Source organism: Spea bombifrons, chromosome 8, assembly GCF_027358695.1.
Source record: "Spea bombifrons isolate aSpeBom1 chromosome 8, aSpeBom1.2.pri, whole genome shotgun sequence".
NCBI classification, from domain to species: Eukaryota; Metazoa; Chordata; class Amphibia; order Anura; family Pelobatidae; genus Spea; species Spea bombifrons.
In genome coordinates, this window is record NC_071094.1 from 10,477,244 (window position 1) to 10,603,427 (window position 126,184).

Sequence of the window (126,184 nt, forward strand, 5' to 3'; positions counted from 1 at the left end):
TTAAAGGAAAAGCTGGCTCCAAAGAAACCCTAGATGCCGGTAGCTGGTGCGAAGGGTTTATCAAGACGTGGTCCCTGGTGTGGAGCATTTGGAGAGCAAGGAGGGCCAATGATCCAACTTCAGTTTTACAGTAGACTGGATGTCCAAGGTAGAGGAAGTTCCCCTGTGCTTCCAGGGAAAGAAGAGGCCCTGAAGAAGATCCCTGAGCCAAGTGTGGCATTACCTACCTGGACCTGTTTGCACAGTCTGTGTCATAATCCTGAAACATGTTACCTCGTTCTCAAAAGCTTCCAGCATCTTGGCATCTTTTGTTAAATGGTAATTCACATGATGTGTTCTGGGCTTCTGTTTGTGATTAAGCGACACAGGCACAAAACACAGAAGGCTGCTTGATGTTACTGTATCTTCACCCCCATGTGTCACCTAAATAAAGGTTGAACTAACATAACAGGGAGGCATAGTCAAAAAAAGCAAGCACCAGCAGATTCCATAGCACTATCACAATAGAGGATAGAGTGAAAATGAAAATGAATGATTCTTGACAATATACAAACACATTTTTGTGAACACCGTTATATGTTTATTTAATGAACAGAAACATGTAGTTTCCTGGGAAAAACTGATGGATTTGCGTTAAGACTCTGGTAGGCCTTAACCTTCCGTGGATATGCAATCTATATTTAGAAGCCAGGGCACAATTAAAACTCAAACATGCCCTCTTTAAAGTGGCACTCTGTGCAATCGTTATATTACCATTTGTTATATCCATCCAGAAGAGGAGGAGCGTACCACACATGCATGTGCCTAATACAGAAGTATATGCAGTTTCATGGCGAACATAGTGACATGCTAGGCGGTATGTACATGTGCCATCATTCCACAATCCCTTCACCTCTTCCTTAATCTTCCTTTTGCTCCTCTCTCCCTCCTTCCTATATTATTCTGTAGAAAGATCCTCTGTTGCTGCTGGCACACGCTGAGCCCAGCTGGCAGGAAGTCTTTGCATGTGAATCTTTATCAAAGAAATCACCTTATTAAAATAGATGAAAAATGTTGCACTGAGTCTTCCCGCTACTGCACACAGGAATCTGTGGTTTCAGATTTTCCGTAATAGTAGAAGACACAAATATTTACTGAGCCTTCACTATACAAGATTTACCTTGTTTTTCTTTGGGTATCATACTTTTGAGGTCAAGATTGATACCTCCCTCAAAACCAAGCCATTGAGAGATGGTTTTTACTTTTTACCCTATTCCAAGGATATAATATGGATAACAAAACTCAAATGCAAGCATGTAACCAACACTTTCATACACTAACTAATAAACTCTGGTATATGCCAAGTCTTCTGTTTCTGTGATTCTACCAATATTGTAACCTCTTTCGAGCAGGGTCTTCCTAATCTTTGGTTTATATGTCAAAATTCTTATGTGATGAGCGAATTGCTATGTATTGTTTGCCCATTATGACGGTATGATCATCATACCTGGTATCTTTCCTGAGTAGCCTTTCTGGAGCTCTACCTCTACTGGGGAAGTGGCTTGATGAAGGTGTGGAGCAAGTTGCACAAAGGATAGGGGCTAGACCCAGTCATTAGATGGTGGGGAGTAGGAGGGAAAGTGGGTAGGTGGTAGGGGAGAGTGGACATGGCCCCAACAGCAGACTATGTATAAGCTTCTGCGGACATGAAACATGTAAGGTGTTTTCTTTTTTTCCTCTTTTTGTGATGTCTTGAGATTAAATGGTACAAAGTATTTACAGTTCCTGCATCTATTTATTTCGGTGGGCTTTACGGCTAGGAGGAGAAGGCTTGTGTTTGTGCTCCAAATTTATTCTCCTGTATATGCATTGGCAAGTGCTGTTGACACCGTAATACACACATAAAATGCATTTTATATTAATTATTAGGAAGCCTTAGGAACCATGTTGATTTTAGATTTAATAATATATATTAAAATACTATATACATACACTCATTACCAGACATTAGCAGATTCAGATAATTAACCTCTCTATTACCAGAAATGAGCATTTTCAGAGAATTAAACCCTCTATGACCAGACATAGTCACATATACACACAGTCACACACACATACCTGGTGCTGGCTCAGCCTATCAGGAGAGGCTTCTGAAATCTCAGCCAAGGAGGGTTGAGAAGTGTCTCCTGATTGGATGAGACCACCTTCACTCAGAATTCTCATTCTGGGACAATGTATCATCCCGGACTGAGGCTGCCAGGGACTGGTATATAACAAAATAATACTAATTGTAAAGATGTCAACAACATGATGTCTGTATTTAGTGGAGCATCAAAAGTATGCAAGGCTGGTGAACCATTGTGTGATGACGCAACTAGTGAAAGCAGAAATGCCAGTCTTTGGACTATATAGTTCAAATGCCTGGGCTGATTTTTAGTCGCTCAATGGCCTTGGTATACTTATCAAATGATGACTGTGGAGACCACAAGCCTTCTCAGCAGGCTGGCCTGCTCTGGGAGACCACCTCTATACCAGTCCTTCCTTGGTACAGAAAAAACATGTTTAGTATATACAAGATACCAAATTATGAAAACATATCGTTTGCCAACGGTGATAAGAACATTTTCATATTTGACCTGTAACATTCAAAAATAGATGGAAAATGTTGGTCTACAAGGCGTTGTCATATTGAGAGTAATTTAAAGATTTATATTGTGGTACTTTCCTAGACATACATAATCATAGACAAATGAAAAAGGGTTGGGTTTTTCTTTTCTTTCCCCGCTTCTTTAAACTTTTATTCATACTAGCCATTCAGTTAGACTTATGTATATATAGCAATGTGATTTAAAAAAGAGCTTGTTAAAACAGTATAAAATATGTATGATTAATAGAGAAAGAGTAAAAATACATTTGAACACATTCGAAAGATAATGAACTTGCTCGTATCCTATAGTTTAAAAATCCCATTAAGGGGATCCAGAAGAAGTTGAGTCGTAATCTGTGACCCTAATATTTTAGATATGATATTTAGTTCCGACTTTTAGGTGGGTTAGTGATAATTGACAGAAACAGGCGGGGGAAGACAGGAAACAGAAGATCACGACGGAAGAGCGGCAAGCATTACGAAGAAGGAACAACAGAGGAAACAATTAACTTCTAATTCTGCGTGAAGAGTTGGTAGATCGGTAGTTAAAATGGATAATTGGAGAGGGAGAGTAGCCATAAGAATATAATATTGCTTTATAGCCTAATGGCAGAATATTAAAAACTCTTGAAAGAAACAGTTGATGGGACGTGGACTTCGCTGAAATGGGATCGTGTCTGTTCATGATTACTCTGCTTCTCCTGAGCCTGTGCATTGACTGCAAAGAAAAAACAGGTACAAATTAAACTATAGCAATACAAAATTAGACTTACAAAATAAGATATATTTATCTTATTTTGTCTTATATTTAAATATCTATATATATATTTATATATACATAGTGTTAATACATATAAACATTGTCAACAATTAAAAATAAACTTTGTAAACATTACCTTGATGGGATTTGGAGGAAATGGAAGTGCATTACCCATAGATTTGAGTAGTCATTTACTTTTGTACATTATACGTTTGCATGTATAACAATCCCAATGTATAGTTCCACGTGGTTACCTGCCAATATTATATATTGTATAGTATTCTAAATATCGGGAATAGTAAAAAGCTAAAAGCTAGAAATGTGGTTGTGAAAGCAATCCAGACATTTGTCTGTATAGTTTTCACTTTCCTTTAAGAATATGCACACGTACAACCAGAATAGGTATGTAAAGCAGACATGGTTTCATTCTATTAAAAAGGAAGGCTTTTGTTTGCGAAAATGAGCGAAACATACATTGTTTGAGAATTGTAGGAACAAAATATACTGGTTCGCTGAATACCATATAAACTTTTAATGAATTTATTCAACTGGATTATATCTGATCAATATAGATGTAATATTTAAAACAATATTGGTTTTAGGGTCACGTAATCTCTTTCACCCTGCTAAGAAAGAGTCATTCAAACTTTATTTGACTGCATAGTTATAATGGAGTGACTAGTTCCAAGCGGTAGTAGGATATGTCATCCCCTGACGAACCTCTGTATAAAACCTCAGAAGCAGTATAAGACATAAAGATAAGGCTGTATGATTTCATTTTATTGGAATGTTAATTCTTTTATGTCATGTGTTGTAGCGCTGGAGTGTATTGTCAATCAGTACAAGCAAATCTCTTGTTTATGGAATCAGCATGGAATCCCAAGTGAAAACTACTCGCTATATTACTGGTATGTGCTGTTACTACTACTGGATAATTACATTACTATGTATACATTATGTGACGACCTGGTGAAACAACCAGCGCATCATGCTGAATACTAATTATAAAGATTTCCGAGGTGTATAACAGGGCAGAACCAGACGTGTATTACGTACCTTAGAGACCCCACAGGAGACAAGTTTATACAACTAAATCATCGCTCCACCAACCCAGTAAAATTACACCTCAATTTTGAGCCATATTATGCTCTCATACTGCATTTTCGATGTAAAAATGTAATTTATTCTGGGTGCACAGGGACACCTTTAATACCGTATTTGCTCAATTATAAGACGACCCTGATTATAAGACGACCCCCCCCCAAATTTGAATATTAATTTAGGAAAAAAGAAAAAGCCTGAATATAAGACTACCCTATAGTAAAACAGTTTACTAGTAAATATTAATTTACATGTAAAGTATTTTTCATATTTTATAAAAACTATGATTGAGGAAAATGCATGTTTTGTTTTTATTTCCTTGATTTGCCAACCTGCCCCCAGTTATGCACATCTGCCACCCAGATATTCCTTATACCCCCTTTTATGCCACTCTGGCCCCAGAAATGCCTTATACCCCCTATATGCCACTCTGTCTCCCTAATAAGCCACTTTGCCCACGGATATGCCTTTTAACCCCCTATTTGCCACTCTCACCCCACAGATATGCCTTATACACCCTTGTATGGCACTCTGCCTCCCTGATATACTACTAGATAGTAGTAATAAGACTTGTGCATTCATATTCAGGCAAACATGAAAACGAACACGAAGGGTGCGTTTTCGTTGTTCAGCCCAAATATCGAAGAAATGAACTTGGCGGCGGCAAAACATATACGAAGACACACAACACGAAGAATCTTCGTTTTCGTCTTCGTCTTTGTTTACTAATTTCCCTGGTCCATTTCCCATCTAGTCTACATCATGTACCATGGTCTCCCCAGGCCAAGTTCCGCCGTCAGATGTTAAAGGTCCTTGCGAGTGACTCTATTGGTTGATGCCAGAGGAGGCCCCTGCAGGTGACCAATAGAGTCACTCTTTTGGACCTTAACTCCTGACGGCGGAACTTGGCCTGGGGAGACCATGGTAGATAATGTAGGCTAGATGGGGAATGGGCCAGGGAGATTAGTAAACAAAGACGAAAACGAAGATTCTTCGTGTTGTGTGTCTTCGTCTTCGGCTACGTTTTGCTGCCACCATGTCCGTTTCTTCGGTATTCGGGCTGAACAACGAAAACGCACCCTTCGTGTTCGTATCCATGTTCACCTGAATACGAATGCACAAGTCTAATTACTACTACCTAGTGAGAACTATTACCTAGTGATTACTATTATCTTCCCTCAAGATTGTAAGCTTGCGAGCAGGGCTCTCTCCACCTAATGTATCGGTTTGTCTTATTCTGTCAATTCTCATCTTGTCATACCCCTTGAATATATGTATTGTATGAAGCGCTGCGTAAATTGCTGGCTCTATATAAATAAAAGATAATAATAACAATAAAAATTACACACAGTTTATACCCAGCAAAAGAATCTCTAAAAGCTCTAAGAAAAGAGGGTCATCAAGACAGAAGAGATTGACGGAGATACTTGGGTCCCAAAGAATGACCATCCTTCCTCAATTGGAATAGTTGGGGGTATTCATCCACCCACTCCCTTTGCAGTCCTCACAGGAAGTAGAATTGTCATCTACAGCTGACCCACCAAGACAGCTGACCCACAATGTTTTCCAATTATGCTCAAGGTTGAGAGATTAATATTTAATTGTCTCCTCCTGTTTTAGGTTTGGTAATTTGGTGAATCCCAAGGCGTCCCCTTGTCCCCAGTACATTCTCGATGGAAACACAAATATTGGTTGCTGGTTCAACAATAGTGTTGAAACATTCCAATCAATGACTGCGGTACTGAACAGCAGCAGCCTGAATCAACCCATAAAAAAACATTACGAAAGATTACAAGACCAGGGTAAGTGTTAGCTCCATCGCGTACCCCTTACCCTGTGAAATTGCCACCCTGCCAGCCTTCGTATGTACTCCTCCATATGTGGTAGCCTTTTTACGGAGCACTCATGATGTCATTTTTAAGAGCTGGTGCCCAAAATTGTACTGCATAGTCATGATGTGGTCTTACCAATGATACATATTGAGGAAATATTACATTCTCACCCTGAATCATTCCCCATTAAATACGATAGCAACGTACCTGCTAACAACATACTCTCACACGCTTCTCCTTAGTAGATTTCCCTAATAAGCATACATTCAACATATAATAAGTATGCTTGTTTTACTCCCCAATGCATCATTTCATATTTTTTCTATGTTGAAATGCATTAGTGACCATTTTAATAAACATCCAAGAAATATTGATAAAAAATAAAAATGACAGTATTTGAAAGTATATAATGACAAGAAATTTGTAACAAGTAAAACAAATTATTTTATATAGTTCTTGATAGATACATTTCCATTAAAATCACTATTATAGTTAGGCCCAGACTGGCACACTGGGGCCATACTCACCCGACATGCCGTTCCAACAGCAGAACAGGTGCTGGATACACGTGTATGAGTATAAACATGTAACATGCGGCTGTGTGTGTGAGTCTACTGGTCTTAAAGGGGCATGGACAGGGATAAACAAGTTCCAGCCCCTGTCCATCCATAATTACCTCTTACATTATTAGCCAAACCATCAAAACCATAGAATAACTGATTAATGAACTGATTTTGTCCTACCATGCTCACAGCCATACGGATTTATCAATAAAATCTCAATTATTAGAAACAAGGTAGAAATCTAAAAATAAAATATTATATAAACCTGGAAAAGAACACCTTTGTCACTTGTTTTGTGTAAACAGCCTTTCAGGTGCTACAAATAATTTAACATACTTTTCTTCCGTTCCCCATAAATATTCACAGACAAGAGAATAATAGATTTAAAATAGACTCATACTTTCCGTCTGCTGCATTGTAATCAGAAGGTAAATTAGTGACTGCTCATGCTGGGTGAAATTACTGGGAAGTGCGAAAATATTTTAACATATTCGGGTAGCTTAAGAAAAAGACCGGTTGAAAAAAGTTTATGGTTTCTCAAAGGTTTCTACCTTACAATACAAAAAAACCTAAGTGATTTTCTTAAATAGGAACGGAACAAACACCTGCCAGCTACATCCTATAAAAAAATTCATTTATTTGGTTAGGAAACTTAAAATAAATAAAATTAAGGACTGAGACAAGGAATTTTATCTAATGGCCATACAATAAATAAGCAATATTTTAAAACAATAATATTTTATTATGTGAAATATACATGGTATATGGACAGTCATCATTTTATATGTACATTGCGTAAGAAAGTCAAGCTATTATGTTTAGAAAGGGCATGGACACTGAGTAGAATAAGAAGCATAGCAGATATTTAACTAAATATTAAATATGCATTGCAATCATTTTATTATCCTTATAAAGTTATATCTCTGTAATGTATAATTTCTTAAAATGAAGCTGAAGAAGCACTTATCACTGTCCCCTCATGGGTAGCACTACGTAGGCAGCCTGCCAATACCTATATAACGTTACACCTGATCAAGAAAAAAAAACGATGCCATATTCTGGGTAGAAAAACCGTGGCAACTAGCCGCCAAAATATAATATGCTGCTATATACAATGATTAAGCCCAGCATACCTATATTTAGTGATATTTTATAATTACACTTGGTAACATGTCTGACACGGCCCATTTTTCAGTGAAGTTGGATCCTCCCTATGACCTACATGTTGGGAATACAAGTAGCTTGGAATTGATTCTGAAATGGGAGCCATCCCTTGGCAAATATCCCCTGCATTGCGTCCACTTCCAGGTGCAGCATCGAAGCACGACCAGTGCAAAATGGACGGTAATATCAGTTTGCATGTAATGTACCCCCGGGGGCTGAATATGTTTATGATTTCTTCCGTTGTATTGACCTCTTACCTCCAGTTCCTTCTAAGCTTCATACTTTTCTGTGTCTCTGCAGGGTCAGTCCTAGCACTCCTATTTCCTAGGAAAACTGTATTTTTTGTGGCTTCGCCAGTACCTTTCATTAAGATAACTTTTTATATATTTTGCCCCGGCGGATAGGCATCCTGGGCAACTGCTCAGTCAAGCTTTATGGTAACGCTTGCCTGGGTACTAAGACACATTAATTGCCCCGCTGTTGCAATCCACTAGGTCTCTTTGCAGCATTAATAATTTGCTCCTCACTGTCTCCCTGCAGGAGAAGATTGCTTTGACGAAACAGTTTTCTTTGCCCAGTTTTGATCCTGAGAAAACATATGTGTTTCAAGTGAGGAGTAAACTGAATGACATCTGTTCCAATGCAAAAATGTGGAGTGATTGGAGTCCCGCTGTCACCTGGGGGGGGAACTTCACAATAAAAGGTAACAGAAGATGGATAACAGGATGTTAAAAACCAAAATTATTTTTCTTATTCTTTTCTTTTTTTTGTTAGCCTCTTTAACCTTAACCTTCTTCCGCCTCTGAACTCTGTCATAGGGTTAAAGAGGCAGCTGTCCCGAGCCTAGGCTTACCTAAGGGCTCCATGGCAGCTGTCTCTTGGGCCCTTTCAACAGCTGCCAGGATTTGGAGGACAGGACTGGAAACAAATTTTCATATAAAAAAAGGCCAACACAGAGGATCGATTAATAGAATCAAGGATTTCTAGGGAAAAAATGAAAGTGGTGCTGCCAGCATAGCAACCATCAGAATTTTCCTTCTGATTGTTGCTCCATGGTCCTCTACAAATAAAACCATATAGCTTTCTTCTCCTCTACTTTACTACATTATTCTCTTTTCTTCCACTTTCTACCTTTTTCCTTCAACATTTATTTTCTTCTTATATTAAAATAAAATAATCTTGTCACTAAAGATGAGGGTTGTGCTCTCCCTTTTCCTCTTGCCCAGATGTCTCCTCTATTCTATCCCTTCTCTTGCCCAGTGTTTCTTATCTATTGTTCTTCCTACACTAGCTCATATCTTGATATCTGTCCTCTCCTCTGATTTCTAGTTCTCGTAGCAAAGGCTGCCCCTATCCTCTGGAATGCCCCCTGGCCTATCGGTCATCCCCCCTGCCTTTGGTCTATCAAAAAATACCCTTCTTCTTTAAGGACGCCTACAACCTTACACATTAACCCCTTCCTTCCATCCCTCCAGTGACGCTTTTACCTCCTGTGCAATATTCCCAATCTCATTCTAGATCGTAAGCTTGTGCGAGCGAGGCCCTCCTTACCTCTTGTTTCTGTAAATTAAATAGTTATGTTATATACTACTTGTTATGTCCTGTTTACCCATTGTACAGGACTGCAGAATATGTTGGCGCTACATTAAAATATAAATAATAATAATATTGTAGCAGTTTTCAGATTTGTTTATTAAAGAATTTTGAAACTATTTGAAATCTGGAGAAAGTGTTCTCAAACTTTTAATATTTGCCCAATAACTGACAAAATAAAAGAAAATCCTAGGCATTTAGTGTAACGGAACCAGAGACAGGTGAAGACATGCCATTAATATGATTTACAGGATGTATCTATTCGGTGTGTGCGGAGTAGTTAGGCACATAATGATTCCTTGTTTTGTTTTCTTCTTGTATTCCTATTCATATAAATATGTATTGCTCCATTTCAGCTCATCAGCCTCTGGAAAGAGTTGTGAAAAGTGTCATTATTTACCTTGTGTCATCAATTGTGCTTTTGACTTTTCTGGTTGCCCTGGTTCGAGTGGAGAGGTGAGTATCCATTATGCGTACAGTTTAAGTCAAATTAGTAAAATTAAGCAATCTGTGTACAGTTTCTAACCTTTTTTAATAGACAAGTCCAAATTCTCAATTTCCGGGGGGCGGGATATACAATTGAACTGCTGGAATTGACACCATGACCTTGTGGCTCGCAGCTTAGCAGCCTTGACAATTTTTTCTACATATAAACGTATTGTTGCGCAAAACAATTGGTTATTCATGATGGTTCCTATGAGATAGCCTATTAGATGAATTAACTGTTTATCTGATGCTACTGTATGATTATAACATGAAGTTTGGAAGCAGATTTTACTCCCAAGCCCAGACTGGGACTGGGTCTGCTCCACCTTGGCTTGACCTGTGTTTCTTCTGGCTCATCCACCTTTGCTCTTCCATGATCATTTCAGTTTCCTCCTTTCAGAGCTGTCTAAGTCTTTGGTTGTTGTGTTAGCATAGTGTATAAAGTCATCGTGTGATGTCAGTATTACACTAGATAAATTGTTCGGTATGATATCTTCTACTCTTAGGCTGTCTGTATACACAGTCTTTGTTACTCCTGGCTTTCATTCTTTCTTTTCTAGAATTTGGGTAATATTTGTACCCAGAATTCCAAATCCTGGGAAGAAGTTTGAGGAGCTTTTCAGTACATATGGAGGAGACTTCCAGGTACGTGATGTGAAAATAGATACTGGCAGGATTTGATCACATAGAAATTCTGATTAGCACGTAAATCTTTAAGTAACATAAAGCAGGTGCCTAGAAATGTTACAAGAGGCACATGATAGTGGCTCATATTAGCTCCATTTGCTGTAACCAACAGTCATATGCTCCTGCTTTACCCACAATGTCTTTTATTTATTTGTTTATCTGTAATTTATGTCATTCAGAGAGTTTGAGTAAATCCAGCCATTGAGTCGGAGACCTGTGTGGAAAATCTCAGTAATATTGAATCCAACATAACATTGCATGTGAAATAACACATAGAACACGCCACAAAAATTCTGGCAGTGGCCCAAAATCTTTAACAAAACAGCAGCTGAAGGGGCGATTCTTACTCAAAACGCTTTATGATTTCAGTATATCAAAATTCGTATTAAGCCTGCTGACCCAAGACCCTAGGGTCTAGCAGGGGTGATTTAATAAAACAAGTATTGTATTATCTAATTGTGGGCTGTCAGTCATATGCAGAGCTCATACGCTAGACCAATTAATGCCCCAGACAAGAAGCCCCTTTGTGGACCCGTGTCAGTAAACTCCCCGTTTTTAAAATATTTTTAGTATTTGTAGGCATAGATCTCTTGTGTGTGTCCTCCTCGCATTACAGAAGGTTCTATTGCATCTGTGTTAGGTACCAGAGCAACTTCTGGGATGCCTGTTGGGGCCACACCTGGTCCAAACATCATAGGAAGCTACCTGACTCACCTTGCGCTAAGACCGGCTCTGTATATGGGCCTGGCTATAAAACCAGAGACTTAAAGGTTCAACAGGGGCTAGGATCAGCACATGGAATGGTGCCTGGGCACGAAATCAGTTATGAAAATATTTACTATTTCAAACATATAGTGGAATATGGGGTATATGTGAGACAAAAGACTTTTACACGTTCTCCTTTCCCCAACAGGAATGGATTGGAGTTTCCAAGGAAATTGTGGACAGTTTAAAGCACAATTATAGCGAGCCTCTGTGCACTGTAAGTGAGGACACTGGCTGCAATGCCACAAATGCCAGGAACCCAATAACTATTTGACCCAAGTATCAACACTTGGTGACCACAGAGCTTGGAGCTATAGTAGAGGACCTTTATTGGAAAGAAAAGATGGGCGTGTAAGCTGTAGTTGACGAGATCACTTAATTTTCGGATGCATTTGCAGTCTCAGAAGAGTCATATTTGGGATCTGTTAGAATCAAGGCACAGACTACTGCACGGAAAGTGGAATTTGGAGCTGGAAGGCCTGTACAAGCTGTTTGATTTTCCTTCTAATTGCCCACTGCCAGTATGTGACAAATCTCTGCAAGCTGTTCTGTATTGCTTACTAAGGAATTATCTGAAAGCAGGTGTCTTTGTCAGCCTATATGGCAACCTGTTACATATATTAAAATTCTTATTTTTGATCATGGACTATTGTTGAATGATTCGTCTTGAATGAATATAACAGTGGATTAAATCCAATTTTTTTATTTTAATCAAATCTATTTTACTGAAATGCTTTTAAGATCAAATCCTCTATGCTGAATGCCAACAGATTCCATGTGACCACCAAATGACTGGTGAAGGAATAAACCTCCCCTTCCCCTCCCCGGAAGCAGAAAACACACTGGAGACGTATCTGCCCTTAAAAGGCCAAACTGTTCAACTGTGTTCCATGTGTTTTTGTAGCATTCAAACAGGCCGTGCCAAGGACATCAATCCACGAGTCAAGTCCATCTCCAAGCACCCTTTTGGCTGGTGATCCAGGAGACAACCAGCCATCGCACAAGAAACAGACCATCCATTTTCTAAAGGACCGCCACTGCCTATATGCCCAAACCCTCCCCTGTTTCAGGCTATCATGGATGATGAACAACCAGATATCCAAGCCTACAGAATTCAAATAGACCCTATCATTCTCAAAAATGCTCTGATCCGTTTTGTTCGGCTCCGGATGCTGGACTGTCAAACCACCAGATATCCAAGCCTACAGAATTGCAATGGAGCCCATCATTCTCCAAATTGTTGATTTACTTCTGGCGTCTGAGTCTTTCTGGCCCCAGTGCTAGGAAGGTGTACATCAGTTTATATTGATCACTGGGTGGCGACAATGTTTAATATCAATGTCTTAATCTCTCGGCACCTCTGTGGATCCTCAGGACTCCTGGCCTTTTCCTCAGTGGTCCTTGAGTTCCCAATGCTACCGCTCAGCACAGATCACAAAGGGGCTACATCAGTATTCATTGACATTTATTAGTTATAGAATCACCACTATCTAAGTAACAGAACAGCCAAAGGAACTACAACTGTTTCATGGAGCCACACTCAGTTTCACTTCACTGAATTGTGACATTATAGTATTTTTCCTTAATTATATATGTCCTCCAGCACACTATTCCTTAAGGAAAGAATGGCAAGGGAGATCTCCCTAACAGGCCAATTTGTCTTACAGAGGGACCACACTTAGCTGGCACAACATCTACAGCACATGTCCTTAAGATCAGCAATAAGGAAGAAATATTCAGGGCAGCAGTGGCAAATTTCCAAGAATAACAAAACTAGAATACATGAAGAAACCATAAAAATGGTAACACCTGTTATCACGAATAGGAACAGACAAGCAGTAGAGCAAACCCGAGAAAGGGTTTGTTTCTCTTTCTCTCTCTCTCTCTCGCTCTCTCTCTCTCAACCTCTGTTGTTTACAGAAGGTCCTTTTATTTATTTAGAATTTTTGTCTGAAAATCACATATTGTTTTCGGTAACCTGCTGCTAAATGGAACCATAATGTAACTATCCCATTTCAATTTCGATCTCAAAAATAGAAAAAAAAAAGTTGCTTAATGTCACGCTGTCAATTCAAACCGAGAAAGGGACTTTTTATGAGTTGGAAATTTTAGAGAACATCCCCAACATGAAACTAACAGAGAGACAGCAAACAGCCTCAGGTTATGAACACAATATATTCTTAACCATTCCAAAACACAAAAAGATGTAACTAAATTAACTTAAATATCTACACTATAGAGGGAAGGCTTTTACTCTGTGACATCCAATGATTCATTTCTCAAAATATTTTCTATGTTATTTCTGCAGGAAGGTGCCGTTCTATCTACTCTGCTGAATGTAACACTCTTGTGTTTAAATCCTCCCATTAGAAACATAATTTCTACTATTGCTGAAATGATTATTTAGCAATGTAAGTGTAATGTAAAGCAATAGTCTCTTTTTATAACAATACAATTGCCTCGTCTCTCCACAGTATAGCCCCTGTTACTGTATGTTACCCTCGACGACTGCAACGCCAACCATGGTGTACCAAATCACACGCTTTCTTCAGAAAATCCAAATCCAGCAAAGACTTTACTCATTATAAATTCATGCCTTGCACCTACAACTCTGCCCTCTGTCTCGCCAAACAACTCTACTTCTCATATTCTCTTTCTTCCAACCCACGACACCTTTTTTCTACCTTCAACTATTAGACAAGACCCCTCTTCTTTGCAACCCCCTCCTACACCACCCACCATCACTCCTCCTAATCATCATATACTAACTGCTTTTTCCCTACAACTGAAGAAGAGCTTGCAACTCTTCTTTCTTCCTTTCACTCAACAACCTGTCCCCTTGACCCCAACCCATCACATCTTGCAAAGTCTCTATCCCCATCCCTTGTCCATCACTTACCCACCTTTTTAATCTTTTTCTATCATCTGGAACTACCAACAATCACTCTTAGATCACTATGCTGCTTTTGATACTGTTGATCACCACCTTCTTCTTGACTAACAGGGATTTGAGATACAGCTCTCTCCTGAATCTCCTCATATCTGTCTAACCGTTTCTTCTCTGACACCATCACCTCTTCCACTTTCAGATGGCTTCCCCCAAGGATCAGTCCTTGGCCCTCTGCTGTTCTCTCTTTATACTTTATCTCTTGGCAAACTAATCAACTCATTTGGCCTCCAGTATCATCTAAATGCAGATGATACCCAAATCTACCTGTCTTCTCCTGATCTCTCTCCATCTCTCATGTCCCGTATTACAAACTGCTTGTCTGCTATTTCTTCATGGATGTCACAATGCTAGCTGAAACTTAATATTTCTAAAAGTCATTATCTTCCCTCCATCCATCTCCACCCCAGTACATGAATTCTCTATCACCATTAACAACACAACTATTTCTCCTACTAACCAGACCAGATGCCTTGGGATCATCCTTGACTCAAACCTCTCTTTCAACCTTCACATTCAATCCTTCGCCAGATCTTGCTGCTTGCACCTAAAAGGCATCTCTCGCATCCACCCATTCCTCGCCCAAGAATACACAAAAACTCTGGTTTATTGACTTATCATTTCCTGTTTTGACTATTGCAACACTCTTCTGGTTGGCATTCTCGACTATTTCCTCTGCAATCTGTCCTAACTCACTGCAGAGGCTTATCTTCCTTGCACGATGCTCTTCGTCTTCTGCTTTCCCACTCTCCCTATTCCCTTAGGAACTAAATTTAAAATCCTTTACTAACATATAAGGCCCTCCATAACACTGCTCCTCCACACATTTCTGCCCTCATAAAAAAAATTCTCCTCTACTAGATCTTTACGTTCTCACTTATTATCTCTTCCTCTTACCATCTACAAGACATCACTTGTGCTGCCCCATTTCTCTGGAACCTACTCCCACCAAACCTTCAGCCTTGACCCTCCCTCTCAACATTCAAGAAACATCTCAAAACCCACTTCTTTATGGAGGCTGTGCCATCTTAGCTGCTAGTACAGGTGTACTTCATTGGTTGATGGCAGAGGAGGCCCCTGCAGGCGACCAATAGAGTTGCTCATACGGACATTTAAAGTCCTGGCGCCAAAGCTGCTGCTTAGTGCGTACCGCGTTAACCCCGTATGAACCCCTTCTACAAAAAATGACAAAAAAACGAAGAAAAAAAGTGAACACGAAAAATGTACACGAATATTCGCCCGAACCGAACACAGGAACAGGCGAATATTCGTGGAATACAACAATTTTTCCCCCCACCAAGACGAACATGAAGACGAACACGAAGACGAACACGAAGAGTTGGCCGGTGCCCAAGTCTATAATAAACTGCATGGATGGTTCCATGTGCTGCCTTTTTAACATAAAAACTTCTTAACTAAAAAATATATTGGTCCATAAAGAGTATTAGGATGTTTCAAGGATTCAGTGGATGGCCTAAAAGGGGTGGCGAAAGAGGCAAATGCAGAATCTCTTCATGCATTTACAACATACTGTAGGTCCAATGGAAAATTAAAGGGCCCTCTCCATAAAGTGCATGCGATGGCTGGACTGTCCCTTCAAATGTTCATGTATTGAAGCAACTTCCTCCCAACTCGATTCCTACAAAGCCTGCCTAAACCAACAATCAATAATTATCAGCAACTTAAAACAGAAGGGTTGAGTTATTTATGGATTGGATACTACAAAGACATCCAAGGTATGATTATCATTATCATATAGTGTTTCATGGTGAGGATTACTACACTTCTCACAATATAATGTTTTGTTTAATGGGTTACCAAAAGAAATCAATAAATTGATATAAACTGATCGTGGGAGGTTAAGAAAATGTTTTAGCATCATTATGATTGATACTAACATATTCTCGAGCGCAGTACTAGAGTTCATGATAATGACAATTGGTAACAGAGTAACCGGTGAACCCAGAGGTGCTAAAAATCCATTGCAGAAAGCACCTGTCGTGTATTTAACGCCAATTAACCATTACACAGAGTAGTTCAAATAAATAAACTGTTTCAAATTTGTATTAGGAACACAGTGTAGGTTCCTCCTGATTCTCCACCCTAAAACGTTTCTCATTTGGTTGCATGTAGAATTAACAAATTGTTTTACTGGATCTCTGCTGCCCTCTGCTGATCAGCTTTAAAAAATATTTTGTTCAATAATTTAATAAGTTGATTTGAACCCAAATTTTCGACAAGTACTGTCGCGATTATAGAATAAGCAGAAATATTTTGGATCTCTTGCCTATAAGTAAAAGTGCATATTTTTTTTTCATCCCAAACAGCTACAGCAGTTCTTTTAAGGTACTTGGGGATTAGAGCTTTGCACCTGCTGTGATAATGATTATGTCCATCATTCAGTGCTCAGCTAAGGAACCTGTAAAAACTTCATGCGTAGAAATAATAATTATAATAATGACAATAACTACAGCCTAGAAAGGCAAAATACTGGAGTTCACATACATAAACCAGGCGAATTGAGGTGTATGTAAAATCAAAGTCGTGATCTTAAATTTGATTCGAAATACAAAGAAACTTAAAAATAAGTACAGTTTTTAGAACTTTCTACTTAGGTTAATATTAAGATTTGCAAACCCAGTTGCTCAGCTTTTTTCAATTCTGATTCTAACCCTGTGGCTAAAAACCAGGAGCCATGGCATTTATACCAAGTGTCAATGAAAGGACACTTCAATTTAGGGATTAAACCCTTCTTTCCTTCCCTGTTGTCTCTCTTTTTAGAAGCACAGAATATATTATCTATATTTGTGGATGTTCATTTACTCCAGTTTTTATACAACGCACAGACCTTGCCTTCTGGGAGCTTACATTTCACCATTTATCAAAATCTGCAGTAAGAAATCTATATTGCACCAGCAGATTCACCCGCATCCGCACAACTCAAACGCTCTTACTTAAGCATATGTCAATGAAATGTATTGACACCGCAAGAGTATGGTCTAGTTATAGTAAGTAAATGTTTCTGCAAGTAATGGACTGCTTTTATACGACATTTCTCAAAATATACCTCGAAAAACATAACGGTGTACAGGATGGGTTTTTTGCACCTCCTTTTTTAATCAACAGATGAGAAATACTCTTTGAGCAATGTACCAGCTACCATTACTGTTACTTATGACTTTGTCCTTGGAACCTGAGTTAGAGATGAATGCAGTTGATAGGAAAAAAAATGCGGGGGATGTCACACTTATGCTCTGTATGTCTGTGGATATATTGTTCTATGCTATGAAACACATAACACTTTTTATTTGCAGGTACCGTATATATATCTCCATCTCTTGCTTCTTCCATTATGAAACATATTTTGTCTCTAAGTGTATTTGAATGTGAACCTGATTTTCCAAAGTTCAATTCATTGCTTACTGTATATTATTGCTTGTATATATGTTATGGCATGCAATTATATCCAATATCGTTGGGTGTAATATTTGTTAATCATTATAAATAAATAAATCTGTTACAAGATTGGAAGAGTGGTAATCTGGCTTTGACTGGCTGTAGGTGCCCTAGGCAAACTCCCGGTGGCGTTTGTCTGACAGTACCTCCAACCTCTCCATCAGGTTTGGTGGACAATCTCAACCTTTAGCGTACCACAACCTGCTGTATTCGCATAACAACCCAGGGCTTATATAAAAGTGTAGTATGTGTCAAAATTGTCCCAGTGATGCATTTTTAAAACAAAAGGTAACCTGGATGTGTATAGAGTTGTGCTGGGTCAGAGAGATGGGCTAACCACCAATGGCAGGATTGCTCTGGAGGTTTGTGTAATCACCTGTAATATCCAGGGCCTATGGGTTAGGAGAGCTCCTAGATATGATCATATCTGATGGCCACCACTGGTGCCTCATTCTCTTATCGAGGAAAACTAAAGAGAGTCAGTGGTCATTATGTTATGGCTGATCTGCACATATTTAGATGAAATTTATGTTCTTGAACTGTTGAAACAAGTCAAAAGTAAGATTCAATGTATATATATATATGTTGTATATCACCAGTTTTCAAACCGATGTTCATACACAAGTTGTGTCATCACATCCACTTTCTGCCTGCTGAATCAGTCTGCACACAGCACCGATGAAGAGAGACACACTACTCCTGCAAGTGTCATAAGCAGGGGCACGGGCAGGCTGTTTGGGGGCAAAGATGGCACAGGCAGACTATTTGGGGCAAATATGGTACAGGCAGGCTGTTTGGATGCATTGACAAGCGGTTTGGGGACACAGATGGCAGAGGCCAGATGTTTGGGTGCATTGACAAGCCGTTTAAGGACACAGATGGCACAGGCAAGTTTGGGGGCACTGATGAGCTGTTTGGGGACAAAGATAACACAGGTAAGCTGTTTGGTACAGGCAGGCTGTTTTGGGGCACTGACAAGCAGCTTGATGGTAAAGATGATGTAGACGAGCTGTTTGGATGCACTAGCAAGCTGTTTGGTGGCACTGACAAGCTGTTTGGAGACAATGGTGGCACTGACAAGCTGTTTAGGGACAAAGATATTTGATGATGCAATTGATTTTGCTTTACTTTTTTAAGATTAAAAATATTTTTAAAAACATATGTTACTTATATTTTAAATATCACCAAACCTTCAGGTATTCTTTTTTCACAGGTAAAACTGTGGTGAATCTTGTATTGTAAAAATTACAGTAGATGAACCTGTTACATTAGCAGGGGCCTGCAGCAGGTGAACAAAACGACAAACAAAAAATATATTAATCAGCCACCTACTGCTACTGACAGCCAGAGGATTATTGCAAAGGAAATGCATTCATAATATCATTATCCTTCTGCCTCTTACACCATAAGGTCCAGCTAATCATTGTTCCTGTTTGTTCATTGTCTTATTATACCAAGGAAATGGATCTATCCATATTGGCCCAATAGAACGTAGGATCTCTAATTAAAGGTGCTACCTTTCCTGAGCTAACATAGAAAAAGACAAATATGTTTTTGCGAACCCATATCAGTAAAAATTATAAAAATAATTTTGCCCATAACTGCTTAAAATAAGAAAAATTTAATGGAGACCCCACCAACTTCTTTATTTATTTATTCATTTTGAAGAAAGTTCTCTCCATGCTCTGCACATCAGTTTTGGCTGCTTAAAGCTACTATGACTGTTAATAGGGGAACTTTTTGCATATGTGTGCAAGCAGTCACATTAGATCCCCTACAGATCTATCCAGTGCTTGAGCCAGGTAAGTTAGGGTAACATTGATCCAAACTCAAGTCCTGCAAGCCATAGCCATAGGGTGGAGAAACATTGCAAATGCTGATTCCAATGAAACCCTCCGTGCATTTGCAAGGGTTAAATGCATATGATGACTGTAATAACGCTTCCAAATTATTTGCCTTCATTTAATATTCTCACAAATTTTTTTGTTATTTTTTTATTGCAAATGGTGCATTGTACATCCAAGTAACATCTATGTTTATTACCAACTGTTCAGTCAAGAAGTGTATCAGCCTATGATGTCATAGGCATTATGCGCCACAATCAGGTCCTGCATATCAAGCTCTGTTGGGCTGAGCATTTTCAACTGCAAAACAGGCATTAATGTATCTACATGTAGCATGGGTTATAAGAACTGGTACCCTTTACTTCCTGTTCCGATTACTAAAATATTAAAATGTAATTTTTCAATTCAAGACATCAATCACATTTCTTTCAACCGCAGTTGATAAATGAACAAAACGTTGACCAGATGTAAGCGGTGTTCCTTGCTTCTGCCGGAACAGCTGTTACAGTTAGCAATGTGTAACGCCTTCCCTTTCTGGATATATTGGCACACAGAAACAAATTGTTATGTATCTAGAGCATTGGTGATACTAGAGCATGGTGAAAAATATTCTCCAAAAATGGAACGGGCAGAAAATAACGTTTTCCATGTTAGGAAAACTACAGATTTTTTTCCCCATTTCCACAGGTGCATGTATGTTGGATGCTTCATTTCAGGAAGTGCTGCAAGTTGTTGTCATTGCTTCTTCTGGAGTCACCACCGTAACTCCTACAGATTTGATTTTCAATATTTTACCCGGTAGTAGTAAGAAGTGGCCTTTTGTTTTAGTGGTGAGGAGGTCATTAGTCATTTCAGTGAGTATGGTCTCCAGGGAATGCTGTGAACTGAAACCTGATTGTAGAAGGTTAAGCAGAGAGGCTGTAAAGAGACATTTAGTTAATCATTCCAGCAGTTTGGATGCCAAGAGGAGAGGGGAAACTGGATGGTGGTTTGATGGAGATGTGGAATCAAGGGAAGGGTTCTTTAGGATAGGAGAGATTATAGCATGTTTAAATGAGGATGGGAATATGCCAGAGATTAATAATGTTAGGGTTGGGCTAAAGACATCAGAAAGGGATGATAGGAGGTGCGAGGGTATAGGGTCGAGGGCGTAGGTGATAAAGTGGGAGGAGGAGAGAACCTCAGAAACTTCAGTAGGATTTACTAGATTAAAGCAGCTGAGGGTGGCTTGTAGTGACGAGGGAGGTCGAGGTACCATGTGATCGACACCATGGGGGAGGATGTTTACCCTTATGGTGTCAATTTTGTTTTCAACATAGGTGGCAAGCTCTTGGGCAGATAAGTTGGAAGGTGAGGGATGTGCTGGGGGGCAGAGAAAGGTGTTAAATGTGGAGAACAGACAACTAGGGTTATTGGAAAGAGGAGGGATTCGTGAAATAAAATAGGTTTGTTTGAACATATGGAGGACCAATGTATAGGATTGGAGAGTGAATTTCTAATGTGTAAAGTCTTTCAGGGAATGGGACTTCCTCCACAGGTGCTTAGCGGTACTTGAACACTTCTGGAGAAGACGGTATGTGGAATGCCATGGCTGAGGTGGACAGTGTGGGGGATGAGTTTCAGAAGCAACCAAATCTAAGGCTGGTGCTAGAGTATGGTTATACAGAGCTGTGCCAAAATAGTGGTGGAGAGGGTTTGAAGGAAGGAGAGAAGGGCATGTGAGTTGAGGTGGGGTGATGGCAGAAGGGAAGGTGAGATGTGTATGGTGGAGGGGTTGTCAAGAGGGAAGGGAGACAAAATCTGTTTGAAGAGTGGGGGTGCAGAGAGGAGGAGTGAAAACAAGTGGGAGTCTTATCGAGGGCTGGCTGAATGTCAAGGACGATGGTGTTGCAGTTCCTGCGCTTTCCTCCATATTAACTCATGTAACTCCTATCATATGTCCACTTATGAAGAGCTCAGTCTTGATCTATTTAATTTATGGATTCAAAGCTCAAGTTTAGCTCACTTTTCCATCCTAATAACAAAATTGTAATGTTGCATTTGATCCTGTTGTAATGGCTGAAAGTTCTACCCAATCCCATGGAGTAAAAAACTCCAGGTCAAAGGTCTTTTACCCTAGCTTTAAAGGGACACTCCAGCCATCATATCCAGTTTAATGTAAGTGACAGCTGCATGTTCCATTAACACTTTCATGGTAGTCCCCTGATTCTGCAGAATTCATACATAGGGTTTCCTCTTTGACCACCCCTCGGGCACATCGAGCATGTAATATACTCACCGTCAGTCAGCTCCAGCACTGGCTCAGTGAATACTGAGGGCTTGTTCAAATGATTTCAATGGGAGCATTTTTATGCCACTGACTGCTCAAGCAACCAATTAGTGGCAAGAATAATTTGATCACAGAAGAGGAGGTAAAATGCTTTTTTTTTTTTTTTACGTTTTTAAAGAATGCATTTTAAAGTACTCACATAATACTGTAATATGAATTATTCTATAGTGAGGGTGTAAATGACAGTAAACTTTCCCTTTAAGGTGTAAACTAGTTAAAATGGGCTTTGCTCAGAAGACAGATTACTTCTCATAACTTTCCATTTCACCCAAATGAAAAACGAGATGAAGAGCAAAGGGTCATGAAACGGAAACGCTGTACAAATACCCTGTGTGATGAGCCTTCCAGAGCATTAATCCATGTGCTCAGTACCAGCAGTTACTTAAGTAGGGTCCAAGTTAGTTCAGTATGAGCTAAAGTTTCAGATTTAAATGTGAACAAAGTAACACAAATTAAGTGAGAAGTTATGACGAATTCAAGCAAGGCTGTCAGTCATGACTTTGTCCATTTACCCCAGGAGCAAACATAGTGGATATGTGTAAAACTACCCTGTTTCCAAAAGAAAAAGGCAGACAATCTACATTCTGGGCATGGAGAAAAAAAATCAATTTAGTAGATATATTCATTTCATTACATTAAATGAGAATCTTTAGGTTTGTGGTACCCTTTAGTGAGCTGAAAGTCTATTTGCATAGTTATCATAGTTTATAAACATTGTTTCATATCTATTGCATATTCCACTAATATAATTTTAAATATATTAATTTTATAATTAATAAAATAATAATATATAATAATAATATAATTAATATATAATATTCAACGCATTGACATGATTTTTTTTAAGCACCTCTAAAATAATTATCTTTAATCCCTATGAGATATATATATATATATATATATATATAAATAATATCTTAATATATTTTTTGGCACATTATATTCATTGCAACACTATACTTTTTAACAATTATTCATACATGTGGATGTCTCTTTCTGGTCTGTTTTTGCTGATGTGTGTGATGTGTAGTGTTACATGTGCAGCGGTTATTCTAATGGATACATAGTGAATTATAGACACAGGATGTCACCAGAAACGCACAATGTGTTCTTGCAATCATCATTTCTTGTAATAGTCTTTGCAATCTGCGATGGAAATTTGCATGTTTGTTAATTCATATCATGTACCTTGACAAGAATAATATCTATGCATACATACATCAATTATTAAAGGCAAGCCCTTCTTTCATCTACAAAACCAGCAACACACTTTCTCAAGTGTCAACTGCATGGTTATCGTGATATGGACAAGTCTTGAACTTTATAATAATAGTTCCTATCATTACCTATCATTTTGGGAATCTGAGACATTGTCAACCACATAAAAAAGTCATGTGTTAAATAGCTATACAATTTTGTCAATACATGAAATCTGATCCAGTGTATGCGGCACACACTTTAAACCCTACATCCAGAGATGGATTTACGTCCCAGGTGCTGGTAGGTGCGAATACACCATTTGGATAACAGTTACCGCTATATCGCTAGGGTTCAAATGAAAGATAGGATTATGGGATTAGGGTGGGGATAAAGGTTGGGATTATGTCATTAGCTTCAGGGAAGCAGAACAAGAGACATTTACTGAGCATTTGGGCATTAAGGAAAATGCATCAGGCTTAGCATTTGGCTAAGGGTATTAAGGTATTACGTCAAGAACAAAATAGCCAATCACAAAATAGGCTAACAAAAAAAAACTGGAAAGAAAAGGATGGCTTGAATTTACACACACATTGTGTAGTTTAACAGGGACTGAAGGCAAGATTTACATTGTAAATGGAACCTCCTATGTGTATTTTAAGGGGGCTTTTTGTGTAGTCACTACACGACCGTACAAAGTGTGTTTGTGCATTAAGTTATTCATGTTAACCCCTTAAGGACAATGGGCGGTCCCTAAACCCATTGAAAACAATGCATTTTGAGCCTGTACATGTACAGGCTTTGTCATTAAGGGGTTAATAAGCCTTGTGGCGAACTGAACACCTTGTTTTGTCATTTTACAAGACCTAGAGCTAAACATAATTCTGTATTGATTTAATACAATTTTGGCTTCTCCCTTAAAACAGGACAATACAATGAGATTTCGCTACTCAATCTACCACTTAAAATTAATGTTTCCTTCCAGATACCGGTTTGCCATGTCATCTCATCTCGTGTACCAGACACTGCTTCAACAAACGTGCAGCTCTTTCTCTCCTCTTGACAAATAACCAATGCAGGAACCAGCCTTTTAAAAATATGAGTTTTCTTTATTTGGAATACGTTGTCTACTCTCCTGTGATACAGTATAAATACATTCTATAAATACTGACCCCAGGTGTTCCTCTGTGTCACAAAACTGTCACTTGAACCCATGGCGTCCCTCTGTGTCACAAAACCCATGTCCAGAAAATCATGGCAAATGGTAGAAAAGCTGAAAAGGTGTTGAGGAGGGGGTCCCAAGTGGTGGGAGAGAGGGCAGCAAACATCTATGTGAGTATTCATATGTACAACATCTGTTTGTTAGTGTTCATGTGTGTGCATATATATATATGTATAAAGATCATATATATGGACACACATGCATATGCACACAGCACATACTTACAAATAAATTGTCCCAGACTCATGTTCAAACATATCCAGGGAGGCTGAGGGTGGAGCTTTGTGAATCTAACAATATTTGTAAATACAGAACACAGGGTCTCTGCTGTCATGGTAACCATTGTATATTAATACTATCCTAATAATCAAACACACATAAAAGAGAGCTGCAATAAGTCCCGATACAGGATATGCCAACCTGTCACTGTTTCTGTATGTTGTATGAGCTACATGAGAAACAAGTTTCATTCATGTGTCCACAGAAACAGTAAACATATTACCGATATTAACAATATTATTGATATTGACAATCAAATGTTACTCCTTCACTACTGTCTATGCTCATCCCTGAAGAAAGCACAGCCAACCCATCAAAAAAAACAACTTACCACTCTCCCCATTCCCATGACTTTCTATTAGCAATTAAATTTGGCACATCATTAACGTTTGGTGGCTGTTACTAACCTTTCCCTATGAATCTATGCAAATGTCCCTCTCCAAGGCCATCTTCTATGAGTTACCCTCCTTGTTAGCACTCCATGATGGCTGGTTTCAGGCATTTGGCACTGGAAATAACTTGTTGAGGGAGAGTAGCCGGTCTAACATGCCCCTTTTGGCTGGTGTGGTGATTTGGCACACATTAAAGATATTGGAAGGTGGTCTGGTTGTGTAGATTTATTGGCAAAGGAAGTACTTTCCAATCTGTAGCTCTCACTCTTTCCTTGTACTGCATGTGTAACTACACCCCAAAACATCTAGTAAACAAGGATCAACCATTTCTGCCATACCAAGAAATAAAGTACAGGTTTGAACTCCAGCTGTATCTCAGTTCCTTTTAGTTTAAAGATCCTGAGGTCATGGGGCTGTGTGAAAGGTAAAAGCATATTGAAGGAGGGTATGTTGGGTGCAGATAGTAGCAACACATGAGACTTCTCTCCCTCCTGTTAGTTGCTTTTTAGATCCTTAGTTGCAGACATATTCTCTTCAAAACTAAGCCTCCAATAAAAGCCAGACTTCTCTCACGCTCTGCTTGCCTCCACAAGGGTAAAAGCACTTTGAGAAACAAGCAAAGAACATATGTGTTCTCTGTGGAACATGACTAGCAGCCCCCTTCCCTCTGAAGAGAAGCCCCGCGCACCTGACCCCCTCTTCTTTGGGGGTATGGAATGTGTCATTTTCCTTCCCCCTTGTCTGTAGACATCTTGACATGACCCAATGTCAGGGCAAGGGAGAAGGGGAACAAGGTGGGGCGCTATACTCTAGTGGTGGAGTGTGAGTGGGGGAGGCCAGTGCTGTTGAAGCCTGAAGAAAAGGTGTTGTACGGGTGAAGGCTTTGCAGTCCCACCAGAGAGTTGGGGATCATTGTGATTGTGTTAGGTGTCATAAGTGGTATGTCATCAGGTGAGCGGCGTAAAGTAAGAGTGTAATCAGGAAGTGTGGCCATACGCAGGTTGTCATGGCTGGAAACACCCCCTCCCTCACACTCAGAGTGTCCTGCATTTATCTGCAGAGAGTTTAGCTCCTCAGGGGGTAGAGGGCTGTGGGCTGGGTCCCGTGTGGCTGTGGCCCGCTGAGGACTAGGTTGGCGCTGAGTGTCTTGACGCCGCTTGTCATTGCGGTAGTACAATGCAGCAAATGCCAGCACGTTGAGGAACAAAAGGGAGGCACCCACAGCAATTGTGACACTTAGCTCTGTGGAATAATCACGGGGGTCCTGGATAACTACAGGATCTACAGGATCCAGTGCAGGGTTCCATTTCGACACTGGACCATTGAAAGTGGGTGAGACAGCTGGACGCTTGGTGTCCCAGACTTTAGGCCGTCGCGTGATATGGGAATTTTGAGTGGTGTCAGATGGTGGCACCTTGGTTGTGGTGGAGGTATAATGGAACATATCATGAAGATTATAAAGATGTGGTACTAGATGTTTCCAGAATGCAACCTTGGTGGCTCTATAGTGATCACGGACCCGTGGTTTTAAGCCAATGTGCAAGTACAGCTGGTCCCGTGGGTTATATTTGGACCATGCGACCTCCTCAAAGCGATTTGCTTTAGTGTGGATGAACTTGGTGTCCTGTGGCACAGGCTTGTTGGGGTCGCTGCAAAAAAGAGATCAGGGGTAAGTGTTTAAAGCATATCAACCTATAAACATATTAGATATAAAAGTAATGCCCTGTAAATAACCTTTGTTTGTATCTTACTTTTACTTATATACTCCTTGTGCTCTATTTCCCACTTTTCTGTATTAACCTGTGCACTCTCAGGCAGTAAAACAATTAAATAACATCATAGTGAGTCATCTTCTGTCAGCCAGTAGGTCAACAGTTTTTCACAAATAAATTATATCCTGTGCCCGCCCTAGCAAAGACCTCTCCATTTCACCATATTCAACAGGATTCCCTTAATTTTAATCATTCTCTGCCTCTAAGAGATGTCTACTCAACCCAACTCCACTTTTCTCTCCTCACACACACCAACATATTCTGTATCTCCTGTATTCTACTGAAACACAGATTTACAGCTTTTGACTGGCTCACCCAGTTTTGGCAAAGTTGGTCCAGAAGGTCATGACTACGGCACTGAGCATCACATCATTCTTGGAAAAATTACAGGGGAAAAGGTCTGTTGGACCCACCATAGGAACACCAAAAACATAGGGCACCTCATCTCCATGAGCTGCATCAGACCATGCTGGTTTCATGAGGCTCTGGCAGTGATGGTAGAAGGCATAGAAATATGTGGGTGAGCCATAACGGGCATGTAAGTCAGCAGTCACCACAGATGGTTCCACCCATTGGTGGTCAGTGAAGAGAGCCACCAGTGTTTTGCGTCTCGTTTCTGGGTTGTCTCGGTCTGCCCAGTCCGTGTACATAAACTTGATGGTTTCACGAAGAGTGTCTTTACCTTCTGGATACCCATACAGATTATCCACAAAATTGGACACAGAGTAATCAAAGTCACTCCCAGAAACACCATCTTCTGCATCGACCACATTCTCCACAAACTTAAGCCCTTCACCCTGATTGACCCCCAGCATTATGTCATAGTTGAGAAACTCCCCTTGCTCCATCAGAATCTCTGGATCATCTGGAATTACATCTCCGTCGATCACTGGACCAAAGGCTACGTGATATCGTGCTGGTTGGATATCCTGCTCCACCAGCTCTTTGGCACTCTTCTGACGAAGACAGTCCACCATATCCACAGTGTCCAGCACATTGCAGCCCACTTTCTCTGCAAGCAGTCTTGTGTATTTTACTGGCTGGTAATTAACTGCCCAACTTGAAAGGGCTGAGCCACTCTGGATGATTGCTCTCTGGAACAAACCTGTCATGGATGTCCACATGTAAATTGTAAGTCAGATTTATTCAAAACAAGTGTAAACGAGAGTTTCAGGATTTTATTTGTTAAAGAGCAATAATGGTGCTAAATGCTAATTCTATGGCAATAACCATAGAAATGCAATGTTTCTATAGATTGGTCAACACTGAACGCTTTCTCCCAGAAATGCTCTTTAAAAATATGTCCCATGATCATATCTGCTAAATAAGCGTCACTTCTTTGCCAAAGAGCATAACACATCCCTACGGCGTGGAGCAGACGCAGTCGTTCTTACATACATGTAGACATACTAGTATAACATTAATATTCCCTTTCTTTGAAGTGGGAATTTTGGTTTAAATTCCAGCATCAGAAACAGTTAGATAGAAAGACAGACACAGATACAAAGAGATCAGCAGCATAACTTCCTGCCCAGCTGCTCTCTGTGTGTGCCAGGGAAGAAAACACAGCACAAGAGGATCTTTCTAAAGTAAGAGGACGGAGAAAAAGAAGGAGGGGGTAGAGAAAGAGGGGGTGAGATTAAAAAAGGATAAGAAAAAGAGGTGAAAGACAGATACATGGAGCAGTAGATAGTGAAGCCCAAGTCATTGATGGATAGGGAGGGAAAGTGAGTGAAGATGAAAATGTATGTGCAGGATAGGATCGTGTGAGAGGGAGATGGCAATAAGATTATAAAAGAAGGGACTAAGAATATTGAGGATTTTTAGTACCTTTAGAGTCGACCACAGACATCAGGTGATGGAGTCATGGAATAATGTCACGTAATCCATAAACCTTTAATGTGATGGGACAGACACACAAATATGGGGGTCACGGAATAGGGTCATGAAGATATGGTAACAATGTGATTAAGGTCACTGAATGATAAACAGAGATACAATTAACGGGAATGGTAGGTTTTGCCAGAGAGAGACAGTCACATAGTATAGGGTATGTTAAACAATTGCAGACACGTGAACAGATAATCGGATTGGATTCTTAGTATTACAAATTTAGGATATACTGTACAAAGTTGACATCAGGATGTCCATATACCTTCAGAATGATGAGATAGGGTAAGGAGGCTGACGCAGGATGCTCCAATGCCAGAACCAAACACAGTGATCCTGTGGGGGTCCCCACCAAAGAATGCCACATTCTCGCTCACCCAACGTAGTGCCTGGATTTGGTCCAGGAGTCCATAATTTCCCTTTGCTGCCTGATCTCCTGTACTCAAGAATCCTATAAAAATGGAAACTTCATAAGAGTAATATAGACAAGCATCTCGGTAAGACAGCCCGGTGAAAAGAAAATGTAGAGTCACACACACTTTGATGACCTCAGAGGTCACTTTTGAAGCAGGACCAATAAAATGTCTACCTACGACTAACTTTATTGATTCTTCATACAAAAAATGCTTTTTGTAAAAAAAAAATAGGGGCTTGTTTTAATTGTATATGTATAACTAAAAGTTTCAAGTACTGAGCATGACAAAATCTTTACAACTCAAAGCTTATAAATTAAAGAAAATAACCCTAGGGTGATTCTGAAGGACATGTGTTCATCTTTCTATCATAAACATATAACATATGTCTAATATACAAGGGACAAAAATACAATATAGCTATTTCATATACTAAAGAGAAAACAGAGGTACTTGCTCTCTACTTACACAGTCCCAATATTACAACATTCTGGGACTCATTAACTCCGATGACTCTACAGGGACGCCTCATAACTATCTTTCTGATTTATTTATAAGCAGGTCAATAATTATGAAAAAGTAGAGTCCACTGAGTTGACAGCAGGGGGTGGAGCAGCAGGGAGCAAACAGGATAAAGAAATAAAGGGCACACAGAAAATAATAAACAGTATGGGAGGTGAATGAAGCAAATAAATATTTCATGGAATGTGGCAAGTCACTAACCCAAAACTCCCACGCGATAGTTTAGGGTGATGACAATGACATTCCCATAGCTGGCCAGTACACTGCCATCGATCATATTTCCGCTGCCCTCCATGTAGGAGCCTCCGTGTATATAAACCATAACTGGTTTAGCTCCTGTGTCCCGGATATCTGTGAAGGGAAAGAGGACTGTAACGGGTCTAGAACAAGCCAGGGTAAACCAGATACACTCACAACATCCACGCGTGAAAATCCACTGGGTAAACGACATAAGAACTCACACCAAAAAAATTGCAAGCTAATAAAACAGTGCACCACTTATCACAGAACCTCCCAGCTTAGGTCAAGAGATCCCCTCCCACCGCAAAAGACTGCAAAAGCTAGCCATGCGTGCAAGTCATGCCACAAACCAGAACAGCACGTTCCCAGGACCGTGGGCTCCACGCTAGAACCATCCATTCAACTGGGCCCAAAGGGATCAATTAGGACAGCGCCTAGTGGGGACTGGCACGGTCCTGTGAAAGGGCATTGTAGACGGTAAGGTTATGAGATGAAACCCCCATTAATAAACACACACTGCAATCGTACAGGGGTACATGGATACAAAGGGATATAATGTGGGCATTTCTGGGGTGTTTAGGTGCAGAGGCCATGTAGGAATTTATAGCTGCGACTAATTGGTGGATTTGGCAAAATTTCTTAAAATAATGCAGTAGATAAAGAAGAAATGGGAGTTTGATTGAAACTAGTGGAATGGAGTGATGTTCTTACCACCAAAAATAGAAGGTCTCAGTTCTATTATAACTACCCCTCTTCCCCTACCAAGGACCCTAAAAATTCTGAATGAAGGCAAAAATAAAAAAAATTAAAATAAAGGGAGGAAACAGAGTAAATGTTGATGGGCGGGCATCATACCAATTCCTGGACAGCTCCTCGATCACAGGTGAACTGTGGCCAGCACCACACATTGATACCAGATGAGGTGTGACTCTGAACCAACCATATAGGTGACCTAGGCTGTGAAGCTAGTAAGTGCACCACTGATAAGTGCTCTTCTATGTCAGCAAGCAAATGCATGCAGAAACAGTGAACTGAAACCTTTGGGTCCACCTTGTTCCCTTTACATCACACAGTTGCCCAACTGCCCAGACTTGTTTCTTTATAGTGTTGTGTGTACCAGTAATTTTCCATATACTGAAATCAAATTTACAACATCTCCCAAACTTTTATGTCTTTGTCAGCTAGTTTTCTAATGGCAGGGTGGATGGTTGGTAGGAAAGGAGTGTGTTAAAACACACACTAAAGGTAGAGCAATAATGGAGAGGAGATGGTGACAGGAAGATAAGAGTGTAGTAGGATAGTGTGTGATGGTTAACAGTTTCCATGCATCAGCCTCAGCCAGCAAATACCTCCTTCCTCGTCTTCGTCATTATCCGATAACTCTTCCCCCTGTTTCTTAGCGCTGGGTCCTGAGCAGAGCAGGAGACAGAGCCGAGCAAACAGAAACAGACAAGAGAATTCAAGAGATAACAGGACCGGAAAGTGCAGAGAATGGGCTCTATTTTCAGGGTGGGAAGAGAAACCGAGGGAATAACTTACAAAGGTATGTCAGATCTGCACAGCGCAAAGTCCAGTGGGAAGGAAAGACGACTTCTTTGGGAACCCAAAGCCAAACTGAATGGAAAGGTCAGCAAATTGACATCTCCATAGGGAACACACTGTATGTGGGAAGCCATGTGTCAGAGGCATGGTGCCTGGGTACACAACACAGAGACTGCATAGGATATGCAGTTTCTATCATTATGGTGTCGACGAGGGACATTGATACATTAAGGGTTAGATGTCGGTTTAATACATTATAATTAATGCTATATTATTTTAATACACTATAATTTACACTATATTATTATAAAGGCACATCAATATTGGTAAAAAGTGACTATGTACAAGAAGATGGTGTACACTGTAAGAATATTTTGGTAATTATTGTAAGTGTAACAAGTGATGGGAAACATCATATTAAACATTTGTTGTGAGCGCTATGATGCTGGCCACAAATACTAGAATAACAGAAGATTGGAGAGTTTTGTTTCAGGGATATTAGATGCTTGGAGAAGAACATTGCCATGTAACATTATAAGCATTAAAATAAACACTGTTTATATTTCAAAGTATAATATAATGGTTGATAGGACCCTACTATGACAATCATGGACTCCTAAAGGCATGTATGTACGATGGAGCCATAAAAAGACCAGAAAACCACCCATCATTATCTAAACCCAAAGTATGTTGCTAGAGATACTTAAAATCTAATAACGAAAGTAGAACTGACTAAATAAAAGGCATATTGTAGTAAGAGTTTATCATAAGGAGCTCTTTATAAAATATGTAAATGTAATCATGACAGATTTCATAACAGAGATAGGAAGAGGGTTAGACACACAAGTACATTCAGACTGAGATAGACACATTTGTTATGTGCAATCTATAGATACTAAGGGGCAAATAATTTGTCACACCAGACCCTTGATACCTTGGTTTAACTTCAGTGGGGCTTTGTAAAGAAACAAACAGGCACATACAAATAATGTCCACCCTCCCCAAAAGGAAGGGGCATACTCAGGTCTACATTAGGTTAGACTCATCTTTTATCTGTTGGCTTTGTGATTGTGCAAGTAAAGCTAATATTTTTATTTCCCAAGTTTCACTTCGAATGACACACAAACACTCATGAAAAAAGCATACACACAGGGCCACAGGGAAATTGACTCTTATGGGAAAAAAGACAAAGTACAGTTTCCAAAAATTGACTCAACAACAAGTATAAAAAACTACCTAAGACAAAAAATGTAATAACCCATACATTCTATAATGGTTAAGACAAAGAACTGATTTAATTCATCGTTGCATAACAACACTAAAAATGATGAGCATGGCCTCACAACTTAAGGTCCTAACATTACAAAACTTGCCAGCTCAAACTTTCTTGGATAAGAAGCAGATCCAGGGCCAGTAGGATGGTAGATACCTGGATACTGTAGAATAAAAAGAGGTAATTTTGCCTTCTGTAGACCTGGTTTTATACCCGTGTTATCTTAGAATATTGGATAAGCACACAAGGAGAACGGAGGGTTACGTTCACTATACATAGAAAGTCACTTGCACAAGTTAGAGTACAACTTCTGATGACCTAATGTAAATGTAAGTGAAAGAGATAGACCTTTCTAATGTTCTCACTTTAAACACCTTATCTATGTGGCAAGAAGGTGCTGGTGTTGGTCTTCACATGAATCCCATCGTAGATGGTGAACAGAACTTAAAAGCTGTATGATGTGCACTTAAAAATATTTCCCTCCACCATTTTCTCTGGTGGAGTATTAATACAAACTCTCTCTTTGGTGACATTATGGAGGTGGGGGCACATTTCTGTGTTTGGTTAGAGGGGTGTACCCTTCTTATTCCACCTATTTATGAGTGGTTTTCTGCCCCTTCCATATCCGCTGAGGAGGGCAACTCTATCTCGGTTTTTCAGACAGAGAGTTGTTTCTGCTCCCTTATTTCATGAATGGAGGTTCGCTCCTGTCCCCATTGTCTTTTTGGTGGGTAATTGGTCCTGCCACCACAACTTTGTATTACATACCTCCTTTCCTACATATTTTCTTGTTGGGTTTTCGGACACACTCCTTGGAAATCCGCTTTACTGTAAAATGAATAAAAGACTCCAAAATAACAGGAGGTTCTATCCTTGGGGGAGAGCCCATGCAAGCCTGATGTGGCTGTGCTCCCCCTCACATCTATGAAAGAGGGGGATGTAAAGTATTTTATGTTTTTAGTGACCTTAAGAGGTCCTTGCCCCATGCAGCCCCTCCAATAACCTTCAAGGGCATTTACAGCATGGAATTGGGCTACCAGAGTGTTGATTTATCACTAAGCAGCTCCCTGGTCCAAAGTTACACGTGAGAGATGCAAAGTGGTAATCAAAATGAGATTAAACACTATGAAATAACCCTTCTATCACATTCCCCTACAAGCAAACGTTGGAGGATAGAAATATCTGTGATCTAGAACCGCCACAAAAGCAATAACTTTTACCCCACATTCTTCAGAATCAATCTATGACATCTTAGTATGAAGGGAGGTTACAACTGAAGACAGAACCTTTGGAGGACTAATTACAGGGTAAAATATAGGTGGGAAATGGTGGGGAAAGAATTAGGGCAGTGGGATGGAGGGTGCTGCTCTAAAAACTGAATGGAAAGTACAGATAGAGTGAGAATAAGTAGATAAGACCGAGGCCAAGACATTGGGAAAGAAAGGAGTGGGAGACCATAAGAGGGAAAGCAGGACTAGATGGTAGAGAGGAGGGAATTTTCGCTAGAGAGATACAAATCTAGAGAGGAGGAAGGTATTTTGACCAAGACACAGGGCAATCAAGAAAAAAGGTATGACAATAAAGATTAGGTGGGGGAGCACAGCCCAACCGTACATGAGAGTGACAAACTGAGGTGGAGGTGAGTATAGTCCAAGCTGAGGGAAGCTGAATGTTTATACTATGCGAAAGCAATAGATCAAGAAAATACAGTTTAAAGCAGCCAACATGAAACTGGGAAGAGCCAAGACAGATGAAAACTGAAGGCGACTGAATGTGGAAGTGGGTGGTGAGAATTCAAATCAGAGGAAATAAAACAAGGGATCGCAACAGAAGGAGTGGAGGCAAACTGATTAAAACAGTGTACATAGGGAGAAGGTAGTGCATGTAACAGCAACATAAATAAGTGGTGGGAACAACCAAGATTATGGTGAAAGGGGAGTAAAGGCAAAACAAAGCCTGGGGGAAGAGAGGAAGAAAGGAAACCTTAGTTCTAGAGCATATGGAGGTCATCAGCAGCAAGTAAGGGGAGGGAGGTTGGAAAAAAGGGTCAATACAGGGATGACAACAGATAAAGTTGAAGCAGACATAATATACGTAAAGGGACAGAACAGAAAGAATAATGATTAAATTACCAAAGCAGGATAAACACTGCTTAACAAGTAAGCAAATGAAGCAGGTAACTATGGAGTTAATTGACAGTAGCAGGAGGGGGTAGAGGCCAATCAAAGCAGGTGCAGAGGAGGGATGTACATTACACCAATAAGAATAGCTAAAATAAAGTAGGATGAAAAATGAAGGCCATGTAAAAGTAATGGTACTTAAAAAGGAAAAGGAGGGACTCTTGACTAGAGCAGACGGAATTAAGTGGACATCATTAAAGCCTAAGGGAGCACCAAAAGGAGAACATCTGAAAAGGCAATTCATGGTGAAGAGTGCAAATATATGAGAATAGGTGATTAGAATAAACAAAACAAAGTGAGACTGGCTAATGAATATGATGCAAGTGAACATGGGTCAAACAAAACATGAGAAAGTGTTGAGATAGGGACAGACTCAATGGAAACAGAGGACAACTTATGCAACGTGGATTATGACTTCCAAATCAAACATGGAGTAGAAAGGCTGAACAACAGGCAGAGTGAAGAGAAATGCAACAGTTGGATAGTAGAACAATTCATAAAATTTATATAGGAAGCATATTATGGAAAAGAAGAGGTAGAATGCGGGCAAAGGAGTCACTAAATAAGAGAGAGGAGTCTTCACAAAGGTATGGTTTTTGTCAAGGATAGCCCAGAGATAATTTTTTAACACAATTTTCATCTCTGGGTAGTCTATATTCCTTTATATGGCCAGCTTGGTCTATCTAAAGTTCTGAGGTTCCAAAGGACTCTGACAGGACTAATTCAATCTTCGCTGTTAGTTTCCCAGAAGCTCTGTGAATACCATGGATATTTGCTCATGACATTGGTGCCTATGGGGGAATTAAATGAAATGTCCACCACAAAGCCTCCCCCTGGAGAATACTGGTTTTACTAGGCACTCAAATTGATTGTGAAATTGCCCAATAGCTGTTGCTTTGCTAAACTTTGCAGTTCAAAGACAAAATCTAACATTGGGAGTGAGACAGAAACACAAGGAGATAAAGTAATGGGAAGCCAAAACTGAAAAGGATTAGCAAGGGAAAAAATGGCATGGATGTAATCTAAAAATGAGGTGGAGGGCAAATGAAGCAAAGTATGAGATCACTACTGAGTCCAGGGCGTATAAGGGATTCAAAGAAAAGTAATCCAAATCATTTGCAAATATAGTAGTGTAGGGATGGAGACAGTTGGGATGGACCACTAGCAAAAAACGAACAATTAAAAAGGGTTGGTTTGTGAAATGTAAAATGATGACACAACGAAGAGTCAAGGCTGCCAAGGCAATGCATCAGAGAGAGTAGGAATAAAAGTGCACAAAAAAACAATGCCCTGATAAAAATGAGAAAATAAAGTAAATGATATGTGGGGGGCTCAGAAGGAATGGGTGGAAAATATCTCAATCAGATTGGCTGTTTGTGTCAATTTAGAATAAAAAATGACATCAATCATCTAATGATGGTAAAGTATTAAATCATCAGGAGAAGACCAATATTAAGAACGGTAAAAAAAAAAAATCAACTAGAACACCTGGCAGTATGACTCATGGGGCAACTAGAACCAAAAGACATAAGGAGAAGAGTCATGGGAGTCATGGGGGTATAGGCTAACACCTGTGATTACTACATGGGCAATCAATACCAATTCCGGGGAACATACTACTGAGCTCAACATCGCGAGTGGTTTCTGAAAATGGGAGTGGGAGGTAGAATAGGAGACAGACAGGAACGGAGGCCACATGGCTGAGGAGATAGAAAGACAGATTTGGTTCGAGAAAGAAGATTCACAAACTAAGGGAGGGTTGGAGAAAGACAGTGCTGAAGACTTGGTTTGCATATAGCATCCCTTGTTGCTGACACACAACATGCAGCAGGCACATACCCTCCCTCCATGCTGCGGACATCATAATACAGGAGAGACAACACACAGCCCAAGTACAAGCCCAGGATTTGTGAGAGGTTCTTACCGTACCCCTCTTTACTCACCATCTTCAGTAGGTACATAGATGTTGAGGTACAGACAGTCCTCACTCTGCTCTTGGAGGTAGCCTGTTACAGTGTCCAGGTTTGATGTGAACCAGACCGGCATCATTATATCTGGTACTGCATTCTGTATGTTCTGTGGGCACACGGGTGAAAAGTGGGTAGCGTTTCTTATGCCGGACCATGAGGGGGGAGGCTCTGGAGGAAGGAAACGTTTTTCCCCAACAGGGGGTGCAGCATAAGGCACCCCGAGATATTGATCTACAGGGCCCAGGATTTCGTTGGGCAAAGGCACACGTGTGCCACGCAGCTTGCCGAAGTGTGTGTTCACAGTCTGAGAATACACCTGTGCATGAGAGGAGAGTACACGGGAAGCGATGCTCAGAAGCCACAGGGCCAGACTCAGCTTCCCGGGGGCCACACTGAGCCCCGCCACATGCATGGTACGAACAGTACAGCTCTAGCATTCAGGACACAATCACCACTAGAGTCAGCAGAAATGCAGAATCCCCTACTTCAGGACACGCTGGTCACATTCTGTTCATCAAACAACAGAGGCCAAGGCAGACAGGCAAGACAGAGAGCCCAGCCAAGGCTAACAGGACCTGCAGAGAGAGAGAAGGGATAGAGAGATGGTCATAATCACATCCTAATCAGATTCAAGTAATATGTCTTTAGTTTTTGTCCATCTTGGTAGCTGTAGGATATGGGTTATTTTTAATAAGATCACGGCCCTTGTCCTTAGCCCCCAGTTTCCTGGTTCAGCCGCCTTAACATAAGTTTTGTCTACGTATTTATCTCTCGTTTGTGCTGTGGCAAATTGTGCTACGATAAAATTGATGAAAGTGAAAAAAATCTCGTCTGTGGTACATTCATGTTTGTTTTTTTTCCTGTCTATCAATCAACAAAAAAAATCACTACTGAGCAGCTATTTTGGCTGTTGTTGTCTTGCCCACCAAGCCTAATGAATTGCTCATTTAAGTTAGGAAGTGGAGTGGGATAGCTCTTTGCCCAATGTTATTTTTAATCTATATCATTATTTTTTGTCTTTTCTGTAACCTTAGCTTCCTGGTGATAGCACCAGGTAGTGAGTTAATGTCGATCTAATCAGCTCCCTGCTGATGACCATAACACAGAGCAGATTAATGTTCATACAGACCTCTGGAGCTTACATATATTAGCATTTTTTAGATGAAGCAGTACTTTTATTGGGGTAGAGAGTTGGTACAACATCCAAGAAAGTATTATTTGAGTTTCTGATAAATCCCAGAAATAAACAGTCCTTACATACTATGTACTAACAAAACTGATGTACACTTAGCAATAACTATAGGAGGTAAATCAATGATAATCAGAAAGGTCATTTACACTCAAATCCACTGGATACTTATTTGTACCCTGGATATGGATGATATCCTTTATAACATACTTCTGTCTCAAAGTAACTTTAGGGTCACCTGCCAAGCTCAATCCTGTGCAATTTATTTTCATAAACTGAATACGCACTTATTTAAGTAACCTAGTTAAACCCTAAACTGTCTCTTTCTCTGCCTGCAGTAAAATTATAAGATTAGAATTTTAAGACATCTGAGTACTTAGACAATGCCCATAGACAGTTTATGAGACGGTTATTTTCTTGGAATTTTGTTTCCCTGCTTATTTTCACGTGTGATATCGGTGTTTTTCGTACAAACTTTTGTAAATTGCATGAAAAAATGCTTCGCATTTCAGAACAAGAGCTCACCGGATCAGCTGTGACATGACAGTAATAGTCTACTGCTGAACCGCACTGCTTCCTTTTCATTAACCGCCGGCCCCCTCTTTCTTTTCTATATAAATTCAGAAAGAATTCCCCTTTTGTGAAAGTCTTCCTCTTCTTGCTGTGAATTCACCTCTATAAACACAAAGTCCTACATGCCTACCACGTGACAGACTACATCCCGGGCTGCACATGGCCTAATCCCCAGCATCCCGCATTCAGTCTGGCACTCACTATGGGGGGAGCTAGTGAAACGCAAAGGACTATTTTTCACTCCTCCACACCTCCGCTTTTTTCCCCAACAGGTAACACATAATTGCCCTGTTTCCCTCTCTAATATTTTGTAAACAGCTTCATGGGGTTGCAATTCATTCCAAGTTTTACATTCATTTATGTCTCTATTCTCCATGCCAATTTTTTTCCTGAATACCAATCCTCCTCTATGATCACGATGAAAGGGTTAACCGATCCATGCTGACTTTAACACATGTTCTGAAGTATTTTTTTAATCTAGCTGTAATACGTGGATTTTTTTTATTTCTACACCACTTGTCTCTGAACACATTAATATATGCAGGCAACAGACACACACCCCTCCCCCAGGGCTGGAAGCTCTGTCACTTTAAGATGGTGACAGAGGAGACACAACAGCAGAATGTAAATGGATGTTGAGCTAGACACGGAGAGGGAAGGAGAGGGAAAATGGGCAGCACGGCACGGCAAGAGGAGTGGAAAACAAGGCAGTAAGGTACAGGGACCATGAGGGAAACGAAGGTAGACAGGGTGCTGGAATGAAGCGAAAAGGAATGAAAATTAAGAGAAATGCATAAAGAATGACAGGTAAAAGGCGAATAAAGATACAAGTGGGATCAGCAGGGTGCAAGATAGAGGAATGAAGTATGCGAGGAAAGAAAGGAGGAGCAAAGAAAAGGAAGGATGTGAGGCAAGGAAAACAGGAGTGTTAAAGCAAGGATGAATGTGTAGGAGGTGGGGGTGATGAGAAATGAGAAGGAACGATCAAAGCAAAGTAGAGAAGGCAGATTGTGAAATAGGGAGCACAGCAGAAAATGGAAGAATAGAAAACATAGAAACAGAAATAAGAAGGGAAAGAGTATGGCCGGAAAATGCGTGGATTAAGTGATATGAAAAGAAAAGAATGGCAGAAAGTAAGTGAGATAGTGAAGTAAGATGAGGAGAAGAAAAGGCAAAATGACTAGGGAATGAGTAGGGATGGTAGAAAAGCACAGCAAGGTCATGTGTAGAAGGTATGGAAGCAAAAGGTATAGAAGTATAAACTGCCTAAACTAGGCAACACTGAATTCACACAGGGCACCAATACATGTCCACAGTCAGTAGCTATCACACAGAGGTTGTGGCTGGAGCATTTGAGTTAGAATGAGACAGGTGGTTATAGAATGACACAAACAAAAAAATGAATGACAGAGAACAGAATGGGAGATCAGGGACTTGTCAAAGTATAAGACAAAGGTCAGGAATTCAAAGCAGGGAAAACATAAGAGGTGAAGCAAGGAAACACAGAGTGTTGGAATGCTAAAGACAGAGGAGATGGGGTTAGTTCCAGGAAAGAGAGACATAAATCCAGAGATGGAAGCACTAGACACCAAATTCCAGACAGAAAGGAAAACAGCGCCAGACACAAATGGAGCTGCTAGACACAAAAGGTTAGGAGTGAAGAGAGAAACAGGTGAGAGGAGAAAAATTTCAAAGGGTTAAAACGGAGAAAAGTGTTTGGTAAAGAAAAAAAGGCAAGTAAAGCAGAAGTGGGAGGAGTAAGAAGAGAAAACGAGGCAGAGACGACCAAACGGAAAGAGAAGCCCAGGGCAGTGAATTTGGGACTTGGTGACAGAGAAGTATAGATGAGAAGACAGTTTGGAAGTATAAACATTGATCAGGAAAGCTATGGACAGGGAACCGGGAACAGTAGATACTTTATAGTACCGGACTACAGGAGAGCATGAGTTAAAGACAAATACAGAATCTGAGGTTAGAAACTTTTAGCCCATGTAGGCTGACTATATACGGACCTCCCTAAAAACATCAAACCTTTTTCAGGTCCCTGTACTTAGATTATTGATCACCAATCCTGTACAAATCTAAATCATCTCACTGCATTTAAGAAGAACAGAAAAAACTTAGTAGAACGGCTACAGAAAGAAGCAAAAGAAAATGAGGAGAGCAGCAAGAAGTGTGGATGGGAATGTAAGAACCAAAATGGTGAAGAATGTCATTAAATAGTGGAAGCAAATAACCTAGAAAATGGTTAGCAGTAAAGGATAAGGGTACACGTCAGAAGGATGATAAAGACAGATATGGAAAACCAGAGACTGCAGACGCAGCAAGGAAGGACGAAGGCACTGTCAGGGAAAGGGGGAAAAGCTACATAGACTAATATTCAAAGTGATGCAGGATACGAAGGGAGATGGAGAAAACAAGCCCTCCATCCTTCCCCTCTCTTCTTCACACCGAAGCCCCTTTTATACCATTCCCCACCCCCTCCCAACACAGGAGCACCCTTCTTTCCACCTCCCCCTCTCCTGCAGCGAAGGTCTGCGGCTGATTTTCATGTTCACTCATTCACGCCATTACCATGGAAACTGCAGCCTGTCGCGCGCTTCTATTCAGCTCCGCCGCCCTCCCCCATCTGCACAGTAACGCTTTCCTAACCGAAACAATCTGCAGCAACAGGCATAAAAGCACCTACTGCATGAAGAGGCAGATTATGTGAATGCAGGGAGCTCGATACGGCACAGCTTCCACAAGAGAGCATGACCACGCTGAGCAGATGAATGCAGGGGACACATCACAGATATATATAGAGGGCCATGGTCTGGAATCAGAGATGGCTGCATTATGCAGTGAAAGGCAGCAGTCTTAAAGAATACCCGACACACACACACACACACACACACACACACACACACACACACACACACACACACACACACACACACACTGCTACACTGGTACACTGGTACTAATGGAGCGGATGTCCAAAACCACTGCAAGCATCAAACAGTACTTAAGTGTATGGATTGGAAATGAATGAACCAACATACATGACATATGATGCTGTATTGAGCTGACACTCCAAATCCATCAGTAAATATACATAGCTGAGAAGGTTTGTGTGCTTTGACTGACATATTCAACGATAAATTTACAGGTGCATAATTCCATGCTAACCTTTAATTCTGTTTCATAGATAAATAGCAGGCATATGCTGCAGGTACTGCAAAAGGAGTATGGGTTCAGTCTAGCCACTTAGACTTTTAAAAGTCTAAGTGGAACGCTGATTTAATAAACAGAACTGATATCTATTTACCTTTGAAACAATTATATATATATATATATATATATATATATATATATATAGGCATGCACACAACCTGGTGCTTCTACTTTGGTTGGATTCATCCTTTCAACCATTGGCATCAGGATCCAACCATTGGCTAAGTTCCACAGCACCATTTCTCAGTGAAACCCATGAGAAATAAAACTGGTGCCTGAGTGTACGTTTAATATTTTTTAATAGGGGAATTAATTGAAGAAACAACACATCAATAAAAAATGTCAATTAAACACATAAGGGATAGTTAACCTACCAGTCACAGGGGAACACAAATAAGAGAAAGAAAGGAAAGTAAGAGATAAAAATGTTTCCTGGATGAAGCTGCCAGCTATTTAGAATAAACCAGGGATGGACGGATGAAATAAAATGATGTTATTAGCCATTTAGAATAAACCAGGGATGGACAAATCCCAAGAGCCATTATTTTTATGGATCTTAATGGATGCATTCTTTCCTGGATCATAAAAAGGTAATGTTGGCGCCTAAACTCATAAGCTATAGGAAGGCTTGTGTTAAAATCTGCTATCTTGCATTGTAGATGTAGCTGTATTACTGTGTTAGATTTGTTATATATGGTGTATATATTCCAAATGTTGACCCAAACCCCCCTGCTCCTTTTTTTTCTACCACATCCATGGCTCTGCTAGGAGAAATAAACATAAAACTAATAATAATAGTAATAATGTCACTTTCTGCAGTCTGTACCGAGTTATATATAGATGTCAAGACGTCACCTTATTGGACTAAATCAAAGTTTCACGTTCTCCACGTCATTTGCGTAACCTGTGGCTTATTATCTAGGTTTTTCCAAATTTAGAGTAAACAGCATTTTTATCTCCTAATAAATCCTGACTAAAAGAGGGTGCGTTGTACAATGTCAAGTTTCCTTGCTTTTCAAACCAAAACTGTGTCTTCTTTGGTCATTACATATGTTGCGAGTTTAAGCACTCAGCTCCTTCTCCACGTACCACCATCTGCAAATTGCGGTCTTCTTTATGGGCTCATTTAACAGCTTGTTTATTTTAGTTTCATTACGATAACCTGTTCTGCAGAATGATATATTCTGTCATTATAGCCGCTCTGTCTGCGTGGCACACTAACCTGCCTGAGACCTATCTCTCCCATGCGCCAGGGCTGGTTAACGCAAGCCGGATGGCATCATAAGGTATTAGGCTTTTCCCGATCACGGGGCAGTGCCAGAGACAAATTAACATGTACCAGGGGAGCCACACAACAGTGGTGGTGGACGGCGCTACATACATACTACTTAATGAAGTACAAAGGAATTTAACATATTTTCTGAAAGAAAAGGGTTGGTTGTTTTTTCTCCTGCATCATCGAGTAAGGGTATTACGGAAAGGGTGAGCTATATGGATTTGTGCCTCATTGTGAGTCATTGTGTGTGTTAGTATATATATATACAATTATAATGTTATACAGTGTATACACACAATGCTGTTACCTAATATATGTAAAATATTCATTACCCCACTGAAGGAGAAAAAAACGTTGTTGCATCAACCATAACATGGCTTTATAGAACACGCGAACATCTGTACCTCTCTACTATAACTTGATTATTATATGATTAAAATCAGGATTTCATGACCCTTCTATGCCAACCAAGCTGTCATTGAAATCAGATACTAAGTAACATGTCTCATGTATGTTGAGTCTCACTGTAACGGCAGGAGAGACATCTCAGCAACGTCTTTCAGTTTTGGAAACCCAATTTCTGTATTTAACGTATATAACGTAGCCTACAGTCTTTTTGAAAGAAAACACTATTTTAAAGGACCGAAAAGAGAGCAGCTGTCTTCTTAATATAGTTTTTTAAAGTAAAGGACAATGGAGAGCGCAGTAAGAGAGGGTCACAGACAAATTAAATGAGGGATTTGCTTTAAAGGGAAAAGTGCAAAGAGCAATGATTAGGGTCACAGTAATAGAGAAAAACGGGGCAGCGAGATCAGGCAGAAGAGACGCTTTGCAGAGAAGCAGCGCGGAGGGAGGAGGGAGTTATGTAGATATAATTAATATGCTGCTGCTTCAGCTGCCTATGATCTATTTGTCTACAAGGTAAAAATCTAATAAGTGACTTATTTCAAGCGAGAACAAGAAAGGATAAGTCACACGAAAAAAAGTTAAACTAGGAGAGAGGGAATAAAGAGAATATGGGGGCAACTCTCCTGAAGTACACTGACAAGAGATAGAGCGACCGCACATCCCAGGTTTGGCCAGAGTGTTGGGAAATGCCCCATATCTGCCCCCACCTCATTCCAGAACCATAAAGATGCACAAGATTTGTGAAGACATCCAAATGATCTGCTATTTGTTATTAAAGATGGTATGATGTCATAGTATCAGTGAGGTAAGGAAACTGATAATCTGGGCTGCTAGGCTTACCCTTACTCATACTCTGAGTATGACCTGTAGATACTTCCACCTCTGATTTGCTAATTGAGGGAGCCAAAACAGTACTACTATTAGAATTTGTTACTACATATATGTACAATGAAAATAGAAGCCTGATGCATTAAGTTATTTCATCCAAGTCAATTCACTAGAAATTTAAGTTAATATTTAACCCTCCATAAAGGAAAGGTTTTTTAATATAAACAGGAAGCCACAATGTGACAACTGTCATCTACCACTATATGACCAAAAATGTCCCCCCTAATTATTGAGGTTAGGTGTTTCAGCCACATCCATTTCTAACAGGTGTATAAAATCAAGCACATAGACAGCCATCTCCATAGACAAACATTGGCAGTAGAATGGGTCAAAATGAAAAACCACAAATCCGTTTGTGAAATGTCTGCCCGTGCTAGATCTGCCACAGTCCACTGTAAGTGCTATTATTGTGAGGTGGACACATCTAGGAGTAACAACAGCTTCCTGGCTGACGCATGTAGCTCATAAAAATGGCCTCTCCTCTGTAGCATCACTCACTACAGAGTTCCTAACTGCCTCTAGAAGCAACATCAGCACAAGCACTGTGTGCCAGGAGCTTCACAAAATGAATCTCCATGACTGAGCCGCTGCACACAAGCCAAAGATGAGCAATGCCAAGCATCGGCTGGAGTGGTGTAAAGCACATCACCTCTGGATAATGCATGGTCCATAAAGACATGGTTTGATGGGTGTGGAAGAATTCCAGCGGCCTGCAAAGAGGTCTGACCACAACCTCATTAAACACCTTTGGGATTAACTAGAACGCGGACTAAGACGCACTCCAAAATCTTGTGGAAAGCTTTGGAGGTTGTTATATGTAGCTGCAAAGGGGAGCAACTCCATGTAAAGGCCCATGGCTTTGGAATGGGATGTCCAACAAGCTCATATAGGTATGATGGTCAGGTGTCCACATCCTTTTTCCTCATGTACAGAGAGCTGTGGTCCCTGAAAAAGTTTTCATTCTCATGCTATTAACTACTTGCTGAGGCCAGTAACAAAAAATGTCTTTCTATTTCTGCTGGGGTAGCAGTGGAGTATGTGTGCAAATTACGTAGGCTCAGTTGATGGACAAATGAAGACCTTGTTAAACGATGCTAAATGCCAATCTTCACATACGTGACACTGCAAAATATACGGTCAGACTGTGTGACTATATGATCATATTAGCAACGTTATGAATGTGTCGATTTGTTTATATAATTCTTGCTTGCAGAAAAATGTATTTAGTCCTCCTGTACCTCTGTACAACATTTCAAATACTCAAAGAGAAGACTTGTTTTAGGCGGTGTGGCCAGGGGATAGGGAGTTTACTCAAAATTTTTTTGAGTTTGTGATCTATCCATAGCTATTTATGTAATTTAGTATGGCAATGAAAGTAATAATAATAATGCCTTTTTAATTGAATTTATTAATATGTTTTTTGTTTTGCAGTCACACATTATTGTGGCTTTGAGGGCTGTAGAACACAGCGATCCTCTCATATCTAGCAAACATTCTGAGCTCTTCATAAAGAGGAGAAAACAGATAACAAAAGAGGGACAGATGGATTCCAGTTTTATATAATACGCTTTTTAGACACAGATTGTTTCTACGTGAAATACTCTGCAGAGCCATTTGGCTCTGTCTCTCTTTAAGGTTGTTTAGCCCGAGCACACTGCTGGCATCAATAGGTGCTGATAGGGTCCACTAGGGCAGAATTTGGAGGTGAAAGCCTGGTTCACCGAAAACACAGTTTGTCTAGCAGGTTCCTGGCAAATTTAGAGATCTTATTTTAAAAAAGGCAAATCTGTTAAATTATAATTTTTTTAAATGTTTTATTTAAATATTTAATTTAGGACATTTCTGTCTAAAAGATGAATTACTACATACTATCCTTGAAACGTATCTCCTCATATAGCAGTATATATATTCTTTGGAGTATTGGTGGAATCTTATGAAGTTTGCGTGCATGTTATTCAGGTTAATGTGTTTTTTCGTCTACGTAAATGGGGTTTAGTCAGGATGGCGTATACCATCAGAGATGCTGAGTTTTGCAGTCCGCTTGTCTCCAGAGAGAACATGCATGTTAACAACAAAAATATCTTTAAATAAATAATATGCAGAGGGCAGAATTGAGACCTCAGGACTCATAGACATGTAAAAGGTGTACTTATAACTGGAAACAAGAAGACAAAAAAAGAATCTAAAATAACTATTTGAGCTTCCAAAACATAGCCGTCCCTGAGATGAATTTTACATTTAGATTTTTCACAGGTAAAAAAAGCCGCTGAGATGTAAAAGCTGTATTTTGAAGTGATTGTTATTAAACATGCACAGTTTCTTAGTTAACAAATCAATCAATGTGTGAAAATTATGACAAATAAAGTTATTTTTATACATTGATTTCAACATTCTTTTTTAAAAATTGTGTGCTATACAGTCCTGTCTGTCACACAATCAGCATAAGGGGCCACACAGATGGAGGACAGAACAGAGCTGTGTGATTCCAGTCCTTAAGGGCTACAAACAAGTTAGGGATTCTGTATATTCTTGCCTGAAAACAAGTAATTTATTGGTTCTTTTTAGATTTATGTACCCAAGCTGGGTTATCCAAACATTGTGGCCTTTTAGCAGTCCATGAGGAACGGAGTAAACCCCTAACCCAGAGGATCCAGTAATGGAGTAAATGCTAATGTCCTTGTAACGCTAGACAACCAATGACTACATTTGGAATTACAATAAACACACATGAAATGCTGGTGGGAAAAAAATCCTCAACACAAGGCAACCCGGATGGGAAATGCTACTATTTACCCTCGCTAGTCTTCCCCTAACTTATTGGGAGTCACACCAGCATACACATACAGATTTCAGGGTGTCAGTAAACTGACCATGTATACATAAAAATGCACGGCAAGTAGATACATGCTGCAAATCCCATAAATGCCATTTAAAACACATATTTCTGGCATAAACACCATTAAAAGATTTTGCGGTATATATCTGCTGGGTGTGCGCTGACTTCATGTTTTGTTATGTAGAGTTTGGTGGTTTAATCATCACCCCAAATTTATATGTTTATGTCTTGACGCCCGGACTTCTGGGTTACCCTTCCTCCTATCGCACATCAATGTGCCTCATCAATGGTGTCCAGAGATGGCTTTAAATTGCAGGAGAGCCTCGGTGGGTGCAGTACTGCTGATTTATCTCCCTTCTAATCAATACAGCTATATTCAGATTGGATTGGATTCTCTACAATTGGGGCACTTTCACATAGTGGTGGGTTAAGCAATATATGGCCATATGATGTGACTGAATCTCCAATACTTATACCTGAGAGAAGTGTTTTTGAATGTCATTTATAGGATTTGCAGTATGTATTGGCTGGGTGATTTGTTGTTTTGTTGATCCATACAATGTTTTCTGACTGCAAAGCCTTACAAGTTTGTTTGAATAAATAATAACTATCCAAAGTGGCTTGAACTAGAAAGTGACTATACAGCCGGTGTATCATTAGTGTTATTTATTGAAAAGTAATGTAAAATTGGGTGGGTATGTATGCATTTCTAATGGCTGATGTATGTGCATGTAGATTGCTCATCAACTACATGACCAACATAATGCGTCTGTGATCACAAGGACATAAGATAAGTGCTCAAGTAGAATTTGCTTGGAACATAATAAGTTTAAGTAGAAACATGTTGTTTTGATGAATTGTGAAATGTAGGAGCTTGCTGCTCTTCTACTTCACACTAAGATACAGATATACTATACATATGCAAGTGAATATAGATAGATAAGGCATGCCCAAACCAATCTAAGAGGTCAAAATCCTGTTTTCCTAATTAACATGATATGAGCAAATTATGATTTAGAACAAAAATTAGGTTTGCATTCAGCCCCAAAAGAGTTGATGTTCAACCACAGAAATAAAGACATAGACAGCTTAAAGGACTTTTAGAATGTGAGGAGGAAATGATACTTTTCGTACATTTTATAATACTTATTAAGTAACAAACCTATACAACGGTCCTTTAGAAATTACAGCTCCATCCATCTAGTGTCCCTCTCCGGGGATCCAAATCTCTCTGGTTCCTTCCCTAATGTCCCTTCTTTCCAGTAGATCAGAATGTTTGCAGGATATACGTTCTAGAAACAACAATGACACGTTTATCAACAGGAATTGTGTCTATAAATTGCATTGTATAAACAAAATACATCATTCTTCTTCTAAACACCTTACTTACATATATAACTATCATTAGGTCACAAAAACCCTGCCTGTAGCAAGCTCTCTTACCACACGCCATCAAATTAAGGTTCTCCTGTTTGGCCACTGGAAATGTTATCTGGGATTGAGGCATTAATCAGAGATTCATTTCTTAGCTAAAATAGTGTGCCTAATTTAAGATTAGTTGTTTAGTATACATATGCAAATGACCAGGTATATGGTGGCCATGTAGTGACAACATGGGACCTGGCTTCTTGTTTCTCCATCACTGAGAAGGTGCAGCCTCCAAGTTGACGTGGTAGAGGCTAATACAGTGAGTGAAGTTAAACATGCATGGGATAGGCATAACGCTATCCTAAATCTAACATAACACCAAAGGACTGATTAATTTCTGAATCTTTACATCCGGAAAAAAACAAGCAGACTAGATTGGCCGAATGGTTCTTATCTGCCGTCAAACTCGGTCATATGATGAACCCGGTCTACTGCAGGTGAACGGAAGCGGAATCAATTGGCACCATTTACTATATAAAATGGTAGTTGTAAAAAAGCTCAGTGACGAAAAAAAGACAATGCCGTCCAGTGCTGCACAGCTTGCTAAAGTATTTTATGTCTCCATGGCGATTTCAAAAACGTGAAAGACATTTCGCATTTTTATTGCATCCTCGATTTTCAATCAATTAAAATCCTGTACATTAAAGAAGAAGAAAAGAACGCCATCTCACATTAAACTTATAGACTCTGCCTGGATAGGAACACTTACAGACCTTGCACAGATGTTAACCTTTTCTATGCAGGTGAGGTGATAGCTGTCAGTTTTAGAATGAAATGCTAATTATTGTAGATTTTTTTTTTATTTCAGGGAACAATGAAATCTGAGAAACAGGCTTGCTTTCCTAGTTAGTATGGTGCCTGCTGGCATCTATTATTTAGCAATGTTGATCAATTCCCCTTATCTCGTATTCTGTCCCAGTCTCACCCCACAGCGCTTCACATAAAAACTCTAGTTTTAGCAAGGGGTAAAAAAATATTTTAAAGTCTCCATTTTTTTCATCTGAACAACTCAAGCTATTTGTTAAATATGATGTTGCTACATCGGCTTGCCTTTCCTAAGCATATTACATTTTACGTAAGGTCCATAAAGTACAGCAAATGCACTTTTAATATAAAGTTTCTTCCTGTCCTAGAAGCTTCTGACTTTTTTTTTCCTTTTAAAGATGCTGTTCCACCCTCTCTGCAGAAATGAACACTTTTGGATTAGAAACATAATCCCTAGCATTGTTGAATGCTCATGTAGAAGTTTGTCTCATTCCTCATTATTCTCGTTACACAAAATCAACTATTAATAGGTTGCTGACATACAAACTGAAAAGTCTTGTTAAAGTTATAAAACTTTTAGAAAAAAAAAAAAAAGAATACGATATAAACATGGTAGGAAGTTCCATTAATGTTTTGTCTAAATGGAGAAACACCACCATAGATGAGGACACTCGCTGATGGCACTCGCTGATGGCATTAGTGAGCACTCCCAGTTGGTTTACATGAGAGAAGATATCTTCTGGGAATGCTCTTTATCACTTCAAGGCATATTAGGAGATCCAGTTAAAATCAACTAAATCAAATCATGGTGGAGATTGTGCTCCTTGGGATGAGAAGCGATTAGAGGAGGCAGAAGAAATCCTTAGCAGCACGGAAAGCTGTCAACAACAAGATTCTGTAACCTTCGTTGTGAACCATAGTTGATCAGTTTAATTTAAGGGCATCTATAAATAAAAACTTCTGTACCACTAGTACCAGATTAAAAATAAGTTTTCAAAAATGATCTGTTGTAGTATTAGCCATATGTGTTCCAGCGCTATTATTTTAGCTCAATCTACTAGACAAACACCCTGACTTCTTATCACACTGCCCAATGGTGAATAACAGTATTAATCACAGTAGGATACTCTGACTATTAAAAGTCCATGGAAGCTGCCCTAAACAACTCGGTGTGGTGTGTGAGCAGGGCAAATCACCCAAAATATCACGTGACAGCCTCTGGGAAGAAACAAATCAGGTTTTTGTTAGTACTTACCTACATTACTAGATAAAGCACTGTATTTTATGTTCAAGGAAAAGAAAAATCTTTTTTTCTCATGGGAAAATTTAAAATCTGGGTTTTTTGTCATTTGTTGAGTGAGAAGACGTCTGAGCATGACCTGGCCAAGCTAGGTCAAAATTCTAAGGTGCACAGACACTCATACTACCTCCAAGGACAACATTAAAAATGCTTGGGGGTTGAGTAGGTTATTACCCCAAGGGGAAAAAAGGGCTAGGGGAATTTTTAAGCATTTCATTATCCTGTCTCAATTACAATACACTAGCCTGAGGATCGATAAACATTTTACCATTTCTGCCGTTCCACATAAATATATATACATAATACTAATAGATGTTCATAGTATGACAAGAACACTGCCATGGGTTCCCTTGCGTCCTTGGAATAAATTGCCACTGTTATATCTAATACTTAATATTGTTTCAGACTCTACAGGGTGATAATTAAATCCCTTCTTGCAAAGTTAATATGTGCAGACTTAAAAATAAAACACTTCACTTAGCTGATGCTAGCCTTTTAAAGTAAAACGAAATATTTGAGTGAGACATAAAGTACAGAATGAAGAACAAATATGATTCCAAAAAATTATTCTTCAGTCACCATTTATCCAGTTTCCATTGAGTTCCACTGGTTCCATTCTTCTGTTCAAACAAACATGTATTGAATTTGTACGGAAACAGAAATAACCTTCACTATCAAATTGTTTGTCTAAGCCAGAACTTCAAGCATTGTCAAGAGTGTCCCAATACCACCCACCGCATGAGGCATTTCAGCGGTCCACATGAAATTACCTTGAAATGTAGATGAAAACCACTGATATTTATAGAATCCCCACATTCTGCAGAGGTAATTTTACCAAAATCTCTCTCTGTCTCTTCTATCGTGTCTGATTACTTTTTAGAGACTAGACTCGTAAAGGATGTATGGAACGGCTATGCAGCAGAGGAGAGATTATTGTACCAATGGAGTCTGAATACCAGATTCTCCACGCAGAGATCTGCACCAAGCACATATAAACCTTCTTCTCCAAAAAGACGAATTACACAGGACAACAGTGACCTGCACAGAAAATGTCATAGGCCTGACAAGTAGAGGTCCTCATTGTTGGGTTGTAAATATTTTTATTAATACGGTGATAGGATGGATAATGTGGTTTAGAGTTGGCCAAAATGATGAACAAAAGAACACCATTTGTCCTCTGTAAAGTGAATGGGACATTTATATTCTGCCAGTTATATAAGCTGAAAAACCAATGAATTCTCACTGCAATAGAATTACTTACTCTAAAATATCATCCGAATCCGCGTTTCCTACGCAGGCATGAGTGTTTGGGACAATGTTTCCATCATTATTATCCCACTGATTTTAATAGTAATAAGGCTTCATAATTTTGTTTGTTTATAAATCAGGAACTATACATTTAGAGATTTATCTCATGTTCAAGTATGTCCTGGAGGACACTGACATTTACATTATATAATATCTTCCTGCAGAAAGTACAGACATAGTTCAAAGTTTATAAGCTCCAGCATTTGATCAAATAGAGATTCACTATTGTGACTCTAGTGTCAACTCCCTAAATCCTTTCAATATATGAACCTGTACAAGGGATACACCTGACAACATGTGTCATGAACTCTTTGCTCTATACCCTGCTCTACTGATTACACATATTGTTGTTTACCTTCCTGTCCCACACAGCCCCACTTACATGCTATCCTATATATATATATATATATATATATATATATATATATATATATATATAGTCCTGCTGACTTCAGATGGCTCACAACATCCCCGCTGCACAGTATAGCATAGGAGAGTGAACTGCACTGCATTTAATGCAAGACCCAAGAATCTGCTTACAAGTTCTTTTGCAGGTTGTGTAAGGCTCCAAGCCACCTATATATTACATGCACCCATACATTCTGAATAGCTGTCTGGTGCATTGATGCCCATGGTATCTTCCCACAAGTCTATTGTTATTGTAATAGTCCAAGATACTTTCCAATCCACTCCATTTCCGCACATCAAGAGTGCCAATATATTAAATATTTAGTTACAGCCTACTTAGCACAGCTAGGTCATTAATGTGTAAGTGAATGAGTATCTGTTTTAAACATAGTATAATATTACACATAAAGCATAAAAAGCTACCAGTGTAAGACTATAAACCATTTTTATTGTACGAGTCCTGTAAAAAGTTATTGTGCATGACTGAGGGCCAGTTGGCCTGTCTGCGTGTAAAATAATGGCATCATTTATATAAGGAGCAACATAAAGTGTTAAAGTCGGAGAATAGAGTAACTAAAGGCATGCTAATATTTTGCTGGTGTGAAAGGAGTAGCGTGTGCACCGGTGTAAAGTGCAAAGGGACAGACTCACCAACTGCTAAACTCATTCATTAAAGCGCCCTATAACTCATGCTTTTTGTTTGTCAATCAGCGATTGTTTTGTAAATATTTTGCTTGAGCATAAGGGATTATTTTATCGCAGGTTACCTGGCATCTGTGCCAAAACATGGCAAACTAGCACAGCTAAACAATTGCCCGTTGTGAATTCAGCTCCCTTTTCTATACCCACCCTCACGATGGCTGCCTAAACCTATAATCACCAGCTGACTAGGGGAGAAATAATGATGCCAATACTGAGAGCAGAAGGTTAATGCTTCTGCTTCCAAACTGTATATGGGGAAAGAAATTTGCTTAAAGCAGCGTGATGGCAGAAAGAGAGACAGTGTGTGCAGAAGAGGTTAAGACATTAAGGGACGGCATTCTGCAAAAGACTGCACATACAGGACACCAGATGTGTTAAAAACAGGCTGCTTGTGTATGTGTAGAATGATCACCAAGCTCACCTGCACAAGTATCCGCAGAGAAACACTGTCCATGGTACTGAACAGAACCAATCTACAGTTACATTTTTAGCAATGCTTTTGAGGGCATTATTAAGGCTGCTAGGTGAACACGGTCTTTCTCAGACGCTTTTGGACGGCAGAGATCGGTCGTACCGAGCAAAGAAATAGGTATGTCCCCAAAGATCGCAGTGTGGGCAGTGACGAGCTATCAGTGAAACATCTCTTAAAGTGGGACAATTCTACCTTTGTCTCAGTGGGGTAGCAAATTGTTCCGGGATCTGCCTCATTAATCTTTTCCTATATATTCTAAGGTTGCTATCTCTCCCAAACAGGATAGAATTCCCCTCTCAATCAGCACCCACATGGACTACAGTATTGTCCCCAGGTTTATACTTCTCCACGGAGCGTATAATGAAATCTGCCATTAGCTTGGGTCTCCCTTATGGCTCCTCGACACATAGCTCGCAGCCGCACGCTGATTAACTGTTCTGCCACATTGGACACTCTGTTAGCTCTGTTATATGCTCCAGCCGCAGTTTTTATAAAGTCCCAATTTTGTATTACTTGTTACATGTTTGCAACAACCATTTGTGGCTAAAACCACTTTTGCTGCACCATGTGGCACATATTCTCCTGTGTAGAACAAAGTGAGGATATATTTATTTAAAGTAAATGTATGTGTTGCACAATAGTATGCATGAACGTAGGGCTGCAACTAACGATTATTTTAATAATCGATTAGTTGGCCGATTATTTTTTTTGATTAATCGGATAAAAAAAAAAGCACATTTTTTTAATTTAAAATAATGTAATAAAAAACTTACAATTTACACTTTCATCTCTTTATCGCAATGGCCTCTCGCTATTCACCTTCTTATTTTACTGACATAATAATAACAGCTACAAGAACCCAAACACAGTGCTTCTCAAACTAGGTTTTAATACAAAGTTATTAGTAAATATTAATTCATGTGTTAACTATTTTTCATATTTAATAAAAACTATGAGAAAAAAGCCTTGTTTATATTTTCTTTTATTTACCAAACTGCCCCCAGTTATGCACATCTGACCCCCAGCTTGCCACTCTGCCCCCAGATATGCCTTATACTCATTATATGCCAGTAATATGCAACTGAGCCCCCTGATATACCTTTTACCCCAGCTATGTCTTATGCCCCCCTGATATGCCTAATATCGATATGCCCTATACCCCCTATATGGCTTATAACTGCCAATATGCCACTCGCCTTCATTTATGCCTTATACCTCCCTATATGCCACTGTGCACCCTGATATGCCACTCTGCCCCATAAATGCCCTGCACCACCCTGAAATTCATTATACTCCCTGATTCACCATTCTGCCTCCCCCAGATATGCCACTCTGAAATTCATTATAGCCCCATGCACCACTCTACCTCCCCCTATACACCACTCTAACTCCCCCAGATATGCCACTTTGCCTCCCTGAAATTCATTATACCTCCCATACACCACTCTGCCTCCTCCCCCTCCCATACACCACTCTGCCTCCTCCCCCCTCCCCATTCACCACTCTGCCTCCTCCCCCTCCCATACATCACTCTGCCTCTCTCCCCCTCCCATACATCACTCTGCCTCTCCCCCCCCATACATCACTCTGCCTCTTTCCCCCTACCCATTCACCACTCTGCCTCCTCCCCATTCATCACTCTGCCTCTCTCCCCATTCACCACTCTGCCTCTCTCCCCCCTGAAATTCATTATACCCCCCATATACCACTATAACTCACCCATACACCACTCTGCCTCCTCCCCCTCCCATACACCACTCTGCCTCCCCCCCATTCACCACTCTCCCTCCTCATTCACCACTCTGCCTCCTCCCCCTCCCATACACCACTCTGCCTCCTCCCCCCTCCCATACACCACTCTCCCTCCTCCCCATTCACCACTCTGCCTCCTCCCCCTCCTCATTCACCACTCTGCCTCCTCCTCCTCCCCATTCACCACTCTGCCTCCTCCCCCCTCCTCATACATCACTCTGCCTCTCTCCCCCCTCCCATACATCACTGCCTCTCTCCCCCCTCCCATACACCACTCTGCCTCCTGTCAGCAACGGAGGTTCACAAGACACCAGGGTGTCGGGTAGAGACAGAGTGGTGTATGGGTGTATCCACCACTTTGCCTCCTCCCCCTTCCCATACACCCCTCTGCGCAGACACCCACCAGCTGACAGAGAGGATGGGGGTCTGCACGATGAGCACAGACAGCCTCCGTTACTCCCCTTCACTTCCGCTGGGGCTTCTACATCATGTGATTCTGGCGCTGCATCATAGAAGCCCCAGCGGAAGTGGAGGGGAGAAACGTAAGTTGTCTGTGCGCATCGCACGGACACCCACTGGCTGACAGTGAGGGGAATCCAGGTCCCCTGCAGCTATGGATTCTGGTGTTATAATCCGATCTCTGTTTGAGGTCGGATTATATAAGGAGAGGAGTTTTTCAGAGCATTTGCTCTGAAAAAAACTTTTTTATAATCGAAAAAAAATCGATTCGACTAATCGATAATGAAAATCGTTGTCAACGATTTTCATTATCGATTATTATCAATTTTATCGATTAGTTGTTGCAGCCCTACATGAATGTTTATCTTTATATATATATTTATATCTATATATATATATATATATATATAAATATGTACATTTCAAAGTGAAATAAATCCTAGTTTTTAGTAGGGACTTGATGGTAATATGAGATATTATTAGCTCCCTGCCAGAGAGAAGGGGTAAAAAGTGGTAAAAGGTAAGTTTTGCCACAATTTTATTATAACTAAATTATTTTATGAAACCTATGTGAAATTTACTTTTTGTTTTGCAATCTATTCAACTCTTGAAGAGATCTTTGGATTAAAGCAAGGAGCTATTTTGGCACAACAAGCTAAGCTCCGTGGCGAAAGGTTAGTTTCCTAACTGGAATATAATACGTCTATCACCTTCATATACAGATAAACTGTAAAATGTAGGATTTACATTAAGAATGAGAAGATACTCCAGGTGATATACGCAGAAGCTTAATTAGTCTTAACGGTTTTTTTTTTCTGGCAAGGACATGACAATATCAATTTGTTTGTCTAGTCATAACAGCCAAGAACTTTTGTAATTACACCAAGAAAGAAAACCTACGTATAGTTAAGGGTGATGCTTGAGTGATGATTCAACATATGAACGGAATTACAAAAATGGCTGATTTTCTGAAAATAAGTGTTAATGAATTGGTCTCCAGTCATACCTAAGTATGTTTGTGTTAACCACAATATCAAATACTAGTTATGTATCTCTAACAATGTACTCTGCAAGAACTATTAAGCTATCCACTAATTAAAACAAAAATACACATTGATCCCATGAACTCAGTTCTTCTACTCAGTTTTTCAGTAATATATATATATATATATATATATATATATATATATATACACTTTTTGTTAAAGGGGGGATTGTTTAACATACTAAGCATTTGTAATCATTCTGTTTAATCAATGTTTATAGAGGCGCGCCATCAAAACAACAGTCAAAGGTTATTACAACAATAAATGCACAGATGGGATCCGGCATAGGAAATATGAACTCAGATTATCACAGTTGCATGAAGGTATCTACAAATACACGGAGCGATTGAAGACAGGACAGAAGTTTGGAATTGGAGGGTCTATGTTATTTCAGTAGAAACCCATACAGGTGAAAATCACTGGTCACATGTGGGTGCCACTCTTTTTTCCCGCCCAGTTTCCTGCTTCTCCTGCTTGGGCGCCACAGTAGTAAGCTACGGGCCCGCATTAGGTGGCCTTCGGACCACAATAGACGCCTGCGTGGCCCCAGTGATGCTCGGCCGGCACCAGCACCAGTGAAATCTGCAAGAGAGGTAAGGGGGTGCAGGAGAGTGAATGAATGGGTGAGTGAGTGAATGTGTGAGTGTTTAGTGACAGAAATGGGACCTGCAGGCTGCTAAAGGGGCAGAGGTGGCACATGGAGGTTGCTAAAGGAGTAGAAGGTGGCACAGGCAGGTTGCTAAAGTGTCAGAGTTGGCACAGGGAGGCTGTTTCAGGGGCAGAGTTGGCACATGCAGGCTGTTTCAGGGAGAGAGTTGGCAAAGACAGGTTGTTTCAGGGGCAGAGTTGGCACAGGCAGGCTGTTTCAGGGGCAGAGTTGGCACAGGCAGGCTGTTTCATGGGCAGATTTGGCACAGGAAGGCTGCTTTAGGGGCAGGGGTGGCACAGGCAGACTGTTTCAGGGGTAGAAGTGGCACAGGTTGGCTGTTTCACAGGCAGAGATGGCACAGGAAGACTGCTAAAGGGCAGAGGTGGCACAGCCAGACTGTTTCAGGGGCAGATGTGACACAGGCAGGCTGTTTCAGGGGCAGAGGTGGCGCATACAGACTGTTAAAGGGTCAGAGGTGGCACAGGCAGGATGCTAAAGGGGCAGCGGTGGTAAGAGAGGTAAGGGGTGCGGGGGAGTGAATGGGTGAAAAAATAAATGAGTGAGAGTTTAGGGGCAGAAATGGGACAGGTAGGTTTGGAGGGTCAGAGGTGGCACAGACAGGCCTACTGCATCAATGTCTGGCTTAGTGTATAGTGATAGGGGTTATGCTGCACTGCTGTCAATGTCTGGCTCAGTATATAGTGATATGAATTATGCTCTACCATATCTGTTCATTAAATGTTATTTATTTAAACCTATTTAATTTATTTATAAGACAATTGATCTTTTCAGATTTCTAGTTTTTTCGAGTTGACATAGTTTACAAATTTGTGAAATAAATATTCTTGCCAATATTCTTTTTTTTTTTGGGGGGGGGGGTGACACATACAGGATCCGTCCTGGATGCCAAATACTCTAGGAACAGCCCTTCTCATGTGTTTTGGAGGATCTCTGATAAGGAAAAGGGGGGCTGTGGTAGATATTAAGGCACACAGTAATGCAGACAGGAGACTGCATCACTTATAGTGATTGAGGGGGAATATAAGGACTGGCACACTGAGCTGTGGTAGCCAAAAGTAACATGATATGGGATTCCCTCAAGATTGTAAGCTTGCGAGTCGGGCTCTCTCCGCCTAATGTATCGATTTGTCTTAGTCTGTCAATTCTTGTCTTGTCAGACCCCTTGAATTTATGTATTGTATTAAGGGCTGCGTAAACTGTTGGCGCTATATAAATAAAAGATAATAATAACGTACAGTTATACCATGAGACAGAGCTGATCAGACAACATGATTATAAGGACTGTCCACGCTAGTGGAGGCTAATTAAATACAGGGAGTGAAATCATTTGAACCCATAAAATCCATCCAGTAAAACCGCTGGTTTACTTCCCTGAAATGGTGCTGGATAAAAAGAGAAGTAGTAAAAAGTGGTAGAGGGTAAACATAACCAAATAACTAAATTCATTTATTACACCTACGTGAAACATGTGCCCTTTGTGTTGAAAGCAATTGTTATAGAGAGTTTTAGATTAGAGAAAGGAGCTATTTGGGCACGAAAATCCAATCTTTAATAGCAGGAGCTAGAGTGGTGGAATAGATTGAACACCGGGGTAAAATGCAGTGTGCAGTCTGTTATGGACTTGTAGTGAACACTTTTGCAGAAAGGTTAGAAAACAGGGCATTCACACTAAATATGTATTAAAGTACCCCTATATTCTAGCATCTACAGAAAGCGGGACGCACAGTAGGAAAAACCTTACTGAGTTCTGTATCGTATGTGTGTTAATGGAACTTGCTCCATTGAAAATGAAGTGTGTCTATACGCAACTCAACCAGGGTTGCCCACCACCCAAGATCCAAACAATCAGGTAACATATGGACAAATCCCAAGCTGGGATAACCAATGGTATTGCAGGAATCCAACCTACTGCTGGTTGTATACGGAATAACCCCCTCTGTGCTAATGAGAAAACAGCTAGATCCTACATTCTACAGCATTTTCTAGTCCTAATGTTTATCTATTCACCATTTATTTGAGTTCCTGTAGTCATATTCCCGTTGTTTCCAATACCATCTAAGGCACAAGGTGCAGGAAACCTGCAGCACCGAACTACCCTGCCAAGTTGCATAAGTTGGGGGAATTTCGTAATGTTTTTCAAAGACAGTGGCCAGGGCTACCTATTAATGAATAGCCCAGGACCAAAATAAAAACATTTATTGGCAGAAAAAAGTATATATAAAAAAAATTATAACCAGTTTTGGGCAAATGTGTTTAGCAGTCAAATAATTTTAAGGAGCAATCTGAAATTTTTTAGGAGTCAGAAAGGAATAAAGCCTTAAATGACTGAGCAAATGATACATTAGGTTAGGCGTCAGCGTATATATTTTAGCCATGGTTAGCGAGTTTGTCCAGACATGACATTAAAGGCAAAGAATGCACTTAATACTTGAGGGTTAAATCCCCCAAAGAAAACCTATAAATAAATTGCAGTACGTGGGTTTGAATGTCAAGACAGATGAATAAAGTGACAGGAGTAGTTGTTGTTAACTAGTTGTTGTTAACGATATATATTTAGAAGAAGGACTTCTAGTGGGGTACTTCAAGTACTGGAACCCTTATCTTTTCATATTTTTACTAGTGATATTGCAGAAGGTCTTAATGGTAAGGTATGTATTTTTGCAGATGATACAAAGGTCTGCAACAGAGTAATCCTCCCAGGTGGAACAACTCAAATGGCAAATCACTTAAGTAAATCTAAAGAATGTGCGGCAGCTGCAGTTTAATGTTGATAAATGTAAAATAATGCACTTGGGACGTAAAAATCCCAAGGGAGTATTAAGCATTGAGGACACTGTTCTGTCAGTAGCAACGGAAGAGAGGGACTAAATAGGTATTTCTGAGGATATTAGGGTAAGCAGACAATAAAATAACGCTTTGGGAAAAGGAAGCAGGCCGCTGGGTTGTATAGCAAGAGGCATTAGTAGCAGGAAGGGGAAGGCCGTTCTGGCGCATCATGATTCTCAATTGTATAGAGTTCTGGATACCCCATCTCCAGAAAAATATTGACACATTGGAGAAAGTTCAGTGGAGGGCTGCTAAAATGGTGAGTAGTTTGCAAAATGGAAGACTAAGGGTTCTAAATATATATATAACTTGGAGGAAATAAGAGAGGGGAGATGCAATAGAAACATTTCAATACACAACAGGATTTAACATAGTACAGGAGGTGAGTTTAAAACTAGAGGATCAGAGGTTTTGAAGTAATGTAAGGAAGTTCTACTTTACTGAGGGGTAGCGGAAGTACAGTGAGGGAATTATAACAGTCATGGGATAGACATTAAGCTATCCTCATTACAGGACCAGTCCAAGGACTCGTAGCGGTTTGAATCCCTTACATTAAGAAAAATGGGCAGCCTATAAGGGCAGAAGGTCAACAAATTCTATGTATCTATGCACAACAGAGGGGCTTGGGTCCGAAAAAAAGGGTCAAGACCCAAGCATTTCTTCTAACCAATTCCCTGGTTTTCTGGGATAAATCAAAGTTACCTTTATGTATTATTTGCTTTTTCGTATTATTTGGTTACAGAGCGATACATCTTGTTTTTACAACTGCAGTGCTATAAGTGGCACGAAAACCACTTGTATTTGTACAAACAGAGCGCACGATTCTCAGAACCCATGGCGGTGAATCATAAAATGGGAAATGTATTTGCGCAACTCTATTTATAACATTCCTGTAACATTATGATGTCTGTGCATTTATTTCATGAACGGTAAATATTTACAATGTTTAGTATGTTCTGTGCAACTATGACAACATAGGTCGCATGTATGTGTATGGGTTATATGCATGCATGCATGATTTCATGTAAAAGACCGAGTATGTTCCCGGCCCTATAGTGTGTAGAATCTAATCTAGTATGAAAAGGCTGTGTGTTTGTATTTATCTTGCATAAGTGGTGTTTGAATATTTTCCAGAAGGGACACATTGTATTTAATTAACTGACAGCTTATTAATAGGAACTCAAAGAGTCAAGGGAATAAATAAATAAATAAATAAATGCGGCTTAGAAGGAGAGAGTTGATGCATGGGGAAGGTACAGATAAAGCACACTGTTGGACTGGGGAGTAAAAATAGGGAAACAGGTTCATATGGTGTGCTTCTAAAGAGCTACAGTTCGTTCTAAAACATGTAGGCAAGAATGTATATTTCTGCCCCTCCTAAATATGAGAGTTTAGCATTCAAATTCTAGAAACATTGATCAACCTCTGCTAAGTTCTGCATATAAACAAGGTGGGAAAAATACATGTACAAGAAAAATATCCTCAAAAGTTTAGCAACTACAACGGCTAGAACTAGTTCATGGTGATATCGAGAATTCAGGACATTAAGACATATCCACATTAAGTCATCCATCCTGGCAAACATACAACAGACAAACTGCGCATGCAGTAATCGGGCCCCGCTCACTAAAAAGCCCCGGGGGCCACACGTGAATCCACTGGCCAGACTCACCTATGGCAGAAGATAAAGGGGGGTGGATCCTGTCAAGAATCATCTTAAAGTAGAATCTGTCCTCTTTAATATGTAAAATTAGCATATAATTAGAGAATGTACATTTATTACATTTGCAGAGCCGTGTAAAATCAATCCCTGCCAGCATTTACAGTTTATTGATCATCTGATTTCTCGTAATCTAGGTGTTGACATTGAGCCGTTTTTATGAAATATATATGATTTGACTCAAAAATGGGTATTCTGTAATTCTCTCTCTTTTTTTTTTCCAGCCGAGTACTCCTATTAAGAATTTCCCACTCATGTACCCCAAATAGCAATCCTTTGTTCCACAAATACCAGTGAGGGAAATTATTATTATAAATGCCATTATATTCTGAAATGTAACATATTGAAGGAGCACATGACATCATGTTGAGAAATGTTGTTTTATGCCGAGGCTTTCAGAGGGGAATATAGTGTTCAGTAAATGATGGTTATCTTTAGTGGGGTATAACAAGGCAAGCCACAATATACACAACATGACCTCATAAGTTTCCCGCAGGATACACAAAATAGAGAAGAACATAAGGAATACTAAATGTACATGAGATCTACATTTCCGTGAGAGACATGGAGCTGGAACCAGGACTTCCATCATAACAACTTTATGTTCCGCATATTTAGCTTTGGTTTATTAACCCCTTAATGACAAAGCCCGTACATGTACAGGCTCAAAATGCATTGTTTTCAATGGGTTTAGGGGCCGCCCATTGTCCTTAAGGGGTTAATATCGCCCAATATGTCAATTGAAGTCCCAGCTCAAACTTCTCAACTCTAGCCTTGACATCGGACATATTGGGAATTTATTTATAACACTGAATACGGGAGGAGAGTCCACATAGGTCCAATATAGGGAGACCTATGTGGACTCTCTATATAACTGTTTAAGTGTAGGTTTGGTCACTACTGAAAAGCACATGGGTTTCTGACATACAAGGACAGCATCCATGTCAAGGCCTGAAGTGCCTAGAGGGTAACTACAAGGTGTTTACAAATGATTATAATACTGGTTGGACAGAAGAAGTTTGGACCTCAGCACTAATGGCACAGATATAGAATTTTATTAGTCCCAACCACAGTACAGGTTGGGGTGAAAGTGAACGTTTAACCAAACGGCTTTTTCTAACGTTTAACGTTTATCTGAATGTCAACAGGTCTGTGCGGGGACACATTACCCGTTTAACTTATATTAAACCTGTAAACATAAAAGACGCAAGGGTGGACAAGTCCCCGGGAACAGAGTTCTCATGACTTCTAAAATTTTACTGGCAGCACCGAATTTATTGTGTGGTTTTGTTTTAACCTCTATGGATGCCTCTTTCCCGGCTCTAAAAAAAAAATTACAAAAATGAATCAACCTGACTTTGTTTTTATAAATTAACCTTCACCAAACAAGGCAAACGTTTTGAAACAGAGCACTCGGAGTACATCATAGGAGAGGCCTATAAATGCAAGATTTCTTGAATTTAGAACGTTTTAATTCATAAAAGGCACATTTCACCTCTCCTTTTGTTCTGGGAAAATATAAGTACAGAGAATACTTATAATGGCTCTATTTCACCAAATATGCCCTTTGGATTGTTTATTAAACATACCTTAGCAGATATGTCATTGTAATTCTTTCTTCTAAAGGTTTAAATCTTTTGGTTTCTGTGATGACTACCTAGCAGTGTCTTCTTTTGGGTCACACGACAATTAAAGTGTCCCCGACAAAAACTATTAATGAGGCAAAGCTATGTTTGCGTTAAGGATTAAATCTGGGAAGGTTTAGAAACAGTAGTAAGAATGATGTTTCTGATGTTGCATTAGTTACAAAAGTGTTCAGCTCAGCAGATTAAGTGGAACAGGACCACAAGAGCAGCTAGTCCGCACCTGATAACTCTCAAGAGAATTTCAGGAATTGGAGTGATTTGTCCCAGAGCTTGAAGCATCTTGGCCTGCGCATCGCCAGATGAATCACATGACCTGAATATTCACGTGAAGGTCACATTTCCAACAGTAAGATTCTCAATTAAGGTCAGATCTTTGCAAATAAAGATGGACGAGGTTATATGAAGGTATGTTGTCACTGTTCCGCACGTTATTTAAATAATCCCTCACCGCTGGGGACTGGCAAACAGAAACAGGTGGGGGTCCTTTCCATACGTAGGTCCAAAGTCATACCATCACAATTAAATAAAAGTGGTAGCGCCTATATCCACTGTGACTACAATCATTAGCTAAAGCATGTGGGGCTACCCAAAAGCATTATATTTTGGGTGGGCTGAAACATATGTCTCGTTCCTGTAAGTGCCCCCAAGGACAACTGTTAAGCTCATTCAAGGTGCATCTCAAAGCAAAGAAAGGAAGAATAAAGCTATGGAAAACTCATGAGATTGTCTCATGACTCCTAAACATAAACGTGTCCATCTTAGTAAATCACACATACAACGGTTTTCTGCTAACAAAGTGACGGCCGGTTTAAAACAGGTGTTAGTTTTATGTATTCTTCTTCATAAAGAACAAGCACAGTTAATGGTCCACAACAGCCAGGAGAAAGGTTACAAATGGCGGCACGCGAAAGATAAACGTTTTTACAGAATATCAGACATTTTAGGAGCTTCGCTTGACATACATATAATCCAGTTACCAGACACTAATGAAAAACACAAACTGCAGGGCTACATTAAAATGAATGCCGTTTCCCCAGTGTCCCTCAATAAAAGGGCAGGCTGGATGCAGGTAGACGCAGCATGGGATATTAATGAGTCTGGAGTTACGAGTGGGGTGATGTACTTGGGAATTTGGGAATTTAATATTTCTTCACTGTAGTTTGGAGTGTTGGCAGAGCCTCATATGGACGGCCGTTGTGGAGGTGTTTGGGAATGGATTGTAACAAAGTTGACAAGTGTATAAAAATATGTTATGTTATGATTTTCTCCAGTACTCAAACACGAATCCAGAAACCCAAAGACCTTCAGGAGGGCTTAACGTCCAGATAGTGACTCTTTGGCCACGAGGTCTACTAGAGAAACTACACGAGACCATTAATCTGCTGGGCCTGGTTCCCAGTTCATCATGCTAGTTCTGTGACCCAGCATTATAGCGAATATATTGCATGTGTTAGGCCTGCACACTAAAAAAAAGTATACTGGGCTACAAAAATAAGAATTATGCTTTATTTCATCATGTCGAGATGTGCGGGTGACACGGCCAGAAAGATTCCCTCAATAGTGTATTACGGAAGAATGAGGTCCCCCCGAAGAAGCCAAGCGTGCAAATGGTGGATGACAAGAAGTAGCAACTCACTGAAAAGGCAGTGAAAGGGTGCAAAATGTATGGAATCCTCTACCAGCAGAGGAGGTAATTCTAATGCAATAACAGAACACACAAGCACTTTATACAGACATGCGGTTATACGCAAAGCCAACGGAAAACCAAAATCTTCTGTGTCCAGCCTATAAGCAAGAGCCTTATCGGTCTCTGTATATATATTACGCTTTCAGTACATCTAAAATATATTCCTATACTTTTATACCAAAAATACATATTTTTCTGATTGTATAGCCACATCATACAGTCAATAAATACATAGAATCACACAATTAGGTCTTTTTCGTCTACTGGATTAGATGTGTATGTGTGCAATTATATGTAAAACCAAATTATGTAATCCTGAATATACCAGATGGGTTGTGTTTTAAGAGACTGTATTCCCACAGACATGCAGGTGATATATATATACATTATTATATATATATATATATTTATATTATGAGCATATGTTACCCATAGTGAAGATATCTTGTGCACATATGTGAGTGTATATGTTACCGCATGTGAGGAGCCTAGGGTTTCCTGGAAGCCAGCAGCACATGTATGTTATGTGTCTGTTGAATGTATGTGGAATACATATGGTGCATAGTCTATTTTTTGATACACCGTGATATAAATATATGGGGGGTGATGCAATCTGCGTTCTGTATAGAATCATGGATGGAGATGACGCACGGTATTTTGGACACGCTGGGATGTACATACATTGCTGTATGGGTTTTTATGGTATATCGGGAGGTTGCTGTGTCTGAGGATTACCTCTGTCTCTAAATTAATATATTTATTTATTTTTAATTAAGGGAAGGCTTTGGGTCAATGAGAAGTACAGCGGGTGTTAATGTGTCCGTGCGTTAAGGGGTATATGGTCATACAGAGGTTGTCTCACCCGACTGCGTGTCCGCTCCGGGTGTGTCCGACCCGGGGCCTCTCTCCGGTTCCCCTCGTCTCCCGCCGCCCGCAGCAGCAACAGCAGCAGCATCAGCTCCGGGAGCGCGCACACTTGGATGATGGGGGGGACAGGAATAGATAGATGCAGGGAGCGCGCTGTGGGGGCGTGGCTACGGCCATGAATGTGGCAGCATACTGAGTACCAGCCCTGATGATGATGCTCGGGGCTTCTTGCACTGTGGCGTAGGGGGTGGTGGGCAGTCCTGCCGGAGCTTTGGCGCTGAGTGAAGGGAGTTGCCTTCCCTTCATGGAGTATCCCTACCATGACCTTGGTAATAAGGAAGCTGTGTGTCGTTTATGACGGGCTGATGCCCTGCTTGAGGACTGTCCTGCCCTGACCTTGGTGTTGGTTGGCTGAATGCGTGAGAGTGATAACGGTCCTCGGGGTCTAGCCTTTACCTGCTGTCATTATTTAGATGTTTTGTAAAGAAGAGATAGTTTCACAATTGATTTTGAACAATTGGTCAATTCCCTGCACAGAATGTCGCAATCTTTGATTAAACCATGACTTTTATTTCAGACAGACATCTGTTGCATCTTGTAAAAAGACATGCTTCTCTTCTAGGGAGCAAAAACCCATGCCTGGTAAGGATGACAATGTTCATTTTTAGGACACACATCCCTTTGACCCTCATTCTTGTAGAGTGTAACCAGTTCAAGTTCATCCCAAAGGTGTTCGATGGGGTTGAGGTCATGTATAACTTAATGTGTGTTCATATTAGCTTAATTAGGGGGGGTTGCCTTCTTTTGGATCAAGAATAGGAAGGTTAGGTAGAAGGGTTGAGCTTGATGGACTTAGGTATTTTTTCAACCTTACAAACTATGTAACTATATTCATAGTTGTTACAATTTTGCCCGTACACGGTGACCACTCTCCTGTTATGTGACAATCCTCAGGTCCTCTGATTTGTTTCCAGGAGCCCCTGGTGTCTACATGAAAAGCAGCAGGTCACCTATGCAGGACACTTCCCAGAACAATTTCCCCTGTCACCTCTGTCCAGGTTTGAATTGACTGTTAGCTTGCCCATGGCATTCAAAGCCCTATTGGCCATAACCGATCTGCCCTTAGTCCCTTTATCCATATTGAGTTTTGTTTTTGTGTATATAACCACCTTGTTTCACCAAATAAAAGTTAGTCTGTTGTGTGCCTGGGCTTCTGTCATTACTCTAGTGGTTCATTTGGAGCTTGTTTAACTAGATCAGTGGCTCTCAACCTTCCTAATGCCGCAACCCTTTAATACAGTTCCTCATGTTGTGGTGACCCCAACCATTAAATTATGTAATTATTTAATGTGAAATATGTGTTTTCCGATGGTCTTAGGCAGCCCCAAAGGGGTCGCGACTCACAGGTTGAGAACTGCTGAACTATTTGATTCCCTAGCACTTTAGGCTCCGAGAACCATAGCGGCTACCAATCCTTTAGGACCCCCAGGTTCCTTTTACAATCCTGTCATAAATTACAAACATGCAATTGTGTATGGGAAAAAAATCAGCAAAAAAATATATTATAATCTTATTTTTATGAATGGCAGACCAAAACCAGTGGCAAAAAAGGACCTAGCACGGAATGTTTCATTTTGAATAACATTGACTCCTTATTCACAGTAGAGCACTGGTTCCCAACTAAGAGAGGGCTGGCCCCTTCTGGTCCAGTAACGTGAAAGTACATTGCATGGTCCTTTTGGTTCCAGAACCCCTTCCACAATTAACACACAAATTATCTCTAACAAAGACACACACACTTACCTTACAGGGGGCCTGTCTTTAGAGCTGCTTGCCAGCTAGCACACACTAACAGGACAGGATTTAGTCCTTCTATTCTTATAGGGAGGTTTTTTTAATACCCAGAGGGTTTGTGTACTTAGGGGACTGAATTGGTAAATACTGCAGTACTTACAACACTCTCAAGAGCCCTAGCAACAATGTGCTCAGCACATAATGAGCATGGCCTCAGGTTTTAGGGTTCTTCATAGATTCCATCATTTTTTTCTGAGGATCATTGTTCCCATTCATTTAGACCAACAATCGCCCCAGTTCCGAAGTGTACGACTGGTGGAGCTGTTTTGAAGATATAGCAGCTTGTTGACAATAATACACCGGGAGAAATCATTCTTTACAGGTCGCTGTACCCCACAGAGCTTCTGTTTGCTTGCTGTGTTTTTTGCCTGTCCTTCCTCCGCTGTGCAATGATGTCATACTTTATTGACTATGCATTTCACCCTTATTAAATCTCTTCACGGTATATCCATGCCACCCTTTCCTTTGGATTTTAAGATTGAAAGTGTGGAAACCTTCCCTTTTTTATCCAATAGGTCTTCTGATTTTTTCCTAGATAGGGGTTCAGGGGTACCTCTGCAACATCTCCGGTAATTTCTCTAAATGCTTGTAGGTACCTTTGGCAAGACAGAACAATCCAACAGGGAATCGCCTGCACGGAGCAGCTTCTTTACAAAAATCAACAATTTAAAGTGTGAAGATGATTGGCAATTTAATCCTTTGATTAAGGCAAGTCCATTCATCTCCGTCCTCACCCTGCACTGCCACTACCTTATATGTTTATCTGATGTTCAATAAAGATTTGCCACTCACCTTCACACTGTAAAACATTGATTTTCTGCGGAAGCTGTTTTGCACCATCAATCACTGCTGAATTTTGCTGTCATTTCCAGTTGTGACACTGGAGTATCACTTGCTTGTTAGCAGGCTTGTTGTACCCACCTAGTAAGATAACGGGGCCAGCACTTTCTTTTTTACTTCGATTAGAACTCATGGTTTAACATGGGTTGGGTTAACATAATAGGTCCAAACATCAGACTGTATTTCCATCCGCCATAATAGTTAAAAGCTATGTAACTGTAGCTACTAGTTTGGTAATCGCTGAAATATAGATCTGATAAGTGTTTTGCAAAACAACTGCTTTCTCAAGCCATAGCGCTTGAAGGGCAATTGCTCACACAATCATTTGGTCATTGCTTAGATTAAAATCTGACAAAGCAAATGTTTTGCAAAACAACTCAAAGTTTCTTAATGCTATAGCTCACAAAGGGGTTGTTTTCTGAATCTATTTTATGAAGAGATCTGTCCTTTTACAAACAGCAGAGCGACACTTTATGTACAAGTGGTTTATTTGTTTCTCATTGAAACGTTACTCATTTGGTTGGTGGATACAGTGCTGTGAATAAAGTGCTTATTTGTCCCTTTTAAACGTTCAGATCATTCAACTACTATTAACACAAGCCAACGGCAACACAAAATGCAGCTTTTAAATAACCATTTAATTTATTGAAGGTAAACCTATATCACCCATGTGGAAAAGTAATTGCCACCCTAAACCTAATAACCGGTTATGCCACCCTTGGCGCCAACAACTGCAATCAAGCGTTTGCAATAACTTGCTGAGGAGGAATTTGACGCACTTTTGGCATAATTGTTTTAATTCAGCCATATTGGAGGGATTTTTTAGGATCATGCCACAGTACCTCAATGGATTTGAGTCAGAACTTTGACTAGAGCACTCCAAAACCTTCCTTTTGTCTTTTGAGCCATTCATTATGGCATTATGGCAAATCACCGAGGTCCTGAAGCAGCTCCAGACACATTACCACCACCATTTTTGAATGTTAGTATGAGGTCTTTTATGGAATGCTACGTTAGCTTTATGCCAGATGTCTTCCAAAAAGTTCCACTTTTGACGCATCAATCCACAGAACATTATCCCAAAAGTCTTGGGCGTCATCAAGCTATTTTTGGCAAATGTGAAACGAGCCTTTGTGTTCCTTTTGGTCAGCTGTGGTTTTTGTCTCGCAACTCTCCCATGGATGCCATTTTTGCTCAGTCTTCTCCTTATCGTGAACACTAACCTTAACTGAGGAACGTGAGGCCCGCAGTTCTTTGCATGTTAATCTAGGTTCTTTTGTGACCTCCTGGGTGAGTCATTGATGCGTTCTTGGAGGACTTTTGGTAAGTCAACCACTCCTGGGAAGGTTCACCACTTGTCCAAGAGATAATGGCTCTTACAGTGGTTTGCTGGAATCCTCAAGCTGTAGAAAATAGACTTGTGCATTTATATTCGGGAGAACATGAAAACCAACACAAATGCTAATACCCAATACACTAATATGGCGGCGGGAAAACTTACACGAAGAGGAAGAAGCTAATCTCCCTGGTCCCTTCCTGCATACATGTCACTGCCTCTAGCATACCTTAAGTCTTCGTAGCATAGCAGAGGTTAACGGGGACGGAATCCGTAAGATCTCGCAGGAGTTAAAGCTTCTGGCTTGAAGTCAACGCCTCCCCAGGCCAAGTTTCGGCACCAGGAGTTAAAGGTCGGCAAGAGAAACACTATTGGTCACCGCCAGGGAGCTCCACTGGCATCAACCAATGGAGAGCAGCTGCTCTGCACCCACCTCCCCAATAACAGAACACCTTCCAAGGCCGGGGCCCATTGTCTAAAGAAAAGGGTTGCGCCTAGGGCCCTCCAAGGCACGAAGGCTTCTGTGAAAGGCAGCCAAGGCTCATTGATGCACGTGGGGGACAAAGGCTGGTCAGTGTGGACAAATGCTTAACTTGCTGAAAACGTTCATGCTGGTTCTGATGGGAGGGTGTCAGAACATCTTGCGTATGGTGGTGTCTACCTGCAGACCAGTCAGGTTGCCCATGCTGACCCCTGTCTACTGCCAACAGCGCCTACAACTGGTACGTGAGCATAAGAACTGGACCACGGAGAAATGGAAGAAAGTGGCTTGGTCTGATGAATTACGTCCATGGAGGCCCCACCTTGCAATTTACAGGACATAAAGGAACTGCTGCTAGCATCTTGGTGTCAGATAACACAGCACACCTTCAGAGGTCTGGTGGAGTCCATGCCTCAAAGGCTCAGGGCTCTTTTGGCAGGAAAAGGGGGACCTACACAATATTAGCAGGTGGTCATAATGGTATGGCCGATCGGTGTATATATCACAGACACAAGTATTTTATTTTCTTTGCATGATTATTCATTCCTATTGTGTCATCTTTGAGCTGTTAAATTGCTGATTGTGGTTGCTTATATAATGCTGGCCCTGCCACCCTTGGACACATTTAAAGTGCATACCAACAAATATTAATAAAAGGACAAGCCCTACATAGTTCTAATTAGTTGACTAAAAATGGTGCCAGGCCCTTTAAAGTGTGGAGGAGTCACCCACGCACCTTTAAGAATCATAAAAATAATATATAGTCTATAGATTTGCATATTTTCCAACCTGTATATCAAATTTAAATATCATTTTTTTTAGTCAGGGATCCTGTTCTTTCATTAGAGTCGAGTTTCTAGGCACAATTGAAAAAACCTGTAAAATAATATTTCCTTGCATTTTATTTTTTGTACCCTTTGTAACCAAAGCTGTTTTAACACTTTTGCGGTGCTCGTATTTAGCAGTTTCTTCTCTCCCATTTAGTGCACCCATACAATTTTTACATTGTTTTTTCAGGATGAGAAGGGCTTTAGATACTGTTTTTTTTAATTATCATATTGTTATCATTTCCAAGAAAAAAAAAAAACATGATGAAGAAAAAAAAACAAAAAACACTTTCTCACTTTCATTTGAAAAATCTTTTACTCATCTAAAAAAGCTAATTAAAAAATCTGCTAAATACATTATACTATTTGTCCTGAGTTCAGAAATACCCAATGTGTTGTTTATGTTTTCTTCTGCAAGTTATTGGCAATAAGTACAAGTAGTGTTTGCTATTTTAAAACCATTTTTTCCAATTCTGGTCCTTCTGCCACCATGTCCTATTTGGCATGTCCGAACCGGTCAGTTCAGTTAACCCCATGAAATATTTTTGAAAACTAGATACCCCAAGGTATTTCAAATGCTGGTATTTTAACCCTTTCCATTCACTAATTCTACTGCCACCCTTTGTCAAACTGTTTTTTACCACACAAATTGTACTTCAGGTATGCATGTACAGCTCCTGGTATATGTCACTTTCAAACAACACCCAATATGTGTTCAGCGACATCGGCAGTGCTTAATGCCTTGACATTGAGGCCTTACAGCAACAGTGTTGAAGAAAGCGATGTTTAATGCCATAACGTGTTAAACCCATCTCCTTGTGTTATTGTATGGTGTGTGTATGTGTGAGCATATGTGTTAGCATATGTGAATGTGTGTACATGTTGCTGTAGTGTAGACTGTGTGTATGTTAGTGTATGGTTTTAGCATGGGTGTGGGTTACTGTGAGTGTGTGTCAGCATGTGGGTATGAGGGAAAGGAAGGAAATAGCATGTAAATATATATACACACACATCTCCTTCCTTTCCCTCACACCTGACACATACATGCATGGTAACATCCTACACTTATAAGTGTATGGTGTTACACCGAATAAGTATGGGGTGTTAGGGTGAGTGGGTGTTCGTATGTTTATGGATAAAATAGTAACAAAAATAGTAACCTGTAACCTATTTTAAAAGAAACCAGAACTATATTACTTAAGAAAACCATTCACTTCACCGATGTATCTAAATGATCAACGAGCTACGTTTCACTTAGAAACACTGTTTGTTTGGTCAACCGGCAGCTACTCTTACATTCTTTTGAGAAACAACAAGGTTTGGGGATTGAGGCCTGTTGGCTTCATCTGTCCCATGTATGCTATTACCTCAGAAATTCTTTGTAACAGCAGTTACATTGTAAAATGCTACTGTAAGAAATACCTCCACCATAACAAATTCAGCAAAGAGCAGCTCGGGGCTTCTGTAAATGAATGTCCGCAGTTTGGTTTCACGACCATTTACTCTAGCACAAGAGCAGTACAATGAGGGCAATGTGAAAGCTCTGCCATGACCCAGTCACAGAAATTATGCGACACAGTCCTGACCCCAAGATTGAAGAATCCTGGCCTACATAATTATGCTTGAAAAAGCAAAAGTTACTGTGTCTATATGAGTATTTTTACAAAATGCTATGGCGCGTCAGCAAAGTCTCTTTGGTAATGTATACTGCCTAAAACCGTTTAGTAAAATAACAATACAGCCACAATCATGCCCGTTTCTGGTTAATTGCCACCCTTGTGAGAAATGTTAAATTGGCGCCTCCGCCTCCTCATGATAAAATCAAAGACGACTATTTTATCAAATAACGTTCATTATCAATGTGTATTTAGCATAATTATACAGTGCAGTGTATTAACTATCACTGTATATCAATGTGTACGTTCTTAATATGTAGTATCTTCAACTTTGGGGAGGAAATGACAGAACTGGCAGACGTTTTCAGTCCAGCGCCTGGTGGAATTTCACGGCGTGAACACACTGAAGGAGACGTGCAATTTGTGCATCGAGTGAATCAGCCACAGAAATGTGTGTCACTGTTGACAGTCATTGCAAATTAACGAACATCTAAAGTATATGTTTAGCATGATGCTACCAGTATCCACAAATCCACCTAAATCAGCTTTATAATTGACCAGCACAATTCTATATCGAAATATTTTTTAGGTCGAATCAATTGTAGGATTTTTCATGCAATTCAAAGACCAACATGCTCACCTTATAAGTAATCCATCATTGGTTCGTCTCAAATTAAGAGTATTTACCATTCCACAGATAAATGAGGAATGTGAACAGAAATTTGCCAGAAATACCACTGTGTGGCTGCATTGAGCTGGCTGGCAAGCTGTGCTTTTCTTTATAAATGCTTGGAAAAAAAACATATATCTGTTACCTGGACAAAGGTGCACAAATTAACCTTCATAACCCTAACAATGATAAGAAATCACTTTTGTAAAAAACAACTTTTGCAACACAAAATAAGCAAACTTCTGGCATCCGCTGATGCTTACTCATACACCAAGAATAAAATATACTCATTGTTATTGGGCAAAACGTCCAAAATCATCTGGCTATTTTAACTGTGTAATCCTGTTTGAAGACATATGTACCTTTAAACAAAAAATCAAACTTGTGTTTTAGTAGGTCATGATTTATGATACTCAACGGTGAGTTTTGGTTGAAGGCAGCCCTAGACCTGACCCAGTAGAGCAACCCAACCATCCCTCAACATCAATCTGCATTTTTTAAATCTGGTTTCTTACTCTTGCACTCTTTGTTGCATCAGTTCTATTCTTTTCACCATCTTTGGCAATTTATTTTGTCATTTCTGGCCGCACTGATGGTCAGTGAAGGAGTACGATTGCCCGCATGGAGTGAGACCATTATAGAGTAACTATGTCAGTTACAAGGGAGATCTCTGATATCCCAAAACTGAACCATTGAGCAGCCACTTACCAGAAAGCCTGATCGTCCAGATGGGCCAGCTAGTTGGAATACGCCAGTGGAAACATACCCCAGCTCCAAACCACACAAAATATTTGTTACATTTTTGCAAAGGCAGTGTACGTAGAAACAAATATATAGGTAGAACCATATGCAAAAGGTTTAGAAGTCAGAATCTGCCACTGACACAGGCTTAAGGAAAGTATCTTGAAAGAATCCAAACTCTAAATAAGAGGTTGTGCCCTCATTTGCTACAATATGTATGTAGGATAGCAAATGCCTAAGCCATGAGAGAGCTTTCATTAACAGCAGAGGAATAGATGATGGGTTTTCTTCACAAAGATGCTTTTAATGTATATATATTCACATTATCCTGTATTTTTTTTTTACCAATGAATTAATTTATTGTTTCATTATTTCAGTTAAGATTTGATTTAGATTGTACCCTGGAACATACAATTTGGTTTGTCTGGGTATTTTTTGGTTTCATGGTTATATTCCTCACACTGTTGGCCTTCCAAATGCAGCATGGTGATGGGGCTCTTTATTCTTCACATAGAAACATGGAATTTGAATGCAGATAAGAACCACTCACCATGTAAAGACCTTAATCTTTTCTCAGATTCAGGATAGCTTTACATCTATCCCATGCGTGTTTAAATTCCCTTACTGTATTATCTACCGCCGTCGCAGAGAAGTTGTCACGTTACAGCTATACCTCTGACCCCCTATCTTTAGATGACAACCTCGAGATTACAACAAGTCCAGAGACAAGCATTTCACTCCGGGAACTATCCCAGGAAAAGAAGGACATCTGGTTGTCCTATATTGCATTGTGTGCCCAGACTAATACGACCCTAATTCAAAGTTCAGCCTGAGGTCAGGATCATAAGCAGGAATTTGGAGTCAGATCACAAGCCATGGGAGCAGATGAGATACAATCATGGTCAGACAGAGATATAAAAGCACTGATCAGATTAAGAAGCAAATGGCTTAAACGGAAATCACAATGAATAAATAAATAAGGCAAAATTACAGAATTTGTATCATATGGGGGTACAGTTTGACTGATAGATGGGAAATCATCGGTATACACTACAGATTGTTACAATTTGTTTTTAAATTGGTTATTCAGAATCTTGCTAAGTAGGTTCTAACTGGTGCTTACATGATTATTTAATGTGTTATACACAAAATTCATTATTCCGCTTTCTGCAAAATAAGAAAAATGAATGTTCAGGAAAAGGACAAGGGAAACCACATCCATTTAAAGGGTAGAAACACCTGCAGGCAATTTACAGTCTCCAGATGCATAGTAACATTGCACTCTATCATTTTATTTGTGCCTCCTGCTGGTAGACGATGGGTATTACACCATCTGCTTCTGTTTCCCATGATCAGACACGTGTGATCATCGCACCAGCGTGTTCAACTTGTAATACCTTTAGCTAACGCTGCACATTCTTGATATGGTTCTACCCAAGCAAAAACTTGTGTTAAACAGCTTCCAGTAGGCTACCTCCCTGGCTGGCTTGACTTTTACATTGCACCAATAAACCACTCCGTTATCTAGATTATTGAATGTTATTGTCAGTGAGAAACGCTCCCTTAAATCCACTGGAACAGTGCATTTATTTGTTTTTATAAGTTTCAACAGCAAAGAAATGAATGTAAAACTATTTAAAACATTTTTATGTCATTAAAAAATAAAATTAATAAATCTTCATTCAAAAAATGTCTTAAAATTGCAAGGGTTGTCGACTCATTTTTCTTAAAATTTTAGTTTTTGCCTCCAGCCACGATTGCTCTGTGTATTGGGTGTGAGCTCCTTTTTCTTGGGTCGATGTAGTTTTCCTGGTGATTAACAGCGACTTGACAGAAGCCTCTTGCTGACCATCATCTAAGTGTATTCTAGAACCTATCACACATTCCCTTCCAATAGTGGGAACAAACGTTGCTCTATCACAACATTCTACCTGGAAGCAGCGGCAGTCCGATAACTGTTTTAGCCCAAATACCCATGGTCCGTCAGTTATAGCCCCTTGGTTCATGCTGTTGTTAATTTACTGCATCTTTAGCTTCTGAAGAAGGAGGCTTAAAGTCCTCCCACTATTACATTTACACCAAACGGTAAACATGGCTTTACCTATTTTAATGGGAAGTTCTTAATTTCCGAAAAACTTGGCCCCTTGCTTCAACAGAGCCTATAGCCGTAGAAACTTCGCTGCATGTTAAACCAGTCTTTGTTGCAGGAGACTTACCTGTCAGGTCAATCACCACATTTGTTGACATCTCCAGGATAAAAATAATAAAAAAAAAAGTTCTAAAATATTAATCTTAATTCTGCGTAAAGGAAAACGCATTACACTGGTTGAGTAGTTTGGTATCCTTTTAGTGGGCAGCATAAAACACGCAAGTCGTCTCTTTCTTCATCCATGGTAGCTCCAGAAAAGACGGCATGGCTCCGTATCTGTCAGCTTTCCCAGAATATGGTGGAGAAACGTAACCGCAGCCACACTTTGTTTATATTGCGTTGCAATAGGAATCGTTTTGGGAGTCACTCGCCGCACAATAACTGCTTTGATTCAAAAGAGCAATAATGACTGCCACCAATAAAAGTGGCACCAAAGCTGCTCCAGGTGGCAGAGCACATGCCAACGTGGCACCTTCTATCCCTATCTGTTCCTACCTAACCTTTAATAAATATGCTACGGTGTGGTTTAGTCTTGGAGTAGGGTTAATGGTCAATATTCCATCTGGTTGACACACTTAGTCCCCATTGATATCTTGGGGTGATGTTATTTCACTTAATTATTTAGGAACTAAATAACATCTATATCTTAATATGTGATCCAACAGCACGATGACTAGATATAATTTGCAAGCTTCAAAGTAAATGATCAAAATATAATAAAAAAAAAAAGTATCCCAGACACCTGTTTTGGCCTCGCAACACAACAAGAAAAAGCAAAGATAATAAATCTTATCCAATACAAGATACTTGAAACAGTAGAACCATATATATACATCAAAAACGAGTTTTGAGTAAGGATTCTAATAAGCGTTCCCACCATTATGTATAAAAGGACATTATATCGCATTGGAACTATTACGATCTTTCCATATAATAACAATGAGTGTTTAGGTATTACTATAGGCTGTGTGCGTCAGTACTACTACACTTTATTTTAAACAATGCTCACATGTCCAAAAAAAAATAGTTAAATTAAATGTGAAAACAGCAATGAATATTATAAAAATCTATAAAATGGAGAACTCTTACGGCTCAAATGTGTGTGCTTTTAGCACGTTTTTCTTATAATCACAGCACAACTTGCGTTGTTTCTACATCTTAACCACGGCACATCTAATGAGCGCAATGGAAAATGTCGAGGTGGTGTAAGCAAATGTCAGCTGATTAATTATATTTATTATTTTCTGAAGAAGCTTTGTCTTCCAACTTTTATCTCTGATCTTCCAGCCTGCGAGTCAGTCGGTGATAAGAGATCAGGTCTCTGCAGCTTTGCGTTCCTATTAGAGATCAGCTGTAGGAGAATCATCAGAAATGATCTGCCCTTAAACATTACCAGCTTTGTATCTCTTCACTTAAAGAATACGAGGATAAGAGAAACGTGATAAACATTGATGAAGCCGTTACATTTGTTTTATAACGCTTACTGCACATCAGTCACTGTAGGAAAGAGCAATCATGATGTGACATGTACGCATTCCTCTTTGTGAGGTTACAATATGAACAACGGTATAAACCAAAGTATATTCAACATTTTGAATACAGTGTTCATTATACATATTATAAATGCTGGTGGCAATACATTCTTCTTTAGACCATTGACCTCAACAGAGTCACCATGGATCCTTAGCGTCATCATCATCATGGAAACATAGAATTCTACAGCAGACAAGAAATATTTGGCCCATCAAGTCTGCCCATTTTTCCTTGGTGTGATCTTAGATTCAGGATTTGCCTATCCCATTACAGTTTTGGGCTCCACCAGTTCTGCTCAGAGTTTATTTATGTAGTTAAATATTTCTATAATCTCACTTTTTCTTTCAAGCTATACATAGAGATCATTTTGGCTATTCTGATAATTTTTATCCTGCAAACAGCATCATGGTAGGAGCTCTCCTCTGAACGCTCTCCAATGTCTCCAGAACTCTACACAATACTCTAGGTGAGGAATGACCAGAGGTCTGTGAAGCGGCAGAAACGCCTCCCTCTTCCTGCTACTAATGCCTCTCGCTAACCCAGCGCCCCGCTAGCCTTTCCAAAGTTTTATTGAATCATCTGCTCAGAAGTAATTACTCCCAAGTCCCTCTCTTCTGGAATATAGCATGGGGGGGCACTATTCTGTTTCAGAGGTTTACATCTTTTACATTTATCGACATTTAACTGCATTCTGCACTCTTAACCATCCTAATATACATAAATCATTAGCTACTTGGCTTGTTCCAACAGGGACGTCTCTCCGTTTGCAGGCCTTTGTATTACGTACGCTATATGACCAAAAGTATGTGGGCCCTCTCCAAAGTATTGCATTTAGGTATTTCAGCCACATTTACTTATACAGGTGTATAAAATCAAGCACATAGGCAGCCATCTTCATAGACGAACATTGGCAGTAGAACGGGTTGTACTGGTGACTTAAAACCTGTCATAGGATCCCACCTTTGCCACAAGTTCTGCCCTGACCCTATGTAAGTGCTATTACTATGAAATGGAAGCATCTAAGAATAACAGTTTAACCACAAAGCCGAAGAACAGTCTCCAAACTGCCTCTGGAGGTAGCATCAGCACAAGAACCACGCAACGGGAGCTTCATGAAATTAGTTTCCATGGCCTAACAGTTGCAGGTAAGGCGAAGATCACTACATACAACGCTTAGTGTCAGCTGGAGCTCGTAAAGCACATTACCACTGGACTCGGGAGCACCGGAAACGTGTTCTTTGGAGTGATGAACCGTACTTCTGGACCAACCTGGGTTTGGGGGATGCCAGGGCAATGCCATCTACAGGAACCAATAGTACCTACTGTACATTTTGTCAGGTAATAGGCTAGTCTCCATTCCAGTGAAGGGTAACGTCAATGCTGCAGCATACAAAGATTTGAAACAACTGTATGCCTCCAACTTTGTGGGAACCGTTAGGCCGTTTCATGTTCCAGCGCTACTGAACCCCAGAGCACAAAGCAAGGTCCATAAAACCAATGCTGGATGAGTTTGTGTAGAGGAAGCCCGCTTAGAGCCCTGACCCCTATTGAATACCTTTGTGATAAACCAGAACATTGATCGCAAGTCAGGCCTTCAAATATCCATGTATGACCCTATCAGTGCTCGTTTGGCTAAATGGGCACCATTTCACACAGAGAAGAGCAGAGGCTGTTTTAGCTACAATGGGGGTGGGGAAACTCCACATTCATGCACATAGTTTTGGAGTAGGATGTCCAACAAGCTCATTTAGGTGTGATGGCCAGGTGTCCACATAATATTTGTCATATAGTGTACCTTACCTTTGAGACCTTTTGTAATATTGTTAACAAAAATGCTAAAAAGAATGGTCCCCAGTATTGATCCCTGAGGTACTCCACTCGTAACAATACCTTTCTCTGAAAATTCATCAGTAACTACAACCATTTTCTTATTCAATCAACTATTAAACACCAAACACTGCAATTTATTGAAGAGTCTATGTTGATGGGCAATGTCAAATACCATATAAAAATCCAGGTAGGCCATATCTACTGCTCCTCTCTGGTCTATTAGATACCCAGTCAAAAAATGACTTGAGTTAGTTTGACAAGAGCTCCTTATCTGGACAGAGCATTTTAAAACTTTAGTGACATTAAAGGGGTTATTCAGCCATCATAGGCACTTTAATGCATATGACAGCTGTATGGTCCCTTAAATTTTTCATGATTCTCTATATGCTCATTTCTCCGCCTATAGCTGTTCTTCATGCAGGAAATCGGTTCAGCCATTTTTTGTAGCGACCAATCTAACCAGGAGAGAGAGAGGCGTCTGAACCATTTTCAGACCTCCCATCAAGTAACGATTTTCTTCAAAAAGGCCCTATGGTCTCACAGTACGATATCGGCTAAAGCTAGTGGGCTTGGCTCTGGTTGTACTGATTTCACCATCCGTCCTTGGAAATTACACATTTGTTCTATTTATTCTCAAAATAAATAGCAGTTTTGTACACTTGCCTTTCTCTCACCTTCGCTCAACCACCATTCTGAAACCAAGGAAGTGATTGATCATTTGGTGGCATTTTAATAGCGAGCCTTTTGAAGATGTGGGTAACTGGGGAATTTGTTACTAAAAACTTCAAAGGTACACTGGAAAAATGGGGGCATATATTAGACCAAAGTCATAGTCTCATAACAAGTCATTCATACCTATGTATGTGTTTAGCGCTTATATCAAACAGTTTTAACCACCCCTTGGAGGCTCCCAGTGTGACATTTGTTATCAAAGCCAACTTACAAGGTAGCTGTGAAGATACAAAAGAAAGCTTTGGTTGTAAGGGGGATGTTTTGGATGACCTTCCTACATAGAACATCAGCTCAATTCATTGCAAGCAGGAAACACACACAAATTGTATAGGAATCGCACACTTACAGCATGCCATGTCACAGTCAAAGATTACAAAGAACGATGCGGACAAACCTGGTGGGATTTCACAGTCAGTTATTGTTGTTTTTTTCTTTTTAAATAAACAGAATTCAGAGAGAAAACCAGGATGAGACAATTCTGCCTTCTGAAAGTTTTGTGAAAAAAGAAACATCTGTATGAATTAAAATGTGAAAATATCTCATTTGTGTTTTTTTGAACTGAAAAATGTACCAGTTTGTGTGTGGCACATTAATCAGCAATAATAATAATTGTGTTGTGTAAAAATGTAAAGCAGTCACAGAATAAGCCAAAGAGCAGCATTGGGAAGGACTCCTCTCAGTCCCACAGTACAGTTTTAATCATGTCAGGCCCCGGTTAAAACAGGCACCATCGGCAAGAAAAAAAAAAAAAAAAAAAACATATTCAAAACACTGTAAATATTACACACAAGGCCTGTTCTTATATATTTATAACCCCATACCTCATACCCAGGGGTAACAGCAGAAGTTATGTAGTAGCGGTATCCGAAAATTAGAGAAGTTCAGAGGTGGACGTATAAATACTTTAGAAAATGACAATTTAATCGCCTGGTTAACAAAATACTAAAATATTTTTAAAAGATAAAAGGTCCACAAAACACGTGAGCAACTCCCCTCCATGGTATACGGGGATCACAAGACATTCTGGCTCTCACATTGGTTTTTTAGTTGAAACCAAAACTACTGAAAGGTCCATCCCTTGCCTTTCGTTTGCTGTAACACCTGGTAACATTGTTCCTATATCACAAGTCCATAAATACACATCTTCCCAGCACTGTCTGTCCAGAGAAAACATACTTCCCTGGTGACGTCTTCTCTCAAGGTCAGGAAGTTCTAGGACTTAGATTTTATCCATTCGATTAACAAAGTGGATTGTGTCAACCATCAATCAGAAGCGTCCAAATGGATTAGAAGCTTGCTGTGGTTGTGTATCTGTAGGAATACAGAACAATGGTTTGGGGACAGTGTAGTAAGAGCAACCTTTCAGATTTGTGTTCTGAAGTTTGCACAGTGCACATTATGAGTGGACTCATAAAGCTGGAAACAAACAACCAACACACTGTGTTCATTGTGTTACTCACTGGATAGTTGTTGCTGTAATTGTCGCACAAGAGCTGCCGTCTGTTGCTGCTGTTGAGTCTGCTGCAATCCCTGTCTCTGAAACTGAGGGAAATATGGATACATAAAGAAAATATAGGAAAATTCACAAGAATCTCTCGTGATGGAAGTAACTTGGCACACTAAGGTACGAACACCTACCAGTGGCTGCTGAGGGGGCAGAGACTGCATGCCGAGTCCAGGCGGCTGTCCCTGTGACTGTGGCACGGATGCTACTTGCTGGGGAGGTGGCTGCGGCTGGGGAGGCGCCTGTTGCTGAGGTGGGACTTGCGGCTGTTGTTGTTGTTGTTGCTGTTGTTGCTATAACAAGGAATGCTGATTAAGTACAGTGAAACATTGGCAAACCTAACTTACTATACACGCATGAACACGCTATGACACACATATGAAACAGATAACTACAGTTACAACTAATCTTGGTATTCAAGAAAGGTTTAAATTGCCTGGAGTTAGCATGTGTCTCCGTGTCTCACTGCAAAGTCACAATTTGATGGTGATATATACACACACACATATACATACTGTATACATACACACACATAATGTATACATACACACACACAAAGGATGATATGGTTTTCCAGGTCTCACCAAAATGTATTTTAAAATGTAGAAGGCAATCAAATTAAATATTAATTTGATTTTCTACATTACTTGGAATGGATCCTTGTAGATCATTGAAGTAATCAATGACAGTGACAAAAACAGTTTGACCAGGGTCCTTAATAGCCTGGCCTGTTCCATTCCACAACACCTACCAAAACATTGTGACCACTCACCCGGATCATTTGCTGCTGTCTCATGTACTGCTGTTCAGGTAGCATCTGGTTGGGTCTAATTGCACCTTGTACTGACTGAGCAGTTATATGACCCATTCCAGCCATCATATTAGCTTGTGGCATCTGCTGGTGTGGAAACCTGGTAAAATATCAAAAACATCTGTAATTAGGTAGATCTGCACAGAAATGAATCTTGAAATGTTATTGTTTAGAAGAGAACATTTGAAATACCTTTGGCCTCCTGAAGGAGGATAACTGTAGCCAGCCTGTTGGTGGACATACCCAATGGGTCTCTGCTGCATCTGACGCACAGGGTCAAGGAGCGCCCCACCAGAGGCTGCCATGGACCCGGGGTAGGATTGCGCACCATATGCTGGTGGCACCAATGTACCAGCTTGGGAGGGAGTGGGATGCTGCTGCAGAGCGATATGAGGGCTGTATGACGTGTAGCCCTGTGGGACAACATAATAATATGCTATTTCATGAGACATTTCAAGTACCGTTCACCCGCAGAATTGTCAGTTTATTTAGCTAAAGCAACTACTTCTTCTGTTTCGATATACCTGAGAGGTTTGCATGGGACCATACTGGGGGTTTGGAGTCATCTGTCGAACAGGTTGGGGCATTGTCCCTTGCCCTTGCTAAGAAAGAAGAACAATAAAACGGTCACATTAAAAAAACAGATTAACGTGAAGAAACTGATAAACATTCACATCTGTTTGCATTATTATAGGCTACTGTGGTTTTGTATCTCCCTGTACTACATTTTTACTCACCAGTTTTGCCTGTAGATGTTGCCTCAGTAGCTGACCTTGATGCGTTGGAGGCTGTGGTCTGTACATTCCACCTACTCCCGATTGCATTACCCCAGGATATTGAGGTCTCGACGGGACTACTTTTGCCACAGGCATCCGAGGATGTCGGTATGGACTATTATCTGAACGTGGACCACCTGTTTACACAAAAATGAACCTAGATAAAATACATCCCGCTTCTTCCCTGACTGACCACACTGTGATCAGAAAGCATGGTCCCAAGGCTTGCACTGCTAATCAAAATACACGCGATCAGCCAGCATGGGGGAGCAATGGAAGATCTCAGCAGGGTCTGTATATCCTGTCCTTCAGTGACCTTCTGGTGGGTGTCATCAGTAACGTCCACTGGAAGGGAATGCCCGATCGCTTGATCAGGCACTCCCTATGTAACAGCTTACCGGCGTTCCTACCACTGCAAACAATGTGTAGGCAGAAAGCAAACGATACCCGATCTCCCTTGTAGCAGCAGGGTGATGTCCTTGCCACTTCAATAAAGTCAGGATGTACTGGTACACCCAAATGGACATCTTGCCACAGCTTTTTAGGATGTACCAGTACGGTACCGAAGAGGTTAAGAAAGGAAGTGCTAGAGAGCACCTACAATTTTTTGTTCTCTCTCATTGAATGGACATTTGGCCAAAACGTACCTGGAGGGAGCGGCTGATTTTGAGCGTACATGCCTACATTTGGTGCTCCGTAAGGCAGACGGGACATGGGTCCAGTTCCTTGAGCATGCATGTGGTCATTGGCAACACTCATACCATAAGGCACAGGACGCCCCCCTCCAAGCCCATACTCCTGATGAGAAAAAGAACAAAAAGACATTATTAGATATAAAAAAAAAAAAAAAGTGCAAGATATACAATGTTTCTATATAGTGGTCTACAAAAACGATGGCCGTTTAAAAGATAAACATATACTCCTAGTTTGGGGTTAACATAGGAACAAGGTGTTCGGGAAGGACAAACCTCTGCTTTGTTAGTTGTTTGGTTCCGTTTCTTGCTTTTGGGCTTGCTTTGCTTTTTTCTGTCGTCTGTGTTGCTGGTACCCCCACTTCCACTCTTATCAACCTTTAGGGGTTCGCTGAGCTTTTTGTCAGGTTCAATATTTGTAGGGGTGGGCGGCTCCTCATCTTCGGGTGGAAGTGCGAGGGGCTCCAAGTAGTAGGTACGTGGCTTAGGTTTAATATGGGTGTGATACAGAAGTAAACGTTGTTGCTCCTCTAACCGAGAAACACGCCTGTCCACACGCACTGTCCCAAACCAACCCCACGATAAGGGAGCCGACTGCTTAAGGCCTTCAAATAGATCCCAGGGCGAGATCTTCTGCTTGGTTGAGACTTGAAGACCCTAAGTGATAAAACCATAATGTCAAAGCCTGGCCATTGAGTGGAATAATTACACAGGTATCTTCTCTGCCTTGGCATGTGCGGGGGGGAAAACCTCACAAGGTTAAAGTATTAAGAATGCTGATTTCTCAAAATAAAACAAGTTTTAAATTAATTAATTTTGGCAAGGGACAGCACAATGCTAATACCCCCATCTTTAATATTTTCAGGACAATTCCAATATGCTTACTTCCTTCTTGAATATGGAATCAAAGCCAGCAATTTTGTTGCCTTTGGTATCAATGAGAGATCCCTGAGGCTCACATGTAATGACATCCCGAGTCTGCTTTGGAAGTGGCAGCAGCTGACGTACTTTCTCCAAACTCTCAGACTGGCGATCACCTAACTCCTTCTGTACAGATATAGAAAGAAGCAATGTCAGAGGCGCTAAAACATGCAAAAGAAGACTACGGGCACAGTGGAAAACTTACCCGAAGCTTTTTAACTAGGTTCATATAAGCTCTCTTGTTCTCCTCCATGCTGCCCTGAGAGATACTCGACATGTCAGCCGCCAATGTTCCATTAATCAGTACACTCAACATGTCGAGTACTGTAGTAAAGAGCTCACTGTAATAAATAAACACAGTTCATAGGTGTTTAAACAATGGTAAGAATTTAAGGCTACAACTAAGTGGGATGTGGCAACAATAACAAAATGACAATGCAATAGCGGGAGTAAGGACAAAGAGAGCAACATACTTATTAGACTGCATATCAACAGTGCCGCTGCTGATGATGTCCAGTAAAAGCACAGCCCACTCGGTGGTTTGCTGAGTGCTGCGCTGAACGGTGTCAAACATCCCTCCCACCTGTATTGGATGGAAAAATGAGCAACCCAATTTATATCATTCACCATACAACAAATGTTTCCATATATTTAAAATCATTTAATCGCAACTTGTTATCATCAACCCCATAACCCTTAAATCTTCTTGTTAATTAAAGGGCCATAATGTTACATTTATATTCTTATCGCCAGGACGTGATAATAAAAGCGCTATAAAAGGGTCAAGCACTTGCATGCCCCCCCCCCCGAACCATCAGCATAATAACTTGCCAGACAGGCTTGGCTGCCAATATTGGACGTTTTAGCTTATTTGCATTGCCCCCCCCCCCCAGACACTACACAGGAGCTTTCCATTTTAAAGATATTGGGGGTTTGGAAGGACTGCACCTTTACGTTCACTCACCAAGTTAAGCCTTAGTTTAAGGACATCATGCAGCAGCTGAGGGGTCTTGCAGTCATCTTGATACTGATCCTCCCGCCAGTTACTCACAATCTAATGGAGGATGGATAGGCAGAGCCAAATAAGTGGTGTACTTTTTAAATGATTGTAAAATGTGAAGGGGGTAGTAAAGTGAAAGGCTATGTGAAATTAGGGGGCAAAGGTCAGTCTTTATGGTGTTCTATTAAAAGATTATGTGATTGAACCGGGGGAAATAAAGAAGGAAGACAGAAACTGTAAACAGTAGGAATATGACATAAAGAGGCAATATTCATTCAAGAAAGTAAAGTCATTTAGCTTACCTGTTGTACCTGACTGTACAGTGATGTCAATAGTCCTTCCCTTTGTTCATCCTGACCCTTTAAACAAGTCAGCACCAAAGAAAGGAACGGCTGCTGGCTTAGAAGGGACATGCTAGAACAGAAAATGAACATTTAGTATGGTATTTGACAGGAGCCATAACACAAAGATTCAGAAGTTTTGACTGAGAAATGAGGAAACCTTCAAATGAGGAGTCGCCATTAAACATCACGTAAGCCATCCCCTGCCAGTTTACCTCTTCTGTTTTTGTCGGTCGCGCTCCTTACGAGATGAAGATCCGAGGTGCTGTCCCTTCTCGAGTTCCTCCCCGGCTGCCTTCAGAACATGGCCTTGAACAGATGTTGGCAGTTTTGCAATCAAAGGGGCCACCAGCCACACGCCTGATCTCTCCAGAGCACTGCATGAACATGGAGTAAGGGATCACTGACAGAAAGCTATTAATGTACTGCGACATGGAACTTAGGGAATCTTTACCCAGATACACACAATGTAAAGGTTGTTACGAGACAAACCTGAGTACTGGTTTGGATTTGGCATTGGGTAGGGTGTTACTGGAAGGTGCGTTATTGATGGGTGCGCTTGCGGCAGTAGCCGTACAAACATTCTCAGCAGACTGTTGGAACACTTCAATTGTTGCTTTGGCAATGTTCTCCAGCAGTGAATTCATTTCCTATTGGGTCGAGGAGAAAAGAAAACAAAACTTTTTTGCAGTAAGAAGCTAATTTTGTCTTGTCTGCAATGGTCGCGCACACGCTGCATCTTTTTCTTACATTGCTGGACGTCTGTTTGATCATTAATTGCAGCTCCAGGGCAGACTGTCGCATCGTCCACTGGTCCAAACTCTGCAAGGCAGGATTAAAAAAACAAAAAAACCCCAAAAACAATTAAACAAACATGTTTAGACAAAAAATATAGTAAACTGGGGCTCCCAAATGGCCTTACCATTGAGTATTCAAGCCCACACGACGTACAGTTAAATATATATACAGTTGCAAGAAAAAGTAAGTGAACCATTTGGAATTACCAGCAATTATGTATAAATCTGTCTTCAAATATGATCTTCATTTAAAGTTACAATAATGAACAAACACAATCTGTTTTAACTAACACACAAATTATTGTATTGTTCTTATTCATGCTAAATACATCATTCAAACATTCACAGTGTGATTTGTAAAAAAAAATACGAGCCGCTAGGCTAATCACTTCAACCATGCGTCTCATAAAAGAGGAAATCTCCTACAATCACACCTACAAGGATTGTTGATTTGCATAAAGCTAGAAAAAGGGCTACAAAGTAATCTGAAAGATGTTCCACACATTTATAGATGGAGACCATTTAGTATTGTGTCTACTCTCCCTAGAAGTGAGCGTCCAGCCATGATGACTCCAAGGGCACAATGCTCAATGTGGTAAAAAAAGAACTCTAGCATAACAGCTAAAGGAGTCTACCATATACAAAACATTGAACGGCTGCGGAATCCATGGCGGAACACCACTGAGGAAGCTGCGGCTCTCAAAAAAAACCAAAAAAACTTTTCTGCGCTTCCCGAGTTTGTGAAAAAAAAAAAAGAAAGAAGTAAATTGGCCGTTTGGAACGGTCCAGTCAGAGCCCAGAACTTTTTAGCAGTTTTGTAAGGATGGCCTAAAATCAGACTGCAGGTCCGATCTGCAGTTACCGGGGTTCGTAGTTTGAGGTTATTGCTGCCAACGGAGGTTCGACCAGTCACTCAATTTGAGGGTTTACTTACTTTTTCCCCCAGCACTGTGAATGTCTAATGGGTATGCTAAATAAAGGGTTCACATACTTTTTCTTCCGTGTGTGTGTGTGTGTGTGTGTGTATATATATACACACACACATATATATATACACACACTTCTCTCCCCTGTTCATAAAAGTAAACAGGCTGCAAAAGAAATAACTTCAAGAAATATATTTATATTATATGCTATTTCTGCCACGTATCTAATTCCCTGATGTCAAATAAACAAATTATCTCCCAGACTATTACATGGACTGAAAAACAAAAAGCTAGGTAAGAATTTGATAAATGCAGTTGCACTAAAAGCGGTGACAGTTTTCCTGCACACACACGCTAGCACTAATCGCAAAATCTTCTTTCCAAAATCCAAGAAAACGGCGGTTTGTGGTACTCCTGATCTTCTGCGACTTAGTCCATACCAACCTGCAAGATGTGTTTAATGCGCTGTCGCTGCGGGTTATCGCCTTGCTCCGTATCGTTCAGCCGGTGCGGATAACATATCAGCTGCATGAGGCGTTGTGCCTGCGCACTACTGAGAACCGGGTCCTGGAGGTCATTGGAGTCCTCGCACAGAGAGCGCACGCAACGCTCCCCGACCCATTCCTGGGAACAGAAAGCAAGATCTGAGACGCATAGAACCGTGACGGGGGTTTATTTTATTCAATTCCATTTTTAAAGAACAACTGTGCCCTGAAAAGCAAGTGCACACATGGTGCAGGACGGCACAGCGGCATCGAATACAGCACGTCCAACATTTTTCATTAAAAGTACCAAATTAACAATATGTTTTCAAAAATAGTATTGGTTTCAATCCCCTCACTTGACTATGGAGGGAACGTTTCTCCAGCAGGAAGAGCTGAGCTGACCCTGTATAATGCATTACTCAACAGAGAGGATACTTGAAGAACATTTTGCTGATTACCTATGCATTATACAGGGTCAGCCAAGTTCTTTCAGCAGCAGAGGCTTATTAAAGTTGCATATTGTACAGTGAAAGGGCTGAAACATAACTCTCCCGTTAGTAAATAGACTCCAGAGTGTCCAGCTGGGTGATGGAATATAAAAGTGTTTAACCTAGTAGATCGTTTTTAAATCCAAAGACAATAGATTTTTAAAAACTTGTTGTTAATGCGATAGTGGGAGTATTAATCATGTGATTCATAAGCAAGTCAGAAACCAAATTAATGTTTTACTGATATTTTTCACAGCGGATAGGATACCATAACTCTGTCCTGGCACTCAATTATATTATGCCAAATGAAAATGAGAGAAGAGTGTATTCTGGATATGGAAATAGACATGAATATTCCAGATTCACTGCTGAATCCACAGCACAAACTTTAAACATTTATATGACATATGCACATATACCAAATTCTGAAAGACATACGTGTCTAACAGAACTTTAGCGTTATAGGACATGTACGCACCTGCTGGCAGATGCTGCGTAGAACATATTTGGCATACACATCCAGACTGGCCGTTTCTATGGATACAGGACGGCCACCTGCTTTCTTGGTTGACAAATCTTCTTCGGTGATGTCATCAGTGCCGGCTGGGAGAGAGAACCCGGAACCTTTGAGTTCTGCGTCCCCTGAGGAAAGGGGACAAGAAATAAGCAGGGAGTCCCGTGTATTATACAGGAAACAAAGGTGACAAGCAGAGGCATCAGTCTTACCCAAAACAAATACAGCCTTCAGCACAGCAAAGAGCGCTCCGGGCACAATGCGATTCTGTGCAGCTGCCAGTAGGTGGCGATCACAAGAAGAGCGGATCCCAAACGTTGGCTTACCTAAAAACAAGGGTTTTTTTTAGTTAGCAATAAGGAAACCGCTACTTAAGAACAAGCTTGTCAGTCTCTAGCTTCTGACTCTTTAGGATCCCTTGCCAAGCTCCCTTAAACTTTTCACATCTGGTCACAGCCTTTTGAAAAATTAGTACTCACTGCCATCCGGTTCATATGGATTAAGCTGCGGAGTCTTGAAGAGATGAAGCAGAATGCGGCAGGTGAGCCGGGCACCAGATTCTGAATCCTGCTCACTGCAAGCTGAAAATAAAATACATTAGAATAAAAACAACAGTAGGTGCTGGTAATACGAGCGGTGTCACAAGAAAATTCCTTATTTCACATTTGTATCAGACGTGCTGGATTAGGATGTGTTCCGTCAACTGCATTTTACGCTAGCCACAATGCAATTTCTATAAAACTGAATCAATGAAAATATAAATCTCTGTTCTCTACTACAGGCACACGTTTTCTAGTAGCACAACTAATAAAAGAGATCCTCGGTGCTCTAAAGGGCAAGAGTGAGGAGTTGGTAGTGTTCTGGATTTATATCACAAGACACGAGAGGATCCGTTATGTTGGCAAATCTGAGCTTTGGAAGCTCCCTTCCATAACTACCCAACAAATAAAGCACAATAGAGAATAGACTTGTGTTTTCGGATTAGTACGAACAGCAAAATTTGAAGATTTTGTCAATTTGTACAAATCATCTAAAACAAGGCCAGACCTCCACAAAACGGATGGGGAAAAAAGCTTGAAATCCATGGGCTCTTCCACTCCCACTCCCTCACCTTCTCTGCCAACCACTTTCATGTCTCACATCTCTGCTTACGTATCTTGCATCTAATTGTTCTTCATCTTCTTCTTTCTTTGTTGGCATCTTCGCATTTCTGACCTCCCGGCAAACTTCCACTGAATTGACGGAGCTTCCGGTGGCATTCTCTCCCCCAATTGGAGGGTTGGGGCAGAGGATGTCACCAGAAGTGCTGTCATTTTGCCCAAAGATAACCTTGTGTGAATTTCGGCCAAAATGGCGGCGCTTCTGGTGGTGTTCTCTCCCCCGACCAGATGATCGGGGAGAGGAGGTTACCAGAAGTACAGCCATTCTGGCCTAAGATGACCTTGTTTGAACTTCTGCCAAGTTTTGGAAGATCGCCGAGAGGTTACGTCCGCGGAAATGCGCTCAAAGAAAGATTGCTACGTGAATATATTAGAGAATTTACAAACAGAATTTGTTGTCTGGAAACAAACGGGCCAAAAATGAACCAAAATGCTTTTGGCTCATTTGCATGTCTTATGGGAATGTTATTACAATGAACCCTGAAATCCCTTTACACTTAGGCTACCTAAGAATGCCAATACTATTCAACAACCAAATGCAGCACAAGCAACCCCCCATAATTATTGCTTCAGAGCAACATTTTGTTAAGATTAAAACTTTGATTTAATAAGACTCAAAAAGAAGGAATGCTTGTGTCCCCACGGCCTGAAGCCAACAGTAAACTCATCATAAATGTGTAAACAGATAATGCTTCTGAGACTGCTTAACAGTACAATAATAAATATGCATTTGTAGGCAATAATTACCAGCATTGAGGAGAGATGGAATGGCTGCACAACGGATTAGGTCCTCTAGTGAAAGGCACTGCCGTGCAACCAGAATGGCCACAAAAGTGGCAAGAGAATCGTGGAACGAGAGATCACTGACCTGCAGGGGAGGAAAGCGAGGAGAAAGACCGATTATAGATTCTATATCAGGGGAACACTAAAGAATAGACAGGAGAAAAGATATGTGGCGACAACTAGACAGTGCACATGCACCAGCGGATTACTCACATCCACGTTGCACAGCAGGTCGTTGAAGCCACAAGTTCCATTATTGGAGGAACAGCAAAGCGCCTTCAGCACTCCCAGCCACTCAGAGCTCAGATCTTTGCAGGACCCAGTCAGCTCCGCACACAGAATGGCAATGTCATTAACCCTGCGAATGAGAAAGAAGTCCCCAAGATTTAGAAGGAGAACGTTGACACTACCTGCTGCATTCCACTGCCTTTGGTGGTGGGGTCTCCAAATGTTTTCACCTCTGTGTTGCGGCCCTTCCCTTCTCTGTTCTGCCAGAGCATGTAACTTACCTATCTGTGTCATGGTCTCCCACACACACGTGGACAAGTGCATTACACACAAAGCTGTAGCGGTTGGTGGGCGAGTCTCTCAGCAGTTTTCCCAGCATGCCACAGTTCAGGCTGTGTGCAGATGGATTAATAATGGTGTCCAACATAAACTCCTGCTCCCAAAGCATGTTTGAGTCTGATGGCTCCACGATGCAGTATATCGTGTTCTTCACCTTGGAGCAAAAATCACTACATGGAAAGAAACAGATTCATGAGAACCGACATATTTAACGTTTGAGGTGAAATAAACAGTTTTGGTAAAAGTATTAAAAGGAGACATTATAGTATCCCTGGGAGACCCCTAAACAAACAATGCACATGATAGCACTTTCATGTTCTTTCATAAGAAGCTGCTCCCCACCGCCTGTGTCCCAATGTCACACACTACCGATTGGCAGCATGAAAGTGCTCATACTCAAATCACTGGGAAAGCTTGCGCATGGGGGTCTGAGCGGACCGCCGCACACAATGTTTGCTAACCAAGAACAGGAGCTGAATGATGCTAAGGGAGATATGTTCAGCCAAACACATCACCTGGATGCATTTGCAAAAAGGGCACCACAAATTTAAAGGGGCCAAGCAGCTTATATATGCATACAAGTGCAGGTGGGGACTGGAATGTCCCTTTATGTGCGCACATAAAAAGATACCAATTCCCATCTTCAAAAAACTATTTTAAAATCACCCCTGAGACCATTTAATCCCTTCAGACTCTTGTGTACATTTACAGCTTGCTGATCATCTAAGAAGCAGCACCTCAAAGAAAGAAAAAACACAAAGAAACAGAACTAACCTAAAGAGCTCGCCATATTTACTCTTGAGATGACTGCAAGACATATACAAGTCATAAAGATATGCAAGAATGCAACGTTCAGCAGAAAAGCCATCAGGACGATTCATCCCGTGCTTCACCACGCCACACAGCCTAGAGAGAGAGAAGCAAACGTCAATTTACAGAAATCTTATAAAAATAAAATGTTATATCCACCCTCCTCTTAACCCATCAACCCAAGGCCCAGCATTTATTTTCCCTTTTTTCCTCTCCACCCCACATGCTTTCTCTTGCACGGCTCTCACCCCTCGAAGACCTGGGCTGTCTGCTCCTGGTTGAGAATCAGGCAGGTGTTATAATGGCGAAGGACAGCCACAATGCACAGACACAGACCCATAGTGTAACTGCCAACCAGGCTGGAGGACTTTAACAGCAGCTCCGCTTCGACCACACTCAGCTCATTCAGTAGCTGAATATAAAGAAAAGAAAGAAAAAAGGTTATACAATTAAAATCTAGCACATACATCGATGACTTGTCATAAAAAAAAAAGGAATGCCTACACAAAAAAAAAAAAAAAAAGTGCTTAAAATTTGACTCTAAAAAGAAATTATGTATGTTAAGCAGGTGTAAAATACAGCTATGAACGTTACCTGGATGGCAAAGTCGATAAGTCCACTAATGTTTAGAGAATATTCCATCAGATCAAAGATGAACTGAATGTGTTGTACTAGCGGCAGGTGATAGGAGAGACCCAGTGCAAAACTTGTAATCTGCTCCAGAACATTTCGAGAGACCTGGGTGAAAGAAGTAGGGAAAAAAGGCGACGTTTAGTGCAATCCCATTCTCTGTCACTACCTTGGTATGCAATTCAGATATAGTCACATTATATTCACAAAGTCTATGGCATACAATGAATTCCCTCCTCCAGGTCATAGCGGTAATAGACGAGGCACAGACTTCCCTACCTGCGCTGTCACCTGATGCTGGTCAAAATGCGAGAGCTGCTGAAAACGGCAGAAGATTTCCTCCGCTGTTGGGAATGCTTCAGGCTTTGCCCTTCGTCTCCGTTGACCCTCATTTGATCCTGGATGGAAAAGAATATATATATATATATATCACCAATTTCATCTTTTATGCAAAGCATTGCTTTACTCTCAACAAAACTCACCCGTCTCAGCAGTGCTCTTGCGGTTCAGCACCTTCAGAATGTCTCGTGTGATCCTCTTAATTGTATGACGAGCATCATCTCGCTGCCTCCCTACCCCGAACAGGACTACCAGCCTCTGGTTACACTCATGGCTACATGACTCTTCCTGGAGACATATGCATACAGTTAGGGTAAAGCATGTTAAAGGCCTCAACATTTTTTTATTTTTTTTCAATAAACTGGTTACTGGTTCATTAAATTGTGGTCACCAACAAGACAATTCATAGATCAAGAATTAAACAGCACATCCCGTTCTATTAAAAAAATATCCATTCAAACATCTCTACAGGTGACCCTTAAGATGAGCGTAAGTCAAGCTGTCCATTATTACGATAATTTGTTGGAATAAGTGAGAGAAGACACCAACCTGCGGTATAGGAAAGTGTGTGGCATACTGGATGTGCCGCGGCTGTTCGTACAACACAGTAAGAAGACCATCTCCGCTCAGACCCTTAGCTGGTCGGCGAGCATCGCAGTCCCCTTCGTCAGGACCCGGACTTCTCCCTTCACATCGCATGGCAGGTGAAAAAATCTGAAGGGGGAGGTTGGGGTGGGGGGGAAGTAAACGTAAAAGCTTTTGCTGGAAGATTAAATGTCCTGCAGTCCCTGACAGAAAGCACTTATTATGTAGCTCCATGATTAAGCATTAGTTCACCTGAACAAGTGAAACAAGGACTCTCAGATCTCCATAAAGCAGAAACAGAGAAACGTATTTAAGGCTTAACTGTAGCTGCAAGAACAGCCAGAAAATGATGATTTAGGAACGAAAAGGAAAATACCAATAAGCCCTATTTAAATAAGCTAATAAGCTACGTAAGCTCTTTCATCTATATTTTACGTTATATTTTACCTTGAAGGGGTCAGAGTGGCATATCTGGGGGGCATAAAGCATATCAGGGGTTATAAAGAATATTATGGGGGCAGAGTGGCATATCTGGGGCACGGGGTGGCATATCTGGGGCACAGGGTGGCATATCTATAAGTAAGGTGCATTATGAATGGGGGGGGCTTAAAATGGCTATTGGTTTTCTGTTTGTATATAACATATGCAGACAAACTGTATAATAGATACTAAAATTGTCAAAATACATGTATGCCTGTTCATTAGATAAAATACTGTTTTACCATTCCACTAATGTGTATTTTTTTTTTTTATATATTTTTTTCTTTAAAATTGCACCAAACTTTAAGGGTGTGGCCTATATCCGAGCCAATACGGTATATTTTATTTCTCTAGATTGTAAGCTTGTTTGAGCTGGGCCCTTACCTGTTATTTCTGTAAGTCAAATTGTTATGTTAAATACTACTTGTCATGTCCGGAGTTCATTTATATTTAGGAATACAGAAGCTCATCATAACATACACCACTATTAGAATCAGCAGCTGGGTGATTACACAAATAACATGTAGACAGAGAAGGACTTTTTCTTACTAATCCTTGTAGATACTTACTGAAAAATCCCCCTTCTCTACATCATCAAATAAAGCCCCTGAGCTGTGGTCTATATCCATGCTTTCAGAGAGTGTTGTGTCCTGGTTGGAAAAAGAATCAAAATGATATGAACCGGGTTATTCACATAGCAAGACAAAGAAAAGTGCAGACACAGTGAGATCTTAACACCTCGATACATAAAAATCCCCGCAAAACTTGAACATGATGAAAGTTTCTTTGTTCTACCCCAAAATGTCTAGAGAACAATTGCTTTCTTGTCTGTAGAGAACTAAAATATTGTTATTATTATTATTATTATAGGTTTCATACGGACTGATTTCTTATATACTCCGGGAGTAATATTTTCCACATGGACTGAAATGTCAGCTGCTGGGCAGCAGAATGCTCTGTAATTCATATATATAACATTGATTGGGAAATTAGTCATGACAGTAATGGCTTATTGTAAGACTATCTATAATCTGCTTTTCAGAATGGGGCAGATGGAGTTTTGCAATATTTACATTCAGTCCGAGAGATCTTGATCAAGCTGCAGTCGGTAAATATCAGGTCACAGAAGCGACGCAGGTATGATACTGCTGACACTTGCGCTTCTTGCTTTGGATATTAAAATCACTAACCAGCAGAACCTTGAAACCCGACTACAAAAGCTGTACTATATGCACCACTATTACAAAACAACATAGACAATAACTCCCTCTGGTGTAGCCAAGGATCAGGTAATCTGGCCCAACAGTTCCTATTACAATATGAAGAAAGAAATGTATTTTAGTGTATTTTGGAGGGGATGGGGATTGTTTTTTGCTTTAGGCGTCTTTTTTAACTTCTAATTGTGAGGACTTATGGAACGAGGTGAAAAACAAAAAAAAAAAAAAGAACATTTACACAAAATTCAATACAAGTAAAAGGTCCAAAAGATGGTTACTGAAGCTTTTGATTCTATTCAGAATGAGGGGTTACAAAAAATAATATGCATTGTAACTAGAATTTGTTCAAACAGACCTGAGATGCTATCACAGTGTGTATTTATTATATATACACCAAGATCCAATCAAGGTCAGGACAAAACACAGACTGCTGGGCCAAGTCGAAATCTTAAACAAAATCTTCATCAACACTAGTTCTGTGGAGCACGTTAACTAAAGCCGAGGTCACTTAAGTATCATACTCATTGGTATATAAAAAGATCTCATGCTGTTCCATGACTTCTATACAGCTTGTAACTCCTGGTATACTACATTGAACTCGCCTCTAGTTTAATGCTGTTGTTGACTTCGCCTTCCTTGCGGTCATTGTCATCTGATGGGTCTTCGTAGGGAGAGCGGGGTCGGGGTGCATGTGGGTCCAGCCCAAGATCCCCTCGAGAGATGAGCGTACACATGTACATGTTGTGTGAGAACACATCGTGTCTGATCAGCTCACAGAACAGCAGCACCAGGTTATAGAATTCAACTCGCTCCGCTTCATTTGCTGGGTCAGCTAAAGATTGGAAACAAATTCCAAAAAAGAAGTAAATATGTGTTTAATTGTAGGTGAACAATATTTCCATGCTATTACTTCACATAGAGATTGGCAACCCCGTGAACCAAAGACTCACAGCATCTACAGAGGTTGAAGAACTGATGCACCTTTGACCATGAACAAAATGTTTGCCCCTTAAATACACAAAGCGTCGTCATGCTTAAAAGGTATTATTAAATGCTCCTAGACACCATCTGTCTCGCTCAAACCAACCTCAATGTTCCATACTGACATACGTTCTACACTCACATCACAAAAACCAAAGGAAAATCTCTCACAAATGATAATCGGTCCATCGTACTCACTTAGCACTGGGGCTTGGGTGTCAAGAAACTGAAGCAAGACTTCTTGGAACACAGGAGGTGAACTAAGAGCAGACAAGGAGCCTGAAGATACAGAACCCTTTTCATCCACAGCTTCAGAGTCACCACAACGCTGCCAAACATGAAACAAAGTGTCAATGAGCAGAAGAAAGACCGGTGAGGGAGAGACCTAAGAGGACCATTTTGTTGTGGGTAAAGGAATAAGCGCTACTTTTGCTTTCAAACAAGAAAGCACTTACTTCGGCTTCAATTTCTGCCTGCCTTTTTTCCAGCAATTTTGCCACGACCAGCGCACGATGGTGTCCGTAACGTTTGCAGCTTACAGCCCATTCGCAAAGGAGAGCAACTACCGCATCATCATCTGGGGAGATCTACAGAGAAACAGAATAATAAGATGTAAAGAATAGAAACGTTAAATGGAAAAGTAATTATAGAAGAAACAACAAGAGTTATGGGGGTAAATTATTTTAAATCTGGAGCTTTCCCATCTCACCTCATGTCCATCCTTGCCAAGACCAAGCCCAAAGATTCTATTGTACAGAGAGTCCAGGTTGTTGCTGAAGTCAGATTTCTCAAAGCTATGACTGTCCAGCACTTCCAGTGTATGAAGGACCCGACCAATCGGAAAACCTATCAAAACACATAATTTACAATGCCATCCACACGCTAAATTAAGAAGAAAACAAAGTACACAAAGAAATTATTTACCTGCAGTTGCCTCCTGACATTTATCAAATGACCACCTGACTTCCACTGCTCGTCCCCTCTCCTTTATCTGTTGCTCCATCTCACGCAGCTTCCTCCGCACCTGGAAAACAGTTATGAAAGATGTTCTTCAAATGGAACGCATTGTAAAATGAAGTTGCAAGCTTAGTAGTTTAAAATACTTGAAACACATGGGTATAATTCAGTACTCCACAATGCATCACACACCACTAACCTGCTGAGTAAAGGCAGAATTACCCCCTGGCATTGGTAAACTGGATGGAGCAATTGGAAGATGATCCAAGGGCGACCCAGTCTTTATTCGGTTATCCGTCAAAGAGTAATGCCAAACAAGAGCACTGGGACAGCAAAGAACTATGCTCTGTAAATGGAGAAGAGGTTAAAATCCATGCCGGGAGAGCATGCACAGCAACAGAAATTTATATTTAAGGTAGAACACGGGTCGGATTTTGTTGCAGGAAAAAACATGCTTTACATGTTAAAAGAGTAGGCGATTGATGTACAAAATACATAATGTGTGCCCTGTTGCAAGATTACATACAGAGGGGAACAGGTTAAATACTATTAAGAAACAACTGTTACCTGCAGCATACAGCTTAGCCCAAACACAAGAGGCCGATGCTGGGGACATTGCAGAAGGTCACTAAATGGAGAGGATGGAGCAGATCCTGAAGGCGGAGGGGGTGCAGGGGCAGGCGGAAGTGCATTGCCTGTCTGTGCCGCCATTAGGTGTCCTGTGTGACCACCACTGCCCTCCAGCTGCTGCGCTAGGCGTCTTGTGCAGAAATAAGCCAGGCGCCGGGATAGATAGGCTGACTGAACCAAGGAACCTGAATACTGAGAATATAATAAAAGTGAACATATGAGTCGTGGCATTCACAAGAAACAAACTTTGCAACAAGAACAATTTGGACAAATTCCACTTAGTACTCACACGCAGTAGGAGGGGGAGCAGTAGCTTCAATAGTTCATCTTCACCTGGACGGATCTTCTCAAAACACTCAAGGACCCAGGTGAGAAACTCATGTCGATCTAACATCCCATCCTACAAAATAAAACATTCGATTGAAATTATTACAAAACAAAAATGACCAAAGTATTGTTTTGCACATCCAAAAATCAATAGCAATGTGTTAATTTTTTTTTTGGGGGGGGCATCCAAATTACAGGCAAGATAAGTTAACATTTGGATTTTTGACTGTGTTGCATAAATTTTTACAATTTTCGATGTTTAAAAAACCCCTTTGCTAGTTCTGCAGCCAGTGAAGTCATTCGCCATTAATAATGATTGCGATAAGATCATTGCTTCCTATAAAACAGCGTCAGATTCTGCACAGCTATAAGATAAGCAGCTTGAATATCACCCTTTCAAAAAGAGCAACTTGTTCAGCCTTATGTATGGACACAAACCCATTCATAAAAAAAAAATATAATATGCTGAGCCCATACTCACTTGGAACATAAACATTGCCAATTTTTCATTATATTCCCACTGCTTTAGTGACAGTTCGACCTCTGGTGACACAGGGCCAGAAGCAGGAACACAGCCTCCAGAAACCTGACGGTAATACTCAGCAATTTTTTGTAGCTGCTCCCACAAGTAACGGGTTATGATTTGAGTCCACTCTGCATAGCGAACAGGGAAAGTAACAGCGGCGTTACACACATACAAAATATAACACCCAAAGGACCTACGTCGTGATCAAAGTATTCGGTGGCACGATACCTATAAAAGGATCCATGACATGTCTTTTTTTTACTTTGGTTTCTGTAATGGCTGCATAATAGGCACAGGTCATCTTAACAAGCCAGGCTGCTCTCATCACCGGTACGGCGTACCTTGCCAGGAAGCCAAATACCTCCTCTTTCTTGCCAAATATTGGGACCTGTACACCGCAAAGCCAAGAGAAAATAGTTTACACAACATACATATCAAATTAAACAGTGCTGCCTGCGGCAAAGACATAGATCCACACAAATACAGCAGCATTTTTCAAACACCAACCTTCTTTGAAAGGTGTGTGAGAGGCTTGGTCCCTGCCAGATCTGTGAACCAGTTATTGATGGAGCTCTGCGATCGAGCAGTCACGAGCCAGAAGTTATCTTTCTGATTGACCTGTGGTTTCCTACGGCCAGTATCTGGCAGAGTATTGCAGCGCAACTTCTCTGCCATGATATTGCTGAAGTTAGAGCTGATCTGGGGTAAAAATAAGAAGAATGAGAGCAAGGCAAAAATATATAGTTCAAAATAGATGAAATCCAGAAACAAACCTCATACCGAAGGGAGGCTGACAAAGAAAAGTAGTACTAGGAATTTGCTAAAATATATATTTTTTTAACACGCTCATATGGGTCATTTTCACATGATTATTGTTTCCTTAAGTATACGTAGTGCCACAGGAACACAGGATGGAGGATTACCTTGGCTGGGTTAAAGTTGACATTCTTAGCACTGCCATGTTCATCTCCGGACACCGCTGGCTGATTGTTGAACCCTTGTTTAACGTTCAGAGCTGTTAGTTCATCCTACATAAACATACGTGAAATAAATGTCTCCTGTTACCAGGAATTGTGTACACACCACACAGGATTAAGAAATCAGCGCTTTAATACATGCACTGTATTAAGATTTCCAGACCAGCATACAGTCTTTCCTGGGACCATTACAAACATCCTCACCTTTCCAAGACATCTTCATGGTTGCTCCCAGAGTGAGCTGGAGTAAGTCTTAATCTATTCAAGACATTCCTACTACTCTGCCCTATCACTTGCTAAGCAAACCTACTTCACCTGCCTGTGTTAACCTCAACACTTATCTCGCCACTTGAACTCCAAATACTCAGAAAAATGCATGTGCCCTTTAACAAAACGTATTTAGCCTATTAGGAATGCAAAAGACCGATCCTAACTACTAATCATTTAACAATTATGTTGCATTTGTTTAATAACCTTTCCAATTACTTCCACCAAATACTTTCCCCTCCTGTCCAATATATGTGTTTTCTACTTCCCCAAACTACACCCCTCCCCAGCTGTAATATCCATTGTCCTTGCTTTCCTACCCTTAACCAGCATTCAATCTATTTTATTCCAAAGTGCAAATACATTTCTCTTGATTCCATTCTACAAACTTGACGTTGTACCCAAAGCTCCCTGTCTCAGCATATTACCAGAGGCTTGAGGATTCATAGGGCTTTGAATTCCAGCCGTCATGTTCACATTATACAGTACACGTCCAACCCCAGCATTCCATCTCTACCTCTGCTGCCAGTCCAATGTTGCTTAATTTCTCCTTCAATCTAGCCACTTCTACATGCTACTGCCCAATGCAACCCATGTCTCTACTTTGGACCCTGGTTGCCTCAGTATTCCCTGCGTTCCTATCTTGACCCACCTCGACGTGCTCCAACGTGCCTACACAGAAGCAGCGCTACCCATGTCTTTCCCTTGACCCAGCTTTGAATGCCCCCCATATCCCTCCTCTGGCACAGTGCACCCCCGATGCCCCTGTATCCCTTTCACTCAGCTCATCCCAACAACCTCCTCATCTTGATGCCCTCTACTTGCTCATCTATCTCCATATCCCTACATCAGCCCACTTGCCTAAACAAAAGTATCCATCCTTCTATCATCTAATCCCAATAACCACATCCCAGGATTCCCCTGTGCCCACTTTGACCCCACCAACATTGGGCCCATTCCTACCTTGGCCACCACCCATGCTTCAAACCCCAACACCACATTCAAGATGTGCATTGGAACTTTATTGCCCCAATGTTTCATTGATTTGGCCCCACCCCTGTGTTTACTTCCCATCACTAACCCCCCCCAACAAAGTTCCCAGATGTCCATATGTCCCACAGCCCCATTTCATCTCCAATTCGCCATCAACTCCGCTCTATTCTTCATGTTGCTCTATCCAAACGTTTTGTTAACACAAAGGCGGTTCTACTACCCCCCATGCATTGATTCCCCCTCATCAGCCATCTCTATTCGCCTCCCAATTGCTTAGTTTGCCTTTCTCACCTAAGACTTAGTCAGCTGTAAGGACCACACTAAATCTACTCATCCAAACTGCTGCTCTACCCTCTGTTGTTTCTCTCTATCTCCCCACTACCAGAGATAGTCTTACACGTATTGTCCTCGCTTCATGATATTACTTCTTGCTGCTAAGGCTGAAAAAAAGCCATCTTTCTCTTCAGCATTACCTCCTTCTGTTTAGCATCCTGTGGGTACACGTCGGGGGGTCCAAGTCGCGGTCTCTTTAACGGCCGGTGTTCGTAACTGAGAATCCCGAAGGCCGCCATCTTCCTTCCCCTTCCTGGGTGCGCGCACGGTATGACGTAGAAAGAAACACAACATCGAGCGTTAAACGCAGGAGACGCAAAGCACACTTCACTACCAGTGTGCGCCTAAGGGGACATTTTGTCGGAGCCAATGGCATCGCTCTCATTTGATTTTGAGCTCCCTAAGCATAGAAACTACCTCTCCAGCTGAGATTCTTTTAAGAACAGGTTACCATTGGCAGGCTCTGTTTCTATGGGTAACAGCAGCTCCAATGCGCATCGTACGAGTGTCCAATTAACGGCATCACTGTGCGGCAGACGTGATCACTGTTATTTTGCGCTATATTTTATTTAACGAAATCACCCCGAAATGTGTTTCTGATGCTGTGTGTTAGGTGATAATTTCTTTCTACCCCTTAAGTCTTGGTGCATCCCCGTTAAAACAACAATACACGACGCGCTTGCTATCTAGTCATATGATATATCCCTATATGATATGTATATTATATATATATATATATGATATATATATGATATACGTCAGTTGCCAGCCTCTACTTGGTAATTGGCTTTGTGATTAAAGGACTCCGGAAGTGTCTGCTTCCCTTTAAACCCGTCCACCAAGCATTAGTTCCTTGTGGTGTCCGGGGGGGACTGACGTGTTTTGCCTGGTACATGGCGTCGGTGCGCCTGCCGCGGATGTGCTGCCCTGTCAGGGATGTTGGCACAGACCTGGTGTTCGGGTTTAGCCCCGGTGTTTACCATGCAGTGTGCGCCTGCAGTGCTGTTCTGGGCTTGTGGGGCACGGGGCTCTGCTATTACCACAGCTACAGCAGGAAGAAGAGACAGGCTGTGAGGATGGGGGGAAATGTCAGTCTGTCCAGCTTCCTGGTGACTGCAGGTGTGAAGGGGAGACTTATGGCTGCAGCTACTTTCTCTTTAGTAGGATGGTTTGATCCAGATGGTCTTCATGCTCCATGATTTGCTGTAAAATAGTCCCTCCACAGGAGGGTGACTAGCTGGGAAACAAATGCCCCAGTGAGCCTGGTTTACAAGGGAATACTTCCTCCCCACCACACAGAACCATTGTTGGCAGGATGGCTGATGTATCTTAGCTTTCAGGATTTTCTAATGTTATCTATCTATTTAAGCGTGGGCAGCTTCTCATTATAAAAATGTCCACAGGCTTAGAGAAAATGAAGGTGCTTTATAACCTTCCGGTGTATTCTGTACGATTTACCCCCAACGGAGCAAAAGGCTAAAGAGGGTCTGCTTTGCCAGGCATGTGAGGCAGTCAGTCCTGTGAGACTTTTATGTCTCCTGTTGGTAGCCAATTGGGAACGGACGGACGGGGGGTTGTGTTTTTGTAACACAGAATACTTTATATATATATATATATATATATATCTCACACACAGTAGTGTGGACATTATGACCTGTGTAACACTGTGGTACTCTCAAGTTAAACAATCATTGTAAGTTACTAAGAAAGATGGACTCTCGGGAGGTATAAAGACTTTAAAGCGCTTCATTTAGCAAGTCAGCCACGTGAAGATCAGAGAACACATATACATTTATAACATCAACCTCGAGTGTTTGGTGTGATCATCCTATATTAATAAATAGCATCTGCTCTGCCTACATTAGGTATTCGAGGTATAGACCCCATTGGACCAAATGTTATAATAACTAGTATTTATAGAGCGCCTTTTCTCCCAGCAGGACTCGGTGTGTTTAGCGCACACTCCTGGATTAAGCCGAAGTCTTACGGCCTTTGCCCAGTAAGACTTTGTCTCCTGTTCTTGGTTGTTTGAATAGGAATGAGATGTTGGCTCTATCAGCGTAACGTGAAAGATCCACTATGTAATTCTTATACATTTTTTCTATAGGTTGTATAGAGACTTGGTGCCAAATTGGAAGGCATTTTGTATGGACTCCAGTGCAATGTATTGCATGCGAATGGGTGCAAGCATTCTTCTGGTATTGGAGTTCTTCAGTCTCGTTTTAACTCCTCCCCAGCTACCTGTACTGAAAGCAGATTGTGTACAGCGGTATGCTTCTTGCACATGCTCAGTAGAACTCCCATTCTAGTCAATGGGAATGCTGTCAGGCATGTACAAGATGTTTAAGCCCCAATGTTTACTTGTTTAAGTAGATGAAGCCATGGGAAAACTTAAATGAAGAATAGAAATCTCATTTTGTAATGCATAATTCATAATGTATGCTCTGATTTATTTTATATGCTCTGAAAGAAGACATCTGAAAGCCCCCAAAAAGCAAAGGCTGTCCACACTCCAATAATTAGGAAACAAAACGCCATAACCTGAATGCAATGTTGTTCTCCGGCATTCGTTGGGTCTTCTTGATGCTGCATATTAGGTTTTTAATACATCTTGTTCACAATGGGGTTCTTCTAGGAGTCCCTAATGTAGTTTTATATTGATATGTTTAGAAAACAGAGGGGCTCCAGGTCATAAGTAACATAATGCACAACCAGTAATAGAGATTTGTCATACACTGGCATTACATGTGAAACGCATGATGCAGTTGTGATGTCATGCGTGGTCCTTTTGGACCCATGTAAAATGCACATGGATCGTAAGGTTGATGGTGCTAATTCATATTGACTCTTTTAGGATAATCCCATCTTGGTGAAGAGATCAGAGCAGTAGAGGGTCATAGTTTTAAATAAAAGAAGTCTAGAAAGACAATCCATGAAAGAAGATACACGCTATGGGAAGCAGGAGCTGCTCTTGGTCAAGTTGCAGGCACTGAAAGAGCTGGGCATGCAGACTCAGAAATCTGTCCCAATTATGAGATATGCTATTAACACATCCTCGTCAAATTTTTCTGTGTCGTATAATTGAGCTCATTGATATGGGTTCCATGATGACTAGAAGCTCTCTGATGTAGTTATGTTACAAAACCATAAGACTGTCTCCATGGGTACATCTACTACACCAGCAGTGTTGGCATCAGTGGAGTGTTTCCTGCAAACTGACACTGCCTATAACTGTATGACACAGCAGATACAACCATGCCAAAATGACAGGTCGATGACCAATATTGATTTATGTATGATGCTGGCAACATTTCTCATTAGCATATCCAAGTCAGAACTTCATGGATGGACAAATATTGTTTCATTCAGCTTTCAAGTCTCTTAATGTATTGATTTTACTTTCGGGGGGGGGGGGTTGAATTACTGTCCTTTCTGTGATGTACTGATTAAATGAACTACAATCCTGCTTTTTCTTGTCCAATGAGCAATGTGTATGTGTGATAAAACCAAATGTACTGTAGAGGAGATCATCATATAGCCTGTGACTCTGGATCCTTGAGGTGAAATATTCATGTCTGCCACTAGATGGCGATGAAGGCAGCAGTAGGGATGAGTACTGCATTTGTCTTCTTGAGATGTAGAGGGCAATGCCTAAGTACCTGTGTTGGTCAAATATATATATATAATATAGTTTTTAGGCTCCAGGTAGGAATGCAGCTACAGAAATTAATATAAAATGGGAAAAAGTGTACATAAGCAGTAAAATGTAAGACAGTATGGCTTCAATTATTCCTGGATTTTGTTCAGGCCAGTGGTGCTACAAAAACTAACAAGTTATTATTAACAGTACAATTTGAGATGACTTATAGCTGTTTTTGTATTAAACATTTAAAAATCCCCTTTTAGGTATTCTCTTAAACTCTGTGCTGTGGCTGTCCATACCAGATTTCTTGTCTGACCAGACAGCCTTAGGAGCTCACATTCTATGCGTTGGAATTGCAGTGAGTTATCATCTTATATACGCATCTCCTACAACTTTATATGGTCCTCTTTTTCTGTTCCATTTTTTTCTCTTTCTGTCCACTATGCTATATTTCCAAATGTTCCTTTTCTTCTTGTGGCATCATTTAATTTTTTTATATTATAAAATATTCCTCTTTGTCTTGTGAATCTAGACCTGGATTCATTACTTCTGTTCTGCGCTGTTTTGGGCATTCTTCTGTTTTTCCCTGGAGGTAGTTCAGCTGCTCACTCCAACCCCTTCTAAAAGGTAATACTAGGGAACGTTTCAAAATGACGTACCTGATAGTCCCGGTGTGACCCAGTGATGGACATCTCGCAACACAATAGCGGTTCAATTCCACTAGTTTGAAGAACCCTATTATAAGCGTGACTGGGATCAAGAAGGATTGATCTTGCGATTACATAACATTTCTGCTTGTGATAATATCTCAAGTGCTAGAAATATTACAGTAGACTGTGAAAGCTGGTATATACTGTCAAGAAAATGCTTATTTGGGATGATCTTTACTGATAAAGAAATACTTTCAGCAAAGGCAAATGTGATGTTTAGAACCGGAAAACATAAATCTGAACACTCAGTAAAAATAACACAAATATATTCTACCGCTGTATTAAATGATGATTTTTTGCAGTCCTTGTTTTACATGCTAGGGGATGTAGTTATTTAATAGACAAAAATGTTTGTATATATTATGTATTATCCCTTGGATCCTCAGGCTATCTGGACTGTATACATCCTTGTGCTGGGGGGTCTCCAGCCTTGTAGGCCTCCATGGATTGCTCATGCTTGTGATTCCTAGCACGCCTGATGACAGGTAAGTTATATGTTGCGTGAAGCACATACCTGTCTTCTCCTTCACAGCAGGCTGTCGGTGGATGTAGATCAGTGGTTCTCAACCTTCCTAATGCCGCGACCCTTTAATACAGTTCCTCATGTTGTGGTGACCCCAACCATAAAATTATGTAATTATATATTGTGAAATATGTGTTTTTGATGGTCTTAGGCGACCCCTGTGACCCACAGGTTGAGAACCGCTGATGTAGATAGATATGAGTCCGTAGGGCTCAAACCAGAGGTGAAAGTCAGAAGACCTTGTAATACAAAAAATATTCAAATATAATAAAAGCCCTTTATTCCCTGTTTCTGACGTTCTACCTCTCGTGACCTTAACCCTTCTGCGATCAAGGGTTGATGTCTTCGCTGAAACAGTGTTTCATCTTGCCTTCATCAAGCCATTTTTGCTTTTATGTTTCATGTTTAGTGCTCCACAATGGCCGCAAATACAATACTTGAATGAGAACTATATGTAAACATATTTCAAAAGACCCCCTTTTTCTCATAGAACTCGCAAGCTAGGAATGTAAATAATCTGCTTTTTGGGGGTAGCTGGTTATGTTCTCATGTGTTCTAAAACTGCCAGGATGCGTTTAAACTTTTCTTAATTTATTCATTTATACATTGTCTTTAAAGTGAGTTGAAATCTATTGGAGTGTTTGTTTACACTTACCTTCTTTTTGTTGATGTATCTTTTTTGTGTGTGTTTCTTCACATGTTTTATGGAGTGGAATTAAATCATTGATGTTTACTGTGGACTAGCCAAAGTACGCAAAATCTGATGAGATAAATCTAATCTCATGGCCTTTGGGTAAATGTCCAAAGTCTATGCCTGCGGACTTTCTGTCTGCAGCACGTACACGGTGTCCCTTTTAATAAAAAAAAAAATAAAAAAAAAAGTTCTTGGGGTTTTCGTACCATGTGTACCCTTCAGTGTTTTAGTAAATTACCTAAAGTATTACTCTACTCATTTTAATTTGTAACGTACCTTTTGAGATGCGGGGGATTGTGGGAGTTGTAGTTCAAAACGGGGGCAAACATGAGGAATTTGGTATAAAGTGTTCTATGTAATATTTGCTATCTGGTGTTTATATGACAGATAAACAGATTATTTTATGAGGACAACCTCACACTTTTGGAAAACTCATCCTAAATGCTGTACAGATAAGGATTGTGGATGCAGACTCTTAAAGGATGCCACTAAAAGACACTTTAAACCAGTCTTGTCCATGGTGGTCGTTTTTATTATTGGCATTGACACTGCTTTACTTTTATAGCAGTATATACAATAAAAATCTGTTCATCAACTTAACAAAATGTATTTAGTTATTTAGAAAATGTTACCAGAAATGATTTAATGAGCTTTCTCTTATTTCAGACGTGTATTAGAGCATTTACAATTACAGTAATGCACTTAATATGTTACATATGTAAACCATTTAAATACCAAAGAATGACGTACAATTGAACATTAAAAACTATTACTATTACATCTCGAGCCTAAATACAAGGAAGCAGGCGTTTTCAGGGACCTTTACCCCTTGGCACGATTATGATGCACTAAAATACGTGTAGCCCAAATGACTACTAGGACATAATAATAATAATAATACACCCTAGATGGGACATTGTCTCACTAGTGCGTAAGAGATCATTTCAAAATCCCGACTCTTCCTTTCAAAGCCCTTCATAGCGGTTCCTCTGCTTACACCTCATTGCTCATCTTTAAATACACTCCTAACCGGTGTCTCGGCTCATTCGATGATCTCCGTCTGTCCTCTTCTCTGATTTGTAGCTCTCGTGCATGCTTGCATGATTTCTCAAGGGCTGCTCTTATTCTCTGGATTGACTTCCCCAGCCTATTCGTCTTTCCTCCTGCCTTTGATCCTTCAAATAAATCCCTCAAGACCCACATCTTTAGGGACCCCTAACAACTTGCGTGTTGGCACCCCTCGTCCCATCTTCATTAGCCCGCTTTTCCTAGTATGTCTCCTGCAATACTTATATTGGTGTGACTGGTCTATCCTTAACAGGGGTACTTTTACCTCTTGTGTAATACACTCTAAGATTGTAAACTCATTTGAACACGGTCCTTCTCAACTGTTTCTGTCAAATTGTTATTTACTACCCATTGTGCAGCACTACGGAATATGATGGCGCTATATAAAACAATAAACAATAATAATCAAGCCAACGACAGCATCACTGGCTCTGTGCTGCATGGTCAAGTACAATAGCGCTTGTTGCAAACACTGGTTACACTTAAAAGCAGAATGAAACCAGAACTCTCATTTGGGGATTCTCTTCTAGCTCTGTCAATGCTGACGTTGCTAGAAGCACCAAACCTCCCGAGTCTCTAGACTCTGCCAATGATGACTGGCAGGGGATGGCTGGTGTGCTGCCCTAGGTCGGTTAAGATGGTTTAAATACATCTGCATAGTGCATCACCATGGTCAATGAATTTGACTTAATTATGCAAGACTTTCTGTACAATGCTGCTTCCTTACATTACGTCCAAACCTCTGATCCTCTAGATTATGGCCTCTTTCATCTCCTTTGAAATAGACTTCCTGTAATTTGTTAAATCCCTTTAACTATTTAGACATTTTTATGACCTCTCTCTCTTCTCCCCTCTCCCTTTAGTCTTTCCTGATAACTTCTGTCTTGCGAACCATTCACCATTTTAGCAGCCCACCTCTGGACTCTCTCTAATCTGTCGATATCCTTCTGGAGATGGAATCTCCAAACCGGACACCATGCTTTACAGATCTCTGGTCAGATATCGCCTAAGGTGACAGAACCACCTCGCGCTTCTAATGCCTCTCGCTAGACAACCCACAGCCCTGCTTGCTTTATTGCATTGTCTGCTTAAACATATGTGCAGTGTATATGTATATATGTATGTGTTTTCAATGAAAGCCATACTTGGGGAGTCATATTCTGCTTGACATGTTCTGTGCATCTTCATCACATGGTAATTTCATTGTATGCAATTTTTTCCAGTGTCATAGTGAATCACCGGAGAGCGTGTGATCTATTAACATACAGGGAAAAAAACAAGAATATCTGTGTATTAGAAACCCCCTTTATTTGTGTACCAGTGAGAGCACTGCCTTGAATGTTAGAATTTTCATGGTTATTCGTAGTGTTGGAGGCTATTTTTGCTGCATCCATGGTACATTTTTGGAGAGGGAAGTGGGTCGGCAAAAACAGCCCACCAAACCCATGCTAGTCGGTATGTTGCTTTCGCTGTGACATAACGGGTAGCCGGGGAAACCGGGGTTTTTTTTTTTTTTGCCTTCTTTTGGATCAACAGCAACAAATTAACAGATATAGGAAAGGCTGAACTTGATGGACGCATTTTTTTCCAGCCTATGTAACTATGTACTATGTAACTATGTAGCCATGTTATGTCATAAGATACATAGCTATCAAGAGCACAGAATAACCAATTAACCCATTACCCTTTTTTAAATCAATTCTTTGATTGCTTGATAGACATTCCATATAACATAGGATTGCTCAGAAGTATAACTTAAGCTGGAACAATACATTTATGTTCTGTTTTTTTCCATGAAACCATAGTGAAATACATTACAAGTACCTGAGATGTAGAGTAACAGTCACGCAGTAGAAAATATCACTGTCCTCGTTCAAAATCATGCTTTGCTTCTCCTAGGTGTGAAACTTCCGAAGGCCTGGTGCTGTTCCATGATGCTCTGGTGTATATCCCTCTCATTCTTGCCCTGTTTGGAAGTCCGGTGCTACTAAGAAAAGCCATGTCTACAGGTCTGTATATGGATATGATTGTATGTTGAGCAAGTGTGTCTGCATGTTGCATCATAAAGTGAAAATATGCAGGGAAATGCATCTGTGCTTAGCATATGGATATAAATATGGATATTAATACTGTACATGTGTTTGGTAGGTATACCCTGTAGCCGAGGGCCATAAATGTAATTCCCAGTTATCATAAGCATGGTCTTCTCGGGCAATAAGACACAGACACAGAAACAATGCATTTCCAACAAACTTTTTGTTTTGTTTTGTTTTTTTTTGTTTACCCATGCACAAAGCATACATCCCGAAAACAAAATCCTAAAATAATAAAATGAAAGTCTAGCTCTCAATCGGAGCGCTCACTGGCTTATACTTTCCAGACCCATACTGCCCAGTCCAAACACTCTGTAACTTATTCTTCCCTGTCAGACCATGGAAGACCACCCCTAAGACATCACACTGGCACGTAGTGTCGCTTTTGGCTCAGGGGGTCTTTCTTCAAAGTCTCCCCTTGCCCTGGGAGCACAAGAAAACGCCCTGCCCCCTCAACAGTCTCTCTGATTTTGAGGCTGGGAATTGAAATGTCCGTGGCCTTAACCTGTTGCGGGCTTCATGAAGGTCCCGGGCTAGTTCATGCAATGGTGGAGGTCCAGTCTGTTTAAGTACTGGAGTTGGAGACCCACCGTGCCTTTCAGATGCTCCAACCCACGGACCCCTACACAAGATTTGCACTTTGTAAATGCACAAAATGCAACAAAACATCCCCTGGGGCTGTACAGAGCAACAAGTGTATATACTCTGATGTATTTACAGTCAAACATACCTGTCCAAATGCTTATGTTGTGTATACTCTGTATGTGTTCGCCAGTGCCAATGGTTCTCCGGATGCAGTGTGGGGTTTATACATCTACTGAGAGGTTCAGAAAACATAGTTTGCGTAAAAGGCTCCTACAGATCAATGGAGCCTTTATAGCCTGGTAAGAACTTGGACCAATCTGGCACAACGTAAAGGCTGCAATCCAGCCACGGGATGCATGGCACAAAGGGAAAATGTTTCCTTAGTATGTTCTATGTCGTTTTATGTGTTGCACAAGTGATGATCAACTATCACAATTCGGAATAGTTTTGTATGTACTCTTTCCTGAAGACCGGTGAGTAAGCGGATCATAATCTGATTCTCTTCCGTTTGAGTTACTAGATCTATATCACCTGGTCTGTCTGAGACACTCCTTGAATTAGAATGCACAGTCACTACTTTATGTTTTTTTTAATCATATATGGTATTGTTTTTGATGTTTGAAGGCGTTATAAACCTCTGTCTCCCCGCAGCTGGCTCGTGAATGTTTTGTGCGACTTTCTGTTGTTTCTTTTGGAGGTGTTGGGAGGCTCGGAACCTCCTCGGAAGTTACAGGTGGCAGCGCAGACTGCCTGGTTCATTACGGTAAGAAAACATATGACTCGATCAAGTAGTAACAACAAATCCTGCTTCTCAGGAAAGGCAATAGTGACCGCAACCTTTCTGGCACCAAATATGCAGAATACGTGGAAGTCTATAAAACAAATTGAGGAGCTGCTTACTGGGGCTACATTTTGTATAGAATTTCACACTGCAGCATTTTGTAGCAATTGTAACATTTGTTGCATAAAAAGTTAAAAAGTCATGCTGATTGTTTCATTAAGCTACAAAGCTTATATAGATAAACTTAATAAATGCGTATTAGACACTCTAAACCCACAACTATATATTTTATTTTCAGGACAGGTTTTCTAAACAATGCTTAACTTTTTGGATGCAGCATGGGCATCCAAGACTGTGTATAGTTGCCGTTCTTTCTTTTGTTTATATATGTATTTGTATATGTGTGTGTGTATATATATATATATATATGTATGTATGTGTGTATATATATATATATATATATATATATATATATATATATATGTATTTTATTATAAATTATTTGCTATTAAAGAAAACAAATGAACAAGCACATGGTATGTATTTCAGGGGATTTTGAACCCCATGTTTTGTGCCCTGCATTCCCTTGCATACTTTGGTTGGAGGTGCAACCGTGGTGTCTGCCAGAGCAGTCTGTTAACAGAAAGCCATCCTGGTGTAGAAGGGGAGAGTAATAGTGCGCTGGAGGAGGAACATCAGCTGCTGGGGATGAAGCCTCCACAGATCACAGGAAAGCTGTCTTTTCCGAACATCCTTCAATTTATGGACTCTTGGTCCTCTGTGGGTAAGCAGTGAAGTGGAACACGGGTGTTCATAGATCAGTTTGCAGAGTGGGATAGAATGTGGGTGATTCTTTCGACCAGGGAATGGCCTAATATGAACTTTTTCATATTCTTTCAGAATTCAGCTGTTCTGCCCTGGAAATAAATGCAGTCCGACTCCTGGGGGCACGTGACTCGGGTTCTTCCACATACGTAGGTTCCTCGCTTCAACCACAGCACTCTGTATAAACAAAACAATAAAAAAAGAAATGGTTTAAAATCCCATTAAAATTGCAGTAAGATCATTTTGACTCTGTAATTGGGATCAGCCACACACAGTTTTAGACCAGTTGGTAATAATGTACACATATCACAATCACATACACATTAAAAGGACAGCTGACCTGTAATAGAAACTAGAATAGCGTGAACAGATTTATTAACCGATTACTCAGCAATTCATGTCCAACTACTGCTAAAACTGTAAATATTAATGTCAGTGTTTATGCCAACTATTTTTCTACTTACTATGGCAAAACAAAGCTTAAAACTACATCCCACCTGGTACAATGTAGGCCTCTGTTTTCAAATCATCAGCTTCCCTGGTGCACGCTTATTGTAGCCCATTGCGAAGTAGACTGTGCCCAGAAACGTTAATATGTATCATGACATTAAATTGGGTAGACTTAGCTCTGTGTCTACCTTTCTATTCATCTTTCAAAACCCTTATGTGCTAAACTTAGTGGTGAGCCAGCTGGGCATTTCTATATTATATGAGAGATTCAGTGGAACCTGGAATTGGACCACGTGCTTTTTGTATTCGTTAAGGTTAAACCATGATGTGCCTGGCTTTGGAAGAGCTGCACTTAGCTTAGCTGGCCCCAGAAGAAGAGTACCGGAGTTCGGCCATATTTTGTCTCTCTAGGGGCCAGGCCTGTTATCTGACGTTTGGTGACATTATGAAAAGCTTATCTAGGGTGACTACAGGACAAGTCAAGCTATTTACAGAATCCTAGTTCAAAGCATGCATTGCATGACATAATGGTGAAAATGCAAAAAAAAGTGTTCCTCGTTGGTTTCCTGCATATGCCAAACCAAATACAAGCAGCAAGCTAGATATTTTTTTTAAGCATCAAACCCTTCCTTCATAAATGTATCTGATATGAATGGTTTTACATAGGGATGTAAGTCACAAGGGTCGAGAAGGGCAGCTTCCCTAGGCACTGCAAGGTGAGGGGCACACAAGAGCCAGAGTCCTGCACCAAGAGCCCCAGCTGCGGCTCTGGTTATTATTTATTTACAGAGCATCATCGTATTCCTCAGCTGGTTGCAAAGCGTGCATATATAGGTATATATGTAGACTGAACACAAACCTATGTCAGTACATGTTAGGCACGCATAATATGGGGTTCCGTTATACTGAATGTTTCCGTTTCTACCCACTGACTGCATTATGAAGGACTGATCCTAGAAAGTTTATCATTCAAGAATGGCTGAACTGCCCTGGATAATGCATACTTCAATCCATGATGTGACCCTCAAGAACCCACGCTGAGTTAACTATGAATTATACAGGGCCAACCAAGCTTTTTTTTTTTTTTTCTCTCTCCCCGTAGGAAAAGTCATACCTCGTAAGTGTCCATCTTTAGAAGAGACAGTGCCTTTCCCTACCCCATTGTCCCTTTATTTGGCACTCGGAGTGTTTGTTGGGTATGATTGTATCACAGTCTCCATTGCCCTAAAGCTCATAGTAATATGTATGTAAACAGCATAGATGTGTTTAATATATTACATTGCGGAAGTAAATTAAATATTGCAACGACGTGTAAAACGGTCTTGAAAAAGTCATGTCTCCTAACCAAACCCCTAAAACAAAAGTGTCCCTCCTCGGCAACTTGAAATGTTGGAAGTATAAGAAGGTGGTCGGATATGTGGTCGTTTAATAGATTATCTTTTGTACACATACACTGACCCTCAAGGTTCCCTGTGAGTGAGCTTTTTAAACGTAGCGTTATTACTGTGCAAACAACCCCTCCCTAAATAATCCGCTATTATGGTTTTCTGAGTAATTCTTTTCTCGCTGATTTTAATCTATTCCAACGTAAGATAAATCTACTTTGATGAGAACACTATGTGCTTGCTTTAGTAAGTGCGTTTGTTATTGTTTCACATAATAAAGTATTATATTGTATGTTATTTATTTATTCAGATTACTCCCCGGTAGATAAGTACCAATATATTAAATAAGCAAATTATAAGGAAAACATAAACATTTGTGAGTACACGAACACTGTATTTACGTTGCTAAACGCCCTTTGATCGTGTTTGTATACTGAAAGGTATTCGTGCAAAACCCCCATTCTATTGAGTTCAAGGTAGCAGCTGCTCCTTGAGCACAAGGTTTTGTATTCAAAGTGATAAGAAAATGTCCTTAATTCTTTGGAAGGATTGCTTGTTTTTTAAGAAGTCTTGACGCACTCGTAATATTGCCAAGCAGACAATAAAGCTCTGATTACAGAACTGATTAATTTGTTCCTAAATGACATGCAAATCATTCACCTTTTGTTACGTCGCTTTTGTTATTAGTTAAGATTAAGAATACGTGTTCACGTGGCTGAATCATTTGGTGTAGAGTACGTTATTGATTTATATATTTCCAACACTGGCATAATGTAATAGTTAATAACACAGAAAAAGTTAGTTCTGAATAACCTACTAATAATTCTGAAAAGAATACATCTCCTCTTTACATCAATGTATTTGGGAAAAGCATTTTAGGGTCCTTAGAGAAACCCCCCCCCCCGGACAGAACGCCAAACTAGGCTATTAAAGGGGTACTGTCGCCATGACATAATACAAATATCTATACCTTAATGCCTTATTGTTTTGCAGTCAGTGTAATTGTCCTGGAGGTATTTGGTAAGGGACCAATTGTGTAAGCCAGACCTGAAAATTAATTGTCCCCTCGATGATGGCAAGCTGTCCAGACTCCTAGGCAACAAAGCATCCCCATCTCATGTTGGTACGCGGTGCCCTTTTTACCCCATGCCTTCATCTCCCATTCTCGGTTAATACCAAAGGGGGCTTTAGTACCAATTTAAAAAAAATTCCTCCCTTTCGTTAAGAAGGGCATCAATGTTACCACCTCAGATTCCTTATTTGAATTTCTCTTTGCCTAAAAATGAGAAGTATTCTCCATGTCTCCGCAATTACGTTTATGGAAATGTTTATGAACTGGGGAGCTAGAATCAATACATCTGATTGCAGAGATGTGTTCTCTAATATGACATTTCAGAAGACGAACGTTTGTAGTATTACAATTAATAAAACCTTTTAAAGTAAACTTCTGTTTTTCACATGATGAGTAAAAAACCTTTGTTTTAAATACATATCTGCAGCAAATTCTCCTGCTGGATCCACATGGGAACATGCCAACCAACAATAATTAGTTATAACCAGTAGCGTACCAACAGGAGGAGGAGGAGGAGGAGGAGGAGGAGTCCGCCCCGGGTACCACTCATCAGGGGGTTGCCGCAATGGTGCCTAACGCTGGCCTGCAGCTGACTGCTGTGGCGCCCACGCACTGCGTAAGGAAACTCTTTCCCCGCCCAGGTTCTGGCTACCCCTGGGCAGGGAAAGAGTTTCCTAACACAGTGCGCGGGCACCACAGCAGTGAGCAGCAAGCCCGTGTTAGGCGGCCCCAGTGATGATCGGCCAGCCCCCCGACTAGTGAAATCTGCAAGAGAGGTAAAGGGGTGTGGGAGACTGAATGGGTGAATTAATAAATAAATGAGTGAGTGAATGAATGAAGTGAGTAATTGTTTAAGGGCAGAAATGGGACAGGCAGGGTGCTTCAGGGGCAGAAGTGGCACAGGCAGCACAAGCAGGCTGGTTTAGGGGCATAGGTGGCATGAGCAGGCTGCTTCAGGGGCAGAGGTAGCACAGACAGGAAGTGTTAGGGGCAGCGGTGTAAAGAAAATGTTTTTAGGGACAAACTTGATGTGCCATCCTTTATTCAAAATATCTTAACTTAATCTGTTTTCAATATTAATAAATTATTCTGAATAATGCTCTTGATCTTATTGAATAAATGTTTAAGTCTTATAATGGATTGTTCATCTAGTACCGTATTTGCCCGATTTATAAGATGACCCCCCCAAAAAAATTACATATTAATTTAGAAAAAAGAAAAGGCCTGAATATAAGACTATTAAATATTAATGATTTTTTCATATTTAATAAAAACTATGATTGAGAAAAATGCATTTCTTGTTTTTATTTCCTTTTTTTTTGCCCCTCCCAGTTATACACATCTGCCTCCCAGATATGCCTTATACCCCCCTTTATGCCACTCTGCCCCCAGCAGACTTCCCAATGCATCCCCAGACTTGTCCCCTGTGCTTCAGACTCTGTGGTGTCTAGTGGGGACAGTCGGTGAACCTCTGTACAATGCGCGTAGACAACCTCTGCTGCTACCCAGCACTTCCTCCGGGGCTTTTATGATGGGACACAGGAAGGTCATGTGATGCTGGCGCTCCAACATTGAAGCCCCAACTGAAGTGCTGGGTACCAGCAGAGGTTGTCTGCACACATCGTACAGAGGTCCACCGCCTGCCAGAGAGGAGGATCCGGGTCCCCTGCAGCGCTGCGGGGGTCTGGATCTTAATCTTATAGTCAGACCTCGAATATAAGACGAGGGGTGTTAAGGGGTACTAACACCCTTAACACACATTAACATACTTGCATACACAAACTTGCTTATGACATGCAGCATCATAATGCAACGCTGGGACCTCCACGACAACAGAGACATAGATTGGCACTGGCTTGTATTTTTTGTGGATTTCTTTATACTACAGAGAAGCGCTGATATTTGCATTACATGTGGCACCAGATGAGTGGGTTCAGAAGGGAATGAGTCCCTTCACCTCTACATTTGCTGCCTACATGGCTAGCACAATATATATTTGAAATATAGTTCAATTTTATCACTGTCTTGGATTTCTCTCATTTATGGGTATATGTTGGATGAATACTTGGAAAAACATAATATTCAGGGATATAGTCCTTAATTATGGGGAAACAGCTTATTGATCCAAGGAGAAATCTGACTGCCATTTTGGGGTCAAGAAGGAATATTTTCCCTGGTTAGTGCAAAATTGGAAAGAGCCAAACTGGGGTTTTTTTGCCTTCTTTTGGATCAACAGCTAAAGATTAACAGATATAGGAAAGGTTGATGGACACATGTCTTTTTTCAGCCTATATACAGTAACTATGTAACTATTATTTATAATTACAGAAGTACTGTTACAAAGTCACCTCTGTAAAAGAAGGGAATGACGGTAAATGGAACATTAACAATTATTGCAGCTGTGTTTTGATGATAAAGAACACAGACATTATCAGGCATCATAAAAAAAAGTAAGATTTTCTACAGTTGGTGAGCTCTACAGAAAAGTACTTCCTTCAGGAACACATAACGATCTTGACAAGTGTTCGGTTTGTCGAGATGGATATGCGGCGCACATGCCTATACTATGCCCCTCTAGAGAATAACTGGCATTAACATTTGCTGCACAATTTGTTTTCTTACCAAGGAATTTAAGGCAAACTTGTTTCTGTGCATAGCACCTATTTTGGGATAGAGTTTAGCCAATACTTTTTCAGTCTAAATATCAAATGAGAGGTTGGCATCTAGCCACGTGCTAAGATACTTTAGTACAATCTTGGGATAGTTTACAATTTTATTTAAAGTCATTTTTTCTGCTTCCAAAAACTATTTAGACTTTTTAATCGATGTTTCGGAATACTTTGTTTTTAGCAGTCCATCCTTTAGCCCCAGCAAACTGACTGTGTGTATGAAAAGACTACACCATGTTCAAACTGTCTTCTTTTGGGTTGGTGTCTTATGAAATCCACCTCCAGAACCTGCCTATAATCTGTGTTCTTATTTTTAAGAGTGCCCTGTAATACAGCTTCATATCATGATATGCATGCATGTTTTTTTTAGTGTAGATTATGATGTCATTTGCATGACATGTGCACTTTAAAATGAATGATGCTTAAGGATATGCAGGGGACAGTTCACTCTTATTTGGAGACATCTATTGCACCACCCTGTATTTAATTTCCAACTTGGTTTTAACATTCTATTTCAAGTTGTGCTTTCTTGTAAAGCGATGTATCAAGCTGTGGGAGACACTTTTTTAACCTATTTTAACGGAGTATAACGAAGCGAAATGAAGTGGCTTCATATCTTGGATTAGCTATGGCAGCAAAGGTTCATGGGCTGGCCTTTATTCTCTGAGCAGAAGTAGATTTAGAAGTTAATTTGTTTTTTTTGTTGTTGTAATGTGCACTCTGCCCTGCGGGTGGCGCACTGTGCAGTAATTGGAGGTCTGCTTTGAGTGATGGCACAAATGTTGCCGTCCACTGACATTCATTACTGATTTTGTACTTGAAATAGTAATTTTGTCTTGGTGGCATATGTTTTCTGGAGCTGCAAGTGGTGGCAAATGTTGTGTCTCTTTGGTCCCTAGAGAACTCAAGTATGTCACTGCTTAAAGCTCTAGTGTGTGCAGAGTATGTTGGCAGTTATAGATAACGCATCAACAAAAAGCATGGAATATAGGGTATTACCGGGACAGCAATATGTATAAAGTCATTATCTAAATGCAGTTGATGAACAATAATCTACTGAGCTTTGCATAGACATCAGTAGGGAATTTACCTATGATTTCTCCCAGGATTTAAGGAAAGATCCTTTATTTTTTTTAATAAGTGTTCTTAATATTCTAATAGGTTTTGATAGAAACTAATAAAGCGGTAGGGCTTGGGTGTCCTGCAGAATGCTTCACATAGAAAACCACCACAGTTCAGGCAAACGATGGGGTGTTTAGGAGCAAACATCAAAAAATAAAATAATAATGCTGATCCTCACATGAGCAAGGAGCAGGTTATCAGGATTGATAAGCAAATAAATTCACAAGGTTTTTGAGAAAAAGCAAAAAAGTGCAGAAAGCTGCCGCAGTCATAACTGTAGTGTATCTAAAGCACAAAGGGAAGCGTGGAAAGCTGCAGCAGTAAAATAGCCCTTAAGTAATAATATAACTAAAATCATTTACACTCTTGCAAAATAAAAACACCAAGTTTCTGAAAGTAGATTTCATGAGACACAGACCCTAATGAGACATTTTGAGCATGGTCCAGTCTCTTCATATAAACAGCCAATAATAATATTAAAAGACACTTAGAACCAATTGGCCCATCTTGTTGGCTTTTTTTGAGCCACTTTATCCTTATTATTATACTTCAATATAGTTTTAAGTATACCCTAGGCTTTGTCAAATTCCGTTAGTGGTATATATCACTGAAGCTTGAAACATTATGAGTATCAAGGACAGAATTTGAATTATTCTGTGGGCTGAGGACATCTGAATTGCAAATTCAGCCACATGAATAGTGGAATCATAATAATTTATACAGAATGGTATTCACAGGAAACAGACTAAAATACTATACATGAAGTTGTGTTCTGTACTCAAAAGAATAGACACAGAGGTTTGGGGGCTGTTCAGATGGGAATAATAACAAATTTGGCTACAATGGGTTCCTTTTTGGTTAATTTGTAGAATTCATTCTGAATTTTAATGTAGATCACATAAAAGCATTTTTTTAAAGAATGAAAACAAAACTAACAAAAAGTTAGGTGCTTCAATCTGATTCAAATTAATTTCCAAAAAGAAAATTCTTAAAATATAGAGGGTAATTATAAAAAGTCAAATTGGTACAATGAGTCTTTCACCAAAGGAATATTTTATTTAAAACTTTCTTTTAAGATGTAAACCTTGGTGGGTCGTTCAGTCCTTGGGGCTCTTTTTCATCTGCTCCTTGTGGGTTGGGTTTGAGGGTGTGGCCAAGTCAGTGGGCAGGGCTAGTCACACAAGAAGAGTTACCCCCTTAAACATATTAGATAGATGATGGAGAGTGGCTACATTTATTGTAGGTAGCAATAAAGGTCATTTGCTTCCTACTACATCCAGACACCAAAGGCTCTTATACTGTATATAAGACATAAAACATAGCAAAAAAAAAAACTTTGCCATTCCATATCATGGCACAGTGCCCTGAACATTAATGACATTCTTCCCCACAAAACACACCTTACATCGGTAAGGAAATAATGACTGCTATGAAATACCATGCACACGCATTTCCGTAACAATTAACCTCACACCTCGATAAGTCAGCATTATGTTATCATCACACTCATGTACCCAAATACACCACACCCACAGTCCATGAAACTCTTTCATTAGAAACCATCTCTCGGTTACTACAAAGTCCAGCCAGTTTCACACTAACTGTATCAATCGCACAACGCAGGCCATGACCCACCCCTGTTTCAATGTAAGAATGAGTCAACTGGTGTGTGGGCATCAGAGATTGCAAACCCTTGCCAATGCGTCTGTCTCCTGTACAATGTAAGTGATTCTATAGATGAGAATGGACTGTTGTTCACCGATACTTCCAAGGTGTCGCGTTTGGGAGGGACAGTCTATCTTTGAAAACCAAATCCCCCTGTCTCACTTATTTTTACCTTTTATTTATACATATAATCAAGGGGTATAACAAAACTTGAACTGGCAATCTAAGACAAACCAATGCATTAGGTAAAGACGTCCCAGCTTACACTATTGTCCCTCTTTTCTTGGCACTCAGTATGTTTGCTGGGCAGCAGCATATCATGGTGTTCGACAGTCCTAGAAGTCATGATAATGAATACAGAAACAATATATAGTCACATGACATAAGTCAAATAAAAACTTTACCTCCTTTGTGGATATTTAATGTTGGGAAGTTAATAATAACAAATTAACAAAGACTGTGGCCATTAAGCTAACTGTATCAGCCTTTATTCCCAGGGCTCCTGTACATTTCACAGGTAGCTGACCAGCACAGGCAAAGTGCTGCCATGCAATACGTGTGACATACAATTTACATGAATAAGCAGCAAGTGATATGTATACAGTATGTGTACTGAAAAAATAGCTAGTTCCCACAATATCAAAATGTCTCCTTTATTTGTTAAGATGACCATATTTTTTAATATATTTGGGGACAGTTTTGCAGAAATACTGTGAAATATCACTAATTGTACTTCTATTTTTCACTTTATTTAGTGTGCAGATCATACAGAAGTACAAAAAGTTAAAAAAAGCATCCAAATGGCTACGTTTAAATTCATATGCAGACTTCCCAGTTCTGGACATATGATGGAATTAGTCAGTAGAAAAATCCTGTCTAACAATGCAGTTTCTTATAATCATAGACTTTATTTATGGTAATATCTGGAACTAAAGTTGTTGGAAAAAATACTGAAATCAGTGCAGCTCAGCAATAATTAACCCAATGCACCTTTAAGACTGCAGATCCCTGCTGATGACTTCAGTTTGGATCGGTGTTTCTTGCAGCCAGGAACATTGCATCTAGTGAGGGTCAATGCCCCTAGGTTACACCAGCCTTGTATACTTTGGGATTTAGAAATAGAACAGAGGTGCTGATAATAGAGTAATAGAACAATCCATGATTTTTTTCAATAAGATTTTCTGCTTATAGGTGGTTTTAAGATAAATATTGTAGTTGGTGTTGGGAAGGCAGTGGTGGGGGTAATTTACTGATAAATACTTAATGACGTGATCAGGGAGATACTATGTGGCTAATACAATTAAAAATTCAACCATAGGTAGCAATGAGGTAGTTGTTGTTTTGTATCTACAGCTATAATGCTTGTTTTCAACTTAAATTGGCCATTAGCCAGCTGAGAATCATGGGAGATGTAGTTCTGAAACATCTAAGAGCTACCTGATAGTCATGTGCCTCCCCATATTAAATGTACACCAGGTGTCTTCCTAAAGCTACTGATATATGGACTATCCTACCATTACATTGGCAAATGGCACGTTTACCACTCAGTAAGTTATACGTAGGATTCACTGTTGAACAAATGGTGCCCTATGCCAAAATTGTCTTATGGAACCCCCTTAGGAGAGAACTCCATCTCTTGCTTAGTCTGAGTGTACTGAGAGACAAGGTCACTGTTTATTTTAACACACTTGCCAAATGGACAAACTTTGGGTAAATTAGGGCGCAGACCAAAATGACATTTAACCAGGGTTAAGATCGGTGAGGTTGTTCCAAAGAGTACAAGATATTGGTACATGCATGAAAACTGGTTAAAGGACCAGGATCAGAAAGTTGTTATACATATAACTTCAGTTCATGCTGTTCCTGTTAAAAGTTGGGTACTACAGAGCTTGTTTCTAGATCTAACCTAAGCATGTGCACAAGCCCTTTAAAGAACGTTAAGTAAATACCATGCCTCCCATAGCACTTTGCTCCTCTGCTCTAATCTCTGCATTCCAGTTTGTATTATTTTATTAAGAGTACCTAGTAACAATATGTTTCTTGAACGGGTGTTTCCAGAATCATAAATATCTGAGCTAAACTGATAATGGTACAAGCTACAAGTAATGGCAGACAATCGGAAGACTCCGCATTAGGTACGAGCGCGAGGAGCAAAAATCGCACATGTAACCCCGTGGAGCAGGACTGAATTTCCCCAATATTATATATCATACATAATATTTTGACACCAATATTTATTTATCTATAAAGAATAAAAGATGATATGATAGAAAGAGAATAAAAAATGTACTTGTCCACAAATTAAAGTCTTTGCTAGTAGCATAAATGGCCAACAGCGTTAATCAACTTAACGCAATTTAGGAACGCGGGAAAAATGTCTGCTGTGGTCTCTGTTATAAACTACAGTGGTCACTACAGCTTCTCCAATCCATCCAACAACAGTACATTTTATGCACTAAAATAAACTATTCATTAACTTGCAGTATAGTAGGTGGGAAACGAGCATCAAGCTCAGCCTCTGCTAAACTTGCTGTCTCACACTCCAACGCCCATCAGTCTGTAACGGCTGCTACTGACAAGTTAAAATGGCGCTAGCACACTTATGTATCTAATAAGTTTGCTGAAGACAAGCAGACTGAGGACATGGATTACTGTGGTCCGATGAGACCAAGATAAACTGATTTGGTTCAGATGGTGTCAAGCGTGTGCGGCGGCAACCAGGTGAGAAGTACAAAGACAAGTGTGTCTTGCCTAAGTGAAGCATGGTGTTGGGAGTGTCATGGTCTGGGCCTGCATGAGTCCTACCAGCACTGGGGAGCAACAGTTCATTGTGGGAACCATGAATGACCATGTACTGTGACATACTGAAGCAGAGCATGATCCCCTCCCTTCGGAGACTGGGCCGCAGGGCAGTATTCGAGCGTGATAACGACCCCAAACAATTCCAAGACGTCCACTGCCTTTGCTAAAGAAGCTGAGGGGTAAAGGTGATGGACTGGCCAAGCATGTTTCCAGACCTAAACCCTATTGAGCATCTGTGGGGCATCCTCAAACGGAAGGTGGGGGGGGCACAAGGTCTCTAACATCCACCAGCTCCGTGATGTTGTCATGGAAGAGTGGAAGAGGACTCCAGTGGCAACCTGTGAAGCTCTGGTGAACTCCACACCCACGAGAGTTAAGGCAGTGCTGGAAAATAATGGGGGCCACACAAAATATTGACACTTTGGGCCCAATTTGGACATTTCCATTTAGGGGTATACTCACTTTTGTTGCCAAGGTGTTAGACATTAATGCCTGTGTCTTGAGTTATTTTTAGGGCGCAGCACATTTACACTGTTATACAGGCTGTACCCTCACTACTTTACATTGTAGCAGAGCGTCATTTCTTCAGTGTTGTCACATGAAAAGATAATAAAATATTTACAAAAATGTGAGGGGTGTACTCACTTTTGTTAGATACTGTACGTGTTAATAGGCAGGTGTGTGTAAAGGCAGTGTGTAAGGGCAGTGTATGTGTATATGTGTGTGTGTTTGTAAACTAGTGTGTGTGTAAGTGCAGTGTAGGTTTTTGTATGTTTTAAGCTGGTGTATGTGTATATGTGTGTTTATGGGCAGTCGTGTGTAAGGGCAGTGTATGGGTATATGCGTGTTAATGAGCAGGTGTGTGTAAAGGCAGTGTGTAAGGGCAGTGTAAATAAAACAACCTCTGTAAATAAAAAATAGCTGGGGGGGCACAATTTTCCAGTTCCTTCCACTTTACCACATCAACGAGCGCCTTGTTATGGTGGCGGCTACACGTGAAAACAAATGGACGAATCATGATGAATTTTTTTGCACTTTTGTAATTCGTTTGTTTCATCGTATCCTTATAAACGCACAAAACAGGCAATTTTTGTTAACCCCTTACATGTACGAGCTCAAAATGCATTGTTTTCAATGGGTTTTGGGACCGCCAATTGTCCTTAAGGGGTTAAAATAAAGGTTAT

The 126,184-nt window shown here is 40.4% G+C and overlaps 4 protein-coding genes across 5 annotated transcripts; 2 read left to right on the plus strand and 2 right to left on the minus strand.

Annotated features, from left to right (window-relative positions):
* The first annotated feature begins 3,092 nt into the window (after positions 1 to 3,092).
* On the plus strand, positions 3,093 to 12,207 carry IL2RG (interleukin 2 receptor subunit gamma). The gene is made up of 8 exons (XM_053473515.1): positions 3,093 to 3,361; positions 4,204 to 4,294; positions 6,108 to 6,289; positions 8,078 to 8,226; positions 8,587 to 8,749; positions 9,996 to 10,095; positions 10,686 to 10,770; positions 11,726 to 12,207. Exons 1-8 carry the CDS (start codon positions 3,292 to 3,294, stop codon positions 11,849 to 11,851), a joined length of 966 nt encoding a protein of 321 aa, XP_053329490.1. The 5' UTR covers positions 3,093 to 3,291; the 3' UTR covers positions 11,852 to 12,207.
* Positions 12,208 to 24,438: 12,231 nt separating this feature from the next.
* On the minus strand, positions 24,439 to 66,579 carry NLGN3 (neuroligin 3). 2 transcript variants are annotated; one of them, XM_053472790.1, is made up of 8 exons: positions 66,483 to 66,579; positions 37,019 to 37,620; positions 33,664 to 33,723; positions 31,430 to 31,489; positions 30,042 to 30,191; positions 29,171 to 29,356; positions 27,331 to 28,120; positions 24,439 to 26,892 (listed from the first exon to the last, which is right to left on the minus strand). In XM_053472790.1, exons 2-8 carry the CDS (start codon positions 37,455 to 37,457, stop codon positions 26,046 to 26,048), a joined length of 2,532 nt encoding a protein of 843 aa, XP_053328765.1. In that variant the 5' UTR covers positions 37,458 to 37,620; positions 66,483 to 66,579; the 3' UTR covers positions 24,439 to 26,045. The 2 variants fall into 2 exon arrangements, with proteins under 2 accessions (XP_053328765.1, XP_053328764.1); XM_053472789.1 differs by lacking the exons at positions 31,430 to 31,489; positions 33,664 to 33,723.
* A 15,173-nt stretch (positions 66,580 to 81,752) lies between these two features.
* On the minus strand, positions 81,753 to 103,181 carry MED12 (mediator complex subunit 12). Its single transcript, XM_053472982.1, is given in 43 exon segments — positions 81,753 to 82,407; positions 82,557 to 82,638; positions 82,735 to 82,884; positions 83,358 to 83,511; positions 83,604 to 83,824; positions 83,936 to 84,013; positions 84,149 to 84,324; positions 84,835 to 84,985; positions 85,156 to 85,536; positions 85,765 to 85,926; positions 86,006 to 86,141; positions 86,274 to 86,383; positions 86,765 to 86,854; positions 87,103 to 87,214; positions 87,357 to 87,518; positions 87,634 to 87,791; positions 87,892 to 87,963; positions 89,309 to 89,488; positions 90,316 to 90,479; positions 90,564 to 90,677; positions 90,831 to 90,932; positions 92,259 to 92,379; positions 92,508 to 92,652; positions 92,804 to 93,031; positions 93,636 to 93,767; positions 93,920 to 94,083; positions 94,266 to 94,409; positions 94,581 to 94,928; positions 95,190 to 95,354; positions 96,275 to 96,355; positions 97,525 to 97,754; positions 98,102 to 98,231; positions 98,359 to 98,490; positions 98,613 to 98,749; positions 98,828 to 98,927; positions 99,060 to 99,206; positions 99,428 to 99,682; positions 99,780 to 99,890; positions 100,299 to 100,471; positions 100,572 to 100,731; positions 100,851 to 101,042; positions 101,267 to 101,371; positions 103,054 to 103,181. Coding segments are annotated over 43 exon segments (6,498 nt in total). The 5' UTR covers positions 103,153 to 103,181; the 3' UTR covers positions 81,753 to 82,363.
* A 625-nt stretch (positions 103,182 to 103,806) lies between these two features.
* LOC128503453 (G-protein coupled receptor 143-like) lies at positions 103,807 to 114,076 on the plus strand. Its single transcript, XM_053473546.1, has 9 exons — positions 103,807 to 104,032; positions 106,820 to 106,914; positions 107,089 to 107,183; positions 107,653 to 107,751; positions 111,451 to 111,560; positions 112,420 to 112,528; positions 112,881 to 112,992; positions 113,560 to 113,794; positions 113,911 to 114,076. Exons 1-9 carry the CDS (start codon positions 103,807 to 103,809, stop codon positions 114,018 to 114,020), a joined length of 1,191 nt encoding a protein of 396 aa, XP_053329521.1. The 3' UTR covers positions 114,021 to 114,076.
* Positions 114,077 to 126,184: the final 12,108 nt, after the last annotated feature.

Coding starts and splice junctions, on each gene's coding strand:
- NLGN3 (XM_053472790.1), bottom strand. CDS start 37,457: ATGCATGTGGCGGGGCTCAGTGTGGCCCCCGGGAAGCTGAGTCTGGCC. Junction 33,724..37,018: donor CTATGTACCTACTGAAGATG/GTGAGTAAAGAG, acceptor TTCATTTTACAG/TAAAGCGGATTTCCAAGGAG. Junction 31,490..33,663: donor GAAAATATGTAGGAAAGGAG/GTATGTAATACA, acceptor TGCTCTGCTCAG/GACCCAGCGCTAAGAAACAG.
- IL2RG (XM_053473515.1), top strand. CDS start 3,292: ATGGGATCGTGTCTGTTCATGATTACTCTGCTTCTCCTGAGCCTGTGC. Junction 8,227..8,586: donor CGACCAGTGCAAAATGGACG/GTAATATCAGTT, acceptor GTCTCCCTGCAG/GAGAAGATTGCTTTGACGAA. Junction 10,096..10,685: donor GCCCTGGTTCGAGTGGAGAG/GTGAGTATCCAT, acceptor TTTCTTTTCTAG/AATTTGGGTAATATTTGTAC.
- LOC128503453 (XM_053473546.1), top strand. CDS start 103,807: ATGGCGTCGGTGCGCCTGCCGCGGATGTGCTGCCCTGTCAGGGATGTT. Junction 106,915..107,088: donor TTCTATGCGTTGGAATTGCA/GTGAGTTATCAT, acceptor TTGTGAATCTAG/ACCTGGATTCATTACTTCTG. Junction 113,795..113,910: donor GGACTCTTGGTCCTCTGTGG/GTAAGCAGTGAA, acceptor ATATTCTTTCAG/AATTCAGCTGTTCTGCCCTG.